The sequence below is a fragment of the Leiobunum rupestre genome, chromosome 2 (assembly GCF_980474605.1).
Source record: "Leiobunum rupestre chromosome 2, qqLeiRupe1.1.hap1, whole genome shotgun sequence".
NCBI classification, from domain to species: domain Eukaryota; kingdom Metazoa; phylum Arthropoda; class Arachnida; order Opiliones; family Sclerosomatidae; genus Leiobunum; species Leiobunum rupestre.
In genome coordinates, this window is record NC_143385.1 from 32,936,665 (window position 1) to 33,080,843 (window position 144,179).

The following is a 144,179-nucleotide window of genomic DNA, read 5'->3' on the forward strand; positions in this document are numbered from 1 at the left end:
TTAATGTACTAAGTTACGTTTAAAAGAACCTTTTGTAACAATTCCAATATATATATATATATATATATATATATATATATATATATATATATAAAAAACCGTGGTAAATAGTAAAACCCACTTATTTTTCAATAAATACATTTCAGATACACAAATTAATTAAATAAAAGTATTTAAATAAGAATTGCTTCACTAAATTATGCATTTGTACTTTAAATAATACCTGATTTTGAAATTATATTAGAATAATTATATTGTTAAACTTCTTTCATTTTTAAAAATGTAGTAGAAAATGAAAGATATTTTAATTAAAACATTTCTTAATTTCTTTATTACCTAAAAATATTTACAATATTTACAAATTTGTATATTGTTTAACTTCTTTCATTTTTAAAAATGTAATTGCTTGACTTAAATAAAGCGTGAAAATTATTAGTTTCAAATGATATTTACAAATCTTATCAACTCTAAAGTCTGTTTGTTTTATTTAAAAAATAGGCTTGTTCACTTTCGATTATTTAAACATTTAACAATTTTTATTTAACTATTGGTTATTTAAATAAATACCACTTTTATTCAAATAAATGCTTGGTTGGGTAAAAAACACAATTAAATAAGTTAAAATGATATTCTTTTTACCAACGTTTTTTAAATTGTAGTAATTACTACCTATATTTGCATTTCAGAAATCTATTTTAACATATTGAACGCCAAGAAAAGAGGCTTTTGTAGTATTTACTACCTATATTTGCATTTCAGAAATCTATTTTAACATATTGAACGCCAAGAAAAGAGGCTTTTGTAGTATTTACTACCTATATTTACATATTGGAATGTAATTTAACGTATTGAAGGTAGAGTATAGAGATTTTGTAGTATTTACTACCTACATTTGCATTTCAGAAATCTATTTTAACATATTGAACGCCAAGAAAAGAGGCTTTTGTAGTATTTTTCCTCCTATATTTACATATTGGAATGTAATTTAACGTATTGAAGGTAAAGTATAGAGATTTTGTAGTATTTTACTACCTATATTGGCATTTCGGAAGTATATTTTAACGTGTTGAATGTAGAGTATAGAGAGTGTTGTAGTATTTTTCTTCCTACGTGACTACACCGGAAACGTCTCTGTGTTATTCGCTTTAGTAATCAAGCCGACTCTGAACATATGTTTTACTCTTTATTCTACGAGGTTTAAACATACACCATTTCAGTACATTCTTAACTTATTCCATACGCTATTTAAAACACATGCGATAAAGATAACGAGGAAACAAGTTAACTCTGAACATATATGTTATGCTCTATACGTGAAGGATGTTGTAAGCTTAAATTCATAATGGTTAATGTGTAGTATTTTTCTACCTTTTTACATTTTATAGTATTTCTTTATCTATATTTGTGTATCGGAAATGTATTTTAACGTATCGAACGTAGAGTAAATTTTTTTTTTATATTTTCTTTATATATTTGCGTATCAGAGTTGTGTGTTGTCGTATTAAAAGAAGAAAAAGGAACTTTTCATAGTGTTATTCTACCTATTTACATATCGGAAATGTATTTATATTTTACCGTATTTAAAATATAGGTAATTGTTTTTATTGGCTTGACTTAAATAAAGCGTGAAAGTTATTAGTTTCAAAATGATATTTACAAATCTTATCCACACAAATTTAATTTAATTTTAATTTTAGTGTTTTATAGTATCTTTCTGACTATATTTGTGTATAAGAATTATATTTTACCGTATTTAAATAGTAATAAAAGCGAATTGAAAGTTTGAAGAAAATATGAATTAAGTTCGTAAATAAAATCCTTTTATAGTACTTTGAAGGACTCTTAATACGTTTTCAACTTGAATAAAATTAAAAACAATAATCTAAGATACCCTTTAAAGTTAAATTCCTTTAGAGTTTATCAGTAAAACCACTTTAAGTATTTTTTCAATCCTTATACCTATATTTACATATTGGAATTGTTACAAAAGGTTCTTTTAAACGTAACTTAGTACACTAATTAAGTATTTTTAATTTACCGTAATTAAAATATAGGTAAGTGGTTTTTATCTTATTTTATACCTACGGAAGCGATAAATAAATTAAAGCAATAAATTTTTGGAGTTTGGAGATGGGTGGGAAAAAAAAAATTAAGGCTCTTCGTTTTTCCAACTGCTTTTCTGATGTACCCAAAAATGGACCAAAATAGAACAAAAGTACCCTTAAAACGACCAAAGTCACCATTTTCGGCCCTATGTACCCCATTTCGGACCAAAAGTACCCCAAACTGGAAATATTAGCTTTATTGTAATGTTAAACTCCCATAGAGATTCCCCTAAAAGAAAAAAAACTTGCGGTCCAATTTTGGGTACATGAATTATTTCGGAGAGGGAATCCATGTTTTAAATTCAAATTAACCGCGCGCCCGGGCAATCCGCGCCTCCCAGGTAATCCACGCCTCCCAGGTAATCCAATGATATTTTTAGGCGGCAGCGCGAGGTCAGGCGTTTCAGTCTTGCGGTCAAAAGTTATTGGTCCCGTCGTCCCGATCCCGGGCCGGCGCTGGGTGCATCCTCTACTTACCTTGGACTGAACATCGACTTCACGAAAGACGGTTCAATCTTCCCGCATAAGAGCGTTTACATTGAAAAAGTCCTGGAAAGATTCGGTATGGTCGAATGTAAACCTGCGAAGACACCAGTCATTTCCCCAGACACGAGCGAAGAAGGTCGAGTAAAGTTCGAGAAATTGACAGTCTACTCTTCAGCCATCGAAAGTATTCGCTTCGCAGCCATGGGCACATAACCCGACATAGAGTATCGAAAGCACTGGCAAGTCCAACTGTAGCTGATTCGAACGTCGTCAATCGAATTTTCCGATACCTGCGAGGAACATCAACACTGAGTCTCTTGTTCCATGCTGATGAAACCACAACGACAGTCCCCTATTGCGACGCAGTTTATGGAGGTTGCGAAAAGACAAGACGTTCCACTTCCGGGATAGTCTGCCTTATGGGCAATACTCCATTCGCGTCGGCCAGTCGGAAGTAGCAATCTGTCGCTCTATCCACCACCGAAGCCGAGTTGGTAGCCGCCACTGAAGAGGCGAAGGACGTCGTCTGAATACAGAGCATAAAATTAGACGTACACATCAACCGAGACAACGACGTGCCTGTTCTTCGAATTGACAACGCTGGCGCCATGAAGCTCATCCGGAATTTCACAGGCACAATAAAAATATCAGTATCCGGCAATTCTACATTCGAGAGAGGGAGTTCTTGATATCACCTATGTCCCGAGCGGAGATCAGATAGCAGACATACTTACGAAGCCCCTATCCAGTGAAGCCTTTGCTCGTCAACGCGATAAGTTAAATTTACATTCTCAAGAAAAAGTTCTCATCAAGGGAGTGTCGAAAAAATGATGTAGATTTTTTCTTATATTATGTAAATTTTTAGTTTTTTTAACAGTTGTGTATATATACTTGCCTTCACGGTAATTATTTAGTATAACCCTAAGTCTATAATATTGTTACATAAGTTTGTCACATTGGATATTATTTTACTGAGAGCTAGTAACGGAGTGACGTCATCACAAGAAGAAAATCTCTCCCTAGCGAGGCGCTGTTAAAGGCTACGTGTGACGCGTTAGCAAGCGGACGCAAAACAGTGACGAATCCCATTTGTCTTGTGAATAGCTCTCAGTAAATATTGTGCATGTGAAGAATAGGAAGTGTCATACTTATGTTATAGTGTTATACACTTATGGTATAATTCAGTGTGTGCTTGTGGTTAGTTAATTCTTGGTATCTTTATGTAACTTATATTATAATAACTTAAACCAGTTTTGATTCTTATGAACTTGGATTGATCATTTTTCGTCTTGTAAGTTTTTTTCACTAATTTTTAATTCAAGTTTCCAAGTACACTGTTAATATCTTACGACGAGAGAGATGCAGGAGTGTAGACGTCAGACCTGCAAATAGTGGTATTTTTGACGGGGGGACCTTGGAACACTTGATATTTTATGAGGGCCACTGACTCCTGGAGTCGTGGGGAGGGGGTTAATTGGGGTAGTGCAAATTATATAAATACATCCATACACGATAGGAAAAGCAAAAAGTTTCTGATATTTTGTGAAATATTGTAAAATGATTTTATTTTAATTGGGGGTCTTAGTGACCATCGACCACTCTTTGAATGATTTATTTTGAGAGTCAATGACTCCCCGATTGCCCCGAATTGTAAATCTGGTTGACCTCGGTTCGATCTGTAAAATCTACACTCCAACAAGATATCCCTGTATGTTTTCGAGGGGTGCCTTAACCTGTCAATTAAAAATTTTAATAGTATTATATACTTTAAAGGGAGTATGAACATATTCACGTATTTGTCAACCGGGTAAACAGAGGCTAGGGATGGTTAGCGCTAGTTAAGTTTAAAACAAGTCATAGCCCTGTTTAGTAGACGATTTTTCCATTTAGTTTTTGCTCTGTTTAGTACAATCTACTAACAGATTTATTGTACTTTTTAACAAAAATTTTATTTTTGTACCTACATTTAGACATAACTTACCGAAACGAAAATTAGTTTAAATCAATATATATCGATATTTTACAGTAACCAAAGTTTTATCCCCAAGAACCGTGGTTTAAGCCAATAAATCCGGGTTTAAACAAGAAGACAGTTGCTTAAGCCGAAACTACTATTGGAATCGTAAATGCACTTACAATTGTTAGATGCGTGAGTTGGCAACGGTACGTGGAATTACCTAATTAAAAATACACAGGTTGTTGTTTATCCGTGTACAATATCAGATGTAGGCAGCTGGCGTTAGTTAGAAACCGTACGTACTTTTTCCTTTGTGAACAAAATATTTTATTTTAGCGAATGTGCCACTGACTATCCAATCTTTAAAAATAATTTCAATGTGTAGCGCAATCAGTCGTCCCTATTGGTTAATATGATTTACACACTTTGTTGAGGAAAACATTTTCATCCATTAAATTCGCGGGAACGAAAAGTATGTAAGCACTTCTTTATCTCACATATCAATGTACACCTTTTCTATTTTGTTTTTTATTTAGAAAGATTTATTCCTAACAGATAGCGAAAAGCAAGTCATAAATAAATTATTTAGAATTTAATTACAATAAAATCATTTCGGTCACGATTTAATCTTAAAAACATAATAATTAGCTAGGCTAATACCCAAGACGTCACCTTAGGCTCAAGTCATCTAACGACTTTTAATCTTGCCAATAACGATTTATTTTTTCGAAGGAGTCATAATAACCTGCCCCTCGACGTATGCAAAATAATAAACAATAGATAATATTACATTTATGTGTCCGCTTTGTTGTGTTATGTTTTAATTGTGAAACTAGTAACTCTATTTGAACATTTTTCAGGAAATGGCAGTTGGTTGGCTTTTGGTAATTGTCATTGCAGCTATCGTTCTAAAGGCTTACCACAAGATTACAGAAGGACGATGTCGCAGCAAGCGTCGGCTGGACGGAAAAACGGCCATCGTGACTGGCGCCAACTCTGGCCTGGGCTTGGAGGGGGCGAGAAAGCTGGCCCTTAGAGGGGCCCGCGTGGTCCTGGCCTGCAGAAACGAGAAGAAGGCCAACGAGGCCAGGGCCGACATCGTAGCCTCAACGGGGAATCCCAACGTGCTGGTGTCGTTGGTGGACTTGAGTTCCATGAAGTCCGTCGTGGCCTTCTGCGAAAACATCATCAGGACGGAAAACCATCTGAACATTCTCATCTGCAACGCGGGAATGACCGCTACATCAAGTAAGCCCACTACTTACAAATATGGAAAATGCGTGTATGAGGCGATTTCACTTCACAATGTTTTCATGAAGTTCACAGTAACGAAATGTATTAAAAATTATCTTATCCAATATTTTAAACAAATGCATGATTCATTAATCGAATGTCACATCAGAAATTAGTGGCTGCGTGTGGATAAGATAAATTAGTTTTATTAGAGGTTAATGAAATTAAAATACAATGTATCGGAAAATCTTAGGCCTTAAAAATATTGTGCAAGCTGAAGGATATATTGTTCTTGGTATCACTGTCTGCTGATAGTTGCCTTGTCTTAGAGAGTATATACAGACAACAGTGAGATTGATAAATTTGCTGAGTTTTTTACTGTATTTAGTACGAATCGCTTGTAAAAATTTGCTGTTAGAACTTTTTTTAAATATTTTACTGTACATAGGCACTTCAATAAATGCCGCTCTCTTTTTCTTTCCTTCCCCTACGCGCATGCGCGAGTCACTGGATTAAATAGTCACGTGTTTCCGTTAGTTTTATTTGTAAAGCTACGGTTGAAAGCGCGCACGCATTTCATTATTCAGGAGGCTAGTGCGAAACTGAACGAGCCCTTCTATATAAAACAAGTTCTATTTAACCGTTTACTTAAATAGGTGTTTCTATAAATAACGGGAGGTCACGTGTAAATGTTTTTTCTACGTCACTAGCTATAGTTATTGAAGATAGAGAGCACGCGCTGGAGACGATGAAGATTTTGGAAGTCCACGCTCGAAACGAGCATTCCAATAAAGTACCAAAGCTTAAGCTCGTTACGCAAAGAAAAACATTTAAATCTTTTAATTTTGTATCGTTTTATTTTATTGAAACACTTATTAAATAATTTTGACAAAGGAATAAGGGAAAGTGTTTATCACATGGTTTTCTTTGGTGTAGTTCGATAGCCTTTAGCGAAATAAGTTACATCTAGAATGGTCTAGTTTTCCATTAACACCAGAGCAGAGGGGGTTAAAGCTGGTTCACACTGAGATAGTTTTCCGGATTTTACCGCCACCACGCGCTGCAGGTAAACGAAAAAACGGAGGAAAAAAGTTGAATTATCTCAACTTTATTTTCTCGGTTTTTTGGAGCAATTTGAGCTCAACCAATCAGCGAGTGTTACGTTGTCACGTGATATAAGGTGTGATTTTGAAAGTCTTTAAAAATAAGCTTACGAATTTTTGCGTCTATCACGTGACGGCACAACGCTCTCTGAGTGGTCGAGCTCAACGCGCTTCAATAAAATGTCTTCCGTTTTTTCGTTTACCGTTAGTGCTCGAGGCGGTAAAATCCGGCAAATTTTCTCCGTCTACAGTAAAAATGATCAAATATTAAAAAACTTTAATAACCAATATGCTCAGTGTAAAAATAACTGGCACTCTCAAAGATTATTTTCGGGATAAAGATGAATTTTTCAACCTTACAGTTAACGTTATATAGAACCATTTATCCAATAGAATTTAACCCCCAAAATGACCTTCAAGAGGCTCTTCCGGGACCGACCCACGCTATGAATGTAGATTGACCCTTAACACTATGCGGGTGTCCATGTCTCCTGGGGCCCCAAATAAAGTAAAAAGTAGGCTATAGCTAGCTTCCGCAGCCTTACCAAAGATAATATACAACTCCGTAGCCTAGATTCTAATAGGACTTTCCATAAAATATTACTACGTGCTTTCACTGTTTTTACTACGTCACCTACCACCAATTTCGCTAAGACTAAACCATAAGTTGGCTGTCCTTTTTACATTTTCCGGTAAGATTTCCCCAAACATTTTTCACGCAGCTCGTGTTAGGCTTAGTGACATCGGAGTTCAAACTGATTTTAATTTATTTTCGATATAATGAATTATTATTGCAATACTCATATCAACTCTGTGAAAGTATTGTTAATACATAGATATTTATTAGCTAGTATTTTATGATAAACAACAATCTTTACCTAATCACGGCGGACTTATAGATTCAGTGACTGCTACTCGCACTAGAAGGCCCCAGCTATATGCTCCTCATGTGTCAACAAGCGTATGAGGTAAAGCCGATTTACGCGGTAAAATTCCGCATGGCGCGCTAAAACCCAGGGCAACCCTTCTAATGTTATCCTACGAGGGAAAATTTCGAAAGAGTCCCACTTTTAGGAACATTTTCCGTTATCTTTGCGATTTTTGTCAACGCTGAGATTTTAATATGATTTGAAGTAACGTTTTAGCTTTATTTTAAGTCAGTTTGCGGTGGGATTGGTCAATATGGTCCAAAATGGTCAGTTTGCGATGGTAGTGGTCAATATGGTCCAAAATGGTCAGTTTGCGATGGGAGTGGTCAGTATGCTCCAAAATGGTCAGTTTGCGATGAGAGTGGTCAATATGGTCCATATTGGTCAGTTTTCGATGGGAGTGGTCAATATGGTCCAAAATGGCCAGTTTACGGTGGGAGTACTCAATATGGCCCTAAATGGTCAGTTTGCGGTGGGAGTGGTCAATATGGTCCAAAAGGTTCCGTTTGTTATGGGAGTGGTCAATATGGCCCTTAATGGTCAGTTTGCGGTGGGATTGGTCAATATTGTCCAAAAGGTACGTTTGTTATGGGAGTGGTCAATATGGTCTAAAGTGGTCAGTTTACCTAACTCCCCTAAAAACACTTGATTTCATAAAGTTAGACAACAGGGAGGCTCAAAACTAATAGTTAAAATATTATCTGACCTCCGCAAGTATTTTTATTTTTTTTATAAATTTCGAAATTGTTTGTGTTTGCCGTAATTCCGAACCCACCATAGATTGTTTCGGTTACCATAGGACTGATAGCGGAAACAGTGGCTAGAATAAATGGCTAGACTATTCAAAATATACAAAAGTGTAATAGATAACGGCAGACTATCACGATTTTGAAATTTTTTCGAATGAAATGCATCGAGAAATGAGCTATGAGATTCGATAGATAAATTTTGATAAAGGTGCAGGAACTAAATGTGTATAGCAATATTTTGGGAAAGGTTCCTTTTTTTGCGTCAGGAACTAAATTTAAATAGCAATATTTCAAGGGTAAGGAGCTTTTTTTTTGGGCCGGAACTAAATGTAACCATAACAATCTATGGCGGGTTCGGAATAACGGCAACTACCTATGGTCTAATTAGACGAAATCCAATGTTTTTAGAGGCGTTAGGTAAACTGACCATTTTTGTACATTATGGAGACTCCCATAGCAAACTGACCATTTTTGTCCATTATGGAATTCCCATGGCCAACTGACCATTGAGGACCATATGGACCACTCTATCGCAAACTGACCATTTGGTACCATATTGACCACTCCCATCGCAAACCGACCATTTCGGACCATATTGACCACTCCCATCACCAACTGACCATTTTGGACCATCTTGACCATTCCCATAGCAAACTAACAATTTTGAACCATCCTGACCACTTCCATATCAAACTGACCATTTTGGACCATATTGACCTTTTCCATAGCAAACTAACAATTTTGAACCATCCTGACCACTTCCATAGCAAACTGCCCATTTTGGACCATATTGACCACTTCCATAGCAAACTAACAATTTTGAACCATCCTGACCACTTCCATAGCAAACTGCCCATTTTGGACCATATTGACCACTTCCATAGCAAACTAACAATTTTGAACCATCCTGACCACTTCCATAGCAAACTGCCCATTTTGGACCATATTGACCACTCCCATCGCAAACTGACCATTTTTGACCATATTGACCACTCCCATAGCAAACTGACAATTGTTTACCTTATTGAGCACTCCTGATTCAAACTGGCCAGTTTTGGCCATTTTACTTTGAATGAACACTTTTTCGCATGTTTGACATGAGCATCACAAAAGTCAGGGGTTTTGCTTAAACGTGGCGGAATACAAACAGAGCAAGAGCCTACTCGCGGTTGGTTATAATCCTACGCTACGCACGTTTGTCGCCGTTATCCATTCCGTCGTCCACTTTAATAAACTAGATATAGTAAGGAACGTTTACAGTACAGTGAGGGTTGGCGGGATTTTTTTGGTTGCACTAAACTTTTTAAGGTATGTTATTGTGATTTTGTAGAATTTTTTTAATACTAAATGAGTTATTTTTTTTATTCAAGAATATGGAGGAACCAAAAAATATAGAGAACTTTATGGAATGTGTAGATGATTTATTATTAAGCTGTTTAATATTGATGTTCAAGGAACATACTATTCTGGAATTGCATAAAAAATTTATTGTTACTCTGTGTTTCAAAGCTCTTTTACAAGCTTTAATTGATTTATTTGTGGAACATTATTACAATATTGAAAACCTAATTAACTACAGTCAAGAGACGAAAATTGAAAACTTATGTTGAAAAAATGGCAATTACAGTTATACAGTGGTATAAAATAATTCTTAAAGACTTTGCTTTTTTGAAAAGGGTGATATCATCTACAACAATTGTTGAAAATATCAAAAATTCAGATTTTCTTCAGCTCTTTCACAGCTATGGGTATGAAGTTTTTTAATATGTTACAAAATATCTTCCAACGAGAAAAGTTGTAAAAGAGACAAATATGGAATCTCAATCTGAAAGTTTTGATGAAGATCCTTTACCCAAAGTAACAAAGGACAAATATGTTCGTGCATACATATCTTTCGGGGGTGGATGTTTATCACAAATAAGAAGTTTACACAATAACAGGGTAATGAAGGGAAAGATTATGAAGCTCACTCATGATCAAATACGGCAGTCAAGGGTGCTGTGGAACATGAGCTGGGCAGTCACCATGAACAAAGAGGACAAGGCATGTATGGTATACAGATGCGTGATGAAGGAGGCTACCAATACCCAAGAAAAGAGCTCAAACCTTTCCTTGTAGCCCTAAACTCAAAAATAAGAGAAAATCTTAATGGAAAAGGTATTTCAAAATATGGAAAAGAAAAACTTCTATTATTAGCCTGGGACAGATCTGTTGTGCAGTAAAACAATAATTACCAATGCGAAGTGCTATACTACTCCATCTATTTTGTTTCGATCCAGTAGCCTAACTAAATATAAGAGAAAAAAATTTAATTAAGATAAAATTTCCAATATAAATTCTATACCATTGATCTGCTGGTCTTTCCACAATGCTTCTTTATCTTCAAATTCTGAACGTGAACAGTCTGCTTCCCAGATTTCTTTGAATGTCGCACTAGTATCAGTATTTCTATCAAGAATAATTTGTAAGTCCCGTTTATATTTGTCGTTTATCAATTTGGTCATATCAGACAATCCTTTGCTCTGTTTTGATAAAAGTTCTATTTTAAGTTGGTCACACTTTTCTCCTAATTTCTGGTTGGCTTCAACAAGTCTGCGTTTACGGACACGTGCTTTGGCTAGGCGCATGGATTTCGTCAAAGGTGATAAATATTTTAAGGCACACTTGGATGATGGAGATGTGTAAACTTTTTTCTCCTTCTGTAACCCTAACGCAAGCACATGTCTAGACACATTTTTACATGGGTTACATTGAGGTATGGTTTTATCATATTTTCTTGGCATATTTTTAGAAGTTTTAAATCAAACTGCACACAACTTCGAGGATAATCTTGCAGATGGTTGAAAGTGTACTGAAATACTTTTAGGTACATATGGAAGGGAGTCTAATTTTTCTTTAACTTCACTTGAAACACCAGCACAAACTGTGTAACCATCTTCAAATATTGGCTTGAAAACTGACCAGGCAGCAGCCTCGGATAACTCTTCATTTTCAAAAAGATTTCCATGAACTACAGGTCCATTCAAAAACGTATACATGGTTGCTTCTCCTTATTATTAACCAAAAGTCTTACAGGCTCCGAACCTAACCCAGGAATGATTATGTCCTTGAGGGATATTTCTATATACCCCTGTATAAAATAAAAGAATGAAATTAGATAAAATAATTTTTATTTTAATATTTCTTGTACAAATAACTTACCATTTTAGTGTTCAGTAATGTTTTCTCCATACGCAGTACATTCTGACTAATTTCATTCGAAATCTCTAATTTGTTGATCCATATTAAAATTTTGCCAATGCAATCTTTAGCATTTGTTTGCTATATATTATGATAAACATGGACCAGTTAAAAGTAACTTAAAACCAATATTTTTTTATGTTACCAAAGCAAGGCTTATAGACCTTGTAATGCGAAATATCAAAACAATAATAAATATACTATCCCCTTCCCCTAAAATAATTGCTGGTCGAATATTTTGGTGTTTCGGTGATTCGGTTGTTTGTGTTTTATCCCAGGTAGGGATTGCAATCCAGCAGGGTTTTCAATCCAGCTGGATTTTTTCTGGACCGACATCAATCCAGCTGGATCCAACGCGGATCCAGCAATTTATATATTTCTCAAAAAACAAAAGAATTTTATCAAAAATGCACGCCAAAATATACCTCTCCTCGGAAGTTTTCCGTGGATAACTAACAGGAGTTTTTTTATGAAAGGCGATACTAGCGTCACCTGGTGGTCGTACTGTACTAAATAGTGTGACAAATTTAAACTTCTACTGTTATTCCTCCATGATATGTCTACGATATTATTTATTTGCAATTAGTAGACGTGGCAGTCATTGGCTCAGCTGTAAAAGATCGGTTTTGCCCTGATGAACCTTTTACAAAGTTCATGAAACTGCCAACGCGGTGAATACATTTTGTTAACAGACACTCCAAAAAATTGTAAAATCCCTCCTAGGGAACTCTCTTATGGTAAAGTCTTGTTAGAAGGAGGAGTTATATAATATTAGTCTTGAAGTATTTTAAAGGATTAAATCGATCACGTTTGTATAATTTGTATCGCACGTGGGTTGGGGGTATCTATATACACCTATTAGTTAAGGAGATTCTTGTTGACATCTTGGAAGAATAAGGCAGACAATTACAAATAAACCAGACTGTATTGTAAATACTGGCAACTAGCTACATTTTATTAAATATTAAACCACATAATTAATATATAGAGCCTTTTTTTACTTTTCTGGAAGTACAATCTTAAGAAACAAATGGTATTGATGGTCTTGTCTCACGCAGGGCAGTAGCGCACATAGCAATAATCCTCCTTGGATCCGCTACTGTAGCGGGAGATAGGTGACGTCATTCTCTCTGGTTACATTAAATTCTTGGCAGAACCAATCTTAGAGCTCTGATTGGCTGAGATCTGGCTATCGTCTGCCACGGCGTTTGGCCCATTTGCCAGTTACACGGCAGCATTCTAGTTACCTTTCTATAGCTTCAATCACGCTAAAAATCGAAGTTAAATGTACATTTATAGCGGCTGGTACAGCCAACTTCGATTTCGCGCGTAATCGAAGTTGGCTGTACCCATTCAGGTAGCGCCCCGGTTCTTTTTATTTTAGGACTTCACCACTGGTCGCGATAACTGGCCAGTTGCTTAGTTTGTTAATATTTCATTAAGTTTAATTGGTATTTAAGTAGTTTTAAGTTAGTTTAAATGTTTGGTTAGGATATTGAGGTTAAATTAAATCATTTAGTGTTTGACAATCTAACAACTGGCTTGATACGTTTAATTACAAATTTCTCCTAGACACCAATTTAATACTGAGGACCCTCGCTAACCCCACCATATAACGTTACGCGAGTAGTCCCGGGCGTATTCATTCCTTATTATCTCCTTGGGTTCTCTTTTTCCTTTATTAATTGTAGACGGGTACCTTAAGGGTTCGCTTAAGTCGATTGTCCCTAGGTTGAGATTTGATCTCCGACGCCCGCGCTACAATTTGGGGGCCCAGCCGGCATTTTTTATGTTTAATAGAAGAATAATTTTGTTTCCTCTTATAATTTGGTAGTCAATTGTTAGTCGGTTGTGTTTATCAAAATATCTCATTTCTCTCTGGTTGAACGCAATGATTTTTGTTGCTATTCCCTATACGTAATAGGTATGTGTGTGGGTTTTTTTTAATTATTTTGATTTCGTCGGCTATTCCAGAAAGTTACCTAGATTTGATTTAGAGTCCCTAACCGATTATCTGCCTTTCTATGTTTTATTGGTAAGATTTATATAGCTTTATGAGTGGTGATTATAGTCCCGCTTACCTTGAGTATTGCAAACGACAAAGAGAGGCTCGTTACCAAAAGCGAAGCGCGAATAGAGACACGTCGAAAACTCCCGAATCAGCGAACCCCGCTAGCTTAATACCTTGCATGAATACAAGAAGTGGTTTCGCCAATCAGGTCATCGCACCTATCCCAACGCTATCTCCAGCCGCAAGTAATGTTGCTACCTCGGGCATTGGTTATACTAACCCCCTGTCTCCGAGTAATGCTAGTGGTAGTGGAGTTAACGTCCCACCGGACGTATTGACCAATATTTTAGCTCAATTGCATGCTTTAGCGACACAGCAGCAGCAGCTTCAAAACGCATTAACCCAACTCCAAAATGCAAGGCCACCCTTAGCGCCTCCAGCTTCTTCTGCACCTCCCACGGGTACTCTTACTTTACCGGCAGCAATGCCTACTGTAACTTCGACGTCGCAAGCGCAACTGGCACTATCTTCAGTTAGTAGTCTAACTTTGCCCTTGGCACCGACAAGTGCACTTCAATATCCCACGAACCAAAATCCGTCACCATTGGCATCAACGGTTGCAAATCAGAGTCAAGCAATTCCACCAGTTGGTGTGAATCAAATTGTCCCATCCTTGGCTAATCTCAGCCTCAGTATGCCTAGCTCTTTATCGTCACAATTGGTAACAACTAATTCAGGGAACCCGATGGTAACCTGCTCAGTGCAACACTCTGCTTTTAATGTTTGTAATACATGGGTTCTTTCCTTAGGAGAAAGATGTAACATATTGTTTTTTATTAGCCTTATCTAAATATTGCTAACGAACGGGTAAATAAACAACTAGCGGTATAAGCGTTTATATAAACACTTGTATACTAATATTGAATACAGAATGACTTAATAAAGACTATGAGTTAAACCTGCTCCATGCGTCTCAATGAACTTCACAACATGGTGTCAGAAGTGATACAGCCTAGCCTTCAGATGTCCTCATCCAGTTACCGAGCACCAGAACATTTCACACCGGGAACGGCTAACCCGGCAGCTTCATGGGCTGAATACAAGAAGGTCTTCAAGATCTTCGCAGCTGCATCCAAGCTCTCTACGGAAACTCCGCCGACGCAAGTAGCCAGTTTCTTATATACATTAGGCCCGACTGGCCAGAAAATCTACGAGAACCTGACCATACCACTAGAAGAAAACCAACAGCACCCTACTCTCGATCAAATATATGCTGCATTCGACAACTACTACGCGCGTTTCAACAATCCGGACTCACATCGATATGTATTTTCCATACGAAGCAAAGTCAACACCAGCCGTTTGATGACTTCCTAAATGATTTGCGCACTAAAGCCCGAAGCTGTGATTTCGGGGAAATCAATGACTCTTTACTCCGGTACCAGATCCTGGCAGGCATTTTCGACCCAGACCTGCGGAAACGACTCTTCTCCAGACCGGCTCTATCACTTAATGAAGCTATTTCAGTTTGTCAGACTGAGGAAACGTCTGCAGTGCACGCTAACCTACTGCGTGGACCTACGCCGTCCTCCCCTTCCTCTGCTGCCCTGGATACTCTGCGACACCGACCGTTCCGACAGGGAGGTCGCCCGGCTTCTGATCATCTACGTTCCAGACATCCATGGCCCTTTAGGGCTCCGACCCGGCCATTCTCGCGAAGCTTCTCGTCATCACAGCGAAGTTCCACGGACTATCGTCTGCCTCGCCACGTTCAGCCACAAATGACCTGCTCCAACTGCGGTCTACGTCACAACCATCCTAATTACTGCCCGGCGTCTGACTCCAAATGCCATAACTGTTCACGGGTGGGCCATTGGGCAGTTTGCTGTCGCTCAACTTAACTCAACCAGCAGCAGATCCGATGACCTCACAGTGATACTGTATGAGCGATAGCTTTTGTTTCGACGAATACGGCCACTACTCCGAGGTTCAAGCCCGCCGCTCAGACGTACCCAACTAAGCGCATCACGAATCATATTTCCTGGATCATTACAGCACTCTGCGATGCCACTCACGATCCTGCCACCCGACCTTCCGATGATCAATGGTATGAGTCTGTACATGTTAATAATAGTCCGATTCTATTCAAACTAGATACTGGCTCACAAGTTAATATCATCCCAAACCATATCTATGAGACTCTATCAGTGAAGTTGCATCTCGCTCAACCAATTCGTCGTATCATCGCGTATACTGGACAAAACGTTCCCATATTGGGTATGGCTGAACTATCCGGCATCTCTTTCGCGGCACAACGGCAGTTAACATTCTACATCACTCCGGAACCGACAACTCCGATCCTCGGCGCCACCGAGTCCGAAGCGCTGGGCTTAATCTCCCGCTCTACTCGACCACCAACCACTCAATTTTAAGACGTTAACACGGTCCAGGTCCTACAGGAATCTCGCGCTGCTTCCAGATCTGACGTAACACACGATGATCCACAGTCAATAATAGACCAGTTTCCCGATGTCTTTGATGGAATAGGGAAATTGCCGATCAGATACCAAATCCAATTGAAACCTGCTGCAGTTCCATTTGTCTCCGTACCTCACAGACTACCACACGCACTGCAACAACCGGTCTTTGATGAACTACAGAGAATGTTAAAAAATGGCATCATTACGCCTGTGGAGGGCCCCACGGAATGGGTTCACCCAATGGTAGTCGAGCGCAAGCCGGACGGGTCGGTACGTATTTGCCTTGACCCACGAAAATTGAATCCAAACATCAAACGCCAGCCTGTCCATATGCCTACAGCACAGGAGATTTTCTCAGGACTCCATGGTAATACTATTTACAGTCCTTGACGCCAAAAACGCTTTTTGGCAGGTTGAATTAACGGAGGACAGTTCATATCTCTTCACCTTTCGACTCCGTTTGGTACTTTTAGATATCTACGCCTTCCATATGGCATATGCACGGCATCTGAAGTGTTCCAACAGGTAATGGAACAGATCTTTCCTTCGGAGAAGTTCCGATTTACTCGTATCTCTACTGATGATCTCTTACTTGCTGCCAAGAATATGAAAGAGCACAATGCTTTACTTGTGCGTATTCTCGACACTGCAAGAAAATTTAACTTGACCTTTAGTAAAAAGAAGTTACAGCTCGCCACCCGACGCATAAAATACCTTGGCCACATAATAACACCGGAGCGCATCGAGATCGATTCGGAAAGAATCAATGCTATTTTGGACCTTCCCTCGCCGCAAGGCAAACATGCTCTACAAGACTACAAGGATTCTTGGGAATGGTTAACTATATTACAAGGTTCCTCCCATCATATTCGGAGCAAGCAATTCCCTTGAGAGCGTTACTTAAGAGGGACTCACTTTTTTCATGGACTCCGAGCATGCAGGTTGTATTTTTTTTTTAAATAGAGCTAATACCCAAGGCACCACCTTCGACCACATAAGCAATGTTGCTTGTGCGTGATCAAGTAACAGGTGGCCGGGTTACAATGCGTAGGAGGGTGGTGGCAAGCCCTTCATGCCACGCGAGCCAACAGCTCCCTACACTAACTATTACCGTTAACCTCAGCAAGTTTTTATGGGAAGGGGAAACCGAAGATCTCGGTGGAAAACCCCTTTAACCAGTGGGGAGATAACTTACAAACTCTACGCAGAAGGAGTGGTTCCGGATTTTCACCCAGTGCCACTAGCTGGGATCGAACCCGGCTCCTCTTGCTGCGAGGCTAAAGTGCTAACCACTCAGCCACCCCATGATAAAGTAAAAACATTAATATCGTCCTCCCCAATACTTGCAGTCTTCAAACCCACCACTGCATGTAAGATTACTGTGGATTCCAGCTCGAACGGTATTGGTGCTGCTCTCTTGCAAGCCGATCGCCCTGTCGAGTATGCATCTACAACATTGACGTCGACTCAAAAGAACTACGCGCAGATCGAGAAGGAGCTCCTAGGTGTCCTTTTCGCTTGTGAGAAGTTCCACTATTACGTAGTGGGAACGCACTTTTCCGTCGAGACCCATCACAAACCTTTGGTAGCCATCATCAACAAGCCCATGCATATGCTCTCCCCACGTCTACAGAGAATGGTACTGCGCCTCCTCCGTTACGATTTTACTTTGACGTATGTCCCTGGCACCAACCTCCAGATCGCTGACACACTCTCTCGTGCTGCACTACAGCGGACTGACATCGATACCACGGAAATGGAGGGTCAACACGCCGCTCTGCACGCCCTAACTATTCTTTCCTCGGATAGACGCATCTCGATGGAGCGAGCAACCCGAGATGATTCCACTCTCCAGACTCCTCGTGCATACATAAATGAAGGTTGGCCGAGATCACAGAAGAGAGTATCGCCTGACGTCATTCCATACTGGCCACATCAGGAGGAGTTCCATGAGGACTGTGGCTTGATATACCGGGGAAATTGCCTTGTCGTTCCAGCAACCATGAGAAGTGATGTCATTGCCCAACTTCACTCTATCCACCAGGGAGTCAGCGGCTGTCTTCAGAAAGTTAAACTTCACGTGTATTGGCCCCAGATCACGACTGATATAACGAGTTACGTCCGGGACTGTCAAATCTGCCGGAATCGCGACCGCGCCAACTCCGCGATACCTATGCAACCACATCCATAACCGAAGTTTCCTTGGGAAACAGTTGGGACTGACATATTTCAGGTAGAAGACAAAAAAACTAGTGATACTTGAAGACTATTTTTCTAAATTCATAGAAGTGAAGGAGATGCGGAACACTACGGCCGAATCTGTCATAAAATTTCTCGACCCGCACTTCTCGAGGTATGGCGCTCCTCAGCGACTGGTGTCGGACAATGGACCTCCATTTGGCTCATACAAATTCAAGGAATTTCTTCAACACTGGGGAACACATCATGTGACCAGCAGTCCACATTACCCGAAATCAAACGGTATGACAGAAATAGCAATATAGACAATAAAAAATATTTTATTCAAGGCTAAGAAGGATGGTCGTGACCTTCACTATGTACTGCTCGAGTATCGTACAACTAAAATTGGGAAGTTACCGTCTCCCTCCCAGATGCTCATGGGAAGGCAACTTCGAAACCATAACACTACCACGAGCTCGTCACTGCAACCCAACTATCCAATACACCAGATTCAGAATGCTCTTTCAGCTAAGCAAGAAATCATGGTGGCGTCACAGCGCACCATGCGTCACCCGCGACCACTTACTTTTAACCCTGGTGACAATGTCTTTTATCAAGCTGGTCATTGCAACTGGGTGCCGGCCAAAATTCATTCATATGCTGACGAACCACATTCGTACAATATCCAGACCATTGACGGGAAGACGTATCGACGGACTCGAATAGTGGTCAGGCGGAATCTGGCTCCTCGAGAAACCATGATTTATCAAGCAACCACACATCTTGGGGTAATAGTACTGCTAATGGTTTTCACAACCAGAACTCTCGCCTTAATAATCGGGGTAATCACACTTTTAATAACACTAACCAAACTGAGCACCAAAACCATAACCAAAGCGCTCATAATAATACCCACTCGCGTGGTTATAGCGGGCAACAACCTAGCAACATTGGTAGTCAGGCTCCAAACACTCAATCCATTAATGGTAGACCAGGTCCATATTTCAATCCGAACTTGACTTGTAACGGATGTCAAGAAGTCGGCCACGCTAGAAATCGTTGTCCTAACCTTAGGAACCCTCCGAATCCGGTTCAGGGAAACGGAGAAACGGCCTCTGCCGCATTGACAGGCAGCAGGCCGCCATCTCAACAATAAACACAACCCAATTAGCTAGCGCGGCAGTTTCTCCACCAGGGTACCCAGATATTTTTAATATGGGCCAAGATTTATTAGACATTTATTTGAAAACTGTTCCGTGCGTAGCCCTCATTGACCCTGGTTCAACACATACGATAATTCATAGTAGTCTCAAACCCTTATCAGAAAATTTAGGTTGTCAAACTTCTCAATCTGTTTTAGGCCTTCGTCAACCCGATGGAACCCTTTTACCCACTGATGGGGCAGTAACCGTCAATTTTGGTTTGCCTAGAAAGCTTGTAAAATTTGAGGCAGTCTACTGCCCAAATATTCCCTACACTTGTATTTTAGGGAAAGATATTTTAAGGCATACAGGCATGGTCGTAGACCACGAGTTGAGTAGTTAAATCTAAGGGTGGAATTAACTGTAGTGACTCCTTTAGGTCAGGTAGTTGTTTTCACTTAAGCGTTCAGCAGTTAGTTAATGATAAACCACCATCCAAAATTATTGCTCCCAAGGAAAATTTTACTAACAATTCAATATTCAACTTAGCAGTTACCGAAGGTTTAATTGATGAAGACGAACTTTTTAAAGCGTTAGAAGCCACCCCGGTAAATCTAGAACAACGATAAATATTAGAATCCCTAGTTAACAGATTTAAACCTATATTTTCTACAGTACCCGGACGCACTGACCTCGTTCAACATTATATTGATTTGACAAATGATAGGCCAATTTCGAGCCCCCCGTATAGGTTCTCTCCCGCAAAACGTGCAGAAATTGATAGAATCATCGACGAGATGATTACTCTCGACATTATTGAGCCCTCTTCTGGTCCTTGAGCCAGTCCCACTTTGTTGGTGGGTAAGAAAGATGGCACCCAGCGACTCTGTATAGATTACAGAAAAATTAACTTCATTATGAGACGCGACGTCTATCCGTTACCACGGATAGACGATATTCTCGATTCGCTACACAAACCCAACTTTGTTACGACCCTTGACATGCTTAGTGGTTACTGGCAGATGCCAATTTTTGAGGGTCATAGGGACATAGCTAGTTTTGTAACCCATAGAGGATTGTTTCGGCCTAAGGTACTCATGTTCGGCCTTTGTAACGCACCCGCTTCCTTCCAACGCCTAGTAAATTCGTTATTTTTGGATATGTCGGGACGTGGCGTATGCGCGTACCTTGACGATATTATTGTAGCATCTGCGAACTTTGAAACACACATTAAAACACTGGAAGAGGTATTTAACCGGTTGTCAAAGGCGGGCCTAACTATTAAAGCTTCAAAGACGCAATTCTGCCAAAAAGAATGCGCTATTTTAGTACATATAGTGAGCAACTCCGAAATAATGGTCGACCCAGCAAAGACTGAAACGATGCGAAATTTTCCAACTCCAAAAAATTTTAAACAGCTTCGACGTTTCTTAGGAATGGCATCCTACTACCGACGTTTTGTTAAGGATTTCGCCAAAATTGCTAGCACTCTGAACGCGCTGTTACATAATGACACTTCTTGGAAATGGTCTGCTCAGCGAGAAAGCGCTTTTGACGTTTTGAAAGAGCGCTTGTCCTCAGCCCCGGTTCTTTGCACCCCTGATTATAATCACCCATTTAAAATTTTTACCGATGCCTCACTGACAGGCCTCGGAGGCGTCTTGACTCAGTACATCGATGGTCAGCGCCGCGTTATTCAGTTCGCGAGTAGGTCACTAAGCGTCACTGAGCAAAAATATTCTACGACGGACCGTGAGTGTCTTGGAGTTGTTTGGGCCATAGAGAAATTCCGTCCGTACGTCGAAGGCACTCACTTCGAAGTCTACACCGATCACTCGGCACTAAAATGGTTACATCGTGCTCCTGACCCAACGGGCAAATTCGCTCGTTGGAACACTAGGTTGCAGGCTTTTGACTTCACGATCCACCATGTTCCAGGCAAGGATAACGTGGTAGCCGATGCGTTATCGCGGATCCCCGAAGGAGAAGTAAATTCCATCGTCGGTGTACCAAACTCTACCCCTATAGTTCGGTTCGATAATAAAGAATTAATCACCGCGCAGCGATCTGATGAAAAATTAGGAGCGTGAATAAGATATATGGAGGATAATGAAATCCCAGCTAACGTTTCAATCAGAAATTGGGTTGAAAAAGTTGCGCCCCGTTGCGATATCCGCGATAGAATTTTATACCAAGACATCGGTAAAGCCGACCCAGTCGAATGGTAAGCATTTCGAGTTTAAGTACCTACATCCCTACGCGCTAGGATTTTGCATCTTAGCCACGATATCCCATCCGCGGGACATTTCGGCGTCAAAAAAACATTAAAACGCATCCAAAGTCAGTATAGTTGGGATGGTATGACTCTGGATGTTCTCGAGTACTGTCGTTCGTGCGATGTTTGTCAAACGCATAAGGTTTCTCACCGGCGCACCCGGGTCTAATGAAACCCAGCGCTATTCCCCAGCCATGGGAAGTAATTTCTATGGACCTTAAAGGTCCTTACCGGCGTTCCAACCGTAGCTTTCGTTATATATTAGTCATAACGGACTACCTAACCAAGTGGATAGAAGTCTTCCCTCTGCGTAATGCGAGTAGCCCCGGGATCGTTCGACATTTAGTCGACGATGTATTTTCTCGGTTTGGACTTCCCGCAGTCATTGTCTCGAATAATGGAAGTTCCTTCGCGTCTAAGTTAATGGCAGCTGTTTTCAAAAAGCTCCGTGTTAAACAGCGGTTTACTTCATTTTATTCACCCCAATCGAACCTCACCGAAAGGTTCAACGCGACTATAGGTATAAAAATTTCGGCCTATGTGACAAACAATCATAAAGAGTGTGATAGCGGATTACAGCAATACGCTATGGCTATGCGAACCGCCCCCTCAGAAACCACCGGATACACTCCGGCCGCTTTGATGTTCGGTCGTGAGCTCCGAACTGCACTCAGTATACAAAGCGAACACGACCCCGACCACTTTTTGAGCGCTGACGTAGAAAAAGCTCATTCTCTTAGGGTTGTTAAAGATGTAGCCAAAGCACTAGAAAACGCCCGTTAAAATATTGAGAAAGCGCAAGCTACTCAGAAGGCTTCTTACGATAAGCGTCATCGGGATGTCGAGTTAAACGTTGGTGATTTGGTATTAAAAAAAACGCATTTTCAATCGAGTAACGCTGATAATTATGCCGTGAAACTTGCGCCGAAATTTGATGGACCGTACAGGGTGGCCGCGAAGTTGTCCAAATGGACATATAGGTTAGCGGACAGTAATGGAAAACTTTTGAAAGGGACCCATAATATCCGCCAGTTAAAACCATATGTCCAGCGAACAGATTGTATTTTAAGGGATTCAGATATAGATGGAAATGTCGATGCCCCTGTAGTTACTAGCTCCCAGGCAAGTTATGGTGTTCACAACCTTCGTTTACGATACCCGCAAACTGGAAGAGTCCGACGATATAGTTTGCCTGGTATTTTTTTTTGTTTGTTGTAGTTTCTAAAGGGCTGTTAAAATGGTGCACCAGAATATTTGTAGTTATTTCATTTGAGCTCCAAGGGGGGCGCATTCGAAGCATACACTGTAGAGAATTCGCGTAAAGTTTGTCTCTGGCTCCAGTGACATCATTGGGTTACAATTCTTTTGGAAATCTATCGTATAGGGAGGCTTATACTATTCTTAGTGTAGTCTTTTTCACTATTTGAACGATATCAAGTTAAAAGGTTACGTTCATGGACTTATATTTATATTATATTATTAATATTATTTAATATTTATATTAAATATGTTATTAATAATATATAAATATTAATTATACATTTATATTATTATACAAAAATAATATAATATAATTAATATTATATTTATTATAATTATGATTTTTTCGATAATAGAAACTAAAACAAATACGCAACTCAGTTTTAACTTTGAATTTTTATTTTTAAAAAGCTGGGTTCGTAAAATCGTGCAAGCCAGGCTAAAAAGAATATTTTTAGTAACTTTAATAAAATAGTTGAGCCTTTGAGATCATTATTATCACAAGTTAACAATTCAGTAAGTTAAAAATTAACTTTGATATCACAAAAACATGAGTTATCTTATTTTACATCCAATAACCTCGAACACAATTAGAATTTTCCAAACTATAATAACAAAAGGATTCAGGTAAATTTTAAACACTAATGCTAGGAATTATCACAGTGTCTTTTGTTATTTGAACTAATTTGTTTGTTTAAAATATTCAGGCTTTAAGTTTTTACATATTTTTTAAGATTTTGGCCCTGAACTTTTTTAGTTTTCGTTTATGAAATTAAAAAGTAACTTTGATACCATAAAACATGACAGATACCTGATTTTATATCCAATAAGCTCAAACACAATTTTAAATTCCCAAACTATAGTAACTAAAGCATTCAAGTAAAATTTAAATACTAAAGCTAGGAATTATCAGTGTCATTTGTTGTGTCAACTAATTTGTTTGTTAAAATTATTCAGGTTGTAAGTTTTTGCATTTTTTCTTTTTTTTTTCGCTCTTGCATCTGAACTTTTTTTGTTTCATTTATGAAATTCATCCTTATTATGGTTCGCATTTTAATATAGACAAAAACAAGTTCCTTTGGGTATTTAGATTGCTTTTTTAAAATAAAATCAGTCACAGCATTTACGATTCCCTTGTCTTTGCGAATCCAAATAGTATCTACTTCATTCGTTTCATGATACTTTAGAAATTGATCCTCAAAAAAACGAACGTCATTCAAGAAATTAAAGGACAGTTTAATGATTCTTCCATAGTTTAACTGCGACACCCACGTTGGTATGGCATAGCAGTGTTCAAGTTCAGAAATGTTTTGGAATTTTAGATGTAAGTTAGGAAATGCTTTATAAAATTTTTTGGCCACCCAACCCGCCAGATATTCCAGTCCACCTTCTTCGCAATCTGTAAAGGTTTCACTTGTTTTCATGGTCAACGTTGCTTGTGTTTTAATCACTTTCTTGTTAAAATCCTTATTTGAAGAACTATAGGTAGTTTTTCGAATCGTTGGTGGGCTTGGTGCATTTCTTACATCAATGGTACTGTCACTGTTTACTTCAAATACATTATCTATATATTCGCTGATTTCAATGTCATCTGGAGTGACTTCGGAATTTCTGAAAATATTTGTTACAAAATATTCAGCATGTGATTTGGCTGTCGTATTAGTATTTGCAGGGCCGGATTAAGGCAGTCAGCGCCCGGGGGCACTCTTCACTTGGCGCCCACTTAAATAATATTTTATAATATTGATTTTCTTAAAAAAGGTCCTCAAAATTTTAAGATATGCCCATTTGGCTGTCACCCAGGTGCAGTTGCCCCCCCCCCCACCCCATGTCGATAAAGATTTTGGAATTTGAAGTCGACGTGCGAAACGCGCGTGCCGATAAAGCACTAAAAAGCTTAAGCTCGTGACGCGGGGAAAAACATTTCATACATTTTATTTTTTTATTGATTTATTTTATAGAAACACCTATTAGCGTTTTTAATAATTCTTGAGCATTTACGTTTTCACGATTTATTTCTATTGTAGAAAGTAATCCTTTAAAATGAAGAAGTTCAAAAGTAAGATCAGGTTCAATGTCTTCAGGGTAATAATCTGTTAATACTTTCGAACCGGATTTAATTTCTTCATTGTCAAGTTTGGGAAGGTCAAAAATAACTCCGAAACGCTTTTGAATTGAATCATAACATTCCCCTCGTTTAAGAAGCTCATTTTTTAATGTATCAGTAATAACAAAAAAAATGTTTCAATTCGCATTTTATCTTTTCCACTGATTTCAGTATCTTTTGACGATCCTTCATCGAAAGCTTTTTTACGAGTTTTTATCCTGCTAGTCTCCCACCTATAAGTAGTTTTTTCACGAAGAGCTTCAGCATCTTTTTGTAATTGATCAAACTCGACCCTTATAGAACTTACAAACATTTCTAGAGATTTGTACACCTTCACAACAGTAGATAGTTCTGCGTTTTCGGATTGCAAAATTTTACTACTCGCGTTAAACCTTTTTAGAACTGTAGTCCAGAAAACCAGCATAAAAGCAATTTCCAAGGTAGATAATTTATCTCTAAGGGTTTTAGCTTCATGGCGAATTGCTGGTTTTTGTAAATTGTCGTTCGATATTTCATCTAAAGCGTTTTTAATTTCCTTGTAACCATTAAAAAGAGCTTCACAAGCATCATCTCGAGCCGACTATCGGGTTTCCGAAAGAGATTTTACAGTTTTGGAATCAGAATTGGTTCTCAAATTATTTGTAAGTATTTCCCATCGTTGTGTAGATGCGGGAAAAAAACGAAGATTGCTTGAAGAAATATAAAAAAATCCGTTGACACAGTTGTGCAATCAGCTGCACAATTTCCGATTAAGTTAAGGGAATGTGCGGCACACGGTACGTAATCAGCGTACTTAGCTTCTTGACGAATACGTCCTTGCAATCCTTTGTAAAACCCTGACATATTGGATGCATTGTCGTAAGATTGACCCCTACAGTTTTTTACGTCTATTCCTTGCTCTTCAAATTCTAATAGTAGCGCTTGTAACATATCAAGGCCTTTATGACCGACTAAAGGCATGAATTTAAAAAAACGCTCTACAGGAGTACCGTCTCGGAGAACATATCGAAAAAAAGAGAGTTAATTGATCGATTTTTGCAATGTCGGGGGTAGAGTCTACACTGATTGCAAAGTATTTCGCAGTTTTTATTTCGTGTAGTATCACATGACGAACACGAGCACTCATGATTTCTATAAACTCGTCACATATAGTTGAAGAAATATATGAGGTGTGTCCTTTTCCCTTATTTGCATGATTAGTCAAGTGTTTAGCTAAAAAGGGGTCAAACTCTGCAACTAATTCCCAAGTTCCAAGATAATTACCATTGTGTTTTGAACCAATTAGTTCGTTTTCTCCCCTAAAAGCAAGGCCTCTTGAAGCCAAAAACTTTATTGTTGCAACCACTTTTCGCAGAACATTCCTCTAATATTTTATTTCAGTTTCGAGTTGTAACTTTAAATAGCTATCAATTTTTGGATGTCTAACATTAGAGTGTAGCACAAGTTTACTCTGAGAAGTTGTGTGATTGTTATTTTTTTCATGCGACAAAATCCTTTCGTTTACTTTTTTCCAATTTTTAAAACCATCTGAAGCCAAAGAGGAGTCGGATGTTACTGTTTGCTTATCCGAAAAGAGTAAGCATGCCGCACAATACAATGCGTTTTGAGACTTTGAATACAGCAACCAATCTCTGACTTTTCTTTCGCCATTTACCAATTTTCGAGTGAAAATATCCCTAGATAATTGTCTATGTTTTTTACCGATTAGGCGCTTCGTCTCTAAAAAGTTTATATCGTTTACATTTTGTATAACGGGGTGAGCCGCAAATAGATTTCTAGTATTGTCATCAATTTTCCAAAGTGCTGGGTCATTTCCTAAATGTTTAGTTAAATGAACTGCCGCCCCACTCACTTTGGTCTCATTTTCAATCTCATTGTAATCCTGATCCTCATACGATAAATCAATAGATACGTTAGTTTCGTTAGACTGAGTCTCGGTGATTAAAATTGATTGATCCTCTGAATCTTCGGACTCTTCCGCGGCTTCCTTGTTCTGCGAATGTTTGGAAATGAAATAGGACGTAATTTTCGGTACTTTTTCTAAAACTTCTTGTTCTCTTTTCGATTTCTCAGCTTCTCGTTTTCTATTTTGGGCTCCACTTAGTTTTGTTTTGGGTGTTTTTTCATTCATTATGATAATAATTTTTAATTTCACTTTTTCATTTAAAATAACTATCTATAAACAGTGAATTCCAATTCTTTGTTAGTCTCACAGTCTCACTCGTGACTCGCCTCCGTCGCCTAAACAATTTATAAATGTGAAATTATTATATTAAAAATGTGAAAGGTTACTGAGCGATGCAGCCTCTGTAGAGGAAGCGACAGTTAGCGACTGAGATTGCTAACACGCCACGGCGTGACGGCCCACGGTAGGAAGATTCGCAGATGAGATATAGTCAGAGTAGCGACACATCTCTGGTGCGGAGACAGTGTGGCATATCGAAACACAACTGCCAAAAAATCTACCGCCGACAGTCGCAGTACCGTGGCTGCCGTTCATTTCAAAGTTGTTGTTGTTTTGTTTTTGTTTTTTTTTCAAATAAAGATTACATAAAACTTACCTACTACTCTTTTAATTCTGAAAGACTGAAAGACAAAACAAACTCGCAATTTCGCAAAGTTAAATGGTTATAGAAAAAGATATCTACATTCATTCCTGTCAACTATTCGTATAAATTTAACTTTCCGTGAGTGATCTCTATGGTGAAAATAACGTTTTGGATGGAGCAACACTCGCGACGAAATTAAAACAAAATGTGGACTAACGAAACTTTGTAAGCAACTAGAATTGAAAGAACGAATATTTTTGACACATTTCGCATTAGATGATTAGAATAGTGTAATTCAAAAACTAATAACTATATCGTGGAAGAATAATACTGTGAAAATTGTGTTTTATAACATTTAGACTACGGACGTGATGTGTGGCGCAACCGTAATTTGCTTCCTTAACCGTACGGGCCGTTATGGAGCGCAAGCATGGTTTTCGGTCTCCAATAATTAAATTTCTTGGGCACCCCCATAATCCCCATTTGGCTGGCGCCCGGGGGCAAGTGCACCTTGGGCCCCCCCTTAATCCGGCCCTGAGTATTTGTCTGTACGATACCAGGGTTTTTTCCTAAGATGATCATTCTAATTCTGTAGAGAGCGTTAAGAGGAGTTGGATGGTCATCCAGTCCTCCTCTTGTACGCAACTGCGAAAAGAAATTCTCAATACAGTCTTGATTTAGACGATGTGTTAATATGTATTTAATCCCATATTTGTTTTTTAATTGGTTATATAGATTTAACATAGAACTAATGGAAATTATTATTCCTTTTTGAAAAACTTGAATTGCATTTTTATTAAGAGGTAGCGAGTGGTTCATTAAATCTGACATTTTAATTAATATTTCAGTTTGATCGTCAAGGTTTGTCCCAAATCTACTTTTTGTAATGAGAGAGTCATTTTTAGTGTAGCTGTTCATGGTGTCAAACCACTGATTGACAGTTTCAATGAAGTCAGACGTATTATCTCCTAATTCACCCAAATTCATTCTTTTAACAGCTGTAGCAACGGTGTGCGACATCAACTCCGCAGCCATTCTTACATTTTGGCGTTGAGTGCCCTCACATTCCAAGTGGAGTTTTGTGATTTTGTGGCAGGTCCGAAGTTCATTTTGATCTTGTTTGAATAAAGAAAGGACAGGTTCTTTTGTTATCAGTTTGCCATTATAATTAAAGCCATTATCCAGAAACCAATTTCGAAACAGTTTCAATAAATGGGGAGCATCAGCGAAGCAATAAATTGGATCTTCAGGATTGACTGGATTTGGAAAAAAGGTTCGATGAATGGAAATACCAAGTTCTTTCCAGAGCCCTTGATTTCCAGCACCCATGTCGTTTACGCAGGCTACAACATTAAAGCCAGCTTTGCTTAATTATTCAATAGCCTGATATAAAATAGATGCAGTCATTTTTTCGTCAAATCCAAGATAAATTGGCTGCTTCCAACTCGAAAACAATGCTCGAACCATAATTACTTGCAACTGCTATGCTCTCCCATGACCTGGTCATTTTTTACATCGTATTCTAATACTGACTTCACTTTAACTTCGTCAAATGTTAAAATGACTAATTTATCTATAATTGGCATATGTGTTCCATTTGCTTTCATAATGTTCAAAACGTCCTTCAGAAGCCCAGGGCTAAAATCCAACTTGGACGCATACCGTTTCAGCGTTGAAATGTGTGGTAGAGGAATATTACACTGTTTACGAAGATATATGTAAGCTTTATTACTAAGATACCTTAATGCAAAAGCTCTTGCAATATCTTCTTCCCCCCATTTCACTTTTTTGCCACCCTTTAAGATTTTAAGTTGACTTTTTGTAAAAACTTTGTCTAAAATTTCTTCATATTTTAAGTTGTTTTCCAAGAGCTTCTTATTTTCTCGTTGGAGTCGTTTAACATCTCTTCTCAACTTCCGTAATTCAATAACTTGAGTTGAATTATTGCACAACAACAAGCGTATCTTTTTGTCCTTCTTCGTAAGCCTGTTGATTAAGTTCTTTGCTTTTGTGGAATTTGCTTTACGCGCTAAGAGGAGTTTCTTACTTTTGGCCAAAACTTCTTTAAAATTGCACTGTCATTTAATCTCACTAGGTTTAAGAGTAGAATAGGAACTACGAAATGGTCGATTTGAGGAGTTGAAATCTTCACAATCATAGTTGCAGTTAATACCGGAATCTGCTGACTCAATATGAGATTTGGTATTTAAATACTTGTCATTTTTTCCCCTATTTGATAAAGTATTTTGTTTTTGCATTTTCTTTAAGGACAAATACCTTTTTGGGGTTTCATTAATCATTATTCTTGACTTCAGCTTTTTACTTAACGGCGAGGTTGGATTTGGTTTATTACTCAAAATGCTTTCTAGGGGACTTATTAATTTTTGGTGTACTTTGAAAATGACAGTTAGATAAACTGGACATGAAACAACTTTCAGGAGTTAATGGAGAATTAATAGTTTTCTCAACTAGGTTTTCTTTGTTAATAAAAGATCTACATTTGACAGGGGTCAAAAGTTCAAAACATTTAAATTTTTTCACAGTTTTTTTGGATCAGAACTATTATTACAATCAATTGTTAAGGAAGGGTCTAGAGTTTCTCTATTTTCAGAAGATGTAGATTTGGCAGGTGTTAAAATGTTTAATTTATTATCACAGTTTTCTTTGAGGTAGGAACTATTGTTAAGATCTAGCATTAAGGAAGGAACTGAATTCTTCTTCAGGTACTTTTTTGGCTTTGAGTTCAGAAGTTCAGCTTTTAAATCAGTATCAAAGTCTTCGGTTCTGAAATGAACGGAACAAATTCTTGCGTATTTAGGATTAACCTTGTCTGGTTTGATTTTTTCCATCCAAATTGTTCGCATATCAGAATCCGCAGGAAATCTATGATAAGAAATGTCGATGTTTTTTGTTTTGTTGAGATTGTTTAACCAACCATTAACTGCGCAATTGTACCCAGGCATTTTAAAAAACTGTAATTTTTAGAAAATTGAACCTGTACTTACTTTTTAAGCCTTGCCACATTTCAAGGAAAAACAGCGCCGTCGGCCGCGCCAGCGACTACTCCGTTTAAAAAATTCGGAGGGGCTTCATTCTCGTTTATCTCTTGATACGAAACATCTTGGCTGTAACCCAATGACGTCAAAATGAGGGGGCGAGCTGTCGCTACCCGCCTTACCGAAACCCGCGGATTTTCGTTTTGAAAACCGGCTCCATCCGCCAACCTCTTAGTGCATGCACGATTTACGAACCTTGTTTGAGCTCATATTTTTACTTTATTTTTTATTGTTTATCCATTACGGTTAATGAAGTGGTCTCACGGGGACGTTCGACCTAAGTAGGGGGGAATTGTAATGCGAAATATCAAAACAATAATAAATATAGTATCCCCTTCCCCCAAAATAATTGCTGGTCGAATATTTTGGTGATTGGGTGATTCGGTTGTTTGTGTTTTATCCCAGGTAAGGGAAGGGCCCGTCCTTTTACCGGGATATCTTTGGTTTTGTGTTACGCGAGTAGTCCCGGGCGTATTCATTCATTATTATCTCCTTTGATTCTCTTTTTTCTTTATTAATTGTAGACGGGTACCTTAAGGGTTCGCTTAAGTAGATTGTCCCTAGGTTGAGATTTGGTCTCCGACGCCCGCGCTACAACCTACATACCTTATCGTCGAGCTTAATCCTTTTTGGTTGATGTATAGGTTCTTCTATATTTTTAGTTCGCTTGCCACTAACTGATTTCTTAATTGTTGATTCACGAGTATGACATGACTTATTTAAATTATCTTTTATATACAAATTACATTGTGTTTCCTTAATAATACCACCGCCAACTCGGTAGATTCCCGCCATTTTATTTTTAAGAAAAAAATCCTCCAATGTCGACCTCTGGTACTACTTTTATTTTAAAAAACGTCATTATTTTAAGAACGAATGAATAGCGACCGTAGTGACGCGCGGTTTTTGAACTGGCGCGGAATGATGTATCATTAAAATAACATGGGCTCAATGGGAAGTTGAATACTTCCCAGGAAGGGGTTTATTATAAACTTCTGCTGATACACAACTGTGACTGTCAATGAAATGTTAAGCCTTAGTTCTCAAGGCTATAAACTGTTAAACATTATCAAAACCGTACCAAATGTTTTGAAATTTTAAGTGTTTAAATCCTCTTCTCTTTTGACTAGTTAAGTAAATACTTTTATACTTTAAACATTTGATATAAAAAATGTAACAATATCACTTGGATTAATTTTAATCCGCCGTGTTTTGTAAATACTTAATCTCGGTAGCAGAGGCCATACCGAGCTCAAATGTCGAGCGAGGGTAAAAACAAGGAGTAATATATATATAACGTTAATCTAAATCATCCTTGCAAATACATTTTTCCTTCCCCGTCTTTCCGTAACGAAAATTGGTATATTCTGAGAGCTTTTTGATTGACGGTTTTGTAACGAAGCGTTTACCCACTTTCGGCACGTGACCTCCGAAAAATCGGACTCCATCGGTCGCTGCCATCTTATATAAATAATAGTGGTAACACTATTATTAATCTACGCTGCCATAGTGCTATCACAGCCCACTTTGATGACGAGTTGATGCCAACGCGTCATCAAAGTTGGCCGTGGTCTTATCTATAGTAACTATGGAGCTAATATTTTTGGAGTGGGTTAACGCTATTGACTACGCACGGTGCAGTGGTTTTGAATCTAGGGTACGAGGTTTATATTATCTTTGGCCTTACACACTGACCATGACACTTTGCTCCGAACGAAAGCTAAAAGGGCAAGTAACCAGTGGTGGATACAGAAAAACTCCATATGTATCCGCCACTGCCCGTAACCAGGTTAGATGATTTGTGAGGCACGGTTCCAGGCAAGATCCGTAAAGGGCTTAGGTGATATCTAGAGTCATTGCGAGGTTATATGATTTCTAGGGCCTGTAACCGAATTAAATGACGTGTAAGGCCCGTTGCCAGGCTATATGATGTATATGTCTCCTAACGGACCTAGACGCTGTATATTTCCGGTGTTGTCTCTGACAAAGAAGAATATAAGCGTTTGTATAATTGTTTGTTCACAACACCCTTTAACGGGTATGATTCGGAACGCGAAAGAACGTAGCCAAGCGGGGGAAATTCCTCTTCGTCTGCGCTGTGTAGATCATCAAGAGCGCTATACAACGGCAAATTGACGTGGCAAAACAGATTGAAGTATATTCGTTTCAAGTCTGCGCGCATGCCTAACCATGGCCGAACGACGTCGAGAAAATACGAGCATTCAGGCAAAACGGGTTTAATTTCTAGTCAATTTTAAAGATAATTCGTAAATATTTCAAAATCTTGTTGCAAATTGAGTTTGTGCAATAAAATAATTAGCGATTTGACCTGTATGTAATTGTAATTTTGTCATTTCTGGCTATTTCGTTCTCAATTCATGGTTAAGACTTGGATGCTTTTATATATATACGTATTTTGCTTTTTGAATGAACCTCATAGTGAAGAGGTCGGTGTAATGGTTAATGACGCGCACTGATAAGCTTACGTACGTGAGTTCGAATCTCACTTCCGTAATTATTTTTTATTAGATTTTTTAATTTTACTTTCACTTTGAACATTTTCTCTGCTTTTAATATAAAATAATTTATATTACTTAAATTCCTCGAATAATAATACTTAAATTCCTCGAATAATATTACTTAAATTCCTCGAATAATATTACTTAAATTCCTCGAATTCATTCTCTTGTCATTTTAATTCATTATGGGCTCATAACGCCATCTTGTTACAAAAAAATAACTAGGAATTTTGGAATTGCTGTCAGTGGCGTAAATAGCGGGGGGGGGGGGGGCGAGAACTAAGGGCCCCCAAACGTTTATGATTAAAATCGGTGCTATTTAAAAGGGCCTCGAGTTGTTTTTCGCGAGGGGGCCCCGGGGTTCCTAGTTACGCCACTGATTGCTGTATTTTTCACTTGTAATTATTTATACGAGCATTTAATTTCAGTAGTATTTCCAAAAATTGTGTAAAAATATTAAATTACACTCTTTAAACTAAAATAACTACTAACAATAAACAATCTGAGCAAACCAGCACCTACACACGGGTACAAAAATTTATTTTTGTTTCCTTGTTTAATAGTAATATCGTTTCTAGTTTTTTAGACGTGGCTTTTTTTAGTATCTATAAAAAAATGTTAAAACAATTGTGCCCTTTTTGACCATCAGAAAGTATACCCTAGTTGACTGTAACCACATCAGCATCCTTTTTCCTAGAAAAAGTTGATTAGCGCCCTTTAAAAAACGTTTATTTTGCATCGATAAAAGAAAGATCTAGTTAAAATTTTATTATTTCACTTCATATTTTTATATTTTTAGCGCCCCTCTTTTAAAAATATTTGCGTTTAATTTAAATCTTTGAATTAGTGGCACGTACGTTGCAATATCTGCTGAAGACTTTTTTAACCAAACCTGGCATTTAGGTAATATCCTACTCATTTGGCAACTCAACTTTACAACTTTGCATCTTTCGGGATAAACCTGATGTTAACAAAAATTGACTTTTAAAATCTAAATGGTTTGAATTATGGCCGCTTTCTTAATTCACTAACAGCTTAAGAGCTACCGAATGATAATAAAAAAACAAGTGCTTCACCACGGAGCAAAAGAGTATTTGATAACAAGAGATCACTAAAATAATACCTGAATTTTAATTATATTATATAATATATAAATAAATAATCAACGAGGCTAATACCCAAGGCACCACCTTGGGTATTTTTAATGCCTTTAATTTTACACCAGGACTTAATTCAAAAGACGAGTCTGATATCTAATTTTTTTAATTGAGCATTTCAGAGTTAATGCTACTTCAATCAAAATGATTTTCTATAAAAATGCCCTTTTGATGTTATTAGCATTCAAGTTAAATGGTTAGATGGTTCAGAAAATTAGGATTTGAAATTTGGTGTTCATAAATTTAGTAATTTTTCAAAAATGTAGTTGGAAAACTTTCAGAGGCTATCAATTACTGACCCTGGGCCTTGTCCCTTGAATTAATTTAAGAAAAATACAATTTTAGCAAAGTCAATTAATTAACGTAAACATTTTGATAGGAAAGCGAAGAGTAACCGATGAAAACATCGAAATTCAGTTTGCCAGCAACGTTCTGGGACACTTTCTGATGATTAAACTCCTGCTGCAGTTGCTCAAGAACACATCGGATTCCAGAATCGTAATAGTGTCCTCTATACTTCACCTCTTCGGTGTCTTGGATTGGAACAACCTTCAACTGGAAACATCACTCAGACATCCACAGGCAGCCTATAACACAACCAAGTTATTGGACATCTTGATGATGAAAGAGTTGCACCGGTGTCTTCTGGGAACCGGAGTGACGGTGAACGCTGTCCATCCTGGAGCAGTGTACACCAATATATTCCGTCACGGTAGATTCTTGTATAACAGAATTATTCTTCCATTAGTATATTTTTGGCTGAAAAGTGCTTCGCGTGGAGCTGAGACGCTGGAATACGCGGCTGTCTCTGAGGAATTGGACGGAGTCAGTGGCAAGTATTTGTCCAATAATGTCGAAGGCTGGTTGTCTACGAAAGGCAAAGATCCCGAAAATGGGAAAAGGTTCTGGGAAATGTGTGAGAGTTTGTGTCAGCCTTTTCTCCCGAATAGAAGGATCGGTCCTACTGCCTTTCACTCTCGATATGATGAAGTTAACTAAATGTTATCTGTAAGAAAACATATTATCCCGTTGTCTGTATACTTTTAATTTATTCTTTGATTAAATATTTTCTTCTTGATTTTATTAACGAGTAACAAATAAGTTATTTTAATGATTTCTTGGCGAGGGTCGAATCACTGAAATAGATATGGGATCCTAAACTTCTGATTACTAAAGACTGTTTTCCTTTTCTAAAGGTTTCTTTTCATTCCCAGCAGTGCTACATTACACATAAAGCTGACTAGGGTCAAACCCTAGTAGGGTCCAGCCAATGAGTATGGGTCCACCAAAAGCAAGGGCCCACTAAAAGCAAAGGCCCAAACATTTTAAAAGGCAAAAAAGTGGCGAGTGGGTACAAACTAAGGGCCAAAGTGCATTGTTTGCCACAAGCAGGGTCACCGAGAGCGGGCCCGAGCCCCGGGTAAAATATAAATTCTGGGCCCCAAAGAGAGACACTAATACTAGAGATAGATATACTTTTTCGGAGATAAACCCGGGATAAGTATAGCTCGTTTGTTCAAACCCGGGCCCCTAGGTGGCACGGGCCCCGGTTATTTGTACCAGCTTGCCCCCTCTCTTGTCGGACCTGGCCACAAGCTAAATGGGAACATGAACTAAAAAACTAGAGCTCTGGTGACAGGATTAGGATAATTATATAGTCCTTCTAAAAGCAAAGGTGGCATTTCACAAAGACGGAACATTTTCTTCGGGCACGGGGTAGGTACATTTGTTCGAATTTCAATCGTCCGAATGGTGGAACAAATGTTCGAATTTCATTCGTCCGAACCGCCGAAATAACAAATGTTTCAATTGTTCGAATTGGACAACTTGTTTGTTTCATTCGTCCGAATCGGTAGCATCACTTGTCCGAATTCTGTTGCTAAATTAGTATTTCTTATTGCTGTTTTTTTTTGTCCGGATTTTTTTTAATGCAGGAATAAAAAATAAAAAACTACATTGTAAATATCGTTGTTTGTTCAAGTTGTTTTTTCTTAATTGCTGCTATATCTATATATTGTATATTTTACTTCATATTCGTATTAATATCGATCAATATTGTGGATATTTTAGGTTAGGTTAGGTTCATGTTAATGTTACTATTTTCTTATATTAACAATATTTAAAAAAAAAAACCAATTCCTAATGTTCGAAAAAACGGACAAACGATTATTCGAACAAATGAAATTCGCCAGTAAAGTTAACATAAATTGAACGACTAAATCACCAACAAAAGTTGTGATAAGTTTTTCGGGCAAATTAAATACGTTTTCGGACATATACGATCCTGTTTTCCGGCATTCGGACATTTGTACCATCGTTCGGACGAATGAAATTCGAATAAATGTACCCAAATCTTTTCTTCGTATAGAAAGGTATTGTAACAAGAGAAAACTTAAAAATAAAACAAGTAAGTGCGCGTTATAGTGTACAGATTTATGATAATAATCGTGTTTTATCACAAAAAAGAAAGTTTAAAAGAATTTTCTATTCGGAGCCTAATACGTCGAATACCATTTAGGGTACCGAAAAACCCCCTTGATTAAAATCCACGGGACGGCATTATCACGATTAAATAGAAGGATCTACTAGCAATCGAACGACGCATCAATGAAATTTGTATCCAGTGCCGTTGAAGAGAAATCCACGTTTCGTGGTGACACATTCGGAGTTAGCGCCACGGTGTATTCGACACTAACACTACCGCCAATATCAGCATCTAAAATCACAGCTTCTTTCCCCTCTATATGTAGTTGGGATGAGGCTAAATACAAGTTTAAAGCGTTATTTATGCTATCGATGTATTTAGTAACCGTAATTATATTTTCGTCGCAAACGATTTTATAAAATACGAATCCCCATTAATAATCCCTACGAAGAAAATCTATTTAAGTAAGAGCTCTAGAAAACCACCACAAGTATCTGTTTCGGTTATCGCTTTGTAAAATAAAACTGACCAAACAGTATTTTCAATCAGGTCGGAAAACGTCAGTTTTAGGGAACCAATGAGCTCATTTAATTATTTAGGAGGAGGAGCTTACTCTTAGAGCATGAGAGGTATAAGCTAGGCTAATACCCAATAAAGGCACCACCTTAGGCCTAAGTCATCAAGTTGTAGAGGATTTTCTTGATGAGACCCAGCTCGATATTTCTAACCTAAAGGAATCCGTGCGAGCCGCCCTACATTAACATCACCTACGTGGTCCTCACTGTCGCGCAACCCCTACTATCGCGATCAGCGAGGTCGATTGGGCTCTAGGGGTATATATGTTAAAATTATTGAGGATTTCAATTGAATAGAAATCGGACTATTAGTTTTAATTAAGGATAATAAATGCAAAAATATAAAACCGACATGGAAGTAGAAAAGCGACTACGCTATCTTAATAAACTACCCGTCGTCTTAACCAAATCGATAAATCGGACAATTAAGGTCCCAGTATAATAGTTTTGATACTTATGGTTCGGGTCCAGTTCGTTGTCCTAGACGATCTACCACATGATCCGCACATTGAAGGCACCTGGGTCGGCAAAGCGGCGCACTCGCGCTATTTCACCGACATTTTTAGCGGTCGGACACGATTTGGCATTTTCCTGGTCCCAAAGACCTCCAACGTTGCCCGGCGCGTGACTTAGTTTAGTCGTCCCGTTCGGTTCGCGAGAACGCAACCATTCCGGATTATCTTACTGAACTCCTCTCCAGAGCGTTACCGAGAGCTCTTCCCCGTTTCCCCATGAAAAAATGTTAAACTCCCTGGTTTTGTTCTAAACCAACTCACGTGGTGCATGACGTGTTCACCTTTCACCGCAATCGGAGTGCTGGTATCTGGGATGACCCGATGGGCTCATCCAATCCGAATCTGGATAGACCGTCTCTGATCAGAATCCGGTACTACAGAGCATTTATTTTAGAAGTCAAATGCCGTAGTAGAAGGAAAGTGAGGGTCTGGCGCCAGTCCCGGGGTCGGGGTCAGGTTCGGGATCGGGGTCCGGGATTTAAGGGATGAAATGGGGGTAAAATCGTCAAAAAGTCAATGTATTTAGGGTATTTCTCGCGACGATTTGTTTTCCCGTATATCAACATATTGTGTCCAGGCCAACTTGTTCATTTATCTACGCTTATCTCGAAAGATACTTGAACGTATATCTTATCAAGTTTTATCGTACGGAATAAGTTGAAATGATGTAAAAATTGATAACCTAGGCGACGCGTGCGCAGATTACCCCGGGGGACGCGGTTAATTTGAATTTAAGAGTGTTTTAACGTCATGGAATATTCGTTGTTAAAGTAGAATGGAAATATTTTTAAACTTCATTTTAATATCATTGTAGTATTTAAATATGCTTGACACTTGAACCAATCTCACGAGTATTTCTTAAAACGAATATCTCGATCGCGTTTTATCGTACGAAATAAGTGGAAATTATGATTAATAACCTAGGCAGGAAGATAGCGCGCGCGTGCGTGGATTACCTGGGAGGCGTGGATTACCTGGGAGGCGTGGATTACCTGGGAGGCGCGGATTGCCCGGGCGCGCGGTTAATTTGAATTTAAAACATGGATTCCCTCTCCGAAATAATTCATGTACCCAAAATTGGACCGCAAGTTTTTTTCTTTTAGGGGAATCTCTATGGGAGTTTAACATTACAATAAAGCTAATAGGTCCAGTTTGGGGTACTTTTGGTCCGAAATGGGGTACATAGGGCCGAAAATGGTGACTTTGGTCGTTTTAAGGGTACTTTTGTTCTATTTTGGTCCATTTTTGGGTACATCAGAAAAGCAGTTGGAAAAACGAAGAGCCTTATTTTTCCACCCATCTCCAAACTCCAAAAATTTATTGCTTTAATTTATTTATCGCTTCCGTAGGTATAAAGTAAGATAAAAACCACTTACCTATATTTTAATTACGGTAAATTAAAAATACTTAGTGTACTAAGTTACGTTTAAAAGAACCTTTTGTAACAATTCCAATATGTAAATATAGGTATAAGGATTGAAAAAATACTTAAAGTGGTTTTACTGATAAACTCTAAAGGAATTTAACTTTAAAGAGTATCTTAGATTATTGTTTTTAATTTTATTCAAGTTGAAAACGTATTAAGAGTCCTTCAATAAAAGGATTTTATTTACGAACTTAATTCATATTTTCTTCAAACTTTCAATTCGCTTTTATTACTATTTAAATACGGTAAAATATAATTCTTATACACAAATATAGTCAGAAAGATACTATAAAACACTAAAATTAAAATTAAATTAAATTTGTGTGGATAAGATTTGTAAATATCATTTTGAAACTAATAACTTTCACGCTTTATTTAAGTCAATCCAATAAAAACAATTACCTATATTTTAAATACGGTAAAATATAAATACATTTCCGATATGTAAATAGGTAGAATATCACTATGAAAAGTTCCTTTTTCTTCTTTTAATACGACAACACACAACTCTGATACGCAAATATATAAAGAAAATATAAAAAAAATTTACTCTACGTTCGATACGTTAAAATACATTTCCGATACACAAATATAGATAAAGAAATACTATAAAATGTAAAAAGGTAGAAAAATACTACACATTAACCATTATGAATTTAAGCTTACAACATCCTTCACGTATAGAGCATAACATATATGTTCAGAGTTAACTTGTTTCCTCGTTATCTTTATCGCATGTGTTTTAAATAGCGTATGGAATAAGTTAAGAATGTACTGAAATGGTGTATGTTTAAACCTCGTAGAATAAAGAGTAAAACATATGTTCAGAGTCGGCTTGATTACTAAAGCGAATAACACAGAGACGTTTCCGGTGTAGTCACGTAGGAAGAAAAATACTACAACACTCTCTATACTCTACATTCAACACGTTAAAATATACTTCCGAAATGCCAATATAGGTAGTAAAATACTACAAAATCTCTATACTTTACCTTCAATACGTTAAATTACATTCCAATATGTAAATATAGGAGGAAAAATACTACAAAAGCCTCTTTTCTTGGCGTTCAATATGTTAAAATAGATTTCTGAAATGCAAATGTAGGTAGTAAATACTACAAAATCTCTATACTCTACCTTCAATACGTTAAATTACATTCCAATATGTAAATATAGGTAGTAAATACTACAAAAGCCTCTTTTCTTGGCGTTCAATATGTTAAAATAGATTTCTGAAATGCAAATATAGGTAGTAAATACTACAAAAGCCTCTTTTCTTGGCGTTCAATATATTAAAATAGATTTCTGAAATGCAAATATAGGTAGTAATTACTACAAAAGCCTCTTACTCTACGTTCAATACGTTAAATTAATGATATGCCTCCGATCGAATCGTTCATTTTTTCCTATTTAAATATACGCATTTAAATTAGAATTGCTTCTAGTGTTCGACAGTCGATTAATTTTTATCCACAAATTTTCCGATTTATTTAAAAAACGTTGGTAAAAAGAATATCATTTTAACTTATTTAATTGTGTTTTTTACCCAACCAAGCATTTATTTGAATAAAAGTGGTATTTATTTAAATAACCAATAGTTAAATAAAAATTGTTAAATGTTTAAATAATCGAAAGTGAACAAGCCTATTTTTTAAATAAAACAAACAGACTTTAGAGTTGATAAGATTTGTAAATATCATTTGAAACTAATAATTTTCACGCTTTATTTAAGTCAAGCAATTACATTTTTAAAAATGAAAGAAGCTAAACAATATAAAAATTTGTAAATATTGTAAATATTTTTAGGTAATAAAGAAATTAAGAAATGTTTTAATTAAAATATCTTTCATTTTCTACTACATTTTTAAAAATGAAAGAAGTTTAACAATATAATTATTCTAATATAATTTCAAAATCAGGTATTATTTAAAGTACAAATGCATAATTTAGTGAAGCAATTCTTATTTAAATACTTTTATTTAATTAATTTGTGTATCTGAAATGTATTTATTGAAAAATAAGAGGGTTTTACTATTTATCACGGTTTTATATATATATATATATATATATATATATATATATATATATATATTGGAATTGTTACAAAACTTTCTTTTAAACGTAACTTAGTACATTAATTTATTTTGGAAGTTCAAAACGTATTAAGAGCCCTTCAGAGTACTATAAAAGGATTTCATTTACAAACTAAATTAATATTTTCTTCAAACTTTCAATTCGTTATAATTCGAATTTAAATGAAAACATAATGGATTATAGGTGCGTAATCTACTATTAGACCGAACGGATTAAAAAATACTTAAAGTAAGTGGTTTTACTGATAAACTAAAGCAATTTAACTTTAAAGGGTATCTTAGATTATTGTTTTTAATATTATTCAAATTCAAAACGTATAAAGAGTCCTTCAAAGTAATTTAAAAGAATTTTATTTACGAACTAAATCCATATTTTAGAAGTTAGTTTGTATGAAATACTTACTAATACCTGAAAAATGGACTTTAGAGTTGATAAGATTTGTAAATATCATTTGAAACTAATAATTTTCACGCTTTATTTAAGTCAAGCAATTACATTTTTAAAAATGAAAGAAGTTAAACAATATAAAAATTTGTAAATATTGTAAATATTTTTAGGTAATAAAGAAATTAAGAAATGTTTTAATTAAAATATCTTTCATTTTCTACTACATTTTTAAAAATGAAAGAAGTTTAACAATATAATTATTCTAATATAATTTCAAAATCAGGTATTATTTAAAGTACAAATGCATAATTTAGTGAAGCAATTCTTATTTAAATACTTTTATTTAATTAATTTGTGTATCTGAAATGTATTAATTGAAAAATAAGTGAGTTTTACTATTTATCACGGTTTTTTATATATATATATATATATATATATATTGGAATTGTTACAAAAGGTTCTTTTAAACGTAACTTAGTACATTAATTTATTTTGGAAGTTCAAAACGTATTAAGAGCCCTTCAGAGTACTATAAAAGGATTTCATTTACAAACTAAATTAATATTTTCTTCAAACTTTCAATTCGTTATAATTTGAATTTAAATGAAAACATCATGGAGGTGCGTAATCTACTATTAGACCGAACTAATTAAAAAAATACTTAAAGTAAGTGGTTTTACTGATAAACTCTAAAGGAATTTTGGAATTTTCTAGAATAGCAAAGTAAAACTAAAACGTAAACCAAGTTTAAAACGAAACTAATAACTGGGAGAAAGGTTGAAGTAAGTAATTTTTTTGATTTTTCGTTTTTTAATTTTTGAGTTCCCTATATTATTATAAACTAAATTAAATATAATTTATGAAAATTTGGGATAAAAGATCTGCTCCTTCGTGTTTTACATATATTTAAAAACTCGAGATTTTAATGAATTGTTTTCAAAGCATGAAAAATATAGCAGATCCTTTGATTTTAATTGTAGTTAGTAGTTACTTAAAAAAAAAAGTCGCTAGCTGACTTGGAGCTGGTGTAGTTAAATTTTAAAAATGTGTATTTTAAATTTTGTTTGTAAAAGTTTTTTTTGAAAAAGTTTAGTATTATAGTTTAAATTTATTAAATAAAATAAAATATAAATTATACATTTGGTTTAGTATTTTACTATTGCAAGTAAAATTAATAGTAATTTCAATTACTTTTTTATTTTTTTTTTTTTGACAAATATACAAACTATTTAGTTATTTCAAAAACAAATACGTCGAATTATTTGGTATTCGAAATACTATTGGTTAGTTTTTATATCTTTAATTTTATTTTTCAGAACAATTTCTCTTTGTCTAGCTTCTTCTAACTTTAATTTAGATGGCCAAGTATTTAACAAATTTTGTAACCAAGTAGATGGAGCTTTAAACAATTTTTCTGTCATGTAGTCAAGGAAATGTTCAAATATACGTGTATTTGGTCATTTTGATGGTCAAATAGCCCAGTATGGAACTGCGAGATGATAGTCAGACATTGAGACGCGGGTGGTGCCCGTGCCCCAGCGTCCGCGCCCTCACCCTGATGGTGCCCCGAGCCTCCGTCGACGTCTGAAATGTGAAATGGGGCACCGACGGGGCTGGCGCGGACGCTGGGGCACGGGCGCCACCCGCGTCTCAATGTCTGACTATCATCTCGCAGTTCCATACTGGGCTATTTGACCATCAAAATGACCAAATACACGTATATTTGAACATTTCCTTGACTACATGACAGAAAAATTGTTTAAAGCTCCATCTACTTGGTTACAAAATTTGTTAAATACTTGGCTTTAAGGCCATCTAAATTAAAGTTAGAAGAAGCTAGACAAAGAGAAATTGTTCTGAAAAATAAAATTAAAGATATAAAAACTAACCAATAGTATTTCGAATACCAAATAATTCGACGTATTTGTTTTTGAAATAACTAAATAGTTTGTATATTTGTCAAAAAAAAAAAAAACTAAAAAAGTAATTGAAATTACTATTAATTTTACTTCCAATAGTAAAATACTAAACCAAATGTATAATTTATATTTTATTTTATTTAATAAATTTAAACTATAATACTAAACTTTTTCAAAATTTAAAATACACATTTTTAAAATTTAACTACACCAGCTCCAAGTCAGCTAGCGACTTTTTTTTTTAAGTAACTACTAACTACAATTAAAATCAAAGGATCTGCTATATTTTTCATGCTTTGAAAACAATTCATTAAAATCTCGAGTTTTTAAATATATGTAAAACACGAAGGAGCAGATCTTTTATCCCAAATTTTCATAAATTATATTTCATTTAGTTTATAATAATATAGGGAACTCAAAAATTAAAAAACGAAAAATCAAAAAAATTACTTACTTCAACCTTTCTCCCAGTTATTAGTTTCGTTTTAAACTTGGTTTACGTTTTAGTTTTACTTTGCTATTCTAGAAAATTCCAAAATTCCTTTAGAGTTTATCAGTAAAACCACTTACTTTAAGTATTTTTTTAATTAGTTCGGTCTAATAGTAGATTACGCACCTCCATGATGTTTTCATTTAAATTCAAATTATAACGAATTGAAATTTTGAAGAAAATATTAATTTAGTTTGTAAATGAAATCCTTTTATAGTACTCTGAAGGGCTCTTAATACGTTTTGAACTTCCAAAATAAATTAATGTACTAAGTTACGTTTAAAAGAACCTTTTGTAACAATTCCAATATATATATATATATATATATATATATATATATATATATAAAAAACCGTGATAAATAGTAAAACTCACTTATTTTTCAATTAATACATTTCAGATACACAAATTAATTAAATAAAAGTATTTAAATAAGAATTGCTTCACTAAATTATGCATTTGTACTTTAAATAATACCTGATTTTGAAATTATATTAGAATAATTATATTGTTAAACTTCTTTCATTTTTAAAAATGTAGTAGAAAATGAAAGATATTTTAATTAAAACATTTCTTAATTTCTTTATTACCTAAAAATATTTACAATATTTACAAATTTTTATATTGTTTAACTTCTTTCATTTTTAAAAATGTAATTGCTTGACTTAAATAAAGCGTGAAAATTATTAGTTTCAAATGATATTTACAAATCTTATCAACTCTTAAGTCCATTTTTCAGGTATTAGTAAGTATTTCATACAAACTAACTTCTAAAATATGGATTTAGTTCGTAAATAAAATTCTTTTAAATTACTTTGAAGGACTCTTTATACGTTTTGAATTTGAATAATATTAAAAACAATAATCTAAGATACCCTTTAAAGTTAAATTGCTTTAGTTTATCAGTAAAACCACTTACTTTAAGTATTTTTTAATCCGTTCGGTCTAATAGTAGATTACGCACCTATAATCCATGATGTTTTCATTTAAATTCGAATTATAACGAATTGAAAGTTTGAAGAAAATATTAATTTAGTTTGTAAATGAAATCCTTTTATAGTACTCTGAAGGGCTCTTAATACGTTTTGAACTTCCAAAATAAATTAATGTACTAAGTTACGTTTAAAAGAAAGTTTTGTAACAATTCCAATATATATATATATATATATATATATATATATATATATATATATATATATATATAAAACCGTGATAAATAGTAAAACCCTCTTATTTTTCAATAAATACATTTCAGATACACAAATTAATTAAATAAAAGTATTTAAATAAGAATTGCTTCACTAAATTATGCATTTGTACTTTAAATAATACCTGATTTTGAAATTATATTAGAATAATTATATTGTTAAACTTCTTTCATTTTTAAAAATGTAGTAGAAAATGAAAGATATTTTAATTAAAACATTTCTTAATTTCTTTATTACCTAAAAATATTTACAATATTTACAAATTTTTATATTGTTTAGCTTCTTTCATTTTTAAAAATGTAATTGCTTGACTTAAATAAAGCGTGAAAATTATAAGTTTCAAATGATATTTACAAATCTTATCAACTCTAAAGTCTGTTTGTTTTATTTAAAAAATAGGCTTGTTCACTTTCGATTATTTAAACATTTAACAATTTTTATTTAACTATTGGTTATTTAAATAAATACCACTTTTATTCAAATAAATGCTTGGTTGGGTAAAAAACACAATTAAATAAGTTAAAATGATATTCTTTTTACCAACGTTTTTTAAATAAATCGGAAAATTTGTGGATAAAAATTAATCGACTGTCGAACACTAGAAGCAATTCTAATTTAAATGCGTATATTTAAATAGGAAAAAATGAACGATTCGATCGGAGGCATATCATTAATTTAACGTATTGAACGTAGAGTAAGAGGCTTTTGTAGTAATTACTACCTATATTTGCATCTCAGAAATCTATTTTAATATATTGAACGCCAAGAAAAGAGGCTTTTGTAGTATTTACTACCTATATTTGCATTTCAGAAATCTATTTTAACATATTGAACGCCAAGAAAAGAGGCTTTTGTAGTATTTACTACCTATATTTACATATTGGAATGTAATTTAACGTATTGAAGGTAGAGTATAGAGATTTTGTAGTATTTACTACCTACATTTGCATTTCAGAAATCTATTTTAACATATTGAACGCCAAGAAAAGAGGCTTTTGTAGTATTTTTCCTCCTATATTTACATATTGGAATGTAATTTAACGTATTGAAGGTAAAGTATAGAGATTTTGTAGTATTTTACTACCTATATTGGCATTTCGGAAGTATATTTTAACGTGTTGAATGTAGAGTATAGAGAGTGTTGTAGTATTTTTCTTCCTACGTGACTACACCGGAAACGTCTCTGTGTTATTCGCTTTAGTAATCAAGCCGACTCTGAACATATGTTTTACTCTTTATTCTACGAGGTTTAATCATACACCATTTCAGTACATTCTTAACTTATTCCATACGCTATTTAAAACACATGCGATAAAGATAACGAGGAAACAAGTTAACTCTGAACATATATGTTATGCTCTATACGTGAAGGATGTTGTAAGCTTAAATTCATAATGGTTAATGTGTAGTATTTTTCTACCTTTTTACATTTTATAGTATTTCTTTATCTATATTTGTGTATCGGAAATGTATTTTAACGTATCGAACGTAGAGTAAATTTTTTTTATATTTTCTTTATATATTTGCGTATCAGAGTTGTGTGTTGTCGTATTAAAAGAAGAAAAAGGAACTTTTCATAGTGATATTCTACCTATTTACATATCGGAAATGTATTTATATTTTACCGTATTTAAAATATAGGTAATTGTTTTTATTGGATTGACTTAAATAAAGCGTGAAAGTTATTAGTTTCAAAATGATATTTACAAATCTTATCCACACAAATTTAATTTAATTTTAATTTTAGTGTTTTATAGTATCTTTCTGACTATATTTGTGTATAAGAATTATATTTTACCGTATTTAAATAGTAATAAAAGCGAATTGAAAGTTTGAAGAAAATATGAATTAAGTTCGTAAATAAAATCCTTTTATTGAAGGACTCTTAATACGTTTTCAACTTGAATAAAATTAAAAACAATAATCTAAGATACTCTTTAAAGTTAAATTCCTTTAGAGTTTATCAGTAAAACCACTTTAAGTATTTTTTCAATCCTTATACCTATATTTACATATTGGAATTGTTACAAAAGGTTCTTTTAAACGTAACTTAGTACACTAAGTATTTTTAATTTACCGTAATTAAAATATAGGTAAGTGGTTTTTATCTTATTTTATACCTACGGAAGCGATAAATAAATTAAAGCAATAAATTTTTGGAGTTTGGAGATGGGTGGAAAAATAAGGCTCTTCGTTTTTCCAACTGCTTTTCTGATGTACCCAAAAATGGACCAAAATAGAACAAAAGTACCCTTAAAACGACCAAAGTCACCATTTTCGGCCCTATGTACCAAATTTCGGACCAAAAGTACCCCAAACTGGACCTATTAGCTTTATTGTAATGTTAAACTCCCATAGAGATTCCCCTAAAAGAAAAAAACTTGCGGTCCAATTTTGGGTACATGAATTATTTCGGAGAGGGAATCCATGTTTTAAATTCAAATTAACCGCGCGCCCGGGCAATCCGCGCCTCCCAGGTAATCCACGCCTCCCAGGTAATCCACGCCTCCCAGGTAATCCACGCACGCGCGCGCTATCTTCCTGCCTAGGTTATTAATCATAATTTCCACTTATTTCGTACGATAAAACGCGATCGAGATATTCGTTTTAAGAAATACTCGTGAGATTGGTTCAAGTGTCAAGCATATTTAAATACTACAATGATATTAAAATGAAGTTTAAAAATATTTCCATTCTACTTTAACAACGAATATTCCATGACGTTAAAACACTCTTAAATTCAAATTAACCGCGTCCCCCGGGGTAATCTGCGCACGCGTCGCCTAGGTTATCAATTTTTACATCATTTCAACTTATTCCGTACGATAAAACTTGATAAGATATACGTTCAAGTATCTTTCGAGATAAGCGTAGATAAATGAACAAGTTGGCCTGGACACAATATGTTGATATACGGGAAAACAAATCGTCGCGAGAAATACCCTAAATACATTGACTTTTTGACGATTTTACCCCCATTTCATCCCTTAAATCCCGGACCCCGATCCCGAACCTGACCCCGACCCCGGGACTGGCGCCAGACCCTCACTTTCCTTCTACTTGCCGTGACTAGTACCTTATATCCAACCCTGATCAATAATGCTTTGTCGTAGGTCGTCAATGTTGCGGACCAGTAGCGGCGCTTAGGTTTTTTTTACAGGTGGGCTAAGAATTTTGTAGCCCTTACAACTTAAGTGACCCCTTATAATTTTGTGGCATGCCAAGTTGCCCTCTCAAATGTCTCTTATAACGTATACATATTTAAAAAATTTAAAATTTAACTCTAAGTATAAATTGCACTCTTTTCTTTTTTTACTAAACTCGTCAAGAACCAACAAAGGATTGTTTCTCAACCTATTAGATAAATCTCTATTTATAGAGAGCAAGGCTCAGTGCCGGATTAAGAATTAGGCACACTAGGCACGTGCCTAGGGGCCCCCGAGGGTCAGGGGGCCCCGAAAGATCCCACGTCAATACCCTAGTTCAAAGAATAAGTTATTTGAAAAAAAAACATTAAGCTTATTTAAATTTAATAACAGTTTTACGGCTTTTTTTTTCAAAATGAAAACAATCAATAACTTTGAAACTATATTGATTCTTTTTTTAATATTTATAATATATATGAAATATGAAATAGTATTCCGAAAAACACTAAAAAACGAATTCGAGTAAGTCGAGATAAGGTACCGCGTAGCAGTGGCGGACTGGCCATAGACTGGGCCTAACCGATGGCAGGTGGGCCCCATGATAAATTTGGTCAGTGGGACACCTTAAACCTTCAACAATATGTCAACATTATAGTAGCTTCAAAATATAATAGAAGTTCCAAAACTTTCAATATTAAATTATATTTTTACTGAATAAATTAATATTTTATTTATAAAAAAAAGTTCCAATGACATAGTCGGGATGCCGAGGCGCTGGCGGTTCAGCGTGGATTCATTTTCAAAACAATTTTAACCATTTTTAACACATTTTTAAAAATTTGGCTAAGCCCAAGTACCCGACGAAAAAATCTACGTAGTTGAATAGTACTAAGTTACATCTTATATTTGGCAGGGTCCCGCTGATTTAAGAGTAAATGTGTTTAACCTAATAATGGACCGCATTGTCCAGTCACTATAGATTCACGTTTTTTACAACACAAAAAGTTGTATAAAGATTTATCTTGCATGGACACAGCAAATTTTAAAAATATTACAGAGAAGGACCTAGAAGATGACGCCTTGGATGGTGTTAAGCTTTCTCCACGAATCAGTAAAGATGAAGTTATGTTGGAATTGCTTTCTTTTGCTTCGAACTTCGACGTATTAAAATTATTGCTTAATTGAAAAGGAATTGTTAGATGAATTGGATGTAGAAGCAATTATTGACAGATTCGCACAGTCATCTAATGTATTCCAACGATTACTCAAAATATAGTGGAACATGAAACATGCTTTTAAACAACCGGTTAATAAGTAAAATTTCGGCATTTGTCTAAAATTTAAACTAAAAATAACAATCTGTATAATTATGTTTACATTTAGTATCGACTGTATATTGCCTTTAATATGTTATCTGTAATTATTAAAAACATTATATAGCTAAAACATTTCTTTTATAAATGGCGACGAACCAGCGACCTATGAGTTGCCGTTTCAAAGAGTATTCCAATTGAAAGGAACTGTTACAACTAGGTGATATATAAAATGCTATGGCTTAATAAAAAATCGGGATATATTTTACGCGAGACAAGGGAACACCTATATTGTGGGCTTAGTAGTCCAAAAGGAAGAGGCGTTGGGACCGCAACCCACAGGTCGCTGGTTTAATTCCAGCCTGAGGCATGCCCAGTGGTATTCCTTGATTTAATTAAAAATATTATAGCATTTATCCTTCTAGTTTTCGGCAGTAGCGTAGTTCGCACACAATTGAGTAAAAATAATTAAAGCGAAAAAATTATTAACATAAAACAATATTTCAGGGGGGAATGTTCCTTTTTAGAAGGGTGTCTCCCCCTGTCTACGCCTCTGGTTTTGGGTGGGCCCCCTTTGACCCCTGGCAGTCCACATTTTTAGACCCAGTCCGCCACTGCCGCGTAGCCTCTATTTCGTTGATCTATAGAGGTAGAACCGTACCAAAACGACTACCTTGTAACCTTGCATAACCAATCTCTTGTCCACTCTGTGACTCCGTGTCAGGCCGCTCAGCATAGAGGGGGTTGCCCCACCCTTGTTCATTTTGTTTGGCCCCAGCATAGTTTTTTTATATAAACATCGTTAGGATTTGAATTGAAAACATTTTCCCAGCATTAAACAAATTTGAATAGTTTAACTATAATTTGGATAATCATGGTCCAGTTATTACTTCCTTTAAGTGGGTGCTATGGCATTTTTATTTATTTTTTGGTTTAAGTTACGTTGTGAATTGTCACTTATGGAATTCAGGAGCGTATGTAATTAAGTGCTTCGTCTTAGAGGGGTAGGGCGAAAAGTTAGGGTTTTGCCTAGTCAAATAGAAAAAGGTTGGTTTTTGGGTTCAAACAAAGTTCAAATATAGAGGAGCATGCAGTGGCATAGCCAGATGGGTGGACCAAGGGGCAAGTCCACCCCCTACGCTACTGAGAGCATGGACGCCGGCAGAAATTATTTTAAGTCATATAGCGAACTCGCCCGATGAAATATACAACCTTTACACATAGAACGATCTGATAAATGAACGAGCTATAGCTAAAGCTTAGTAGGAATAGGGATCTAAGTTTCCCGAAATTGATGTAACACACATTTCAAGTAACTGGATCACTCTTCTTCGTCACTGCACTCCCCAAAAAGTTCGACAGAAAAAAGAGGAATGGCTAAAGAAAGGGGTGGTGGAGCAATTTCCCCGTTTGCCCATGGAAAAAACCATTTCCCATTTTCAAAATGGTCATTGTGTCAACTCTAGAAAATGTTGGTTTGCTTAGCTACCCTCTTACTCCATCCTTGAGTCCTCTACTTGTATTAAAGGGGCCCCCGATAGCCTAGTGCCTAGAGGCCCCCAAGGGTCTTAATCCGGCACTGGCCAGGCTATATTTGTTAATCGATTTTCAGACATGGTTGTTCTTAAAAATGATTCGAGTCTATTAACAGGCCCCTGGGCAAAGCTAGGACGAGACTCCTAATAACCCCACCCAAGTTTCTAACCTCCAGCGCGAAGTACATCGTCGCTCTAATCTAAAACTATCGATTCAAATAGTTTCACTTGTCCTACAAAAGGTTACTAAAGAAGAAGCTTATTATGAATTTAAAAAATATTAACAAACAAAAGTCTTTATTCGTTTTAGATTTACCCTGGTTATTGAAGTTTCAAGCAATGTTAAAAACATTTTTGTGATTAAAGTCTCTTTTGAATTTTAAAAATTGAAAAATGGAGCCCTCCAGAATCTTGGGGCCCTAGGGCAGTGCCCTTTTTGCCCAACGGGAAAGACGGCACTGTCTATTAAGTGTACTAAAACTACGCTCCAAAATAGTTTATATCTACTAATAGTTAATTAGCCTTGAAAAAGGCTTCTTTAAACCTCGAGGTAGAAGTCCGCTCTTGCTAACATAATAGAACAGAAAAGACTAAACAACAACTTATAACTCGAGAAAGACTTGCAAACGAGAACTATCTCGTTCTGGAGCTCAAACAGCGTTGCCAAAAGCATTAACGACCAAAATCAAAATCAAACTTTCTTTGCCTTAAGATACCCCAACTTACTTCTTTCAAGTTTATATAGAAGACTTGAAATTTCAACTCAAATTATATTCTGGTACTAAACAATTAACAGGCCAAACGATATTTCATAAATATAATTAAAAATGCTTTTTACCACGTATATGTTGGAGAGTTTCCAAAGCAAAAATGCATTTATGCGTTTTTAAAGAAAAAAAGTGGCAAGCCAAAATATACCACTCCTCGGAAGAAATGTCCCTAGTGGTATTAATTTCTCGAGATAACCCTTAAAGATATATGTCCGCAATTTAGAGTTATTTTTTAAAAATGTTATCCCAGTTCTATCCCGCCCGGTATAAAATTTTAATTATAATTAAAATAATTGAGACGAAACGACCAATTTTAATTTATTCAGAATATCGTAAGTTAAGTAGTTACAGCAGTGAGTTAGACGTACTATAACAATGCACAATTGAATTACACCCTTTTTACAGTACAAGTTTATCAGTTGAATATAATACGAAGCAAATTTTAATGAAATAAATATCTACAGAGGGTATTATAACGACCGTTCGCTTTTTGGTTTATAATTTTAACGGAATAGGGCCGATTTTAATTAAACGATAGATTATCGAAATTTTGTTAAAAGAATTATATTCCCTAGGGCCGCGCGATAAATTTACGAGATTAATTTCCCGTCGCCGTTATATCGAAAATTTATTTGGTTCGGGATTGCCAGAACTGTAATGTCATGGGCGAGTGATTAGAAAATAAAATTGCAACCTGAATTATGTAAAATTATAAATGTTTATTTTTATTCAGAACAGTCTCTGGAACGTTCTAGATTTAACTTTCATCAATAACCCAACAATATATATCCCTTCTACGTAATTATACAGAACTGGTACTCAAGTGTCTAAGACTAGATTAGATTTGTCTTAGTTCATCGTGATTGAAACATAAACCAAAACACACTTACTAAAAGTAATTATCATAAATTATACTGAGTAATTTTAAACTCTGTCTTAATTAACAGCTGACATATGTTCGCTACTAATTACTTCCAATCTACTTAATAAGCCTCACAGGTTGAGTTGATAATTTCAAGGATATAATTAGGTTATTCCAATTCAAAAAATAATAACAATCAATTTTATCTTACATCTGACTTGAGTTAGTTCACAATTACTTTAACACTTTCAGTCTTAAACACGCACTGTTCATACACTTAAGTCCATTCACTCACGTTCCAAACGCGAAACACAATTTAACTCTTTTCTTGACCGAATACCGAACATACTAATTACAACCGCAAAGTTGGTCATAACTTTTGACCGACACCAGGTCCCCGTCCTGTATTAGTTCGTCTGACAGCCAAGAACTAAGAAAGAATAGATCTTCAATATTGACGGCAACGGCCTTATATACTTTTATTTTGTGTTTGTTTTTTACCCGTCGAGATTTGACTAAAGTTCGAAAAATTGAAGAGATTATATTTTTTACCCGGTTTGATTGATAGTTCTGCACACGGTGGCGCTATATTATTACTTTGATTTAATTTCCGCGGGAGTTTTGAATAATTATCCTTTTTCTAAGCGTTATTAAAAGGTAACAATGAACTACTTTTTGTGTTTTCATGAAATTTTGCTAAGAATTTAACAAAACAAAAAACCGTACCAAAGAATAAACAAACAAAGTTCAATAAACAATATATACAGATATTGTATTAATCCGTTTAGTAAAAAAACCCGCCTTATTATAATGGTTTTAATATTTTCTCTAAGGAAGTCAATGGCTCGGCGATGAACTATCCGCATTGTTACAATGCGACCCGAGTTCAAATCCTGATCACGATCAAATTTTACATTTAAAATACTAAAATATTTAATTAAATATAAGATTAATATAATCTATAAATATTTAATTAAATATAAAATTAATATAATTTATAAATATTTAATTAAATATAAGAATAATATAATTTATAAATATTTCATTAAATATAAGATTAATATAATTTATTAATATTTAAAATGATGTAGAATGAATTATAGTACCTAAGTGTATGAACAGTGCGTGTTTAAGACTGAAAGTGTTAAAGTAATTGTGAACTAACTCAAGTCAGATGTAAGATAAAATTGATTGTTATTATTTTTTGAATTGGAATAACCCAATTATACCTAAAGATTATTCTCGAGAGGTGGTTCGATGGTACGGTTGGAATATTTGGGAGAGCTAAATATATTCTCGGACGCCGACTGAAAAACGTCTGAGAACTTGACTAATAACCGTGAATTGAGGAAACGATGAATTTAAAATTAAATAACACTTTAATATCTTAACTATTTTCTACGCAATACTTCGCGATACAATTGGGTCCCTTTGCTGGGACAGCTAACTAAAAATGGTCTTTGCTTTGACCGCTCTCAATCTCAACAGATTTTCCGTTATTAACGGTCTCTTTTTTAAAAACCATCTTTTTAAACAATATTACTATACATCGAATAAATACCGCGAGGCGCGCGCTTACTCGCGACAAGGCAGGGTTTTTCTTTTTCTTTTTAATTATTTTGCTAGCATTTTTACGTTATGAAGTTGCAATTTACATGTAAAGGTTATGAATTTAATATAATTTTGAAAGTATAAAGGGAAAAATGGGGCGCGTAAGAAACTATTTTACACTCCCCCAAAATAATGGGAAACATTATTTTTCACTATCTTCCGCGTTGTTTCCTTTATCATCTTCGTTAGGCACTTCTAACAATGACAATAATTCAATAGGTCGACAAATTATAGTACCGTTGGATACGCGAACTAAGCACGATCGTATAAGTTTATCTTTCCTATCGCGACTGGGTTGCAATTTTACCACGACTCCGAGCTTCCACATATGCTTAGGAAGTTTCTCGTCATTTATCAGCACGACACTGTTTTCCTTTAAGAATGTTTCGTTTTTAGCAACGCGCATATGATGAGCTGTTCTGAGCTCCAACAAGTATTCTCTTTTCCATTTGCGCCATAAGCCATCGCTAACCATTGTCCGATGTCTTAGTCTCTGTTCAATGTCTCGCTGGTTATTTTTAATGCGGGACGTCGTGATCCTTAGCGGCGGTAAGTCCGTTAACCGTTTACCCACCAGGAAGTGCGCTGGAGTGAGTGGACTGGGTTCATTTGGGTCGCTGTAGGTGTAACTTATCGGTCGAGAATTGATGACGGCTTCGGTCTCAATCAAGACAGTTTCCATTTCTTGGTACTTCAGCGTGGCGGGAGCGAGAACCTTTCTCAATATGGTTTTAGTAGATCTGACCAAGCGTTCCCAGTGTCCTCCCCACCAGCTTGCTCGTTCTGCTATGTATTTCCAGACAATGCCGCGATTTCCGAAAAACTGTCGGACTTCTCTGTTGTTTATAGTTTTCCATAATTGCTGCAGATCTTTGTCCGCGCGCTTAAATGTCAAGGCATTGTCGGTGTAAATTACACTTGGAACCGAACGGCGAGAAATAATTCTTCTAAATGCCAGTATGAATTCAAAGGTTGAGAGCGAAGGCACCAATTCAAGGTGGATCGCTCGCGTCACGGAACATGTGTACAAAAGAATGTACGCCTTTTCTACTTCTTTACCCATTTTGACGAAAATAGGCCCTGCAAAATCTATACCGACATTTTCAAATGGCGATGAGGCTTCGAGCCTCTCTTTCGGTAATGGCGCTTCTGTTACGTCGCACGGTTTCGCTCTTAGTTTTCTGCAGATTGTACAACGGTTGATTATTACATTGGCCAATTGTCTCGCGGCTATAATCCAGTATCGACATCTAGTTTGCGTTATGGTATTCTGGACGCCGGAGTGCATGACCTGCTTCTATCTAGAAGCAACTTCCTTGGCCAATATAACCGGATGTTTCTCCCTTTCCGTCAAACTTGAGAGTTCTAATCGTCCTCCCACGCAGAGTAAACCGTCCTGGTTCAACTGCGGTTTCAAAGTAAGAATCTTTGAGGTTCTGGAAACCTTTCCATCTTTCTTTAAGCTATCAATTTCTCTCGAGTAGTCGTCGGTTTGGGCGCTCTTTAACCATAGGACCTCGGCTTCGCTCATTTCTTGAGCTGTGACTGCTTCATTTTCCGTTTCAATTTTCCTCCACTTCTTAGCGGATCTGAGAACTAGCGCTGGTATACGGAACAGCTTGTTTACGCTACTATATTTTCGAACATCTAATATTTGAAAAATTCGGGGCCTGTCATCGCACCCTACGGCAGCGACTGTTTTGACGTTTTCTTGGGGCTCTTCTTCGTCCGCATTCGAGGTGACGGATCTTTCTGGTGGCCATTTTGCAGGTTCTTCCCGAAGCCATGTGGGACCTCTCAACCACATCTCACCTTTAACTAATTCCGCGGCTCTGGCGCCTCTGGAAGGAATGTCCGCAGGATTTTCTAATCCTGGGCAATGATACCAATTTCGTGGATCGGTTAGTTCGTTAATTTCTGCGGCTCGATTCTTTACGAATGGTCGACGAATGCTTGGTTCTTTTTTGACCCAGCTCAGGGCGATAGTTGAATCGGTCCATAAGAATAGTTTGATGTTTTCGTCTTTAAATAGATCCTTGACGTTACTAAGTAAGCGTGCGCCTAGAAGGCACCCCATCAGCTCTAGGCGGGGAAGAGATAATTTTGCCTTTATTGGAGCGACCCTTGTTTTAGACGCGACGAAAGAAACCCCTACTTTCTGCGATTCTGTAACGTATCTGACGTATATGACAGTCGCGTACGCCTTGACGCTGGCGTCGCAAAAACAATGCAATTGACGACTGACTACTTTCTCTAGCATCTAGGCAATTCTATCCTGCGTAATTCTGGCATCTCCGTTAGCCATTGTTGAAACAGATCGGCCAATTGTTCGGGTAATTCTGCGTCCCAAGTTTTCTTCTGCTCCCAGAGCTGTTGAAATAGAAACTTTGCCCTAATTGTATAGGGTGATATAATGCCAACTGGATCGTATATGCGTGAAACAGCACTGAGCACGTAACGCTTGGTTTTCTTCGTGTCTCGAAGGACTTCTAATAGTTTTGACAAATCAAAGGAAAATGTATCTTGTTCGGGATCCCATAGCAATCCGAGGACCTTTTGGCTTTCTAGCTCAGCTTGACCTTGAAATTTTATGACTTCCGATCCTGTTTGTTCGGCTGATAAACCCCACATTTTATGTAATTCAGGCAAATTCGTTTGCCACTTGCGGAGACGCATGCTCGCTCCTTCTAATATGGTCGAAACTCTTTTGGATAGGTCGAAAGCTTCACGCGGTGTTTCGTCTCATCCCAGAAAATCATCTACATATAGGTTCTCGTCTAGCGCTTCCACGGCTTTGCTATCCGACTCTGAATATTTTCTAATGTGAGCTTTGATGGTTGCTTATAGCAGGAATGGAGAGCTCGTGACGCCGAAAGGTACCCTTGTCATCCGTAGTACTTGAAAATCGTTCTCTATTATTTTTCCCGACTCGTCTTCTTTAGTCCAAAGGAATCTGACGCTATCCCTTTCTTCTTCCAGGAGACCGACCTGGTGAAATGCTTTTTCGATGTCCGACACTATGACAACTCGGTGGTTACGAAATCTTAGGAGCAGCTTTAGTAGATCTTGATAGAAATTTGCTCCGCTTGATAAACATTCGTTAAGCGAGAGCTCGCCTTTACTTTTGGACGAACCGTCCTGAACAATACGAAGTTTGGTCGTTGAGCTCGAGTCCCGACGTACGGGTTGATGCGGCAAATAAAAAGCTCCGACTGGCATTTCTTTTTCATCAAAGACCTTTTCTACAATTCCCAGCGCCATCTGTTCATCGATAACCTTCTTATATTCTTCGTAGAGAATCGGGTCTCTAATGAATCTTCTCACTAGACTTTGCATTCTAGTGGTGGCCATGGCCAAATTGTTGGACAATCTCTCCTTCGGAGTTTTCCACGGAAATTTTACGTAATACCGCTGATCCTTAAAGACGACGGTTTTCTCGAAATCTTTCATGACGTCGTCATCAGATAAGTCAGGTTCTTGGTCGACCTTGATGCCAAGCGTATCCAATTCCCAGAACGATTGAAGAGTGTCTGAGATTTTGGCGTCTTCTTCGCTAATCTTCATTACGTTGACGATATTGCTACTGATCCCTCCGTAGGACGGAGTTGGTCCTTGTATAGCCCACCCGAGCTTCGTTTCGAGAGCTACGAATGAATTTCCAAATCGTTCAGGTACTCCTTTTACGATGTCCCAATAGAAGTCTGAGCCGATGAGAATACCGATACTGGAGCTTCGAGGAGTTTCGCTTGCAATTTCGTCCGCTAACTGATAACCTCGTGATTCGATGAACTTTTCGATTTCGGCGCAGTTGACAGCGGTGATGACGTTGCAAAGATACGGAACGACTATAGCTTTTATTTCGATTTTCTCTCGCGGGTTCTTGGTGTTTTGAATGGTTACGCGTACTAATTTCCTACGGGCGTCTTCGGGGCGTTGGTTTCCGAAGCTATGAATGGCGATTGACTTATAGCCGATGACTGGTAGTTTCAATTTTTGCGCGATTTCTTCTTTGATGAAGGAAGCTTGACTGCCGGTATCCAGAAGACATCTGACGCGCTCTCGAATTTCGGGATTAGTGTCGTGTGTGGCGAAGGCTTGCGCGGTTTGCAGTAAAACGGTTTTCTCGCATTCTACTTGCGCGACTACTTTCACGCTGGTTCGATCAGATGTTAGTTGGGAGACTTTAGGCTCAATTTTATTATACGCATTCTCGTTTGAATTTTCCGTCTTGTGAGCTTTGTTTTGATTACACATAGCGACGTTGTGTTTTCTTTTACATATCTTAGAGGTTCTTGACTTCGACGCGCAATCTCGAGCTTCGTGATTTAATCGAAGGCATATGAAACACCTGCGTGAATCGCGTATAATCTTTCTTTTCTCCTCGAGCGTAAATTTACCACAATATGAAGTGCCATGGACGTCTGACTTACAAAAAATGCAAAACATGCCTCTCCCGGTGACGTTTGTAGAGAGTGTCGCGGAAGTTTGAGGATACATTTTACTTCGTGTTCCATAATTTTCACTTTTATACGAGCAACTGGACTTTGGCCGGGAGCTTTCTGAACCGTGGTCGTTTTTATAACTATTATTACCTAAAATATGGCACATTTCACGACCTTCGACTTCTAATCTCAAGAAATTTATAAATTCTTCTATATTCCATTCTGTGGATTTTCCGCGACTCAGACTGTACTTAAGTCGAATATCATTGGGCAAACAGCTGACTAAATGTGAACAAATAGAGTCGCTATTGTTTTCAACATTTACTCCTAGAGCTTTAAGCTTCTAACGTTAATTTCGACACTGTCGTAAAATCTTCTTAAATTATTGAAATTATTAGAGTCGTCAACGGGTTCTAATTCAGCAAGTCTTTTAAAAAGCCTATGGCCTACCAAGTCTGGACGATTATATCTATTTTCCAAAATATCTAAGGCTGCCTCGAAATTTTCATCCGACGCGGTCATTTCACTAATTAAATTTCTAGGATCACCCTCTAAGTAAGAAATTAGATAATCAAATTTATCTACCCTAGAAATGTTCTTATTGGCTACCGCGGACTTAAATTGGCCAATGAATCCTGTCCACTTGGTGACGTCGCCGTTGAAGGGTTTGATGGTCAAAGTCGGAAGTCTCGATTGCTGAATCGATGCGTTGATCATTTCATTTAAGTCGGCTAGCGACGAGTTGGTGGGTGGGTTTTCTTTCCTCCCTCGCTCGCGTAGTTTCCGGTTGGCCTTGGTTTTCATCAATATGATCTCCTCCTGCTTCGCCTGCACCGCAACCGATTCCACCTCAATTTCTGCCACCGTTGCGTCGCTGAATAGGTCCATTATTCTCTCGTCCAACAGTTGTAGACAAGCTTCTTTCGCAGCCAGTATAGCCAAGTGCTCCTCAAGGTCTTCTTCGCTCGGTTCATCCAGACTGATTAACACGGTTAAATCGTTCAAAATCCGATTGATATTTGATCGAGTAGTCTTTCTCACAGTGGCTAAACGATTAAGCTCACTCTGCTTTTGTTTGGATAACGGCTTCGTTAAAACTATATTCGTCCGTTGATGTGGATGCCGTGATGTTATCGTTCGTCCCTTCCGCTCCAATCATTTCACTCAAAGTTCGATCCCTAGACGATTTAAAAACTGCTCACTGTTCTTGTTCCCGGGTTTCACGGCACCATAAAGATTATTATCGAGAGGTGGTTCGATGGTACGGTTGGAATATTTGGGAGAGCTAAATATATTCTCGGACGCCGACTGAAAAACGTCTGGGAACTTGACTAATAACCGTGAATTGAGGAAACGATGAATTTAAAATTAAATAACACTTTAATATCTTAACTATTTTCTACGCAATACTTCGCGATACAATTGGGTCCCTTTGCTGGGACAGCTAACTAAAAATGGTCTTTGCTTTGACCGCTCTCAATCGCAACAGATTTTCCGTTATTAACGGTCTCTTTTTTAAAAACCATCTTTTTAAACAATATTACTATACATCGAATAAATACCGCGAGGCGCGCGCTTACTCGCGACAAGGCAGGGTTTTTCTTTTTCTTTTTAATTATTTTGCTAGCATTTTTACGTTATGAAGTTGCAATTTACATGTAAAGGTTATGAATTTAATATAATTTTGAAAGTATAAAGGGAAAAATGGGGCGCGTAAGAAACTATTTTACAATACCCTTGAAATGATCAACTCAACCTGTGAGGCTTAATAAGTAGATTATATCTTTAAGGGTTATCTCGAGAAATTAATACCACTAGGGACAATTCTTCCGAGGAGTGGTATATTTTGGCTTGCCAACTTTTTTTCTTTAAAAACGCATAAATGCATTTTTGCTTTGGAAACTCTCCAACATATGCGTGGTAAAAAGCATTTTTTTATGATATTTCTGAAATATCGTTTGGCCTGTTAATTGTTTAGTACCAGAATATAATTTGAGTTAAAATTTCAAGTCTACTATATAAACTCGAAAGAAGTAAGTTGGGGTATCTTAAGGCAAAGAAAGATTGAATTTCGCGGGTCTTCTCCCTATTTTGATTTTGGTCGTTAATGCTTTTGGCAACGCTGTTTGAGCTCCAGAACGAGATAGTTCTCGTTTGCAAGTCTTTATCGAGTTATAAGTTGTTGTTTAGTCTTTTCTGTTCTATTATTTTAGCAAGAGCGGACTTCTACCTCGAGGTTTAAAGAAGCCTTAATGCATTTGTTTAAAATATAAACACTTACCTAAATGACTAGTTTATAATATTTTTTTATTTTAATTATTTCAACAGCCTTTTTCAAGGCTAATTAACTATTAGTAGATATAAACTATTTCGGAGCGTAGTTTTAGTACACTTAATAGACAGTGCCGTCTTTCCCGTTGGGCAAAAAGGACACTGCCCTAGGGCCCCAAGATTCTGGAGGGCTCCATTTTTCAATTTTTGAAATGCAAAAGAAAATGGCCGAGGAAAGTGTAGTCTCCGTGCTTACCGACAAATCGGATCCTAAACTTCTACAAAATAAATGTAATAAAAAAAAAGATAAATATCCTGTCGGGGTATAATGGGCCCTAAATGGGTTAGAGCGTAATAAATGGTGGCTTTACCGGGGAGTCGGGGTCCGGCTCTTTTAACCCATAAGGGCGGTGGCGCACTGGGAGAGGTTAGCTCTGATCAAATGGTCCTATCTCCACCTCCGACTTCGGTCAGGTTTGGGCTGGATACTGAACTTCGGTTCAGGCTAACGGAGAGGGCCCAGGCAAACTGGCCCCCTCGGCGGATTGGGTAGCCTGCTGTGGGGCGGCGAGCCTCCATATGCGGGCACGGCGGTCCTGTTTCCCGGCCTTTTGGAGCCCACCGGGATCTCCGGTGCCAGCTGTGCCGGGTTACTTGGGCTGCTGTGTGCTCGTCGTTCTCCTTTAGGAGCTCTTTCCAAAGGGTTTGGCTCCTTACCTTCATAGGTAGGGTGTCGGCTGGAGTTGCTATAGCATCCATTCTAAATCCCACTGCTGTGTGCGAAGTGGGAATTGGTCCACCCATTGCTGCACCTTCTGCTGGGTTGAGTGGCTTGCGTCAAAGGTGAGACCATCAGTAGGGTTCTGCTACCCATGCTGGATTTGTCACCTGTCCGGGCTAGGGGGACGCTGGCGTAGGGCACTATGATGATAGGCCTCCGGTGGTATGGTCTCTGTTACTAGGTACACCGGGCTATAAATTCTAACACACTGTCGGGGTATAATGAAAGGGAAATTGTTAAGGGAGACGGGATATTGGAGTGTGTGTGGTGTTGAATTTTTTTAATCCAATGTGAGGCTAGCGGCAGAGATTTACCGCGTCCAAGGCCTAATGTTTCAACTTCCATTATTAAAAATATTCAATTCACAAATAATTTTATTCCAAAACATTGTTAAATCGAAAATATCAAAGTCCAACTCTCGGAAACTAACCCAGTTCTTTTCTCCATAATAAATAAATTAAGCTAGGCCTAAATTCCTGGGTTCGTTGATTGCGAGCTAACTTAGCGAAGAAAATCGAAAAATTCGCTAATGAGAGCGAAATTGCGCCACGTGGCTACACCAAGGAGAATAAGGCTTTCGCGCTGTATAAAATCATCCTTGGAAACCCTACTGTTGAAGAAAACATAGTTCCCCCCCTGCATGACCACTTGTGTTGCCCTTTAAGCCTCGGTTAATCTACCGCGTATTTTGAAACGGAAAAACCCGATTACTATCGTTAAAAGATGGCGAACGCTAATTGTAATACGTAACAAATACATGGGATTTTTTGGCGTTAAATGGACTTCGAAAATATTTTAGAGAATCTACGTATAGAAAAGGTCAAGCTGTTTTGGTAGGCAATCGTATATTTAACGTTAGGGTAACAGTTAACGAAGACAGCTCAGTAGTTCAAGAGCCATGCATAGGAGAGACGTCGGTGACTAAAAAAGTCTACGATATAACAATTGATCGTGTATATTCTCTTTTTTGACCATGGCTAAAACAATACTAATTAAAGAATTTAAACGAAGTTCTGCTACTTCATGGTATAATTTTATTTACAAGTTTAAAATAAATAAAATTATACCATGAAGTAGCAGAACTTTGTTTAAATTCTTTAACAATTGATGTAAGTAATTTAACTTTAATTGTCATATAATTTCTATAACATGTTAGTCTATGTTGTACAAGATAGAAGTATTTAAAATTCACCTGGAATCACCGCTCTCTCTCTAGATGTATATCTAGGCATACGCATGAACTTTGAGCCCGCCTATTTCGAAAATGATAAAACGACAAAATATATCTTAAAGGCTTTTTTGGGTTTCTTTTAAATTCATTTATTATGGAAAAGTGTAAATCAAATATTTTTTCTAAAAACGATTTGATAATTTACTTTAAATCATCGCTACATTTACATTACCGTCAACGGGAATTGTAGTTTATTTTTAACCAAGTTTATTTTTAAACACTATTAGATTAAACATATTTATTAAAAGGGACGGTAGTCCCTATGCAAGGTCCGGGTATAGAGTAGAGCACCTACCCGAGCATTTGCTATATTATCTCGAGTCAGAATGAAGCCGATTTTACCCCTCGTATCTCAAAAACTTTAGGTGGTATCAAAACAAGTGATGTATCGTTTGTCGCGTTCCTGTAACCTTGTCCGCCATAGGGCTTGTCGATAAATAAACCCAGTTTATGACGTTTATGGGAATATAAATACAAATCTTGTCCTAGGGAAATAGATTAAACATTCGAATGCTACTGATTTATAGGTTGTTAAATAGGTATAAATAAATAGATTCTTGATATTATCTACTTTGTTTAAATTTATTCTTTTACCTTAAAAACATAATTAAATAAAGCAGACAAGTTGTTGACTAAAGTAATTACGTCACTGCAGTCAACAACTTGTCTGCTTTCAGTAATTTTCCAGTTTCAATAGTCGCACCGCCACCTATCGATAATGTACAGAAATGTTCGAGTACCAGTGACTAGTACGGACAGTTTCAGTAATTTTATCGAGTATTTTTATTTTGTCTCGGTTGGCCAAGGTGGTACTGTGAGCGAGACAAGAATTAAACACGTGCCAACGTTTATTTCACTGCCAAGTTATGTTCACTCTGATTATTGAAACTCGTTTACTATGCTTTTAAGGTAAAAGAGTAAATCTAAACAAAGTAGATAATATATTTCGATCTAAACAATATATGCCCCTATAAATAAAATAAACAAGCCGGGCCACGTTTTGCGAGAACTAAAGAAAACTTTAAGTCGGGAGGTTGAAATGGTTCAGTGATTAGGTAATGCTGCCATCTACATCGTTTTTTGGAACTAATTCTTGATATTTATGCTTGCCTTTCGTCCGCTACGTTGTAAATTTTATGATTTGCTCACTCTTTATACATTCTCAAGAAAACGTTTTAACTTATATTGACCTTTTTCTTTAATTAACTTGGTAAATTATTTACCTGATATTGTATCATTAGAATCGTTACAGCTAAGTTAAGAAAACTTGTCTCTTCTAATATTAGCCATTCTCTTTGAAATGTTTTATGGTTTTACAAAGGATTTTAACTCAGTAAAACACTTAGGACGCGCAAGGTCTAGCATATTACTTCAGAGCACATCACTTGTCGATAAATAAGTCCAGTTTATGACGTTTATGGGAATATAATCACAGATCTTGCCCGTTATTTGATTTCACTACTTTTATGGCCTAGAGTAATATATGACGTGACGTTTTTGTTTAAAGGACCTTGCAATTTTTAACCGAATGGTTTTGGGTGGATTTATTTATTAGAAATAACTGCTCAAAAAGCCTCTGATGCAGGCTTCTGATTGAGCATCGTTATAGAGGAGGTCATAGAGTAAGGAGGTAATACAAGTATGAATTAAATAACTATATACATAGGAACTAATATCCATTGATACTGAACAGCTTGACAGGGCTGGAGGCAAAATTACAAAACAATGCAAAAATCAGTAAAACAATCAATAATGTAGTAAAAGAAAAAAGAATACATTAAAAAAGGGGTACTTAATCAGATGACGCCGCGGAGAGTAGATGGTGACTAAATCATAAGGGAGGGAATTCCAGTTCGATAGAACGATATACGAGAAGTGGTTTTGCCGTTGGGTAGTAAGGGCACGGGGTTTTGATAACTTGAGGGGATGACCACGAGTACGATAATTATTATTATATGCAAAAAAATTCGAGAAGTTTAAAGGGAGAGTATTGTAAAGAAAGTCATGGAGTAGGCATAAGTTGTTCAGTTGGTGGCGGAGATCAACAGGGTCGATGTGTAGGAGGAATTCGAAATTCATCTTTATAATTAGGCGGTAGCGCCATCTATATTTTGTAAAGTTATATGGCTAAAAATAAATAATTATTAGCTAACTCACCGTAACTTGAGTTAAAAAGGATCGTGTTGACCGAATAATATTATTTTAATTAACTTCAAAGGTTTGCTTGTTACGAGTAATCATACATTTCAATTTCGCATCAGATTCACGAAAAAATTCAATTGCAATATAGTTGCCCCCACTAGAGACAGATGACGCCATGGTAGAACAATAAAGTTGATAGAGTCTCCTTATGGAACGAAATTGGTCCCGCGCCAGCCAGATTTAGTTGTACCTCTATTTATTCCCAACTCAATGGCTTCGACGCGTTAAAAATGTATTAGGCCTATTGGAGATTTTTAGCGTCAATGTTCATCGTTCTGGCTTGCAGACCATTCTACAACTTGTATTTTATTAAGGAATGGTTACCTATAAATAACGATCTAAACCTTAGACAAAGACAAGTGGTCCAAAATGAAAATTTCAATGAATTGAAGTTTAATAAACTAATAAAGATGAAGGGTAAATAATATTCTTTGAGGGGGAATGTATTAAATTGAGGGGGCAGGTGGGGCAAATAAAAATTTCATTTGAGGGGGAAACATTTATTTATGTAAAGCAAGAATGTCTGATTGAAGATATGGTTTCCAAATGGGGGAGCAGTAATCAATATGGGGTAGAACAAGTGAAATATAATGGGTCCGGATGAGTTTAGGAGAACGGAAGAGAAGGTTTCGACGTATAACACCGGTGTTGGATCTGTTTTTTTTTAGATTTTATTAGTATGATTAGATAACTTTAAGTTAGGTTCAACCAGCACAACAAGATCACGCTCAGAAAGGGTGGAATTAATCGGGTGACCATTAATGAGGTAAACATGATTGGGGTTGTGTCGGCCAAGGTGGAGACGGCGCATTTGTCAGTGTTGAGCGATAACCCCTTGGAGCGGGACCAATCAACAACAGCGTTGAACTCAGACTGAAGTGACATACAGTCAGATGAGGTCATGAGGACTTAATACAGTCGTAGAATTTGGTGTTGTCCGCAAAGAGGGCAACCAAGGAGGCACGAACATAGACATAGGAACTATACTTATACCTAGACAAACTGCTGGATCTACGAAATTGAGGCCGGTTTTGAGCAATGGCGCTTTCTTATGCGTGATATGGACAAAATTACGTGGCGCCGCCTACGGCGTCTACGCGCGGCTAACTATACCTAGGCTATAGCCTTGACTATACTAAAAAAAGTAAGTCAGCTGTAAGATGTAAACAAAGGAAGTATGGAGGAATGTACCAATAAATTTCCAAATTATATAATGAAATGTGAGTAAATATTAATGATATTTATCTGTTAATGTAATACTTATGAATATATTAGTTTCAATATTAATATAAATAATAGCAGAAATACATGATAATAGGAATAAAAATAAACAGTGTCTGAGTATTTGGCTATTGACATTGCAATCAAAGGATGTAAAAGGGAGGTATAATTGTGGAAGGGATTCTACACACACTGATAAAGGATTAAAGAACTCTTATTGCCCTTGAAAAAGTATTAGCTTGGTGAGTCTTTTTCGAATAGCTTCTTTCTTCATTTGATTGTTTATGTCTCTGCTTATTTTCCTCGGCCTTATGTTAACGTACATTTCGATAATCTTTTTTTATCAAAACATTAACGTGGTGTTGTGATCCAAGTTCGTCATCAAACATGTGTTCAGTAAGAGTCGGAAAAATATTGTCCGTTACTAACTGGCGCAGAACCAAACATTCTATTTTTAAGTCAATGTTTTTAGCCACAGTTTGAATTGATCCAAAGTATCTCACTGCCTTCTCGGTCAAGCTACAAATCTTGAGAACACTAGCTGTCGGATGACATAATCCACCATTGTCCTTTAAAAGGAGAAGAAGTTTGGTTGGATCCCCCTTTACATAGCTATGACTTGATAGTGAGGAATGCCTTTCGTCTAAAGCGTGTAAACATGTTTCGGATTTTAATTCTTTTTGTAATTTCTTTACAACAAAACCAGCCATATAACGGATTATGTTTTCTCGTAAGATGTTGGATGTTGATGTTTCATCAGTAAGAAACATAATAAAGTCATCCATTTCTTCCTCTAGAGATTCTTCTTTAATAACTCTAAGTTCGTTGGTTGGAACTGGCACCATGCACAAATTTGGAACGTGAGTGTTGTCCAAAGCAATTAAGTGGCCACTTTTTTGATTTTCAATTTTAGTAACCAACGTGTTTTTGTATGCAGCAGTGAAGTTTCTACAAGTAGGATTGTTGTTCCAACCTCCTCGCTGACTAAGTTCCATCGATTTATTGCCTTAAGATATTTTGAGCACAAGTTTAAGTTAGATTGAGGTAATCTTTATTGTGAAAAATGGACAATACAAGGTTTTAAACAAAGACCTGAAATTGTTATGATAAAAACAAGAAATACTTGTGAAATGGTATTTTTTCCTTTGGTGACCGACTTTGACGATTGGAAGCCACACAAGTTTGTACCATTTTCAATTGTTTGAAGTTTAAATTTACGTAAAATATTTTATTTCGCGTTGTATTTTACCAAAAACTAACTTTATTTTCGAAAATTAAACAATTTTTACAAGTCTCGGTAAGCAAATACGTTTTTGCGTCCAGCATTAGAATTTTCCGCTTTTTATAGTTTCTCCATTCTCCACCAAACGATTTGGTGGCGCCACGGAATTTTGTCCATATCACACATGAGACGCGCGTGGGACTGAAACCGGGCACAAAAAGCTAGTGCCTTCAGAATCTGCAATACTCCGTCTAGGTATAAGTATAGTTCCTATGTCTATGGGCACGAACAACAAGTTTCGCGCGAGGTCACCCCTAGAGGCGCTGCACGTCAATCGATCGTACTCTTTTAAAAAAAATTACCTTTTTTAGAATCAAATGAATTTGGATTCTCAAAGAAAAGTTTCGATATTAAGATTCAAATTTCTATAGCTGGTTTTCTTTATTTAACATTTTTTCCCTTATTTCTTGCCCGGAAAGCAGTTATTGTTTTGCCGGAAATAAGGCTGACTTCTTTTATCATTGCATTATTTCCGGTATCTAACAGCAGACCATAATTCACTGTTTAAGCCTTAGTATTTTCATATTTTCTACTACTCAAGTTCCAAAACATCAAATCAATTTAAAACGTTATAAGAAATACAGTTATAATTGCACGGTTGTATAGCCATTTTAAATTTTAATAATTTAATTTTGGGTCTCCATTGTCTTAGTAGTTTTATCCAAATAGGCCTAGGCCCCATTCTTTCTGAATAGTGAAAGTAAAATCCTAGGCCTACTACTCTAAATCATGGCAGCAACGAGGCGGCTGCAAAAGGTAATGCAATTTTTATATTACGTTTTAGATTTATTATACTTAATGTCTTGTGGTTAGTTTACTTTAGTACACCAATTTTTGACGTATATTAATTAATTAATTATTCCATAGAGATTGGGTTTCTAGCTCTATGCTACTGAATATAAATTCCACAAAAATGAATGAATTATTTAATATTGGTATTAAAGTTTCAAACAGTCGTTTTAAATTCTTATATCAATATTCGAAAAAAATAGCTTGGCCCTTAAGAATATTTGTTCCCCCAAAAGATTGCCAAAAGTTATGCCCTTTCTGATCAGCGTGATCGAAACTAATTTTGCGGGTGGACCCAAGGACATTAGTTACTCAAACTAACTAGTTTTCATCTGTAACAATGTGAAAGTTATCGGTATAGAATTTGAACATTTTCATTCATCAATACAGTAAATTTGATATTGTACAAAAGTACACTTCCGTCAACTAACACTTTTAATAAAATTTATCTTTCAACTTTGTTTTGGTTTCTTACTTTCCTTTTCTATAAATTCTAAAATATTCCACTAATATCGCTGATAATGTGAGTGTAGGCGATGGCGTCTACCTTGAACTTTGGAAGTGGCCCTCCATAATCCTATTTACAAGCATTCATTAAACACTAAAGGATGTTCCATGAGCTAAGATTTCAATGCCGATTCTGTCGTAATGTATATCCTCCCCTAGGCACTGGATATGATTTTAAAGCGCTATCTCGTATTTTTTTAAATAATTTCGCGGGTTTTTGGAATTTCGTGATTTTTGTCTGCACTTTTAGTTGAAGATTATAACCACATGGATCAAAACACTCTTCTTTTATCAATCTTCATTTTCGTTTAAAATTACAAATAGTGAAAAGGTTGAAACTGCAAAGCTTCAAATCCTAAAATAAAGATCTTTGGTAAATTTATAAACGAAGTATCATTGTATGCCCGTTTGTTTGCCCCTGGATAGAAAACATTTTCCAGTTTGCGGGCTCGCGCCGCTAGGTAGCAAGGTTACAGAATATTTTTGCATTTTTTCGCTCGTGGAACATCCTTTAGTGTTTAATCCATGTTACAAGGCTCCAAATAAGATAAAATACACAGAAACTTGGTAGAAATAACCGTTATTTTAATAAGAGAAAACCATGGTACTTCGGCAATATATGCCTTCGAGGCGGGTACAAAATTTAACACTAATATTTGAAAGAAACAATAAATAAATAAAATAAAAATCTAAATAAGATAAAATTAGCAAAACATTTTGGATATTAACTTTTAAATGCTTTAATTCCAATAATTGTGAGGGATTATGCTTGCTTAAGAAAAATGAAACGTATTCTTTAATTCTTCTAACAGGCCCAAACAAATAAAAATTGTGTGCTTCACTCACTAATTTAGACAATAGTAAGCCTTACAATAGAGTCAATGTTTGTAAAATATCCATATGAGAAACTGATATTACAATGCCACACCCCTACTTGTCAAGTCACCACAGTTTTAAGGAATAAAATCTTCTAAACCTCCGAATCTCCATAGTGGTCTCTTTTTAAGCTCTAGAAATATAATCATTGAGGAAAGCCTGCAGTTATTTGACTGGTTTGTATAAGTTTTTACATGCCAAATATTTACTACACCTTTCTACAAATATTCCTTAATATTGATATAACTTATTCTTCTCAGTACTATTCGCAGCTAAGACTATATAGTGGGCTCTGCGTGCCACTTTATAACTGATCGATTAATCGAACGTATCACTTAGGGCTCACAAGTCACATTGTTGACTTAGCCCAAATATCTAACAAAAAATTATGATATACTAACACCAATAAATTTTGATTTGACTTTGACTTTGAAAGCCCTTCACTCGATCAAGATTTATTTTCTCCAAAGATACCACTCTTAAAAATAAAAATAATCAAATTCCAAAAGAGACGTACCTATGGGGTCACTATTATACAACTCACATCCCTAATTTTCAATGCATCATTTCTTTCGTGATCCTAAGACTAATTACAGATATGAAAAATTGGTGATAAATATGGTATGCCCCTCTAGAGTTTGTTTAAAATTGGGGTGTAAAATTATATAGATTAAAAAAGAGGTATGTTGAATGATTGGAAGCAGATCAAAGAAAAAGTTGTGGCTAGCTATTATTAGCTTCAAAACATAGACCTAAATAAATATTGAGTGTGATTTTGTATCTTCATTTTCGTTTGAATTTTGATGGTGGGGCTACATAATCAAGTTGTTTTGGGAAATTATAACAATTGAGTCACATGATGTAAGTGGAGAAGCTACATTAATGTTAGCCAGTATTTTTTTTAACTATTCTTTGAATCGTTTAACGAAAGTAAACATTTCTAGAAAATTGTGACCCATTCTATGGGTCAGTTTTTGTGTGAAGTAAGAAAAAAAATGACAGTTGTTTATGCAGGTCTTAATTCCTATACATATTGAGGTAGTTTTCCCACAAACTGTTTTATATTTGGATTATTTTATTTTAGGAACTTCAAGATATTAGAAAGTCTGGAATGAAGTCATTCCGTGAAATTCAAGTTGATGAGTCAAATATTTTAACTTGGCAAGGACTAATTATTCCGGTATGTATGTTAATTTTTTTCAAGGTTGGTTTTTTTCCCAAAAAAACCAAAATCAAAACCAGATTTTTTTTTTTGGTTTAAACCAAATAAACCTGATATATATCAGGTGTATTTAATGTAAACCACGGTTTAAACTAGCCAACTATGATATTTTTTATTAAAATTGCGTTAATGTTCACCGTTTGAATACATTTTATGATATTGAGAACGATTTCGCGATAGGGTTCGTACCGCGACCCCCAAAAACAGGGAAACCCTGATTTCATTTGGGGTTTTGAATATTTTGGGGTTTGCCCTTCTGAAAATGGCTTCTGGCGCCTGTGCTTGCTGGCTTTGGAATATTTTGGTTTCTAAACCTTTTATTTTCTTTAATTATTTATAAGTATCCTTTGATTCCTATCAAGCTACAATATCGAAAACCAAGCGTTTTTCACATATTTAGCTAACATTTAACATTTTGGGGGTAGCTCTTCCCCGACCCTGACCCAGAGTTCATTTTCCCCTTGTACAAACCCAATTCACAATAGATAATATTTGGGCGCAACTATTGCCTCTGCTTTCATGCATAGCAGATGATTTTTCCAACCTACCGGGAGAGTGAGGCAGGGCCGTAGCTAGAGAAAATAGCGCCAGGGGCGAGCTGCAATTTTGGCGCCACCTAATATAATAATATGAATTAAATGGTTATGCCTGTTCTTATTAGATTGATATTGCAAAATAGTTTATTTAGCAATAATTTATCATCATATGTAAAATTTATAGAATATAATTCTTTTGAACTGTTTGTGTGTGGTCAAAATAAACTGGTTGTGGTCTGGGAAGAGAAAACTGTGGTCAGAGTCAAGGCACCACCCTAGGCCTAATTCATCTAGCCACTTTAATTGCCTTTAATTCGGGTGGCTCGATTGAAATGTTAATTTTCTTAAGAATGTGATTGTAAAGGAACTTTTTACAGGATCAAATAGGAGTACTACTTTTCACGATCAGTGCATGTATAAATTTCATCACCGAATTTATTTTAAGTTTGAACCATGTACAAACTAATTCAATGTCCAAAAGTACGGTTATATGACAAAATGCTGTTTAAAGGTTAATCAATGAAATTATCGTACTGGTAACGTAATAAGTGTGACACAGTCGTCACTTCTCATGTTAATTTTTTAAACAATAGTATTAATTACTACTTGTAATGGGTTCAGTCATAAGGGGTATTCCCATTTTGAAATGGGTTGACTTTCCCACTTAATGAAATTTGATCAGTTGCCAAAATAAAAATATAACCAACATTTAAAGGGGTTTTCCACCGAGTTCTTCGGTTTCCCCTTTCCATAAAAACTTGTAGAGGTTAACAGTATTAGTAAGTGAAGGGAGATGTTGGCTCCTGTGGAATGAAGGGCTTGCCACCACCCTCCTAAGCATTTCAGCCTGGCCACCAGTTTAACGGCTTTATAAGTCGCTATATGATTGCCTTTAATTCAAGTGGCTGGATAAATTGTGTAGGAGGGTGGTGGCATGCCACGCGAGCCAACAGCTCCCTAAACTCACTATTACCATTTCCTATACAAGTTTTTATGAAAGGGAAACCGAAGAACTCAGGGGAAAACCCCTATAACTCTGAGTTCTTGATGCTATAGTTAGGACATTTTGTGAATAAATGTCAAATTCTGAAGCAATGTGCTAGCATATCTGGAAGCGCATCCCCATTACGCATGAGGCGAGTCGAAATTCTAACCTGCTCATAAAATATCCTTCATGCAGCCCAGAAGTCCAATAATTCCAGTAACTATAGTATATTATCCTGTAAATTCTTTTAATGTCCCCCTAACATTGAGTTAGTTTATGCTTCGACAAAACTTCTTTATTTAGCGATATAATTCATGACAAAAAGTGTCGCTTAATCCTTAAACTATGGCCTTTGATAGAAATGATTAAATTTTATTTCTAACAAATCGTATACAGGGTTGCCACCTGCCATTGAACCTGGAATTCCAGGGAAAGTCGAAGAATTTGTATATGGGTCTAAAAATCAAGGAAAAGTTGGGAAATTTAATTTTGGTTGCAAATATAGTTTAAAAATTACAATATTTTTGCTCAAAATAAGTCAAGGAAAATCTCTGGAGATGGTTAGGGAAAACCTTAAAAAATCAGGGAATTTCAATGTGAAACAACTGTGGCAACCCTGTTATAGGTCTTTTTACGTGGGATACCCAAGCTGATTCTTCTATTAAATTTTCAGTATTTGATGTAGAGAAAAAATATTCTCTTTTACAATAGTGTAAACAAATTCTGAGAATGTGCCCAAATATTTTACCATTTCTAAACAAATTCTGAGAATGTGCCCAAATATTTTACCATTTCTACTCTTTTAATATAGTCTTCTTATGTATTTGAGTTCAGTTGATAATCTTAAGTGCTTGGACTGGAGGTCCGTTGCTAATACTAGATTTGGAGAGTGAGAGTAACTTCTAAGGGATGCACCATATATCGGCATATTTTTCTTATATAGGTATCGGCCAATATCGGCGAAGCCAATATTGAGCAATACCACCCTTACCAAAAAATAAGTTGACTAAAAACCACTTAGGACAACTTGTATTTCAACTTGGTTTTCAGTTTGTATTTGGGACAAATGCCTACTTAAAAATAACTTAAATTCTCTTTATTGATCAACTTATTTCCAACTAAACCAGAATCAACATTTACATTTAACTACTTAAAAGCAACTTAAATCCTACTAGGGAAACCTCTAAAAACCAACTTAAATACTACTTAAAACCTATTTAAAAATATTATGTAATTTCCTGACTACTAAAAACCAACTAATTATCAACTTAGCAAAAGCAGTATTTTCCTACCAACTGAATAACAACTTATTACCCCTTTAATAGTAACTTGAAATATGCTGACAACTTGAGCCTACTTAATACCAACTCAATATCAACTAATAATGTGTATACAAACTAAATACAAACTGAAATCCAACTTATTTTTTGGTAAGGGCAGTATTAGAAAAAATATTTTCAGAAACATATTTAAAAGTAAGAAAGTTTTCAGTCTTAACCCTTACCAAAAATTAAGTGGTCTAGGAACTTGGTTTTAAGTTTGTATTTGGGACAAATACCAACTAAAACCATACATAAAAACAACTTATTACCAACTAAAACCATACTGCCAACTTAATATCCACTTATTACCCCTTTAACTAGTTTTTGAAAAATGCTGACAACTTAATACCAACTAAATACAGACTAAAAGCCAGCTTATTTTTTGGTATGGGAACTAATGATAATATTTGATTTGATTGGCCGCGCCACGTACGCCAGACTTGAGAAGCTATTTGATTTGTAATAAAAAATATTTATCACCGAAACAGAAAAGAAACATTTGGATATGCTCTTGCCAACTTCTTTTAGTGAAAAATTATAATATTTTCTGGCAGTGTACTGAACCATCTATTACAATGATTTTTTCATATACACTTCTGTTATGATAGATAACTTTGTTAATATTGGCCAATATTATCGGCCACAAATAGCTGATTTATCTGCTTTACCCATATCGGTGCATCCCTAGTAATTTCTTAGTGTTCTTGACACTCTTAGAGTTGTATTTTCTCTGTCTAGCTTTCATCTCAAGCCACAGTGTGAGTTGCTAGACGGCCATACTGTTAAAAATAAATTTCCGTATCCAGCCATAGTCGATAAGGTTGATAGGCTCTGGTTGACAGAACACAGCTTCAACAATCAACATCCTACATTACACAAGTTCAGCCTTAATTTTCATTCCTATAATAACTAGCTCTGTGGCTCGGAACCCAGTAAACTAAGTTATGAAAGAGGATTGGTAGTTCTTAGCCTGTCAATACACAATTCAGAAATTTTTTGTTAGATGGGAATAATTTCATCCAACAGTATGAAAAAATATTTATTAATTTCCAATTTTACCCCAATAATGATATCTATGTTTTTGAGTGGATTTCATCAACAACTGTTGTTTTGGGTTCTATTTTTTAAATATATGTCTCAAACCCAGTGTTCCTAAAATGTCACTTTTTTCGAATATAGGCCATGTCACTGGTAAATAGTGACAAGTAATGGCAAATTTGACAAGTAATGGCAAATTTGACAAGTAATGGCAAATTTGACAAGTAATGGCAAATTTGACAAGTAATGGCAAATTTGACAAGTAATGGCAAATTTGACAAGTAATGGCAAATTTGACAAGTAATGGCAAATTTGACAAGTAATGGCAAATTTGACAAGTAATGGCAAATTTGACAAGTAATGGCAAATTTGACAAGTAATGGCAAATTTGACAAGTAATGGCAAATTTGACAAGTAATGGCAAATTTGACAAGTAATGGCAAATTTGACAAGTAATGGCAAATTTGACAAGTAATGGCAAATTTGACAAGTAATGGCAAATTTGACAAGTAATGGCAAATTTGACAAGTAATGGCAAATTTGACAAGTAATGGCAAATTTGACAAGTAATGGCAAATTTGACAAGTAATGGCAAATTTGACAAGTAATGGCAAATTTGACAAGTAATGGCAAATTTGACAAGTAATGGCAAATTTGACAAGTAATGGCAAATTTGACAAGTAATGGCAAATTTGACAAGTAATGGCATATAATGACAAGTAATGGCAAATTTGACAATGGCAAATTTGACAATGGCAAATTTGACAATGGCAAATTTGACAATGGCAAATTTGACAAGTAATGGCAAATTTGACAAATAGCCCTTACCAAAAACTAAGTTGGATTTCAGTTTGTATTTAGTTTGTATACACATTATTAGTTGATATTGAGTTGGTATTAAGTAGGCTCAAGTTGTCAGCATATTTCAAGTTACTATTAAAGGGGTAATAAGTTGTTATTCAGTTGGTAGGAAAATACTGCTTTTGCTAAGTTTATAATTAGTTGGTTTTTAGTAGTCAGGAAATTACATAATATTTTTAAGTTGGTTTTTAGATGTTTCCCTAGTAGGATTTAAGTTGGTTTTAAGTAGTTAAATGTAAATGTTGACTCTGGTTTAGTTGGAAATAAGTTGATTAATAAAGAGGATTTAGGTTATTTTTAAGTAGGCATTTGTCCCAAATACAAACTGAAAACCAAGTTGATATACAAGTTGTCCTAAGTGGTTTTTAGCCAACTTATTTTTTGGTAAGGGAGGGAAAAAAAATTATTTTGTACTTTTAGAACACTTTATTTGCTATAAATTTTAGCAATGAATAAAATAAAAATATTTAATTGTGTTTTACAAATGTTTCAAAATAGCCAAACATTTTATATATCTATGTGAAAAATATAAAAAATAGCCCAATGGTATTTCATACGAAACATATATTAGTATTTTTACTTTTTCTAATATTTGCCACTATATGTCAATTTGTCACTAAAAATCATTATTTACCATGACACTTTTTGCCACTATTTGCCACAATAAATGTCAGGTGGTATTTACCACCCCGGAACACTGCTCAAACCCTTTTAATACCTAATTGGTTATTTTAAATTAGCGAGATCTTTAAATTCATCTTTTAATTCCGAAAATATTTTTTTGTCACTTGAGATGGGATGTAACAGAACTTGATAAGATAAAACTTAGAATTCATAGATACAGAGTTGTCCAATTTAAATATTGATTTTATCAGAATGACATTTAAACCCCCTGTTATATTTCCAACTAATTACAAACTTAAAATATTTTCCTGCCAACTTGATAACAACTTATTTAACTATAATTAAAGGGGTAATAAATTGTTATTAAGTTGGCAAAAAAATACTTTTTTAAAATTTGGTAATTGTTATTAAGTTGGCAAGAAAATACTTTTTTTAAATTTGGTAATTAGTTGGTTTTTAGTAGTCTAGTTGGTGTAAAGTTGTTTTTAAGTATGGTCTGGTCCTTAGTTAATATTTAGTTTGTATTTGTCTCAAATACAAACTTCGTAGACAACTTATTGTTTTGGTAAGGGATAACAATATTAAATTTTTAATTAATTAAATTTAATTCAGAAGAAATTATTTTACATTATGCTGAATCAAATTATTAAACAATTTGTCATTTAGTCACAAAGAACCGGCATTAAAAAATCATAAAATTAAATACCATAATACAATCCAACCAAATTTTCAGCTCTAACCCAATAAGAGGGCAAGCCAAACCCTTACCAAAAAATAAGTTGGATTTCAGTTTGTATTTAGTTTGTATACACATTATTAGTTGATATTGAGTTGGTATTAAGTAGGCTCAAGTTGGCAGCATATTTCAAGTTACTATTAAAGGGGTAATAAGTTGTTATTCAGTTGGTAGGAAAATACTGCTTTTGCTAAGTTTATAATTAGTTGGTTTTTAGTAGTCAGGAAATTACATAATATTTTTCAGTTGGTTTTTAGATGTTTCCCTAGTAGGATTTAAGTTGCTTTTAAGTAGTTAAATGTAAATGTTGATTCTGGGTTAGTTGGAAATAAGTTGATTAATAAAGAGGATTTAAGTTATTTTTAAGTAATCATTTGTCCCAAATACAAACTGAAAACCAAGTTGAAATACAAGTTGTCCTAAGTGGTTTTTAGCCAACTTATTTTTTGGTAAGGGAATGCATACTGTCATTTTAAACATCCCCCTGACAGCATACCTATTACCTTTTCTTTTACTTATTTCCATTTTAATCGAAATTTGTTTTTTTGAAGGTAAATGTATTATTCCTGGTAATTATATTGTATAGTTTAGCTTCTTACATTGGCAGTGGCAGATCCCAGATTTTTTTTCAAAGTAGGCTAAGCTATCAAAAATGAGCCCCACCACCATACAACTACCAAAAACACCATATCGGTATATTATAGGGATGCACCGATATTTCGGCCTATTTTTCTAATATCCGTATCAGCCAATATCAGCTCAAGTGAAGCTGATATTGGTCAATACTGGTATTAGAAAAACAATTTCAGAAAAACATTTAAAAATAAGAAAATTCTCGATGAACTAAGTTAAATAATGAAAGTTTTTATTTGATTGGCCGCGCCACATATGCCAGACTTCAGACGCTAGATCATACCTTTTTTAAAGACGGGGGGGGGGGGGGGGGTTACGAGTGTAAAGAAATGAAAAACAACAATATTCGATTTGTGATAGAAAATATCGAGGGGTCCCTTACCAAAAAATAAGTTGGATTTCAGTTTGTATTTAGTTTGTATACACATTATTAGTTGATATTGAGTTGGTATTAAGTAGGCTCAAGTTGTCAGCATATTATAGTTTATAATTAGTTGGTTTTTAGTATTCAGGAAATTACATAATATTTTTAAGTTGGTTTTTAGATGTTTCCCTAGTAGGATTTAAGTTGCTTTTAAGTAGTTAAATGTAAATGTTGATTCTGGTTTAGTTGGAAATAAGTTGATTAAAAAAGAGGATTTAAGTTATTTTTAAGTAGGCATTTGCGAGGGGTCGGACACTTGCCATAATTTTGTACGGGATTTCGTAGAGATTTTGGTGATTTTATCATTACTTTTTGAAGTTATTTTGGGATTTCAACGTTAATTTACCATAGAGAGAGTTAAAAGATTTTGCGATTTTAGACAAAGTGTACGGGATTTTGGTAAATGTCCGACCCCTCGGGCATTTGTCCCAAACACAAACTGAAAACCAAGTTGAAATACAAGTTGTCCTAAGTGGTTTTTAGCCAACTTATTTTTTGGTAAGGGGTAAAACAGTCTCAGACAATCTGTACACCGAATTTGTGCATTTAGCACTGTTAAAGGTACATATTTTCCAGAGTTCGTTAGTTCCATTTAGCACTGTCAAAGGTACGGCAGTGTACACAGTTTGCAGAGTGTCTTACCCCTCGGAAAATATGTATCACGTAAAATGAAAATAAACCTATTTGGATATGCTCTTGCAAACTTCTTTTAATGAAAGATTAGAATAAAATGGTATGACAGTGTACTGAACCATTTTTTACAAAGATTTTATGTACTACATAATTTTGTTAATATTGGAGTATCTGACGATATATGTGCCGATATTACCTTAGATATATCGGCTCTACCCATATCAGTGCATCCCTAGTATATTATTTAGGGTCTGTAGCCTACTTAGCCTACCACCTACATTGGGATAAAAGTATAAATATTGTGCTATTTAAACGTAAACATTTCCAGTAAAAATGTCAGGTTTGTGGTTAATGGTTTTAGGTGGAAAAAAATTCCGGCAGAGCAATGTAGATTTTTGAATTCTGCTTTTTTAGAATACAATGTTTATAAAAATTAAGTTATTTTATATTAGTTTAAATTGGGCTATTAGGGTAGGTGTTCGAATTTTATGTAATTTAATAGAATTTAAAAAAAAAGATTTAAAATTTTTTATCTATTTTATTTTTTAGGATAACCCACCATACAATAAGGGTGCCTTTAGGATAGAAATAAATTTTCCTGCTGAGTATCCATTCAAGCCTCCAAAGATCACTTTCAGGACAAAGATATACCATCCTAATATTGATGAAAAAGGACAAGTGTGTTTACCTATCATAAGTGCAGAGAATTGGAAACCTGCTACTAAAACTGACCAAGGTAACTGACTTAAGTGTGTTATCAGAAGTACATAATATCTCTCCTTTCAAGAGAAATCGCCATTTCACCAGGTCCCTAAAATACCCAAGTTCTCTTTTGTTCTTCAAGGCCTGTAAATGCCCTAATCTACCATAAAATGGGGATTTGGTCGCTTAAGTTTCATTAAATCCAGGGAAACCACCATAGGTTTCAAATATTTGTATACATTTTCTCAAGGACTGATTACAAAAAAAGTCAAAGCTGAAGATTAATTATATAAAAGTTCAAACATAGCACGCAAGGTAGCACCACAAGCTTGGTAACTTTATTAAATTATTCAAATAATAATAAATATCGTTAGCCTCCCTGTTAGATTATAAAACTTTAAGAAAATATAAATATCAAGTCAATTTTAAAATAAATATCTCATAATGTCCATTTTTATCGCAAGAAGTCCTTATTTTGTTATCATATTTTGGGTGGGAACCCTGGTTTTTCTACACTGCTTGTGTTATTTGTTTGAAACGTGTACCTTCAGCTGTTTTTTCAGAATGTTTCAGTAAACAGTGTGGCCACAGAAAAGCATAATAAATTTTATCGGAAAAATAGTCCATTTAAAGGATTTTATAGGAGAATGTAAAATAAATATAAATATTGGATAGTTTCTGTTGAGATTACAGAAAAATGCAGGTTTGAAATTAGACCCCCCACGCCGGCGAGGACCGTTTTTTGCGCCGCCGATGTCGGTTTATATTTTTTTTATCAGGGCTACCTACAATGAAAACCAAATTTTATATAAACGCCGCACCACGCCGCCGTCAAATTTTGGTTCAACGTGGCCGCCGACAAAAAAGTAAGCGCACGCCGATCGTGCCGCCGCCGCCGCCGGTCAAAATTTGGCGTCGTCGGGATATATTTATAATATTTATGGAAGGGAAAATCCATGGTTTTTAAAGGTAATTAGGTTTAATGTTTGTTGTATGACCGAGACAAGCAAGTTAAGCAACGATTTCTGAGGGTCTAATCTACGTGACGCGATTTCCATTTACATAAAAACACATAATTACAATGGGTAAAATACAAAAAATTCCCAAAAACTAACAAAATATAGGAAAGTAGTGTAATATATTATATTAACCTGATCCTCCTACAAAAGAATGCACCAAAGTATAGTAGTATTGATATGTAGGAAATAAAGGGTCACATTAATGTTGAAACTTTCTAATCATTCCCACATATCCCTTACCAAAAAATAAGTGGTCTAGGAAATACTTGTACGTATTTGGAACAAATACCAACTTGAAACCAACTAAATACCAATTTTAAACCTACTTACAAATAATATGTAATTATCTGACCACTAAAAACCAACTAATTACCAACTTAAAGAAAAAAGCATTTTCCCATCAACTTAATAACAACTTATTACCAATTTAACTAGATAATTGAAATATTCTGACCACTTGAGCCTACTTAAAACCAACTTAACGTCAACTAAAATGTGTATACCAACTAAAATCCAACTTATTTTTTGGTAAGGGTATTTATGACTCCTAAGACATCGCCACTGTGATAATATTTATGGTTCTCCTTAAAGGTGCTTACAGAAAGGTCTTTTTAAATATATTAATAAATTCATTAATTAATTAATTAATCTGAAATCTAATCAATTTGACTGCTCTTGAGTGCTCAAGATTGCCTCAATCAACTTAACACATTCCATTTATGGCTCTTAACCTCTACCAATAAACAATTCAACGATAGCAGTTATAATTTGGTTAATTCTTTAGACATCCAAACATTTTAGAGAAGGTTGGAGCATTTGGAGTCGGAATGAGTGGCAACTTTTAAATAATTGAGAGGAGACAGCGAACCTGCCTCTATATTTACCTATTAATGAGTGACACCATAGATTACCTAAATTTAAGCTTGATTAAATGAGCAGTTCTTGTCTCTTCCAACCTGAAAGTCAGCAGACCAGAGATAAAGCAAGATAAGAGTGGAGCTGTCAATTTGCTCTTAAACTCTAAACAAACTGAGACAAGCTAATTATAATTAATCATAAGGTTGGGTGGCGGAGTGGTTAGTGCTTTTGACTCGCAGCAAGAGGAGCCAGGTTCTATCCCAGCTTGTGACACTGGGTGAAAACTCAACTACTCCTTCTGCATTGACTTTGCAAGTTCTCTCCCCATTGGTTGAAGAGGCTTCCCCCCCCCCCGAATCCTTCAGTTTCCCCTTTCCATAAAAGCTTGTAGAGGTTAATTGTAATAGTTAGTGTAGGGCAGAGGCGTGGGAACGTTCTAGAAGTTGGTGGGGGCAAAGAGAAATGAAAAGGGGTCTCCAGAATGGTTTTGAATTTTTAATGGAGTGTAGCTTCTCCAAATGCATGTAAATTTGCGGGAAATTTAAACACAGTTGAGGTTCTATATGCTTTTAAAATGATAATTAGAGCCTTTTGAAGTTTCAACTCCCTTACCAAAAATTAAGTGGTCTAGGAACTTGGTTTTAAGTTGGTATTTGGGACAAATACCAACTAAAACCATACATAAAACAACTTATTACCAACTAAAACCATACTGCCAACTTAATATCCACTTATTACCCCTTTAACTAGTTTATTGAAAAATGCTGACAACTCAAAACCAACTTAATACCAACTAAATACAAACTAAAAGCCAACTTATTCTTTGGTATGGGCTGGCCAAAAATTTGGAGGGGGCAATAACATTAGTCGCCCCTCCCAGCAAAATTCTAGAGAGGGGCATAACTCCCTTGCTCCCCCCCCCCCCCCCCGGTTCCTATGCCCCTGGTGTAGGGAGCTGTTGGCTTGCCTGGCATGAAGGGCTTACCACCACCCTCTTAAGCATTGTAACCTGGCCACTTGTTTAAAAGGCATTATAAGTTGCTAGATGACTTGGGCCTAGCTGATTAGACTGTAATTTGAAAATTTTCTTATCTATAAAATCTGCTTTAAATTTACATAAACTTTTCAGGATTTCAAATTAATTTGGTAGTTCTAGAAATTTTGTTAATTAAATAGGTAATTATTTAGTAGAAACTATTGGTTACGCTAAAACTTAATCTAGTGTTTGATGCAAAATCGTGGCTTTCTGAACAGTCAGTTCGCTGCTTAAAAATTTGTAAATTACAATTTTTATGTAATTTAATTTATAAATTAATGAACCATAAAAAGTAAGTATAGTTAGACTTACACTTGTTTTCGCAGAGAAATAAGTCCCAATAACCTATCCCAGTTACAGATTTTCTTATCCTGAAGAAACACTTCTACTAAATCCATAACCATTATCAAACGTAGTGCCAGAAAATATTACTCCCAAATGGAAATGCGAAAATATTTAATGATATGATTGGATACAATGTTAATTGTACATTCAAAAATTTATTAAGTCATTGAAGTAAAGGACTTTAATATGATCTGCTACAATAGCGCTTAGTTTTAAGAATTTCCATATCTGCCTAGTTAAGGCCTTAATCGCAGGTAATAAAGCCTCTACTGAGCCAAATCATTTTAAAATACCCCGATTAGGAACTCCTTGTGGTATTTGACTAATATTTTCTAGCTTTTGCGAGGGTGCAAAATCTTGAGGGTAACATAAACCATTATAATGTGACAAGCTCTTATTAAGAAATGTGTAATTTGAAATTTTTACTTAATCTATCAGGAGTAAATAATCTATTTATAGAAAATTTAAGCATAAATATCCATGAATTGGCTATATTGCACTCCCAAAAAAACCGTAGCTGTTTGGAAATTGTTTTTCTTTTTATAATATTTAACTTTGGTTTTTTTTTCTGGCAGTCATCCAAGCTCTGGTAGCCCTAGTCAACGACCCCGAACCAGAACATCCGTTAAGAGCAGATTTAGCCGAAGAATATTCAAAAGATAAAAAGAAATTTTTCAAAAATGCAGAAGATTTCACAAAAAAATACTCAGAGAAAAGGCCATCAGATTAATGGAATTTAGGATTAACCCAGTGCTTTCAATAAAGAACAATCACAAAATTGACTGTTTTACTACAAAAAAGTTGGGGAAATTGTGAAACATTGTACGGTTTCTTTTTACTTTTTATTATTTGTGGAAATTGGTTTTGATTTTCTTTTATAGCAGCTGATTTTTTTTTATAATTCCAGTTACTTATCTAAATTATCCTAAATGGCTTGTTTAAAAAATATCCTTCTGACTTTCCCTACTTCCATTGCTTAATATCGCTTTTTTGGTAAAAAGATTTCACTGTGGCTATTTAGAAATGTTTCTTTCCAATGTTTTAATACCAGAATTTCCTAGTTAAACATTACTAAAAATGTAATAAAATACTTTTTATGAAGAAATATAGTAGCAAAATTTTTAAGAATAATTGAATTTCTAATATAAGAATAATAGAACGCAAAACCTGTACATTACTAAAATAAATAAATCACCATGATGATGGGCCTCTACACTAAATTTGAACATTGCAACAAAAATATAGAAAAATCTTGTTAGTACTGTTAGGCTACCCGCTGGAATGTCTTATTTTCTCACTTTGGAGTTAAGAGATGGGAATGGTCTAAAAAATATGTTGATTTTGGGAAAAATATCTGGGCAATGCAAATTGTTAGCTTTCAACTGTTTTTGGGTGATTGTAATTAAAATTACATCTTTGTCCAATCAGGTTATGAAATTTTGTTTATTACGACAAAATAAATGCGTTTAAAAAGTTTGATTTCTTCCACCAATTTAAAGGAAAACACATTTTGACCCACCTTTCAAGAAAAATTCAGTTAAAAATGATTTTTGTAAATGGTATACTTTAATCAAGGCTATATACTTTGGGAGGATGACTGTTGATACAATAAATATTCTCCCCCACGTTACAAGGGCTGTAAAAAAAATGTGACTGGCGTGTGCTTCGAACACACATGGAAGTCTTTAGGAACTAAAGAGTTTCTTTGCTGATTTTATTTTATTCAGGGTGAAATATCTTTTTTTTTTTTTAGCATTGAGAGGTTTTGGAAGCAATGCCAAAAATCATCCCAACACAAGTCATTCACAATAAATATGTTAATTCTGGTTTTAACCTTTAAAATGGGGTGGAAAAGTGGTTAGCACTCTGGCCTCTCAGCAAGAGGAACCAGGTTTCATAGTGGCACTGGGTAAAAACTTGTAACCACTCCTGCATAGAGTTAATAAGCTATCTCCGTGCTGGTTGGAGGGGTTTTCAGTTTCTGCTTTCCATAAATATTTACTGAAGTTATTAAGTGTAGGGAGCTGGTGGCTTGAAGAGCTTGCCATCACCCACCTACGCAATTTAACCCGGCCACTGGTAATTTGCTCCACAAGTCACTGGTTGATTAAGACCTGTGTGGTTCGTTGGGTAGAAGCTTAGCTGACAATTGGACGGATTGATTTCATGGATAGAACTTTGAATGTTTTGGATAGGTGTGGATCCAAGGTAGTACGGGTTATTATTATCTATGAATTCACTCAGAATGGGAGATACGTCAAACATGTCTGGGAGTTATGCTTCAAAACATTTATGATGATTTATTGGTAACCTATATGCAAAAACAAGGGTACTGAAAGTATTTTCATGGATTGAATAATTTTGTATGCTGGATCAAACTATTCAGATAAAAAATTATCATTAATTGAAATTGTATGGACAGGTTGGATTGTAAGCTCTGCTTGTAAAATAATCACAAGAGAAATAAATATATGCATAGTAATTTGGGAATTCAGTTCTAGATAAATTTTATAATATTGGTGATCTTGTGGTTGACTGTATCTATCAATATTTATTGTTACTGGATCAGTTAAAAATCAGTTTTTATTTCAAATTAAATTAGAACTACACACAATTTGGATTCTTCCAGATAGTGAATGTTAAGTTTTTATGGGGCCACTATAATGGAGATTTATTTTAGGCCTGATTAATCCTAAAGGGAATAACCTCTGGTATTTCTGTCGCCCTCAGAGGGTTCCAATATTGTCCGCGGCCTCCCATGGCTTTTCACACCTGGGGCGCTGATAATCGCCGATTGTGAAGGAAATAAAGGAAATTGATGGGGTCGTCCATAAAGAATGCGTTGGAGGTTCTATTCCCTTTAAAGGGCCACTGCAGTGTTTGAAAATCCAGTAGCTACGCTTCCTTACCTTGTGATAACATGGCTAAATAAATGTAAAACAGACAATAGGCATTTTGGTAAATACATGTACAGCTTACCTATGAACTAGAATGTGAATGAATTGTTTTGTTTTGTCCATGATCAATTTGCTATGAATCCGGTTATTCAAACCGTTTATTTTATATCAATCTGTGATAATTTTAATCCAATCAAAAATTTAAAATAACCCCATCCAACCAATCGAATTCGGAAAATTCCTTTCAATAAATTTAAATAAGATAACAAACCAAAACTTAATATTTTAAGTGTTTGACTAGTTTTTATTACATATCTTTGAAGTTGAGGTCTAGCGATATTTAAACAATTTCAACATGGAAACTAACGCTTACAGTGGCCTTTAAATGTGATATAAATGCTTACATTAGTGTTGAGTTTATCAAAGTCACCGTAACATTTCAGAGTTATTTCAAACTCATGTTTAGGATTATCCATTATTGTCGAGGTACTATTCACGAATCATTTTTTTTTTTTTATAAATTCCAGAACATGTTTAGTTTATCATTTACCATTGCTAACAAAATCGTTTTCAAAATTCGCGCCTAGGAATCCAAACTTTCTAACTTTACTGAGATAGTATCGCCATGGAGGAAGCACGTGACTGATCTGATACTGCGTTCAGTCAATACACGGCCCCCTGCACGCGCTCACGCTGCTCGCGACGATAGCGGCCCCGGCGATCGACTGAAAATTGCGAAAGTGAAATTAGTTAACTTTTTTCCTACATCGACCTTTGGCGCTGACGTAACAACTAAGAAATGGCTGGAGTATATGGCGAAAACGTTCCAATTTTTAGAGTTTCATTAATTATTACTAATTGTGTAATTTTAGGGTTATAATTTCTTTCCGTAATCTTTAAATTACTTATTAATAAATAAGTAAAATACGTTTGGATATTTTTTAAATCAAAATACGCGCCGAGAAAACCAGACAAAGAAGACGCTGTCGACGTTAATAATGTAAACAAAAGAACTAGTCATGTGTCCGCTTATCAGCTGTTGTTTTTCGATTTTATTCTTACAGTTCTTTGATAGTAAGTTGTTTTAATATTTACAAAGTTAACTTCAATTTAAGTAAATAAGTAGTAAATGTAATGCAGATTATAAAACTAGAATATTATTTTTACAGTTAACAAAGTCAGACAATGTTGAAGATTGCTGAAAATCTATGTATGAGACATGTAAGCATTCTAAATCACAGACTCACTAGTCTCACTCACAGTTCACAATATGGTTTAGGTCTAAATGTAGAGATTCCCATTTTTTTTACCATAATTTAAGTTAAAATTGGTTTTTGTTAATTGCTTTTAAGAATCTCGATAACTTAGTAGTCCCACGCTCACATTAAAGTAATCAGCTTTTTTCAAGTAAAATTCATCAAGATTCAATTAAAATTACTGGATGATGTAGGAACATGCTGGATGATGTAGGAACATGCTGGATGATGTAGGAACATGCTGGATGATGTAGGAACATGCTGGATGATGTAGGAATATGCTGGATGAGGTTGAAATATGCTGGATGATGTGGATAAACATTCTTTTCGTTTCTGATGGTAGTTATATTCGAATTTGAGACCTAATCGTATATTGGCTCATATGTAATGCCACCAATTCAGTAATAGGTAGTGACGTACATCTGGTTCCAAATCCTACGATTACGCATTAGCCTCACAACAGACTATCATTAACTGAAGTTCCTTAAAATGCAAACCACAAACCAATCTTCCATGTGAAGTGTATGCTTCGTTGACTACAAAATCATTCCTAGAGTAGCTCTTAATCCACAGTTTGCATAAATTTTCATCAGCGGGTAACTGATGAAATGACACTTTGGTCTTTTTAAAAGTATGTAACGGATTCAGTCACCAGATGGCGACTGAGCCGTTATCAAATCTTGCGCCCTATTATTATTTTTAGTTTCGCCGCCAGGGCGACTCACGGCGCTTGGTGGCCAATATAAAGGCGACTTCACCAAGTGCCGTGCCCTGGCTGGTTAGTTTTGTCCAACTCGACAGACTGTTCGTTTCCATTTTGTTTATCCCCAAAAAAGAAAGAGGGAGTATAGAAAGAGACAATGTCTAATGAAGGTCTAAATTTTATTGTAAGTTGTTAATTAATTTCCTACGAGGGAACAATAAATCTTGTTCTTATTTATTTTTACCGTGTCTTGATTTCTTATTATTAAGCCTTGCCTCTAATGTTCCCATATTGTAACCGTAACCGACTTAACGTGATTCATCTTAAATAAGATACGTTAATTCGAACTGGGAACGGTTACACTGGCACCCGAACTGGGGCTAGAGGTGTCTTGAAGGTAATTAATAAGAAGTTATCAAGAATTGATATAATGTCGGTACAAGATTTCATCGCGGGGCTCGCGGCCGCCCTAACCCAACACCAAGGCCCGCCGAAGCCGCCGCACGACTTGAAATATTCCGGCACCGCTGAAGAAAACGCGGCTGAGTTCCTTTTATCGTTTAACGAGTATCGAAAATATAAGACATTATCGGACAACGCCGTAATAAACATGTTGCCCTTAGTATTAAAGGACCGCGCTCTGTCGTGGTTTAGACAAACGATAACACCTCTTACTGAAAATTATAACGTGACATGGGATTATTTCCAACGCGCCTTTCGATCATATTTTTTTCCTCCTGAACAAGAGGAGGACACGTTGATGACAATCTTACAATCGGTCCAGGGAGATCGCGAGACCGTTACTGAATTCTTCAATCGTATAATAAGCTTAAATCAACGGTTAGCGACTCCACAACCCGAGCAATCACTAATTGCTGTGTTAAAACGAAACGTTCAACCCCAAATCCGTTTACAAATTGCGCTAGTAGAATTCACGCAGTTAAATGTCCTCCAGGCAAAATGTGTCACCGTGGAGAACGCGATAAGGGCTGTTGAAGAAAACGCCATGAATTTGAAACCCAAACATGATAGGACACAGGCGCCTACTGCCACCGATACGGGCAACGTCCCTCTACAAAGGCGAAATGCCACGGCACCAGTCAGTACATCCCACCCATCGAGGGGCTATTTTTCCTCAACGTCAAATCAACCCAGAGAATTTAGAGCAAATACTCAGCGCCAATCACCAATAACCCGCGGACGAAACACGTCGCAAAATACGCGTTGCTATAATTGCCGAGGTTACGGACATATTTCGCGCAATTGCCCGAGAAAAAATAAGTCAAACTACGGCGGGGACCGCGACGGGGGAAGCCGCGCTCCCGGCGAGTCAAGAGGCATATTTCCCCGAAACAATTAGCTATTTTGAAACGAAAAGCGGTAGGCCCTCCTGTGGCGATAGAGGTTGATTTTGTTCATGGGTCGTTTAACACTCGTCTTGACACTGGGGCTGACGCTTCTTTTGTCAATCTCGACCAGTGGCGACGGATCCAAGAACAAACCTCTGCGACTGTTGCCATTCCTACCCAGGACGAACTCGAGTGCATAATGCTTGGGGATGGACGCTATACCTTTTCGAGGGGTTCCACTCAATTGTCCTTTAGTATAAAGGGCAAGGTTTTTGAGCAGGAATTTTACATAGTGCCCTCCCTGTTATGCGATTTCATCCTGGGACGAGATTTTCTACAACGGGTATCGGCTGTGTTAGATTTTCAGACAAATACTTGTCGACTTGGAAATCTAACGATTCCGTTTATAGAGGGCGCCCTTAGGAAGGAAGTCGCGCCGCTAATATTTCATACGATTGATAACGCCGTTAATGCGACATCATTAACGCCCAAAAAACGTCGCGAGTTACGAAGTCTGCTTCGACAATACCCCGAAGTATTTTCGGAAAAGGAAGGAAGAACCAGCCTTGTTTACCATGAAATACGTACTGGAGACGCGCTGCCCGTTAGTTGCCGCCCGTATAGAGTTAGTAATGAAAAGCGACGAATAATTGAAGAGCATGTAAAACAGATGCTAAAGGACGGCATTATTCGTCCGTCGATCAGTCCTTGGGCCTCTCCAGTCGTATTGGTTCATCAAAAGGGAAACAAGGTTCGTTTTTGCGTTGACTATCGCCGACTGAACAAACACACGCAAAAGGACCCTTATCCTCTACCACATATTGACGAAATGTTGCGCAATATGAAATCGGCCAAATACATAACCGCTTTAGACCTACGGTCTGGTTATTGGCAAATTGAGTTACACCCCGACAGTACCGCGAAAACGGCATTCGTTACCGACTCCGGTAAATACCAGTTCGAAGTAATGCCGTTTGGTGTCTCGGGAGGTCCATCAACGTTCCAACGTCTAGTTGATGAACTTTTCCGAGACGGCATGTATTTCGACGTTTGCGTATATTTGGACGATATATTGATAGTATCCGACTCCTGGAATTCCCATTTAGAATCACTTGATTACACATTGAATCAATTGAAGGGAGCCGGACTTACATTAAAGGCCGAGAAATGTAATTTCGCTCGGGGAGAAGCGGTTGTCTTAGGTCATATCATAAACGAGCACCGCCATTGGGACGAGTCGCTCGAGTTTTTGCAATTTGCAATTAACTCGGCTCCCCAGGACTCTACCCGTCGATCACCATTTTACCTGAACATGGGACGCGAGCCACGATTGCCCTGGACCGTGGATGACGATGTCCCTCCATCTCTCACTGATGTCGCTGATCGCACCCAAGCCATCCAGACACTTCACGACGAACTGGAACGATCTAAACTCATGATGCAACGCGCCCAAGAGCATCAAAAGAAATATTACGACAGGCGCAGAGAAGATGTTGAACTGTCCGTAGGCACTCTGGTCTGGATTGAGACACACGACCTCTCTCAGGGCGCGGCCTTCCATGCCGCGAAGCTTAGCCCAAAATGGGAAGGACCGTTCAGGATAATCCGAGTGAGGAGTCCACTCGTCTACGAGTTGGAGGATGCCATCACTCACGAAAAACGAGGACTAAAACATATTAGTCAGTTGAAATTGTACTGGTGTCACAGTAATCCTCGACTCAGCAACGATGTGGAAGCCCCGATGTCCACCAGTGACCCTTCAACCTCACGCATCCAGACCACCCACCAGGACAAGCCTTCTCAAAGGGAGCCAGAGTCGTCTGATGAACACCACTCCGACGCAGACAACGACGAGGAACCGACGGACGTTCCTGATCCACCAAGACCGGAGCATGACGGATCGACCGCCGCTCCGGAAGATGAGGAAACTGAAAATGATCCCCAAGGCGATAACTCACGAACCGAGGCGGTGGTTGGATCCATTGACAAAAATGATCCGCTTCAACTACCGTTTCGCCTCGGTTGGATCCGCGAGTTGTGTCATCGCACGAAGGTTCGTCCGAAGGGACCAAACCTCGACGTGTATTATTATTCGCCCCTGCACCCACGCTGTACCCTTCGTTCGAACCCTGACGTTCGTCGCTATCTGCAACAAAACAAAATTACCAATCTGTCTCCGGCCAATTTTTCATTTGAGAGAACGGCTATCTCCCAACCACCTTGGGAGAGAGTGCGGAGGGCTGGTGAGAAACTGAATTAATTGTTATAACCTTCTTTCAGGGATTCTGCCAGACGCACGAATTTCTGGCGTATCGTCCCGTCGTCGAGGACGATGCCATCTCCGAGATCATACCGGTTTATATTGACTTGTCCCTCCCAGTGGACCTCATAACGTCGACACTGGCGATCTCCTTAGGGTACACTTACCCGTTTGCCGAATCACCCAAAGACCAACTGTCAGCGCTACACGCCAGAAGCCCCAACGTACCGGAAAACATGGTGCTCGGCAGAATCAACCAACTGATCATAGAACACCATGAAATACGCCAAACCCTCTCCTCAGTTCTCGTACTGCACGACCATCGACCTCTTCTCATGCTAGGTCCTCTGACCTTACGACTGCTACGTTTACAATATTGTCCCTGCACCTTGTGCATTGAAGCAAATGGTGGCTGACGCCGTTATAACACTATGGCTTCCGAATGTCATCGTCAACCCTTCTTGCACTGGCTACCCAGTCATTTGGGGGTAGTGCCAATACCCCGGGACAACGTACCATTGACCAACGAAGAATGGACAACCTATGTCCCCCATATCGGTGTATCAACTCCACCCAGATCTCTCGCAATTACCAGCGACAACCAACTAATTCCAGCCAACAGCACACAGCGAGTGCGAATGAATACACGACCCACCGTCATCGACTCCTTGAGGCAATCCCTGAAACGACTTCGCCCTTCATCCGACTCTGACGAGAGGGCGCCAGACTCTCCGGGTGACCACGCAAAAGGTCTCACCGATCATGTACTCCTGGACGACGTTATCACCCTCACCGATGACGACGACGAGCTACTTCGGATGTGTGAGACATTACTATCCTCAGGAGCCATGAATGAACAATTCAGCTCGGACAGCTCCGAATCGGACGGCACCCTCACGAGCTACTTGCTGCAAGTCCCCTCCTTCAATAGCACCCAACGAAACATTCCAGAATCGGAGGGCAACCCTCATGCATTCGCCGAGCCGCCCCCAGATGTGTTTCACCCCCATACCTCAACCTCTTCCACATCGACAACCAGTGCTTCCACGACGCAGATAGACGGTCCCACCGGCTCCTCAACCAAGGCTCAACCTGAGGACGAGACTCCGAGAGATCTATCGAAATGCAGGTGCCGTCGGTGTTGGAAGCTGGGGCACCTCGTAAAGCAATGTCCCAAAAGGCAGCGACGATCCTCAACTGCGAAATAGTCGCACATAAACCCTGATGTTTTCATAGTTCTAATTATGTTCCTGTTCTATATAATTGATGTAAAATTCCTCATTCCTTCACGTTGATGTCTCTTTTTCTTTTGGTGGGAGGATGTAACGGATTCAGTCACCAGATGGCGACTGAGCCGTTATCAAATCTTGCGCCCTATTATTATTTTTAGTTTCGCCGCCAGGGCGACTCACGGCGCTTGGTGGCCAATATAAAGGCGACTTCACCAAGTGCCGTGCCCTGGCTGGTTAGTTTTGTCCAACTCGACAGACTGTTCGTTTCCATTTTGTTTATCCCCAAAAAAGAAAGAGGGAGTATAGAAAGAGACAATGTCTAATGAAGGTCTAAATTTTATTGTAAGTTGTTAATTAATTTCCTAAGAGGGAACAATAAATCTTGTTCTTATTTATTTTTACCGTGTCTTGATTTCTTATTATTAAGCCTTGCCTCTAATGTTCCCATATTGTAACCGTAACCGACTTAACGTGATTCATCTTAAATAAGATACGTTAATTCGAACTGGGAACGGTTACAAGTAGATGAACACAATGGAACAGAACAATGCTGGAATTTTTTAAATGGGTAATTTGGAGGGGCAGGTCACTTCCTTGATTTAACGACGCACCTCTCAAAAGATTAAATCGTTATTATTTTGATTAAATTCAATTTAATTACGATTATGATGATTAAATCATGTTTAATTAATTAATATAATCTTTAAATCTATTTAATCATGATTAAATGATTAAATCTGATATAAATGATTAAATCTGATTGAAACAATTAAATCGTGATTAGTATGATTAAATCGCGATTAGAAATTAGAACGAGAATCAGAATGATTATATTGGTGATTGGAATGATTATAATTGTGCGTGATTTTATCGAGCTTATTAGAATAATTTACTAAGTGATTAGAATTATTATTTCGTATTTACCGCGCTCGATAAAATCTCGATTCGACCGATTACATTGATTAAATCGTGATTAAAATGTTTAAATCATGATTAAGTTTAAATCGTGATTAAAATGTTTAAATCATGATTAAGTTTAAATCGTGATTAAAATGTTTAAATCATGATTAAGTTTAAATCGTGATTAAAATGATTAAATCTAATTAAAATGTTTAAATCCGATTAAAATGATTAAATCCTGATTAAAAAGATTAGATCCTGATTAGAATGATTAAATCTCGTTTAAAGCGTGGTTAGATTTTCTAATCTTGATTAATTTTTGTTGAAGAAATAAAAAACAATGAAGATATTTTGTAACAAAGTCATTCAACAGTACTAGTCCGTTCTTACTAGTCAGTTTTCTGTTGTACTACCATCGTTTCATTAATTGCTATGTATATATATATTTTAACCAAGTCGAAAATAAACCGTTCATTACTTGTAGCTGATGTCACTGGATTTATTTCGATATCTGCGCTCTGCTCCGTGTTGCTGTTGAAAACTTCAACAATTTTTTTAATTTTAATTACGCTGATTTAATCACGATTACCTTGATTTAATAATTTTACTATGATTAAGACGCACCCAAAATGGAAGTGACCTGCCCCTCCCGGTAATTTTCACTTATTAAAAAAACAGGATGTAACGCAGCCAGGGTAATGGCATTTGAGCAAATATTAATGTTTTATCTTATGCAAATTATAAAGAACAAAGTTTGGTGAATATGACAAAAATTATGAGCAGTTATCATAATTATAGTCTTAAATAACTACAAAATACAGTTTTTAATAACTTGAAAACTCATTGCCAATACAAAACTTAAACCATTTATGGTTAGGCTTGGCAATAAAATGTTACCACTCAAAATATTGAAATATTTATTAAAAAAAATTTTTTGAAATGAAAACTTACATACTTAAAAAGTGTAATTACTAATTGTTTGTTACAAACTTCTCCAAATTCAATAAAACAGTTGGAAAAAAACTTCACTAATGCAAATTCATCGCCATTGAAACGTATGTTAAACTTCCCGCCTCTTTGATAGATTCCGGTTGTTACACCAGCGTTCCAAGCGACGGAAAATCGCTGTCGCGAAAATACATGGGGAGGAAATTCTTTGCCGGGGCCGCTATCGTCGCGAGCAGCGTGAGCGCGTGCAGGGGGCCGTGGTCAATAGGAGCGGACATCTCCATAGAAGAGGAGGGGTTCAAAAATCAAGTGGCTCTGCTGAACGGCGGAGACACGAACTGAGTCTAAGCGGACGAATTTTCGTGAAAATTGATTTTCCTCCCTAATGCTTTTCCTACGGGAATTTGTTTTCCTAACTGCGTTGCAATTCGGAGACTTTTTAATAATTTTAGTGTTTGTACTCAACTTTGAATTTTTCATATGATTTTTAGTAAGTTTCCAGGTTTTATTTAAGACTACTTTCATAATTTTCCCTTAATTATTTCGCTTGTAATCTACTTTTAAAATCGACGAAAATTTTAAGGCGAGGAAATGAATTCCCCGCCTTTGGGACCTGTATTTGGGCTAGGCCTCGGTATTGCGCAATGATTTTTAAATTCCAAACATTAAAACCGAGGCTTAGCACAAATACAGGTCCCAAAGGCGGGGAATTCATTTCCTCACCTTAAAATTTTCATCGATTTTAAATTTCTTGGTCAGGTTCGGAAATTCGTTATAATATCAGACTGAAAAATACTAAATTTACGATAAAAATGAATAGATGTATTTTTATTATTTTAATATTTCAGTTTTTTTTTCATTTAAAATTTCATAAAAATTGAAATTACCGCCAAATACAATGTGACCTATAATTTGGACTGAAAATCTATAATTTTTAGTTATTGGGTCTATAATTACCTCTCCGAGGGGACAAAGTGTAATCACTGCGTACGCAGTTTCTCAAAGGGTTGGCAAAACCACCGTGTGACGGTGAGCGTTAACGGATGCATTTGCGGTTTGGTTTGGATGGTGTTTTTTCGCTCACCGTCGTGCTTGTGTTCTGATGGTTGTGCATGTTGAGTCTGTTGTGTTTATATGGGCGTTTTCTCTCCAACTTCTTCTTAATGACTTTGGGACGGACCGAGTGCTGAGTGTAATGCTACCTCTCAACGTCCAATGGCAGGGTTTCCACCAGTTGTACATGGTATTCGTCTTAGTATCAATTTGCGATCGCATCGGGCGGGATTTGAACCCGAGACCTCCTGATTGACAAGCGGACGTTCTACCACAGAACCACCGACACTTGTTACGCCTTATTGAAAATTAGACCTTCAGCTTTATCGGAAGCGTATTTAATAGAGTACGAAATTTCGGTTTAATTAAAATAGAATTGAAATTGAAATTATTGCATCGAAGAAATTCTAATTTAGCGTTTCTCTATTGATTAAAATAAATGCGCCACCCAGGTTTCGAACCCAGACCATTCGGCTTGGCAGTCGAGCGCTCTACCACAGAACCACCGATAGCTGCTTAGATTCACTGAAATTAAGACAGGCATCGTAAGCATAATAGGTAATAAAGTCTTTTTTTATTAATGAATTTATGAAGGCCTAATCTGGTTTTTTTTAAAGGTTAAATCTTGTTTTAGCGCAGTCAGCCGAGATTAGAGGGTTAAAGGGTAGACCCTGTGGGTGGTCCACTTTGTTAGTTTTTTTTTGTTATTTATTTACGGGTATTATTAACGACCTATATATAGTTGTGTTAATTCAAAGGAGATAATTTAACGTTAATTGCTTTAAGAGCTGGCGGTTAGCCAAGTGGCTCTCTGTGCTTTGTTGATGGTAAGGTTTTTGCTTCTTGTAAATATATTTGGTGTGGATATTTGGATATCTACGATTTCTAACGCAGTCAATGATTTCTTGGGTGTGCGAGTCATTATATGATATTGGAAATTGGACGGCATTGGTCTTTTTCATGCGGTAGTGTCACAACGTCAACTGGAAGTTGAAATAAAATGAGCGTTAAAGATGCGGCAAGTATTTCGTAAGCGAGAAAAATACAAATACCATCTGTAGATGTTTCTTTCATTAAAATTTGCTTAGTATTATATTCAACTGATAAACATGTACTGTAAAAAGGGTTAAATTCAATTGTGAATTGTTTTAGTGAATCTAACTCGCTGTTGTAACTACTTAATTTATAATATTCTGAATAAATTAAACTCGATTGTTTCGTCTCAATTATTTAAATTAAAATTAAAATTTTATACCGGGCAGGGTTTGAACCGAGAATACGTTTTTCGTAAATAACTCTGAATTGCGGAGATATCTTTGGGGGTCGTGTCGAGAAATTAATACCACTAGGGACCATACTTCCGAGGAGAGGTATATTTTGGCTTGCCAACTTGTTTTATTTTGGCTCTCTGGCAACGCTGCTATGCAGTCAGAGAGTGATATCGCGACTGAAACGAGTCTAGGTGGCGTAACGGCGCTTATTCTCCGAGGTAGCGGATTAGATCTAGCGTCTGCTACAGACAAATTAAAAGTCTAAGAACGCTTTTTCTTAATCTTATCAAAATATAAGCAAATGATTGCAAAAATTATATTAAAATGCAAGTATCATTATTTATACAGTCAAATTACGAATAACGATGAGGAAAAACTAATAGCGTCTGCTTTAGCCGCTAGCTATCTAGGTTTCAAGGGGGAACCAAAGGGGGCACAGCGATAGTTTTCAAGAAGCCGTATTTATCTTTTTTTTAAGGAAAATGCCCATTTGATCCGGATAAGTGAGGGCGCCACCGGTATCGCTACCGTAGCGCGCGTTTTAACATTAAGTTGACGACGGTGCCAAAATTAACTAGTTTGCATTTGATATTTTGACAATGTGTTTCCATGGTCTATCGTGATAGACCACATATAAGTCTAGGCTAGGATTGAAATGCACCCGTTTTCTGGTTTTTATCTTTCGTGTTTGTAATAAGCCGTAGATAGATAGCGCATGGACTAATTAATTAGTCCATGGATAGCGGTAGCGTTTCCGTCGAGGGGCAAAATATCAATAAGCCCGCTAGCCCACCAGGCGTCACTGTTTCTTCTTTAAAACTTAATTCCCTACCTGCTCCCCATCAATAACGATTACATTGACACACATACGTCACTTTTGCACCTGCTATATGAATAATACCCCATTCGAACGGGGTAAAACCGACTCAAATAAATACCCACCCGAGGGTACCCATGGGTGCCAAGGCCTTGGATTATATCTAGGAATATGAATAGAAAAGTGTGTTCCCCCACTACGCTTTCCCCGTTTTGTCTACGGTCATTCTCTGGTCCGACATAAGATATACGCGCCATCTACTTTTATTTCCTAATTTATTCAGCTAGATCACGGGCAATTTAGATTAATGCAATTAACCGTGAAACCATTACTGTGGAAACTCAAAAAAAAACATTATTATGTTTGTAACTTGCATTTTATGGATAGTAAAGGACCAACCAAGGAAAGAAACACGTGACTAAAAAACATTGTAACACTACCAAAAATAGCAGCAACAGAAATCTCAAAAAAATTTAATACAAGTTCCAAATATTTCCGATAGATGGCTATACAGTGGCGTAACTAAGAACTCCGCCCCCCCCCCCCCGCGAAAAACTACTCGGAGCCCTTTTAAATAGCACCGATTTTAATCAGAAACGTCTGGGGGCCCCTAGTTCTCGGGGGCCGGCGCGGGGTCTGCGGGGGCGCTATTTACGCCACTGTGGCTATACTTTCATATGTCGGACCGTTTGACGTTGCTATCCTAGTAAACCCCGAATTTCTTCTCCCCCTGTTACATCCTCCTAAACTATATTAGTTTCATTATTAACTAGCTTAAATACCCGGCTTCGCCCGGGGTCTTTTTGATTTGTACGTAATAAAAGTACGTCACCATAACACAACTTTCTTCAGAAAACTTCGTATTTTTATTTCCTTCTGACGATTCTTCCTAATAACTTTTGGGAGAGCTAACTTTGAGTTTGTTCTTTAATTAGCCGACTGAAGAGCTAAGTAAGATTTAAAAACCCACCAAAACCCGCTAACTTTCAATACGCGAAAGAAAACCGAAAAATAATACGGTAAAGAATACGGGCGAAAAGCAAACCTGCTAACTTTCAATACGCGAAAGAAAACCGAAAAATAATACGGTAAGGAATGCGGGCGAAAAGCAAACCTGCTAACTTTCAATACGCGAAAGAAAACCGAAAAATAATACGGTAAGGAATGCGGGCGAAAAGCAAACCTGCTAACTTTCAATACGCGAAAGAAAACCGAAAAATAATACGGTAAAGAATACGGGCGAAAAGCAAACCTGCTAACTTTCAATACGCGAATGAAAACCGAAAAATAATACGGTAAGGAATGCGGGCGAAAAGCAAAACCGGCTAACTTTCAATACGCGAAAGAAAACCGGAAAATAATACGGTAAAGAATACGGGTGAAAACCAAAACTCGCTAACTAAGATTTAAAAACCCAGCAAAACCTGCTAACTTTCAATACGCGAAAGAAAACCGAAAAATAATACGATAAGGAATGCGGGCGAAAAGCAAACCTGCTAACTTTCAATACGCGAAAGAAAACCGAAAAATAATACGGTAAGGAATGCGGGCGAAAAGCAAACCTGCTAACTTTCAATACGCGAAAGAAAACCGAAAAATAATACGGTAAGGAATGCGGGCGAAAAGCAAACCTGCTAACTTTCAATACGCGAAAGAAAACCGAAAAATAATACGGTAAAGAATACGGGCGAAAAGCAAACCTGCTAACTTTCAATACGCGAAAGAAAACCGAAAAATAATACGGTAAGGAATGCGGGCGAAAAGCAAAACCGGCTAACTTTCAATACGCGAAAGAAAACCGGAAAATAATACGGTAAAGAATACGGGTGAAAACCAAAACTCGCTAACTAAGATTTAAAAACCCAGCAAAACCTGCTAACTTTCAATACGCGAAAGAAAACCGAAAAATAATACGGTAAGGAATGCGGGCGAAAAGCAAACCTGCTAACTTTCAATACGCGAAAGAAAACCGAAAAATAATACGGTAAGTAATGCGGGCGAAAAGCAAACCTGCTAACTTTCAATACGCGAAAGAAAACCGAAAAATAATACGGTAAGGAATGCGGCCGAAAAGCAAAACCGGCTAACTTTCAATACGCGAAAGAAAACCAAAAAATAATACGGTAAGGAATGCGGGCGAAAAGCAAACCTGCTAACTTTCAATACGCGAAAGAAAACCGAAAAATAATACGGTAAAGAATACGGGCGAAAAGCAAACCTGCTAACTTTCAATACGCGAAAGAAAACCGAAAAATAATACGGTAAGGAATGCGGGCGAAAAGCAAACCTGCTAACTTTCAATACGTGAAAGAAAACCGAAAAATAATACGGTAAAGAATACGGGCGAAAATCAAACCTGCTAACTTTCAATACGCGAAAGAAAACCAAAAAATAATACGGTAAGGAATGCGGGCGAAAAGCAAACCTGCTAACTTTCAATACGCGAAAGAAAACCGAAAAATAATACGGTAAGGAATGCGGGCGAAAAGCAAACCTGCTAACTTTCAATACGCGAAAGAAAACCGAAAAATAATACGGTAAGGAATGCGGGCGAAAAGTAAACCTGCTAACTTTCAATACGCGAAAGAAAACCGAAAAATAATACGGTAAAGAATACGGGCGAAAAGCAAACCTGCTAACTTTCAATACGCGAAAGAAAACCGAAAAATAATACGGTAAGGAATGCGGGCGAAAAGCAAACCTGCTAACTTTCAATACGCGAAAGAAAACCGAAAAATAATACGGTAAAGAATACGGGCGAAAAGCAAACCTGCTAACTTTCAATACGCGAAAGAAAACCGAAAAATAATACGGTAAGGAATGCGGGCGAAAAGCAAAACCGGCTAACTTTCAATACGCGAAAGAAAACGGGAAAATAATACGGTAAAGAATACGGGTGAAAACCAAAACTCGCTAACTAAGATTTAAAAACCCAGCAAAACCTGCTAACTTTCAATACGCGAAAGAAAACCGAAAAATACTACGGTAAGGAATGCGGGCGAAAAGCAAACCTGCTAACTTTCAATACGCGAAAGAAAACCGAAAAATAATACGGTAAGGAATGCGGGCGAAAAGCAAACCTGCTAACTTTCAATACGCGAAAGAAAACCGAAAAATAATACGGTAAGGAATGCGGGCGAAAAGCAAAACCGGCTAACTTTCAATACGCGAAAGAAAACCAAAAAATAATACGGTAAGGAATGCGGGCGAAAAGCAAACCTGCTAACTTTCAATACGTGAAAGAAAACCGAAAAATAATACGGTAAAGAATACGGGCGAAAAGCAAACCTGCTAACTTTCAATACGCGAAAGAAAACCGAAAAATAATACGGTAAGGAATACGGGCGAAAAGCAAACCTGCTAACTTTCAATACGCGAAAGAAACCCGAAAAATAATACGGTAAGGAATGCGGGCGAAAAGCAAACCTGCTAACTTTCAATACGCGAAAGAAAACCGAAAAATAATACGGTAAAGAATACGGGCGAAAAGCAAACCTGCTAACTTTCAATACGCGAAAGAAAACCGAAAAATAATACGGTAAGGAATGCGGGCGAAAAGCAAAACCGGCTAACTTTCAATACGCGAAAGAAAACCAAAAAATAATACGGTAAGGAATGCGGGCGAAAAGCAAACCTGCTAACTTTCAATACGCGAAAGAAAACCGAAAAATAATACGGTAAAGAATACGGGCGAAAAGCAAACCTGCTAACTTTCAATACGCGAAAGAAAACCGAAAAATAATACGGTAAGGAATGCGGGCGAAAAGCAAACCTGCTAACTTTCAATACGCGAAAGAAAACCGAAAAATAATACGGTAAAGAATACGGGCGAAAAGCAAACCTGCTAACTTTCAATACGCGAAAGAAAACCGAAAAATAATACGGTAAGGAATGCGGGCGAAAAGCAAACCTGCTAACTTTCAATACGCGAAAGAAAACCGAAAAATAATACGGTAAAGAATACGGGCGAAAAGCAAACCTGCTAACTTTCAATACGCGAAAGAAAACCGAAAAATAATACGGTAAGGAATGCGGGCGAAAAGCAAAACCGGCTAACTTTCAATACGCGAAAGAAAACCGGAAAATAATACGGTAAAGAATACGGGTGAAAACCAAAACTCGCTAACTAAGATTTAAAAACCCAGCAAAACCTGCTAACTTTCAATACGCGAAAGAATACCAAAAAATAATACGGTAATGAATACGGGCGAAAAGCAAACCTGCTAACTTTCAATACGCGAAAGAAAACCGAAAAATAATACGGTAAAGAATACGGGCAAAAAGCAAACCTGCTAACTTTCAATACGCGAAAGAAAACCGAAAAATAATACGGTAAAGAATACGGGCGAAAAGCAAACCTGCTAACTTTCAATACGCGAAAGAAAACCGAAAAATAATACGGTAAGGAATGCGGGCGAAAAGCAAACCTGCTAACTTTCAATACGCGAAAGAAAACCGAAAAATAATACGGTAAAGAATACGGGCGAAAAGCAAACCTGCTAACTTTCAATACGCGAAAGAAAACCGAAAAATAATACGGTAAGGAATGCGGGCGAAAAGCAAAACCGGCTAACTTTCAATACGCGAAAGAAAACGGGAAAATAATACGGTAAAGAATACGGGTGAAAACCAAAACTCGCTAACTAAGATTTAAAAACCCAGCAAAACCTGCTAACTTTCAATACGCGAAAGAAAACCGAAAAATACTACGGTAAGGAATGCGGGCGAAAAGCAAACCTGCTAACTTTCAATACGCGAAAGAAAACCGAAAAATAATACGGTAAAGAATACGGGCGAAAAGCAAACCTGCTAACTTTCAATACGCGAAAGAAAACCGAAAAATAATACGGTAAGGAATACGGGCGAAAAGCAAACCTGCTAACTTTCAATACGCGAAAGAAACCCGAAAAATAATACGGTAAGGAATGCGGGCGAAAAGCAAACCTGCTAACTTTCAATACGCGAAAGAAAACCGAAAAATAATACGGTAAAGAATACGGGCGAAAAGCAAACCTGCTAACTTTCAATACGCGAAAGAAAACCGAAAAATAATACGGTAAGGAATGCGGGCCAAAAGCAAAACCGGCTAACTTTCAATACGCGAAAGAAAACCAAAAAATAATACGGTAAGGAATGCGGGCGAAAAGCAAACCTGCTAACTTTCAATACGCGAAAGAAAACCGAAAAATAATACGGTAAAGAATACGGGCGAAAAGCAAACCTGCTAACTTTCAATACGCGAAAGAAAACCGAAAAATAATACGGTAAGGAATGCGGGCGAAAAGCAAACCTGCTAACTTTCAATACGCGAAAGAAAACCGAAAAATAATACGGTAAAGAATACGGGCGAAAAGCAAACCTGCTAACTTTCAATACGCGAAAGAAAACCGAAAAATAATACGGTAAGGAATGCGGGCGAAAAGCAAACCTGCTAACTTTCAATACGCGAAAGAAAACCGAAAAATAATACGGTAAAGAATACGGGCGAAAAGCAAACCTGCTAACTTTCAATACGCGAAAGAAAACCGAAAAATAATACGGTAAGGAATGCGGGCGAAAACCAAAACCGGCTAACTTTTAATACGCGAAAGAAAACCGGAAAATAATACGGTAAAGAATACGGGTGAAAACCAAAACTCGCTAACTAAGATTTAAAAACCCAGCAAAACCTGCTAACTTTCAATACGCGAAAGAATACCAAAAAATAATACGGTAAAGAATACGGGCGAAAAGCAAACCTGCTAACTTTCAATACGCGAAAGAAAACCGAAAAATAATACGGTAAAGAATACGGGCGAAAAGCAAACCTGCTAACTTTCAATACGCGAAAGAAAACCGAAAAATAATACGGTAAAGAATACGGGCGAAAAGCAAACCTGCTAACTTTCAATACGCGAAAGAAAACCGAAAAATAATACGGTAAGGAATGCGGGCGAAAAGCAAACCTGCTAACTTTCAATACGCGAAAGAAAACCGAAAAATAATACGGTAAAGAATACGGGCGAAAAGCAAACCTGCTAACTTTCAATACGCGAAAGAAAACCGAAAAATAATACGGTAAGGAATGCGGGCGAAAAGCAAAACCGGCTAACTTTCAATACGCGAAAGAAAACGGGAAAATAATACGGTAAAGAATACGGGTGAAAACCAAAACTCGCTAACTAAGATTTAAAAACCCAGCAAAACCTGCTAACTTTCATTACGCGAAAGAAAACCGAAAAATACTACGGTAAGGAATGCGGGCGAAAAGCAAACCTGCTAACTTTCAATACGCGAAAGAAAACCGAAAAATAATACGGTAAGGAATGCGGGCGAAAAGCAAACCTGCTAACTTTCAATACGCGAAAGAAAACCGAAAAATAATACGGTAAGGAATGCGGGCGAAAAGCAAAACCGGCTAACTTTCAATACGCGAAAGAAAACCAAAAAATAATACGGTAAGGAATGCGGGCGAAAAGCAAACCTGCTAACTTTCAATACGTGAAAGAAAACCGAAAAATAATACGGTAAAGAATACGGGCGAAAAGCAAACCTGCTAACTTTCAATACGCGAAAGAAAACCGAAAAATAATACGGTAAGGAATACGGGCGAAAAGCAAACCTGCTAACTTTAAATACGCGAAAGAAACCCGAAAAATAATACGGTAAAGAATGCGGGCGAAAAGCAAACCTGCTAACTTTCAATACGCGAAAGAAAACCGAAAAATAATACGGTAAAGAATACGGGCGAAAAGCAAACCTGCTAACTTTCAATACGCGAAAGAAAACCGAAAAATAATACGGTAAGGAATGCGGGCGAAAAGCAAAACCGGCTAACTTTCAATACGCGAAAGAAAACCAAAAAATAATACGGTAAGGAATGCGGGCGAAAAGCAAACCTGCTAACTTTCAATACGCGAAAGAAAACCGAAAAATAATACGGTAAAGAATACGGGCGAAAAGCAAACCTGCTAACTTTCAATACGCGAAAGAAAACCGAAAAATAATACGGTAAGGAATGCGGGCGAAAAGCAAACCTGCTAACTTTCAATACGCGAAAGAAAACCGAAAAATAATACGGTAAAGAATACGGGCGAAAAGCAAACCTGCTAACTTTCAATACGCGAAAGAAAACCGAAAAATAATACGGTAAGGAATGCGGGCGAAAAGCAAACCTGCTAACTTTCAATACGCGAAAGAAAACCGAAAAATAATACGGTAAAGAATACGGGCGAAAAGCAAACCTGCTAACTTTCAATACGCGAAAGAAAACCGAAAAATAATACGGTAAGGAATGCGGGCGAAAAGCAAAACCGGCTAACTTTCAATACGCGAAAGAAAACCGGAAAATAATACGGTAAAGAATACGGGTGAAAACCAAAACTCGCTAACTAAGATTTAAAAACCCAGCAAAACCTGCTAACTTTCAATACGCGAAAGAATACCAAAAAATAATACGGTAAAGAATACGGGCGAAAAGCAAACCTGCTAACTTTCAATACGCGAAAGAAAACCGAAAAATAATACGGTAAGGAATACGGGCGAAAAGCAAACCTGCTAACTTTAAATACGCGAAAGAAACCCGAAAAATAATACGGTAAAGAATGCGGGCGAAAAGCAAACCTGCTAACTTTCAATACGCGAAAGAAAACCGAAAAATAATACGGTAAAGAATACGGGCGAAAAGCAAACCTGCTAACTTTCAATACGCGAAAGAAAACCGAAAAATAATACGGTAAGGAATGCGGGCGAAAAGCAAAACCGGCTAACTTTCAATACGCGAAAGAAAACCAAAAAATAATACGGTAAGGAATGCGGGCGAAAAGCAAACCTGCTAACTTTCAATACGCGAAAGAAAACCGAAAAATAATACGGTAAAGAATACGGGCGAAAAGCAAACCTGCTAACTTTCAATACGCGAAAGAAAACTGAAAAATAATACGGTAAGGAATGCGGGCGAAAAGCAAACCTGCTAACTTTCAATACGCGAAAGAAAACCGAAAAATAATACGGTAAAGAATACGGGCGAAAAGCAAACCTGCTAACTTTCAATACGCGAAAGAAAACCGAAAAATAATACGGTAAGGAATGCGGGCGAAAAGCAAACCTGCTAACTTTCAATACGCGAAAGAAAACCGAAAAATAATACGGTAAAGAATACGGGCGAAAAGCAAACCTGCTAACTTTCAATACGCGAAAGAAAACCGAAAAATAATACGGTAAGGAATGCGGGCGAAAAGCAAAACCGGCTAACTTTCAATACGCGAAAGAAAACCGGAAAATAATACGGTAAAGAATACGGGTGAAAACCAAAACTCGCTAACTAAGATTTAAAAACCCAGCAAAACCTGCTAACTTTCAATACGCGAAAGAATACCAAAAAATAATACGGTAAAGAATACGGGCGAAAAGCAAACCTGCTAACTTTCAATACGCGAAAGAAAACCGAAAAATAATACGGTAAAGAATACGGGCGAAAAGCAAACCTGCTAACTTTCAATACGCGAAAGAAAACCGAAAAATAATACGGTAAAGAATACGGGCGAAAAGCAAACCTGCTAACTTTCAATACGCGAAAGAAAACCGAAAAATAATACGGTAAAGAATACGGGCGAAAAGCAAACCTGCTAACTTTCAATACGCGAAAGAAAACCGAAAAATAATACGGTAAGGAATGCGGGCGAAAAGCAAACCTGCTAACTTTCAATACGCGAAAGAAAACCGAAAAATAATACGGTAAAGAATACGGGCGAAAAGCAAACCTGCTAACTTTCAATACGCGAAAGAAAACCGAAAAATAATACGGTAAGGAATGCGGGCGAAAAGCAAAACCGGCTAACTTTCAATACGCGGAAGAAAACCGGAAAATAATACGGTAAAGAATACGGGTGAAAACCAAAACTCGCTAACTAAGATTTAAAAACCCAGCAAAACCTGCTAACTTTCAATACGCGAAAGAATACCAAAAAATAATACGGTAAAGAATACGGGCGAAAAGCAAACCTGCTAACTTTCAATACGCGAAAGAAAACCGAAAAATAATACGGTAAAGAATACGGGCGAAAAGCAAACCTGCTAACTTTCAATACGCGAAAGAAAACCGAAAAATAATACGGTAAAGAATACGGGCGAAAAGCAAACCTGCTAACTTTCAATACGCGAAAGAAAACCGAAAAATAATACGGTAAAGAATACGGGCGAAAAGCAAACCTGCTAACTTTCAATACGCGAAAGAATACCGAAAAATAATACGGTAAAGAATACGGGTGAAAACCAAAACTCGCTAACTAAGATTTAAAAACCCAGCAAAACCCCCTAACTTTCAATACGCGAAAGAATACCAAAAAATAATACGGTAAAGAATACGGGCGAAAAGCAAACCTGCTAACTTTCAATACGCGAAAGAAAACCGAAAAATAATACGGTAAAGAATACGGGCGAAAAGCAAACCTGCTAACTTTCAATACGCGAAAGAAAACCGAAAAATAATACGGTAAAGAATACGGGCGAAAAGCAAACCTGCTAACTTTCAATACGCGAAAGAAAACCGAAAAATAATACGGTAAAGAATACGGGCGAAAAGCAAACCTGCTAACTTTCAATACGCGAAAGAAAACCGAAAAATAATACGGTAAGGAATGCGGGCGAAAAGCAAACCTGCTAACTTTCAATACGCGAAAGAAAACCGAAAAATAATACGGTAAAGAATACGGGCGAAAAGCAAACCTGCTAACTTTCAATACGCGAAAGAAAACCGAAAAATAATACGGTAAGGAATGCGGGCGAAAAGCAAAACCGGCTAACTTTCAATACGCGGAAGAAAACCGGAAAATAATACGGTAAAGAATACGGGTGAAAACCAAAACTCGCTAACTAAGATTTAAAAACCCAGCAAAACCTGCTAACTTTCAATACGCGAAAGAATACCAAAAAATAATACGGTAAAGAATACGGGCGAAAAGCAAACCTGCTAACTTTCAATACGCGAAAGAAAACCGAAAAATAATACGGTAAAGAATACGGGCGAAAAGCAAACCTGCTAACTTTCAATACGCGAAAGAAAACCGAAAAATAATACGGTAAAGAATACGGGCGAAAAGCAAACCTGCTAACTTTCAATACGCGAAAGAAAACCGAAAAATAATACGGTAAAGAATACGGGCGAAAAGCAAACCTGCTAACTTTCAATACGCGAAAGAATACCGAAAAATAATACGGTAAAGAATACGGGTGAAAACCAAAACTCGCTAACTAAGATTTAAAAACCCAGCAAAACCCCCTAACTTTCAATACGCGAAAGAATACCAAAAAATAATACGGTAAAGAATACGGGCGAAAAGCAAACCTGCTAACTTTCAATACGCGAAAGAAAACCGAAAAATAATACGGTAAAGAATACGGGCGAAAAGCAAACCTGCTAACTTTCAATACGCGAAAGAAAACCGAAAAATAATACGGTAAAGAATACGGGTGAAAACCAAAACTCGCTAACTAAGATTTAAAAACCCAGCAAAACCCCCTAACTTTCAATACGCGAAAGAATACCAAAAAATAATACGGTAAAGAATACGGGCGAAAAGCAAACCTGCTAACTTTCAATACGCGAAAGAAAACCGAAAAATAATACGGTAAAGAATACGGGCGAAAAGCAAACCTTTTAACTTTCAATACGCGAAAGAAAACCGAAAAATAATACGGTAAGGAATGCGGGCGAAAAGCAAACCTGCTAACTTTCAATACGCGAAAGAAAACCGACAAATAATACGGTAAAGAATACGGGCGAAAAGCAAACCTGCTAACTTTCAATACGCGAAAGAATACCAAAAAATAATACGGTAAAGAATACGGGCGAAAAGCAAACCTGCTAACTTTCAATACGCGAAAGAAAACCGAAAAATAATACGGTAAAGAATACGGGCGAAAAGCAAACCTGCTAACTTTCAATACGCGAAAGAAAACCGAATAATAATACGGTAAAGAATACGGGCGAAAAGCAAACCTGCTAACTTTCAATACGCGAAAGAAAACCGAAAAATAATACGGTAAAGAATACGGGCGAAAAGCAAACCTGCTAACTTTCAATACGCGAAAGAAAACCGAAAAATAATACGGTAAAGAATACGGGCGAAAAGCAAACCTGCTAACTTTCAATACGCGAAAGAATACCGAAAAATAATACGGTAAAGAATACGGGTGAAAACCAAAACTCGCTAACTAAGATTTAAAAACCCAGCAAAACCCCCTAACTTTCAATACGCGAAAGAATACCAAAAAATAATACGGTAAAGAATACGGGCGAAAAGCAAACCTGCTAACTTTCAATACGCGAAAGAAAACCGAAAAATAATACGGTAAAGAATACGGGCGAAAAGCAAACCTGCTAACTTTCAATACGCGAAAGAAAACCGAAAAATAATACGGTAAAGAATACGGGCGAAAAGCAAACCTGCTAACTTTCAATACGCGAAAGAAAACCGAAAAATAATACGGTAAAGAATACGGGCGAAAAGCAAACCTGCTAACTTTCAATACGCGAAAGAAAACCGAAAAATAATACGGTAAGGAATGCGGGCGAAAAGCAAACCTGCTAACTTTCAATACGCGAAAGAAAACCGAAAAATAATACGGTAAAGAATACGGGCGAAAAGCAAACCTGCTAACTTTCAATACGCGAAAGAAAACCGAAAAATAATACGGTAAGGAATGCGGGCGAAAAGCAAAACCGGCTAACTTTCAATACGCGGAAGAAAACCGGAAAATAATACGGTAAAGAATACGGGTGAAAACCAAAACTCGCTAACTAAGATTTAAAAACCCAGCAAAACCTGCTAACTTTCAATACGCGAAAGAATACCAAAAAATAATACGGTAAAGAATACGGGCGAAAAGCAAACCTGCTAACTTTCAATACGCGAAAGAAAACCGAAAAATAATACGGTAAAGAATACGGGCGAAAAGCAAACCTGCTAACTTTCAATACGCGAAAGAAAACCGAAAAATAATACGGTAAAGAATACGGGCGAAAAGCAAACCTGCTAACTTTCAATACGCGAAAGAAAACCGAAAAATAATACGGTAAAGAATACGGGCGAAAAGCAAACCTGCTAACTTTCAATACGCGAAAGAATACCGAAAAATAATACGGTAAAGAATACGGGTGAAAACCAAAACTCGCTAACTAAGATTTAAAAACCCAGCAAAACCCCCTAACTTTCAATACGCGAAAGAATACCAAAAAATAATACGGTAAAGAATACGGGCGAAAAGCAAACCTGCTAACTTTCAATACGCGAAAGAAAACCGAAAAATAATACGGTAAAGAATACGGGCGAAAAGCAAACCTGCTAACTTTCAATACGCGAAAGAAAACCGAAAAATAATACGGTAAAGAATACGGGTGAAAACCAAAACTCGCTAACTAAGATTTAAAAACCCAGCAAAACCCCCTAACTTTCAATACGCGAAAGAATACCAAAAAATAATACGGTAAAGAATACGGGCGAAAAGCAAACCTGCTAACTTTCAATACGCGAAAGAAAACCGAAAAATAATACGGTAAAGAATACGGGCGAAAAGCAAACCTTTTAACTTTCAATACGCGAAAGAAAACCGAAAAATAATACGGTAAGGAATGCGGGCGAAAAGCAAACCTGCTAACTTTCAATACGCGAAAGAAAACCGACAAATAATACGGTAAAGAATACGGGCGAAAAGCAAACCTGCTAACTTTCAATACGCGAAAGAATACCAAAAAATAATACGGTAAAGAATACGGGCGAAAAGCAAACCTGCTAACTTTCAATACGCGAAAGAAAACCGAAAAATAATACGGTAAAGAATACGGGCGAAAAGCAAACCTGCTAACTTTCAATACGCGAAAGAAAACCGAAAAATAATACGGTAAAGAATACGGGCGAAAAGCAAACCTGCTAACTTTCAATACGCGAAAGAAAACCGAAAAATAATACGGTAAAGAATACGGGCGAAAAGCAAACCTGCTAACTTTCAATACGCGAAAGAAAACCGAAAAATAATACGGTCAAGAATACGGGTGAAAACCAAAACTCGCTAACTAAGATTTAAAAACCCAGCAAAACCCCCTAACTTTTAATACGCGAAAGAATATCAAAAAATAATACGGTAAAGAATACGGGCGAAAAGCAAACCTGCTAACTTTCAATACGCGAAAGAAAACCGAAAAATAATACGGTAAAGAATACGGGCGAAAAGCAAACCTTTTAACTTTCAATACGCGAAAGAAAACCGAAAAATAATACGGTAAAGAATACGGGCGAAAAGCAAACCTGCTAACTTTCAATACGCGAAAGAAAACCGAAAAATAATACGGTAAAGAATACGGGCGAAAAGCAAACCTGCTAACTTTCAATACGCGAAAGAGAAGCGAAAAATAATACGGTAAAGAATACGGGTGAAAAGCAAACCTGCTAACTTTCAATACGCGAAAGAATACCAAAAAATAATACGGTAAAGAATACGGGCGAAAAGCAAACCTGCTAACTTTCAATACGCGAAAGAAAACCGAAAAATAATACGGTAAAGAATACGGGCGATAAGCAAACCTGCTAACTTTCAATACGCGAAAGAAAACCGAAAAATAATACGGTAAAGAATACGGGTGAAAACCAAAACTCGCTAACTAAGATTTAAAAACCCAGCAAAACCCCCTAACTTTCAATACGCGAAAGAATACCAAAAAATAATACGGTAAAGAATACGGACGAAAAGCAAACCTGCTAACTTTCAATACGCGAAAGAAAACCGAAAAATAATACGGTAAAGAATACGGGCGAAAAGCAAACCTTTTAACTTTCAATACGCGAAAGAAAACCGAAAAATAATACGGTAAGGAATGCGGGCGAAAAGCAAACCTGCTAACTTTCAATACGCGAAAGAAAACCGAAAAATAATACGGTAAAGAATACGGGTGAAAAGCAAACCTGCTAACTTTCAATCCGCGAAAGAATACCAAAAAATAATACGGTAAAGAATACGGGCGAAAAGCAAACCTGCTAACTTTCAATACGCGAAAGAAAACCGAAAAATAATACGGTAAAGAATACGGGCGAAAAGCAAACCTGCTAACTTTCAATACGCGAAAGAAAACCGAAAAATAATACGGTAGAGAATACGGGTGAAAACCAAAACTCGCTAACTAAGATTTAAAAACCCAGCAAAACCCCCTAATTTCAATACGCGAAAGAATACCAAAAAATAATACGGTAAAGAATACGGGCGAAAAGCAAACCTGCTAACTTTCAATACGCGAAAGAAAACCGAAAAATAATACGGTAAAGAATACGGGCGAAAAGCAAACCTTTTAACTTTCAATACGCGAAAGAAAACCGAAAAATAATACGGTAAGGAATGCGGGCGAAAAGCAAACCTGCTAACTTTCAATACGCGAAAGAAAACCGAAAAATAATACGGTAAAGAATACGGGCGAAAAGCAAACCTGCTAACTTTAAATACGCGAAAAAAAACCGAAAAATAATACGGTAAAGAATACGGGTGAAAAGCAAACCTGCTAACTTTCAATACGCGAAAGAATACCAAAAAATAATACGGTAAAGAATACGGGCGAAAAGCAAACCTGCTAACTTTCAATACGCGAAAGAAAACCGAAAAATAATACGGTAAAGAATACGGGCGAAAAGCAAACCTGCTAACTTTCAATACGCGAAAGAATACCAAAAAATAATACGGTAAAGAATACGGGCGAAAAGCAAACCTGCTAACTTTCAATACGCGAAAGAAAACCGAAAAATAATACGGTAAAGAATACGGGCGAAAAGCAAACCTGCTAACTTTCAATACGCGAAAGAATACCAAAAAATAATACGGTAAAGAATACGGGCGAAAAGCAAACCTGCTAACTTTCAATACGCGAAAGAAAACCGAAAAATAATATGGTAAAGAATACGGGCGAAAAGCAAACCTGCTAACTTTCAATTCGCGAAAGAAAACCGAAAAATAATACGGTAAAGAATACGGGCGAAAAGCAAACCTGCTAACTTTCAATACGCGAAAGAATACCAAAAAATAATACGGTAAAGAATACGGGCGAAAAGCAAACCTGCTAACTTTCAATACGCGAAAGAAAACCGAAAAATAATACGGTAAAGAATACGGGTGAAAAGCAAACCTGCTAACTTTCAATACGCGAAAGAATACCAAAAAATAATATGGTAAAGAATACGGGCGAAAAGCAAACCTGCTAACTTTCAATTCGCGAAAGAAAACCGAAAAATAATACGGTAAAGAATACGGGCGAAAAGCAAACCTGCTAACTTTCAATACGCGAAAGAATACCAAAAAATAATACGGTAAAGAATACGGGCGAAAAGCAAACCTGCTAACTTTCAATACGCGAAAGAAAACCGAAAAATAATACGGTAAAGAATACAGGCGAAAAGCTAACCTGCTAACTTTCAATACGCGAAAGAATACCAAAAAATAATACGGTAAAGAATACGGGCGAAAAGCAAACCTGCTAACTTTCAATACGCGAAAGAAAACCGAAAAATAATACGGTAAAGAATACGGGCGAAAAGCAAACCTGCTAACTTTCAATACGCGAAAGAAAACCGAAAAATAATACGGTAAAGAATACGGGTGAAAACCAAAACTCGCTAACTAAGATTTAAAAACCCAGCAAAACCCCCTAACTTTCAATACGCGAAAGAATACCAAAAAATAATACGGTAAAGAATACGGGCGAAAAGCAAACCTGCTAACTTTCAATACGCGAAAGAAAACCGAAAAATAATACGGTAAAGAATACGGGCGAAAAGCAAACCTTTTAACTTTCAATACGCGAAAGAAAACCGAAAAATAATACGGTAAAGAATACGGGCGAAAAGCAAACCTGCTAACTTTCAATACGCGAAAGAAAACCGAAAAATAATACGGTAAAGAATACGGGCGAAAAGCAAACCTGCTAACTTTCAATACGCGAAAGAGAACCGAAAAATAATACGGTAAAGAATACGGGTGAAAAGCAAACCTGCTAACTTTCAATACGCGAAAGAATACCAAAAAATAATACGGTAAAGAATACGGGCGAAAAGCAAACCTGCTAACTTTCAATACGCGAAAGAAAACCGAAAAATAATACGGTAAAGAATACGGGCGAAAAGCAAACCTGCTAACTTTCAATACGCGAAAGAAAACCGAAAAATAATACGGTAAAGAATACGGGTGAAAACCAAAACTCGCTAACTAAGATTTAAAAACCCAGCAAAACCCCCTAACTTTCAATACGCGAAAGAATACCAAAAAATAATACGGTAAAGAATACGGGCGAAAAGCAAACCTGCTAACTTTCAATACGCGAAAGAAAACCGAAAAATAATACGGTAAAGAATACGGGCGAAAAGCAAACCTTTTAACTTTCAATACGCGAAAGAAAACCGAAAAATAATACGGTAAGGAATGCGGGCGAAAAGCAAACCTGCTAACTTTCAATACGCGAAAGAAAACCGAAAAATAATACGGTAAAGAATACGGGTGAAAAGCAAACCTGCTAACTTTCAATACGCGAAAGAATACCAAAAAATAATACGGTAAAGAATACGGGCGAAAAGCAAACCTGCTAACTTTCAATACGCGAAAGAAAACCGAAAAATAATACGGTAAAGAATACGGGCGAAAAGCAAACCTGCTAACTTTCAATACGCGAAAGAAAACCGAAAAATAATACGGTAGAGAATACGGGTGAAAACCAAAACTCGCTAACTAAGATTTAAAAACCCAGCAAAACCCCCTAATTTCAATACGCGAAAGAATACCAAAAAATAATACGGTAAAGAATACGGGCGAAAAGCAAACCTGCTAACTTTCAATACGCGAAAGAAAACCGAAAAATAATACGGTAAAGAATACGGGCGAAAAGCAAACCTTTTAACTTTCAATACGCGAAAGAAAACCGAAAAATAATACGGTAAGGAATGCGGGCGAAAAGCAAACCTGCTAACTTTCAATACGCGAAAGAAAACCGAAAAATAATACGGTAAGGAATGCGGGCGAAAAGCAAACCTGCTAACTTTCAATACGCAAAAGAAAACTGACAAATAATACGGTAAAGAATACGGGCGAAAAGCAAACCTGCTAACTTTCAATACGCGAAAGAATACCAAAAAATAATACGGTAAAGAATACGGGCGAAAAGCAAACCTGCTAACTTTCAATACGCGAAAGAAAACCGAAAAATAATACGGTAAAGAATACGGGCGAAAAGCAAACCTGCTAACTTTCAATACGCGAAAGAAAACCGAAAAATAATACGGTAAAGAATACGGGTGAAAAGCAAACCTGCTAACTTTCAATACGCGAAAGAATACCAAAAAATAATACGGTAAAGAATACGGGCGAAAAGCAAAACTCGCTAACTAAGATTTAAAAACCCAGCAAAACCCCCTAACTTTCAATACGCGAAATAATACCAAAAAATAATACGGTAAAGAATGCGGGCGAAAAGCAAACCTGCTAACTTTCAATACGCGAAAGAAAACCGAAAAATAATACGGTAAAGAATACGGGTGAAAAGCAAACCTGCTAACTTTCAATACGCGAAAGAATACCAAAAAATAATACGGTAAAGAATACGGGCGAAAAGCAAACCTGCTAACTTTCAATACGCGAAAGAAAACCGAAAAATAATACGGTAAAGAATACGGGCGAAAAGCAAACCTGCTAACTTTCAATACGCGAAAGAATACCAAAAAATAATACGGTAAAGAATACGGGCGAAAAGCAAACCTGCTAACTTTCAATACGCGAAAGAAAACCGAAAAATAATACGGTAAAGAATACGGGCGAAAAGCAAACCTGCTAACTTTCAATACGCGAAAGAATACCAAAAAATAATACGGTAAAGAATACGGGCGAAAAGCAAACCTGCTAACTTTCAATACGCGAAAGAAAACCGAAAAATAATACGGTAAAGAATACGGGCGAAAAGCAAACCTGCTAACTTTCAATACGCGAAAGAAAACCGAAAAATAATACGGTAAAGAATACGGGCGAAAAGCAAACCTGCTAACTTTCAATTCGCGAAAGAAAACCGAAAAATAATACGGTAAAGAATACGGGTGAAAAGCAAACCTGCTAACTTTCAATACGCGAAAGAATACCAAAAAATAATATGGTAAAGAATACGGGCGAAAAGCAAACCTGCTAACTTTCAATTCGCGAAAGAAAACCGAAAAATAATACGGTAAAGAATACGGGCGAAAAGCAAACCTGCTAACTTTCAATACGCGAAAGAATACCAAAAAATAATACGGTAAAGAATACGGGCGAAAAGCAAACCTGCTAACTTTCAATACGCGAAAGAAAACCGAAAAATAATACGGTAAAGAATACGGGCGAAAAGCTAACCTGCTAACTTTCAATACGCGAAAGAATAACAAAAAATAATACGGTAAAGAATACGGGCGAAAAGCAAACCTGCTAACTTTCAATACGCGAAAGAAAACCGAAAAATAATACGGTAAAGAATACGGGCGAAAAGCAAACATGCTAACTTTCAATACGCGAAAGAAAACCGAAAAATAATACGGTAAAGAATACGGGTGAAAACCAAAACTCGCTAACTAAGATTTAAAAACCCAGCAAAACCCCCTAACTTTCAATACGCGAAATAATACCAAAAAATAATACGGTAAAGAATGCGGGCGAAAAGCAAACCTGCTAACTTTCAATACGCGAAAGAAAACCGAAAAATAATACGGTAAAGAATACGGGCGAAAAGCAAACCTGCTAACTTTCAATACGCGAAAGAAAACCGAAAAATAATACGGTAAGGAATGCGGGCGAAAAGCAAACCTGCTAACTTTCAATACGCGAAAGAAAACCGAAAAATAATACGGTAAGGAATGCGGGCGAAAAGCAAACCTGCTAACTTTCAATACGCGAAAGAAAACCGAAAAATAATACGGTAAAGAATGCGGGCGAAAAGCAAAACCGGCTAACTTTCAATACGCGAAAGAAAACCGAAAAATAATACGGTAAGGAATTCGGGCGAAAAGCAAACCTGCTAACTTTCAATACGCGAAAGAAAACCGAAAAATAATACGGTAAAGAATGCGGGCGAAAAGCAAAACCGGCTAACTTTCAATACGCGAAAGAAAACCGAAAAATAATACGGTAAAGAATACGGGCGAAAAGCAAACCTGCTAACTTTCAATACGCGAAAGAATACCAAAAAATAATACGGTAAAGAATACGGGCGAAAAGCAAACCTGCTAACTTTCAATACGCGAAAGAAAACCGAAAAATAATACGGTAAAGAATACGGGCGAAAAGCAAACCTGCTAACTTTCAATACGCGAAAGAATACCAAAAAATAATACGGTAAAGAATACGGGCGAAAAGCAAACCTGCTAACTTTCAATACGCGAAAGAAAACCGAAAAATAATACGGTAAAGAATACGGGCGAAAAGCAAACCTGCTAACTTTCAATACGCGAAAGAATACCAAAAAATAATACGGTAAAGAATACGGGCGAAAAGCAAACCTGCTAACTTTCAATACGCGAAAGAAAACCGAAAAATAATATGGTAAAGAATACGGGCGAAAAGCAAACCTGCTAACTTTCAATACGCGAAAGAAAACCGAAAAATAATACGGTAAAGAATACGGGTGAAAACCAAAACTCGCTAACTAAGATTTAAAAACCCAGCAAAACCCCCTAACTTTCAATATGCGAAATAATACCAAAAAATAATACGGTAAAGAATGCGGGCGAAAAGCAAACCTGCTAACTTTCAATACGCGAAAGAAAACCGAAAAATAATACGGTAAAGAATACGGGCGAAAAGCAAACCTGCTAACTTTCAATACGCGAAAGAAAACCGAAAAATAATACGGTAAGGAATGCGGGCGAAAAGCAAACCTGCTAACTTTCAATACGCGAAAGAAAACCGAAAAATAATACGGTAAAGAATGCGGGCGAAAAGCAAAACCGGCTAACTTTCAATACGCGAAAGAAAACCGAAAAATAATACGGTAAGGAATGCGGGCGAAAAGCAAACCTGCTAACTTTCAATACGCGAAAGAAAACCGAAAAATAATACGGTAAGGAAAGCGGGCGAAAAGCAAACCTGCTAACTTTCAATACGCGAAAGAAAACCGAAAAATAAAACGGTAAAGAATACGGGCGAAAAGCAAACCTGCTAACTTTCAATACGCGAAAGAAAACCGAAAAATAATACGGTAAAGAATACGGGCGAAAAGCAAACCTGCTAACTTTCAATACGCGAAAGAAAACCGAAAAATAATACGGTAAAGAATGCGGGCGAAAAGCAAACCTGCTAACTTTCAATACGCGAAAGAAAACCGAAAAATAATACGGTAAAGAATACGGGCGAAAAGCAAACCTGCTAACTTTCAATACGCGAAAGAAAACCGAAAAATAATACGGTAAGGAATGCGGGCGAAAAGCAATCCTGCTAACTTTCAATACGCGAAAGAAAACCGAAAAATAATACGGTAAGGAATGCGGGCGAAAAGCAAAACCGGCTAACTTTCAATACGCGAAAGAAAATCGGAAAATAATACGGTAAAGAATACGGGTGAAAACCAAAACTCGCTAACTAAGATTTAAAAACCCAGCAAAACCTGCTAACTTTCAATACGCGAAAGAATACCAAAAAATAATACGGTAAAGAATACGGGCGAAAAGCAAACCTGCTAACTTTCAATACGCGAAAGAAAACCGAAAAATAATACGGTAAAGAATACGGGCGAAAAGCAAACCTTTTAACTTTCAATACGCGAAAGAAAACCGAAAAATAATACGGTAAGGAATGCGGGCGAAAAGCAAACCTGCTAACTTTCAATACGCGAAAGAAAACCGAAAAATAATACGGTAAGGAATGCGGGCGAAAAGCAAACCTGCTAACTTTCAATACGCGAAAGAAAACCGACAAATAATACGGTAAAGAATACGGGCGAAAAGCAAACCTGCTAACTTTCAATACGCGAAAGAATACCAAAAAATAATACGGTAAAGAATACGGGCGAAAAGCAAACCTGCTAACTTTCAATACGCGAAAGAAAACCGAAAAATAATACGGTAAAGAATACGGGCGAAAAGCAAACCTGCTAACTTTCAATACGCGAAAGAAAACCGAAAAAAAATACGGTAAAGAATACGGGTGAAAAGCAAACCTGCTAACTTTTAATACGCGAAAGAATACCAAAAAATAATAGGGTAAAGAATACGGGCGAAAAGCAAACCTGCTAACTTTCAATACGCGAAAGAAAACCGAAAAATAATACGGTAAAGAATACGGGCGAAAAGCAAACCTGCTAACTTTCAATACGCGAAAGAAAACCGAAAAATAATACGGTAAAGAATACGGGTGAAAAGCAAACCTGCTAACTTTCAATACGCGAAAGAATAACAAAAAATAATACGGTAAAGAATACGGGCGAAAAGCAAACCTGCTAACTTTCAATACGCGAAAGAAAACCGAAAAATAATACGGTAAAGAATACGGGCGAAAAGCAAACCTGCTAACTTTCAATACGCGAAAGAAAACCGAAAAATAATACGGTAAAGAATACGGGTGAAAACCAAAACTCGCTAACTAAGATTTAAAAACCCAGCAAAACCCCCTAAGTTTCAATACGCGAAAGAATACCAAAAAATAATACGGTAAAGAATACGGGCGAAAAGCAAACCTGCTAACTTTCAATACGCGAAAGAAAACCGAAAAATAATACGGTAAAGAATACGGGCGAAAAGCAAACCTTTTAACTTTCAATACGCGAAAGAAAACCGAAAAATAATACGGTAAGGAATGCGGGCGAAAAGCAAACCTGCTAACTTTCAATACGCGAAAGAAAACCGACAAATAATACGGTAAAGAATACGGGCGAAAAGCAAACCTGCTAACTTTCAATACGCCAAAGAATACCAAAAAATAATACGGTAAAGAATACGGGCGAAAAGCAAACCTGCTAACTTTCAATACGCGAAAGAAAACCGAAAAATAATACGGTAAAGAATACGGGCGAAAAGCAAACCTGCTAACTTTCAATACGCGAAAGAAAACCGAAAAATAATACGGTAAAGAATACGGGTGAAAAGCAAACCTGCTAACTTTCAATACGCGAAAGAATACAAAATAATAATACGGTAAAGAATGCGGGCGAAAAGCAAACCTGCTAACTTTCAATACGCGAAAGAAAACCGAAAAATAATACGGTAAAGAATACGGGCGAAAAGCAAACCTGCTAACTTTCAATACGCGAAAGAAAACCGAAAAATAATACGGTAAGGAATGCGGGCGAAAAGCAATCCTGCTAACTTTCAATACGCGAAAGAAAACCGAAAAATAATACGGTAAGGAATGCGGGCGAAAAGCAAAACCGGCTAACTTTCAATACGCGAAAGAAAATCGGAAAATAATACGGTAAAGAATACGGGTGAAAACCAAAACTCGCTAACTAAGATTTAAAAACCCAGCAAAACCTGCTAACTTTCAATACGCGAAAGAATACCAAAAAATAATACGGTAAAGAATACGGGCGAAAAGCAAACCTGCTAACTTTCAATACGCGAAAGAAAACCGAAAAATAATACGGTAAAGAATACGGGCGAAAAGCAAACCTTTTAACTTTCAATACGCGAAAGAAAACCGAAAAATAATACGGTAAGGAATGCGGGCGAAAAGCAAACCTGCTAACTTTCAATACGCGAAAGAAAACCGAAAAATAATACGGTAAGGAATGCGGGCGAAAAGCAAACCTGCTAACTTTCAATACGCGAAAGAAAACCGACAAATAATACGGTAAAGAATACGGGCGAAAAGCAAACCTGCTAACTTTCAATACGCGAAAGAATACCAAAAAATAATACGGTAAAGAATACGGGCGAAAAGCAAACCTGCTAACTTTCAATACGCGAAAGAAAACCGAAAAATAATACGGTAAAGAATACGGGCGAAAAGCAAACCTGCTAACTTTCAATACGCGAAAGAAAACCGAAAAAAAATACGGTAAAGAATACGGGTGAAAAGCAAACCTGCTAACTTTTAATACGCGAAAGAATACCAAAAAATAATAGGGTAAAGAATACGGGCGAAAAGCAAACCTGCTAACTTTCAATACGCGAAAGAAAACCGAAAAATAATACGGTAAAGAATACGGGCGAAAAGCAAACCTGCTAACTTTCAATACGCGAAAGAAAACCGAAAAATAATACGGTAAAGAATACGGGTGAAAAGCAAACCTGCTAACTTTCAATACGCGAAAGAATAACAAAAAATAATACGGTAAAGAATACGGGCGAAAAGCAAACCTGCTAACTTTCAATACGCGAAAGAAAACCGAAAAATAATACGGTAAAGAATACGGGCGAAAAGCAAACCTGCTAACTTTCAATACGCGAAAGAAAACCGAAAAATAATACGGTAAAGAATACGGGTGAAAACCAAAACTCGCTAACTAAGATTTAAAAACCCAGCAAAACCCCCTAAGTTTCAATACGCGAAAGAATACCAAAAAATAATACGGTAAAGAATACGGGCGAAAAGCAAACCTGCTAACTTTCAATACGCGAAAGAAAACCGAAAAATAATACGGTAAAGAATACGGGCGAAAAGCAAACCTTTTAACTTTCAATACGCGAAAGAAAACCGAAAAATAATACGGTAAGGAATGCGGGCGAAAAGCAAACCTGCTAACTTTCAATACGCGAAAGAAAACCGACAAATAATACGGTAAAGAATACGGGCGAAAAGCAAACCTGCTAACTTTCAATACGCCAAAGAATACCAAAAAATAATACGGTAAAGAATACGGGCGAAAAGCAAACCTGCTAACTTTCAATACGCGAAAGAAAACCGAAAAATAATACGGTAAAGAATACGGGCGAAAAGCAAACCTGCTAACTTTCAATACGCGAAAGAAAACCGAAAAATAATACGGTAAAGAATACGGGTGAAAAGCAAACCTGCTAACTTTCAATACGCGAAAGAATACAAAATAATAATACGGTAAAGAATACGGGCGAAAAGCAAACCTGCTAACTTTCAATACACGAAAGAAAACCGAAAAATAATACGGTAAAGAATACGGGCGAAAAGCAAACCTGCCAACTTTCAATACGCGAAAGAAAACCGAAAAATAATACGGTAAAGAATACGGGTGAAAACCAAAACTCGCTAACTAAGATTTAAAAACCCAGCAAAACCCCCTAACTTTCAATACGCGAAAGAATACCAAAAAATAATACGGTAAAGAATACGGGCGAAAAGCAAACCTCCTAACTTTCAATACGCGAAAGAAAACCGAAAAATAATACGGTAAAGAATACGGGCGAAAAGCAAACCTTTTAACTTTCAATACGCGAAAGAAAACCGAAAAATAATACGGTAAGGAATGCGGGCGAAAAGCAAACCTGCTAATTTTCAATACGCGAAAGAAAACCGAAAAATAATACGGTAAGGAATGCGGGCGAAAAGCAAACCTGCTAACTTTCAATACGCAAAAGAAAACCGACAAATAATACGGTAAAGAATACGGGCGAAAAGCAAACCGGCTAACTTTCAATACGCGAAAGAAAACCGAAAAATAATACGGTAAAGAATACGGGTGAAAAGCAAACCTGCTAACTTTCAATACGCGAAAGAATACCAAAAAATAATACGGTAAAGAATACGGGCGAAAAGCAAACCTGCTAACTTTCAATACGCGAAAGAAAACCGAAAAATAATACGGTAAAGAATACGGGCGAAAAGCAAACCTGCTAACTTTCAATACGCGAAAGAATACCAAAAAATAATACGGTAAAGAATACGGGCGAAAAGCAAACCTGCTAACTTTCAATACGCGAAAGAAAACCGAAAAATAATACGGTAAAGAATACGGGCGAAAAGCAAACCTGCTAACTTTCAATACGCGAAAGAATACCAAAAAATAATACGGTAAAGAATACGGGCGAAAAGCAAACCTGCTAACTTTCAATACGCGAAAGAAAACCGAAAAATAATACGGTAAAGAATACGGGCGAAAAGCAAACCTGCTAACTTTCAATTCGCGAAAGAAAACCGAAAAATAATACGGTTAAGAATACGGGCGAAAAGCAAACCTGCTAACTTTCAATACGCGAAAGAATACCAAAAAATAATACGGTAAAGAATACGGGCGAAAAGCAAACCTGCTAACTTTCAATACGCGAAAGAAAACCGAAAAATAATACGGTAAAGAATACGCGTGAAAAGCAAACCTGCTAACTTTCAATACGCGAAAGAATACCAAAAAATAATATGGTAAAGAATACGGGCGAAAAGCAAACCTGCTAACTTTCAATTCGCGAAAGAAAACCGAAAAATAATACGGTAAAGAATACGGGCGAAAAGCAAACCTGCTAACTTTCAATACGCGAAAGAATACCAAAAAATAATACGGTAAAGAATACGGGTGAAAAGCAAACCTGCTAACTTTCAATACGCGAAAGAAAACCGAAAAATAATACGGTAAGGAATGCGGGCGAAAAGCAAACCTGCTAACTTTCAATACGCGAAAGAAAACCGAAAAATAATACGGTAAAGAATGCGGGCGAAAAGCAAACCTGCTAACTTTCAATACGCGAAAGAAAACCGAAAAATAATACGGTAAAGAATACGGGCGAAAAGCAAACCTGCTAACTTTCAATACGCGAAAGAAAACCGAAAAATAATACGGTAAGGAATGCGGGCGAAAAGCAAGCCTGCTAACTTTCAATACGCGAAAGAAAACCGAAAAATAATACGGTAAGGAATGCGGGCGAAAAGCAAAACCGGCTAACTTTCAATACGCGAAACAAAATCGGAAAATAATACGGTAAAGAATACGGGTGAAAACCAAAACTCGCTAACTGAGATTTAAAAACCCAGCAAAACCTGCTAACTTTCAATACGCGAAAGAATACCAAAAAATAATACGGTAAAGAATACGGGCGAAAAGCAAACCTGCTAACTTTCAATACGCGAAAGAAAACCGAAAAATAATACGGTAAAGAATACGGGCGAAAAGCAAACCTTTTAACTTTCAATACGCGAAAGAAAACCGAAAAATAATACGGTAAGGAATGCGGGCGAAAAGCAAACCTGCTAACTTTCAATACGCGAAAGAAAACCGAAAAATAATACGGTAAGGAATGCGGGCGAAAAGCAAACCTGCTAACTTTCAATACGCGAAAGAAAACCGACAAATAATACGGTAAAGAATACGGGCGAAAAGCAAACCTGCTAAATTTCAATACGCGAAAGAATACCAAAAAATAATACGGTAAAGAATACGGGCGAAAAGCAAACCTGCTAACTTTCAATACGCGAAAGAAAACCGAAAAATAATACGGTAAAGAATACGGGCGAAAAGCAAACCTGCTAACTTTCAATACGCGAAAGAAAACCGAAAAAAAATACGGTAAAGAATACGGGTGAAAAGCAAACCTGCTAACTTTTAATACGCGAAAGAATACCAAAAAATAATACGGTAAAGAATACGGGCGAAAAGCAAACCTGCTAACTTTCAATACGCGAAAGAAAACCGAAAAATAATACGGTAAAGAATACGGGCGAAAAGCAAACCTGCTAACTTTCAATACGCGAAAGAAAACCGAAAAATAATACGGTAAAGAATACGGGTGAAAAGCAAACCTGCTAACTTTCAATACGCGAAAGAATACCAAAAAATAATACGGTAAAGAATACGGGCGAAAAGCAAACCTGCTAACTTTCAATACGCGAAAGAAAACCGAAAAATAATACGGTAAAGAATACGGGCGAAAAGCAAACCTGCTAACTTTCAATACGCGAAAGAAAACCGAAAAATAATACGGTAAAGAATACGGGTGAAAACCAAAACTCGCTAACTAAGATTTAAAAACCCAGCAAAACCCCCTAACTTTCAATACGCGAAAGAATATCAAAAAATAATACGGTAAAGAATACGGGCGAAAAGCAAACCTGCTAACTTTCAATACGCGAAATAAAACCGAAAAATAATACGGTAAAGAATACGGGCGAAAAGCAAACCTTTTAACTTTCAATACGCGAAAGAAAACCGAAAAATAATACGGTAAGGAATGCGGGCGAAAAGCAAACCTGCTAACTTTCAATACTCGAAAGAAAACCGACAAATAATACGGTAAAGAATACGGGCGACAAGCAAACCTGCTAACTTTCAATACGCGAAAGAATACCAAAAAATAATACGGTAAAGAATACGGGCGAAAAGCAAACCTACTAACTTTCAATACGCGAAAGAAAACCGAAAAATAATACGGTAAAGAATACGGGCGAAAAGCAAACCTGCTAACTTTCAATACGCGAAAGAAAACCGAAAAATAATACGGTAAAGAATACGGGTGAAAAGCAAACCTGCTAACTTTCAATACGCGAAAGAATACCAAATAATAATACGGTAAAGAATACGGGCGAAAAGCAAACCTGCTAACTTTCAATACGCGAAAGAAAACCGAAAAATAATACGGTAAAGAATACGGGTGAAAACCAAAACTCGCTAACTAAGATTTAAAAACCCAGCAAAACCCCCTAACTTTCAATACGCGAAAGAATACCAAAAAATAATACGGTAAAGAATACGGGCGAAAAGCAAACCTGCTAACTTTCAATACGCGAAAGAAAACCGAAAAATAATACGGTAAAGAATACGGGCGAAAAGCAAACCTTTTAACTTTCAATACGCGAAAGAAAACCGAAAAATAATACGGTAAGGAATGCGGGCGAAAAGCAAACCTGCTAACTTTCAATACGCGAAAGAAAACCGAAAAATAATACGGTAAGGAATGCGGGCGAAAAGCAAACCTGCTAACTTTCAATACGCAAAAGAAAACCGACAAATAATACGGTAAAGAATACGGGCGAAAAGCAAACCTGCTAACTTTCAATACGCGAAAGAAAACCGAAAAATAATACGGTAAAGAATACGGGTGAAAAGCAAACCTGCTAACTTTCAATACGCGAAAGAATACCAAAAAATAATACGGTAAAGAATACGGGCGAAAAGCAAACCTGCTAACTTTCAATACGCGAAAGAAAACCGAAAAATAATACGGTAAAGAATACGGGCGAAAAGCAAACCTGCTAACTTTCAATACGCGAAAGAATACCAAAAAATAATACGGTAAAGAATACGGGCGAAAAGCAAACCTGCTAACTTTCAATACGCGAAAGAAAACCGAAAAATAATACGGTAAAGAATACGGGCGAAATGCAAACCTGCTAACTTTCAATACGCGAAAGAATACCAAAAAATAATACGGTAAAGAATACGGGCGAAAAGCAAACCTGCTAATTTCAATACGCGAAAGAAAACCGAAAAATAATACGGTAAAGAATACGGGCGAAAAGCAAACCTGCTAACTTTCAATTCGCGAAAGAAAACCGAAAAATAATACGGTAAAGAATACGGGCGAAAAGCAAACCTGCTAACTTTCAATACGCGAAAGAATACCAAAAAATAATACGGTAAAGAATACGGGCGAAAAGCAAACCTGCTAACTTTCAATACGCGAAAGAATACCAAAAAATAATACGGTAAAGAATACGGGCGAAAAGCAAACCTGCTAACTTTCAATACGCGAAAGAAAACCGAAAAATAATACGGTAAAGAATACGGGCGAAAAGCAAACCTGCTAACTTTCAATACGCGAAAGAATACCAAAAAATAATACGGTAAAGAATACGGGCGAAAAGCAAACCTGCTAAATTTCAATACGCGAAAGAATACCAAAAAATAATACGGTAAAGAATACGGGCGAAAAGCAAACCTGCTAACTTTCAATACGCGAAAGAAAACCGAAAAATAATACGGTAAAGAATACGGGCGAAAAGCAAACCTGCTAACTTTCAATACGCGAAAGAAAACCGAAAAAAAATACGGTAAAGAATACGGGTGAAAAGCAAACCTGCTAACTTTTAATACGCGAAAGAATACCAAAAAATAATACGGTAAAGAATACGGGCGAAAAGCAAACCTGCTAACTTTCAATACGCGAAAGAAAACCGAAAAATAATACGGTAAAGAATACGGGCGAAAAGCAAACCTGCTAACTTTCAATACGCGAAAGAAAACCGAAAAATAATACGGTAAAGAATACGGGTGAAAACCAAAACTCGCTAACTAAGATTTAAAAACCCAGCAAAACCCCCTAACTTTCAATACGCGAAATAATACCAAAAAATAATACGGTAAAGAATACGGGCGAAAAGCAAACCTGCTAACTTTCAATACGCGAAAGAAAACCGAAAAATAATACGGTAAAGAATACGGGCGAAAAGCAAACCTTTTAACTTTCAATACGCGAAAGAAAACCGAAAAATAATACGGTAAGGAATGCGGGCGAAAAGCAAACCTGCTAACTTTCAATACTCGAAAGAAAACCGACAAATAATACGGTAAAGAATACGGGCGACAAGCAAACCTGCTAACTTTCAATACGCGAAAGAATACCAAAAAATAATACGGTAAAGAATACGGGCGAAAAGCAAACCTACTAACTTTCAATACGCGAAAGAAAACCGAAAAATAATACGGTAAAGAATACGGGCGAAAAGCAAACCTGCTAACTTTCAATACGCGAAAGAAAACCGAAAAATAATACGGTAAAGAATACGGGTGAAAAGCAAACCTGCTAACTTTCAATACGCGAAAGAATACCAAATAATAATACGGTAAAGAATACGGGCGAAAAGCAAACCTGCTAACTTTCAATACGCGAAAGAAAACCGAAAAAGAATACGGTAAAGAATACGGGCGAAAAGCAAACCTGCTAACTTTCAATACGCGAAAGAAAACCGAAAAATAATACGGTAAAGAATACGGGTGAAAACCAAAACTCGCTAACTAAGATTTAAAAACCCAGCAAAACCCCCTAACTTTCAATACGCGAAAGAATACCAAAAAATAATACGGTAAAGAATACGGGCGAAAAGCAAACCTGCTAACTTTCAATACGCGAAAGAAAACCGAAAAATAATACGGTAAAGAATACGGGCGAAAAGCAAACCTTTTAACTTTCAATACGCGAAAGAAAACCGAAAAATAATACGGTAAGGAATGCGGGCGAAAAGCAAACCTGCTAACTTTCAATACGCGAAAGAAAACCGAAAAATAATACGGTAAGGAATGCGGGCGAAAAGCAAACCTGCTAACTTTCAATACGCAAAAGAAAACCGACAAATAATACGGTAAAGAATACGGGCGAAAAGCAAACCTGCTAACTTTCAATACGCGAAAGAAAACCGAAAAATAATACGGTAAAGAATACGGGTGAAAAGCAAACCTGCTAACTTTCAATACGCGAAAGAATACCAAAAAATAATACGGTAAAGAATACGGGCGAAAAGCAAACCTGCTAACTTTCAATACGCGAAAGAAAACCGAAAAATAATACGGTAAAGAATACGGGCGAAAAGCAAACCTGCTAACTTTCAATACGCGAAAGAATACCAAAAAATAATACGGTAAAGAATACGGGCGAAAAGCAAACCTGCTAACTTTCAATACGCGAAAGAAAACCGAAAAATAATACGGTAAAGAATACGGGCGAAAAGCAAACCTGCTAACTTTCAATACGCGAAAGAATACCAAAAAATAATACGGTAAAGAATACGGGCGAAAAGCAAACCTGCTAATTTCAATACGCGAAAGAAAACCGAAAAATAATACGGTAAAGAATACGGGCGAAAAGCAAACCTGCTAACTTTCAATTCGCGAAAGAAAACCGAAAAATAATACGGTAAAGAATACGGGCGAAAAGCAAACCTGCTAACTTTCAATACGCGAAAGAATACCAAAAAATAATACGGTAAAGAATACGGGCGAAAAGCAAACCTGCTAACTTTCAATACGCGAAAGAAAACCGAAAAATAATACGGTAAAGAATACGCGTGAAAAGCAAACCTGCTAACTTTCAATACGCGAAAGAATACCAAAAAATAATATGGTAAAGAATACGGGCGAAAAGCAAACCTGCTAACTTTCAATTCGCGAAAGAAAACCGAAAAATAATACGGTAAAGAATACGGGCGAAAAGCAAACCTGCTAACTTTCAATACGCGAAAGAATACCAAAAAATAATACGGTAAAGAATACGGGTGAAAAGCAAACCTGCTAATTTTCAATACGCGAAAGAAAACCGAAAAATAATACGGTAAAGAATACGGGCGAAAAGCAAACCTGCTAACTTTCAATACGCGAAAGAATACCAAAAAATAATACGGTAAAGAATACGGGCGAAAAGCAAACCTGCTAACTTTCAATACGCGAAAGAAAACCGAAAAATAATACGGTAAAGAATACGGGCGAAAAGCAAACCTGCTAACTTTCAATACGCGAAAGAAAACCGAAAAATAATACGGTAAGGAATGCGGGCGAAAAGCAAAACCGGCTAACTTTCAATACGCGAAAGAAAACCAAAAAATAATACGGTAAGGTATGCGGGCGAAAAGCAAACCTGCTAACTTTCAATACGCGAAAGAAAACCGAAAAATAATACGGTAAAGAATACGGGCGAAAAGCAAACCTGCTAACTTTCAATACGCGAAAGAAAACCGAAAAATAATACGGTAAGGAATGCGGGCGAAAAGCAAACCTGCTAACTTTCAATACGCGAAAGACAACCGAAAAATAATACGGTAAAGAATACGGGCGAAAAGCAAACCTGCTAACTTTCAATACGCGAAAGAAAACCGAAAAATAATACGGTAAGGAATGCGGGCGAAAAGCAAACCTGCTAACTTTCAATACGCGAAAGAAAACCGAAAAATAATACGGTAAAGAATACAGGCGAAAAGCAAACCTGCTAACTTTCAATACGCGAAAAAAACTGAAAAATAATACGGTAAGGAATGCGGGCGAAAAGCAAAACCGGCTAACTTTCAATACGCGAAAGAAAACCGGAAAATAATACGGTAAAGAATACGGGTGAAAACCAAAACTCGCTAACTAAGATTTAAAAACGCAGCAAAACCTGCTAACTTTCAAAACGCGAAAGAATACCAAAAAATAATACGGTAAAGAATACGGGCGAAAAGCAAACCTGCTAACTTTCAATACGCGAAAGAAAACCGAAAAATAATACGGTAAAGAATACGGGCGAAAAGCAAACCTGCTAACTTTCAATACGCGAAAGAAAACCGAAAAATAATACGGTAAAGAATACGGGCGAAAAGCAAACCTGCTAACTTTCAATACGCGAAAGAAAACCAAAAAATAATACGGTAAAGAATACGGGCGAAAAGCAAACCTGCTAACTTTCAATACGCGAAAGAAAACCGAAAAATAATACGGTAAAGAATACGGGTGAAAACCAAAACTCGCTAACTAAGATTTAAAAACCCAGCAAAACCCCCTAACTTTCAATACGCGAAAGAATACCAAAAAAAAATACGGTAAAGAATACGGGCGAAAAGCAAACCTGCTAACTTTCAATACGCGAAAGAAAACCGAAAAATAATACGGTAAAGAATACGGGCGAAAAGCAAACCTGCTAACTTTCAATACGCGAAAGAAAACCGAAAAATAATACGGTAAAGAATACGGGTGAAAACCAAAACTCGCTAACTAAGATTTAAAAACCCAGCAAAACCCCCTAACTTTCAATACGCGAAAGAATACCAAAAAATAATACGGTAAAGAATACGGGCGAAAAGCAAACCTGCTAACTTTCAATACGCGAAAGAAAACCGAAAAATAATACGGTAAAGAATACGGGCGAAAAGCAAACCTTTTAACTTTCAATACGCGAAAGAAAACCGAAAAATAATACGGTAAGGAATGCGGGCGAAAAGCAAACCTGCTAACTTTCAATACGCGAAAGAAAACCGAAAAATAATACGGTAAGGAATGCGGGCGAAAAGCAAACCTGCTAACTTTCAATACGCGAAAGAAAACCGACAAATAATACGGTAAAGAATACGGGCGAAAAGCAAACCTGCTAACTTTCAATACGCGAAAGAATACCAAAAAATAATACGGTAAAGAATACGGGCGAAAAGCAAACCTGCTAACTTTCAATACGCGAAAGAAAACCGAAAAATAATACGGTAAAGAATACGGGCGAAAAGCAAACCTGCTAACTTTCAATACGCGAAAGAAAACCGAAAAATAATACGGTAAAGAATACGGGTGAAAAGCAAACCTGCTAACTTTCAATACGCGAAAGAATACCAAAAAATAATACGGTAAAGAATACGGGCGAAAAGCAAACATGCTAACTTTCAATTCGCGAAAGAAAACCGAAAAATAATACGGTAAAGAATACGGGCGAAAAGCAAACCTGCTAACTTTCAATACGCGAAAGAATACCAAAAAATAATACGGTAAAGAATACGGGCGAAAAGCAAACCTGCTAACTTTCAATACGCGAAAGAAAACCGAAAAATAATACGGTAAAGAATACGGGCGAAAAGCAAACCTGCTAACTTTCAATACGCGAAAGAAAACCGAAAAATAATACGGTAAAGAATACGGGTGAAAAGCAAACCTGCTAACTTTCAATACGCGAAAGAATACCAAAAAATAATACGGTAAAGAATACGGGCGAAAAGCAAACATGCTAACTTTCAATTCGCGAAAGAAAACCGAAAAATAATACGGTAAAGAATACGGGCGAAAAGCAAACCTGCTAACTTTCAATACGCGAAAGAATACCAAAAAATAATACGGTAAAGAATACGGGCGAAAAGCAAACCTGCTAACTTTCAATACGCGAAAGAAAACCAAAAAATAATACGGTAAAGAATACGGGCGAAAAGCAAACCTGCTAACTTTCAATACGCGAAAGAAAACCGAAAAATAATACGGTAAAGAATACGGGCGAAAAGCAAACCTGCTAACTTTCAATACGCGAAAGAAAACCAAAAAATAATACGGTAAAGAATACGGGCGAAAAGCAAACCTGCTAACTTTCAATACGCGAAAGAAAACCGAAAAATAATACGGTAAAGAATACGGGTGAAAACCAAAACTCGCTAACTAAGATTTAAAAACCCAGCAAAACCCCCTAACTTTCAATACGCGAAAGAATACCAAAAAAAAATACGGTAAAGAATACGGGCGAAAAGCAAACCTGCTAACTTTCAATACGCGAAAGAAAACCGAAAAATAATACGGTAAAGAATACGGGCGAAAAGCAAACCTGCTAACTTTCAATACGCGAAAGAAAACCGAAAAATAATACGGTAAAGAATACGGGTGAAAACCAAAACTCGCTAACTAAGATTTAAAAACCCAGCAAAACCCCCTAACTTTCAATACGCGAAAGAATACCAAAAAATAATACGGTAAAGAATACGGGCGAAAAGCAAACCTGCTAACTTTCAATACGCGAAAGAAAACCGAAAAATAATACGGTAAAGAATACGGGCGAAAAGCAAACCTTTTAACTTTCAATACGCGAAAGAAAACCGAAAAATAATACGGTAAGGAATGCGGGCGAAAAGCAAACCTGCTAACTTTCAATACGCGAAAGAAAACCGAAAAATAATACGGTAAGGAATGCGGGCGAAAAGCAAACCTGCTAACTTTCAATACGCGAAAGAAAACCGACAAATAATACGGTAAAGAATACGGGCGAAAAGCAAACCTGCTAACTTTCAATACGCGAAAGAATACCAAAAAATAATACGGTAAAGAATACGGGCGAAAAGCAAACCTGCTAACTTTCAATACGCGAAAGAAAACCGAAAAATAATACGGTAAAGAATACGGGCGAAAAGCAAACCTGCTAACTTTCAATACGCGAAAGAAAACCGAAAAATAATACGGTAAAGAATACGGGTGAAAAGCAAACCTGCTAACTTTCAATACGCGAAAGAATACCAAAAAATAATACGGTAAAGAATACGGGCGAAAAGCAAACATGCTAACTTTCAATTCGCGAAAGAAAACCGAAAAATAATACGGTAAAGAATACGGGCGAAAAGCAAACCTGCTAACTTTCAATACGCGAAAGAATACCAAAAAATAATACGGTAAAGAATACGGGCGAAAAGCAAACCTGCTAACTTTCAATACGCGAAAGAAAACCGAAAAATAATACGGTAAAGAATACGGGCGAAAAGCAAACCTGCTAACTTTCAATACGCGAAAGAATACCAAAAAATAATACGGTAAAGAATACGGGCGAAAAGCAAACCTGCTAACTTTCAATACGCGAAAGAAAACCGAAAAATAATACGGTAAAGAATACGGGCGAAAAGCAAACCTGCTAACTTTCAATTCGCGAAAGAAAACCGAAAAATAATACGGTAAAGAATACGGGCGAAAAGCAAACCTGCTAACTTTCAATACGCGAAAGAATACCAAAAAATAATACGGTAAAGAATACGGGCGAAAAGCAAACCTGCTAACTTTCAATTCGCGAAAGAAAACCGAAAAATAATACGGTAAAGAATACGGGCGAAAAGCAAACCTGCTAACTTTCAATACGCGAAAGAATACCAAAAAATAATACGGTAAAGAATACGGGCGAAAAGCAAACCTGCTAACTTTCAATACGCGAAAGAAAACCGAAAAATAATACGGTAAAGAATACGGGCGAAAAGCAAACCTGCTAACTTTCAATACGCGAAAGAAAACCGAAAAATAATACGGTAAAGAATACGGGTGAAAACCAAAACTCGCTAACTAAGATTTAAAAACCCAGCAAAACCCCCTAACTTTCAATACGCGAAATAATACCAAAAAATAATACGGTAAAGAATGCGGGCGAAAAGCAAACCTGCTAACTTTCAATACGCGAAAGAAAACCGAAAAATAATACGGTAAAGAATACGGGCGAAATGCAAACCTGCTAACTTTCAATACGCGAAAGAAAACCGAAAAACAATACGGTAAGGAATGCGGGCGAAAAGCAAACCTACTAACTTTCAATACGCGAAAGAAAACCGAAAAATAATACGGTAAGGAATGCGGGCGAAAAGCAAACCTGCTAACTTTCAATACGCGAAAGAAAACCGAAAAATAATACGGTAAAGAATGCGGGCGAAAAGCAAAACCGGCTAACTTTCAATACGCGAAAGAAAACCGAAAAATAATACGGTAAGGAATGCGGGCGAAAAGCAAACCTGCTAACTTTCAATACGCGAAAGAAAACCGAAAAATAATACGGTAAGGAATGCGGGCGAAAAGCAAACCTGCTAACTTTCAATACGCGAAAGAAAACCGAAAAATAATACGTTAAAGAATACGGGCGAAAAGCAAACCTGCTAACTTTCAATACGCGAAAGAAAACCGAAAAATAATACGGTAAAGAATGCGGGCGAAAAGCAAACCTGCTAACTTTCAATACGCGAAAGAAAACCGAAAAATAATACGGTAAAGAATACGGGCGAAAAGCAAACCTGCTAACTTTCAATAAGCGAAAGAAAACCGAAAAACAATACGGTAAGGAATGCGGGCGAAAAGCAAGCCTGCTAACTTTCAATACGCGAAAGAAAACCGAAAAATAATACGGTAAGGAATGCGGGCGAAAAGCAAACCTGCTAACTTTCAATACGCGAAAGAAAACCGAAAAATAATACGGTAAAGAATGCGGGCGAAAAGCAAAACCGGCTAACTTTCAATACGCGAAAGAAAACCGAAAAATAATACGGTAAGGAATGCGGGCGAAAAGCAAACCTGCTAACTTTCAATACGCGAAAGAAAACCGAAAAATAATACGGTAAGGAATGCGGGCGAAAAGCAAAACCGGCTAACTTTCAATACGCGAAAGAAAACATAAAAATAATACGGTAAGGAATGCGGGCGAAAAGCAAACCTGCTAACTTTCAATAAGCGAAAGAAAACCGAAAAATAATACGGTAAGGAATGCGGGCGAAAAGCAAACCTGCTAACTTTTAATACGCGAAATAAAACCGAAAAATAATACGGTAAGGAATGCGGGCGAAAAGCAAAACCGGCTAACTTTCAATACGCGAAAGAAAACCGAAAAATAATACGGTAAGGAATGCGGGCGAAAAGCAAACCTGCTAACTTTCAATACGCGAAAGAAAACCGAAAAATAATACGGTAAGGAATGCGGGCGAAAAGGAAACCTGCTAACTTTCAATACGCGAAAGAAAACCGAAAAATAATACGGTAAGGAATGCGGGCGAAAAGCAAGCCTGCTAACTTTCAATACGCGAAAGAAAACCGAAAAATAATATGGTAAGGAATGCGGGCGAAACGCAAACCTGCTAACTTTCAATACGCGAAAGAAAACCGAAAAATAATACGGTAAAGAATGCGGGCGAAAAGCAAAACCGGCTAACTTTCAATACGCGAAAGAAAACCGAAAAATAATACGGTAAGGAATGCGGGCGAAAAGCAAACCTGCTAACTTTCAATACGCGAAAGAAAACCGAAAAATAATACGGTAAGGAATGCGGGCGAAAAGCAAAACCGGCTAACTTTCAATACGCGAAAGAAAACATAAAAATAATACGGTAAGGAATGCGGGCGAAAAGCAAACCTGCTAACTTTCAATAAGCGAAAGAAAACCGAAAAATAATACGGTAAGGAATGCGGGCGAAAAGCAAACCTGCTAACTTTTAATACGCGAAATAAAACCGAAAAATAATACGGTAAGGAATGCGGGCGAAAAGCAAAACCGGCTAACTTTCAATACGCGAAAGAAAACCGAAAAATAATACGGTAAGGAATGCGGGCGAAAAGCAAACCTGCTAACTTTCAATACGCGAAAGAAAACCGAAAAATAATACGGTAAGGAATGCGGGCGAAAAGGAAACCTGCTAACTTTCAATACGCGAAAGAAAACCGAAAAATAATACGGTAAGGAATGCGGGCGAAAAGCAAGCCTGCTAACTTTCAATACGCGAAAGAAAACCGAAAAATAATATGGTAAGGAATGCGGGCGAAACGCAAACCTGCTAACTTTCAATACGCGAAAGAAAACCGAAAAATAATACGGTAAAGAATGCGGGCGAAAAGCAAAACCGGCTAACTTTCAATACGCGAAAGAAAACCGAAAAATAATACGGTAAGGAATGCGGGCGAAAAGCAAACCTGCTAACTTTCAATACGCGAAAGAAAACCGAAAAATAATACGGTAAAGAATACGGGCGAAAAGCAAACCTGCTAACTTTCAATACGCGAAAGAAAACCGAAAAATAATACGGTAAGGAATGCGGGCGAAAAGCAAACCTGCTTACTTTCAATACGCGAAAGAAAACCGAAAAATAATACGGTAAAGAATGCGGGCGAAAAGCAAAACCGGCTAACTTTCAATACGCGAAAGAAAACCGAAAAATAATACGGTAAGGAATGCGGGCGAAAAGCAAACCTGCTAACTTTCAATACGCGAAAGAAAACCGAAAAATAATACGGTAAGGAATACGGGCGAAAAGCAAACCTGCTAACTTTCAATACGCGAAAGAAAACCGAAAAATAATACGGTAAGGAATGCGGGCGAAAAGCAAAACCGGCTAACTTTCAATACGCGAAAGAAAACCGAAAAATAATACGGTAAGGAATGCGGGCGAAAAGCAAACCTGCTAACTTTCAATACGCGAAAGAAAACCGAAAAATAATACGGTAAGGAATGCGGGCGAAAAGCAAACCTGCTAACTTTCAATACGCGAAATAAAACCGAAAAATAATACGGTAAGGAATGCGGGCGAAAAGCAAAACCGGCTAACTTTCAATACGCGAAAGAAAACCGAAAAATAATACGGTAAGGAATGCGGGCGAAAAGCAAACCTGCTAACTTTCAATACGCGAAAGAAAACCGAAAAATAATACGGTAAGGAATGCGGGCGAAAAGTAAACCTGCTAACTTTCAATAAGCGAAAGAAAACCGAAAAATAATACGGTAAGGAATGCGGGCGAAAAGCAAGCCTGCTAACTTTCAATACGCGAAAGAAAACCGAAAAATAATACGGCAAGGAATGCGGGCGAAAAGCAAACCTGCTAACTTTCAATACGCGAAAGAAAACCGAAAAATAATACGGTAAAGAATGCGGGCGAAAAGCAAAACCGGCTAACTTTCATTACGCGAAAGAAAACCGAAAAATAATACGGTAAGGAATGCGGGCGAAAAGCAAACCTGCTAACTTTCAATACGCGAAAGAAAACCGAAAAATAATACGGTAAGGAATGCGGGCGAAAAGCAAACCTGCTAACTTTCAATACGCGAAAGAAAACCGAAAAATAATACGGTAAGGAATGCGGGCGAAAAGCAAAACCGGCTAACTTTCAATACGCGAAAGAAAACCGAAAAATAATACGGTAAGGAATGCGGGCGAAAAGCAAACCTGCTAACTTTCAATACGCGAAAGAAAACCGAAAAATAATACGGTAAGGAATGCGGGCGAAAAGCAAACCTGCTAACTTTCAATACGCGAAATAAAACCGAAAAATAATACGGTAAGGAATGCGGGCGAAAAGCAAAACCGGCTAACTTTCAATACGCGAAAGAAAACCGAAAAATAATACGGTAAGGAATGCGGGCGAAATGCAAACCTGCTAACTTTCAATACGCGAAAGAAAACCGAAAAATAATACGGTAAGGAATGCGGGCGAAAAGCAAACCTGCTAACTTTCAATACGCGAAAGAAAACCGAAAAATAATACGGTAAAGAATGCGGGCGAAAAGCAAAACCGGCTAACTTTCAATACGCGAAAGAAAACCGAAAAATAATACGGTAAGGAATGCGGGCGAAAAGCAAACCTGCTAACTTTCAATACGCGAAAGAAAACCGAAAAATAATACGTTAAAGAATACGGGCGAAAAGCAAACCTGCTAACTTTCAATACGCGAAAGAAAACCGAAAAATAATACGGTAAAGAATGCGGGCGAAAAGCAAACCTGCTAACTTTCAATACGCGAAAGAAAACCGAAAAATAATACGGTAAAGAATACGGGTGAAAAGCAAACCTGCTAACTTTCAATAAGCGAAAGAAAACCGAAAAACAATACGGTAAGGAATGCGGGCGAAAAGCAAGCCTGCTAACTTTCAATACGCGAAAGAAAACCGAAAAATAATACGGTAAGGAATGCGGGCGAAAAGCAAACCTGCTAACTTTCAATACGCGAAAGAAAACCGAAAAATAATACGGTAAAGAATGCGGGCGAAAAGCAAAACCGGCTAACTTTCAATACGCGAAAGAAAACCGAAAAATAATACGGTAAGGAATGCGGGCGAAAAGCAAACCTGCTAACTTTCAATACGCGAAAGAAAACCGAAAAATAATACGGTAAGGAATGCGGGCGAAAAGCAAAACCGGCTAACTTTCAATACGCGAAAGAAAACCGAAAAATAATACGGTAAGGAATGCGGGCGAAAAGCAAACCTGCTAACTTTCAATACGCGAAAGAAAACCGAAAAATAATACGGTAAGGAATGCGGGCGAAAAGCAAACCTGCTAACTTTTAATACGCGAAATAAAACCGAAAAATAATACGGTAAGGAATGCGGGCGAAAAGCAAAACCGGCTAACTTTCAATACGCGAAAGAAAACCGAAAAATAATACGGTAAGGAATGCGGGCGAAAAGCAAACCTGCTAACTTTCAATACGCGAAAGAAAACCGAAAAATAATACGGTAAGGAATGCGGGCGAAAAGGAAACCTGCTAACTTTCAATACGCGAAAGAAAACCGAAAAATAATACGGTAAGGAATGCGGGCGAAAAGCAAGCCTGCTAACTTTCAATACGCGAAAGAAAACCGAAAAATAATATGGTAAGGAATGCGGGCGAAAAGCAAACCTGCTAACTTTCAATACGCGAAAGAAAACCGAAAAATAATACGGTAAAGAATGCGGGCGAAAAGCAAAACCGGCTAACTTTCAATACGCGAAAGAAAACCGAAAAATAATACGGTAAGGAATGCGGGCGAAAAGCAAACCTGCTAACTTTCAATACGCGAAAGAAAACCGAAAAATAATACGGTAAAGAATACGGGCGAAAAGCAAACCTGCTAACTTTCAATACGCGAAAGAAAACCGAAAAATAATACGGTAAGGAATGCGGGCGAAAAGCAAACCTGCTTACTTTCAATACGCGAAAGAAAACCGAAAAATAATACGGTAAAGAATGCGGGCGAAAAGCAAAACCGGCTAACTTTCAAAACGCGAAAGAAAACCGAAAAATAATACGGTAAGGAATGCGGGCGAAAAGCAAACCTGCTAACTTTCAATACGCGAAAGAAAACCGAAAAATAATACGGTAAGGAATACGGGCGAAAAGCAAACCTGCTAACTTTCAATACGCGAAAGAAAACCGAAAAATAATACGGTAAGGAATGCGGGCGAAAAGCAAAACCGGCTAACTTTCAATACGCGAAAGAAAACCGAAAAATAATACGGTAAGGAATGCGGGCGAAAAGCAAACCTGCTAACTTTCAATACGCGAAAGAAAACCGAAAAATAATACGGTAAGGAAGTCGGGCGAAAAGCAAACCTGCTAACTTTCAATACGCGAAATAAAACCGAAAAATAATACGGTAAGGAATGCGGGCGAAAAGAAAAACCGGCTAACTTTCAATACGCGAAAGAAAACCGAAAAATAATACGGTAAGGAATGCGGGCGAAAAGCAAACCTGCTAACTTTCAATACGCGAAAGAAAACCGAAAAATAATACGGTAAAGAATGCGGGCGAAAAGCAAAACCGGCTAACTTTCAATACGCGAAAGAAAACCGAAAAATAATACGGTAAGGAATGCGGGCGAAAAGCAAACCTGCTAACTTTCAATACGCGAAAGAAAACCGAAAAATAATACGGTAAGGAATGCGGGCGAAAAGCAAAACCGGCTAACTTTCAATACGCGAAAGAAAACCGAAAAATAATACGGTAAGGAATGCGGGCGAAAAGCAAACCTGCTAACTTTCAATACGCGAAAGAAAACCGAAAAATAATACGGTAAGGAATGCGGGCGAAAAGCAAACCTGCTAACTTTTAATACGCGAAATAAAACCGAAAAATAATACGGTAAGGAATGCGGGCGAAAAGCAAAACCGGCTAACTTTCAATACGCGAAAGAAAACCGAAAAATAATACGGTAAGGAATGCGGGCGAAAAGCAAACCTGCTAACTTTCAATACGCGAAAGAAAACCGAAAAATAATACGGTAAGGAATGCGGGCGAAAAGGAAACCTGCTAACTTTCAATACGCGAAAGAAAACCGAAAAATAATACGGTAAGGAATGCGGGCGAAAAGCAAACCTGCTAACTTTCAATACGCGAAAGAAAACCGAAAAATAATACGGTAAGGAATGCGGGCGAAAAGGAAACCTGCTAACTTTCAATACGCGAAAGAAAACCGAAAAATAATACGGTAAGGAATGCGGGCGAAAAGCAAACCTGCTAACTTTCAATACGCGAAATAAAACCGAAAAATAATACGGTAAGGAATGCGGGCGAAAAGCAAAACCGGCTAACTTTCAATACGCGAAAGAAAACCGAAAAATAATACGGTAAGGAATGCGGGCGAAAAGCAAACCTGCTAACTTTCAATACGCGAAATAAAACCGAAAAATAATACGGTAAGGAATGCGGGCGAAAAGCAAAACCGGCTAACTTTCAATACGCGAAAGAAAACCGAAAAATAATACGGTAAGGAATGCGGGCGAAAAGCAAACCTGCTAACTTTCAATACGCGAAAGAAAACCGAAAAATAATACGGTAAAGAATGCGGGCGAAAAGCAAAACCGGCTAACTTTCAATACGCGAAAGAAAACCGAAAAATAATACGGTAAGGAATGCGGGCGAAAAGCAAACCTGCTAACTTTCAATACGCGAAAGAAAACCGAAAAATAATACGGTAAGGAATGCGGGCGAAAAGCAAAACCGGCTAACTTTCAATACGCGAAAGAAAACCGAAAAATAATACGGTAAGGAATGCGGGCGAAAAGCAAACCTGCTAACTTTCAATACGCGAAAGAAAACCGAAAAATAATACGGTAAGGAATACGGGCGAAAAGCAAACCTGCTAACTTTCAATACGCGAAAGAAAACCGAAAAATAATACGGTAAGGAATGCGGGCGAAAAGCAAAACCGGCTAACTTTCAATACGCGAAAGAAAACCGAAAAATAATACGGTAAGGAATGCGGGCGAAAAGCAAACCTGCTAACTTTCAATACGCGAAAGAAAACCGAAAAATAATACGGTAAGGAATGCGGGCGAAAAGCAAACCTGCTAACTTTCAATACGCGAAATAAAACCGAAAAATAATACGGTAAGGAATGCGGGCGAAAAGCAAAACCGGCTAACTTTCAATACGCGAAAGAAAACCGAAAAATAATACGGTAAGGAATGCGGGCGAAAAGCAAACCTGCTAACTTTCAATACGCGAAAGAAAACCGAAAAATAATACGGTAAGGAATGCGGGCGAAAAGTAAACCTGCTAACTTTCAATACGCGAAAGAAAACCGAAAAATAATACGGTAAGGAATGCGGGCGAAAAGCAAGCCTGCTAACTTTCAATACGCGAAAGAAAACCGAAAAATAATACGGTAAGGAATGCGGGCGAAAAGTAAACCTTCTAACTTTCAATACGCGAAAGAAAACCGAAAAATAATACGGCAAGGAATGCGGGCGAAAAGCAAACCTGCTAACTTTCAATACGCGAAAGAAAACCGAAAAATAATACGGTAAAGAATGCGGGCGAAAAGCAAAACCGGCTAACTTTCAATACGCGAAAGAAAACCGAAAAATAATACGGTAAGGAATGCGGGCGAAAAGCAAACCTGCTAACTTTCAATACGCGAAAGAAAACCGAAAAATAATACGGTAAGGAATGCGGGCGAAAAGCAAACCTGCTAACTTTCAATACGCGAAAGAAAACCGAAAAATAATACGGTAAGGAATGCGGGCGAAAAGCAAAACCGGCTAACTTTCAATACGCGAAAGAAAACCGAAAAATAATACGGTAAGGAATGCGGGCGAACAGCAAACCTGCTAACTTTCAATACGCGAAAGAAAACCGAAAAATAATACGGTAAGGAATGCGGGCGAAAAGCAAACCTGCTAACTTTCAATACGCGAAATAAAACCGAAAAATAATACGGTAAGGAATGCGGGCGAAAAGCAAAACCGGCTAACTTTCAATACGCGAAAGAAAACCGAAAAATAATACGGTAAGGAATGCGGGCGAAAAGCAAACCTGCTAACTTTCAATACGCGAAAGAAAACCGAAAAATAATACGGTAAGGAATGCGGGCGAAAAGCAAACCTGCTAACTTTCAATACGCGAAAGAAAACCGAAAAATAATACGGTAAAGAATACGGGCGAAAAGCAAACCTGCTAACTTTCAATACGCGAAAGAAAACCGAAAAATAATACGGTAAGGAATGCGGGCGAAAAGCAAACCTGCTAACTTTCAATACGCGAAAGAAAACCGAAAAATAATACGGTAAGCAATACGGGCGAAAAGCAAACCTGCTAACTTTCAATACGCGAAAGAAAACCGAAAAATAATACGGTAAAGAATACGGGCGAAAAGCAAACCTGCTAACTTTCAATACGCGAAAGAAAACCGAAAAATAATACGGTAAGGAATGCGGGCGAAAAGCAAACCTGCTAACTTTCAATACGCGAAAGAAAACCGAAAAATAATACGGTAAAGAATACGGGCGAAAAGCAAACCTGCTAACTTTCAATACGCGAAAGAATACCGAAAAATAATACGGTAAAGAATACGGGTGAAAACCAAAACTCGCTAACTAAGATTTAAAAACCCAGCAAAACCCCCTAACTTTCATTACGCGAAAGAATACCAAAAAATAATACGGTAAAGAATACGGGTGAAAAGCAAACCTGCTAAATTTCAATACGCGAAAGAAAACCGAAAAATAATACGGTAAAGAATACGGGTGAAAACCAAAACTCGCTAACTAAGATTTAAAAACCCAGCAAAACCCCCTAACTTTCAATACGCGAAATAATACCAAAAAATAATACGGTAAAGAATACGGGCGAAAAGCAAACCTGCTAACTTTCAATACGCGAAAGAAAACCGAAAAATAATACGGTAAGGAATGCGGGCGAAGAGCAAACCTGCTAACTTTCAATACGCGAAAGAAAACCGAAAAATAATACGGTAAAGAATACGGGCGAAAAGCAAACCTGCTAACTTTCAATACGCGAAAGAAAACCGAAAAATAATACGGTAAAGAAAACGGGCGAAAAGCAAACCTGCTAACTTTCAATACGCGAAAGAAAACCGAAAAATAATACGGTAAGGAATGCGGGCGAAAAGCAAAACCGGCTAACTTTCAATACGCGAAAGAAAACCGGAAAATAATACGGTAAAGAATACGGGCGAAAAGCAAAACCGGCTAACTTTCAATACGCGAAAGAAAACCGGAAAATAATACGGTAAAGAATACGGGCGAAAAGCAAACCTGCTAACTTTCAATACGCGAAAGAAAACCGGAAAATAATACGGTAAGGAATGCGGGCGAAAAGCAAAACCGGCTAACTTTCAATACGCGAAAGAAAACCGGAAAATAATACGGTAAAGAATACGGGTGAAAACCAAAACTCGCTAACTAAGATTTAAAAACCCAGCAAAACCCCCTAACTTTCAATACGCGAAAGAAAACCGAAAAATAATACGGTAAAGAATACGGGCGAAAAGCAAACCTGCTAACTTTCAATACGCGAAAGAAAACCGAAAAATAATACGGTAAAGAATACGGGCGAAAAGCAAACCTGCTAACTTTCAATACGCGAAAGAAAACCGAAAAATAATACGGTAAGGAATGCGCGCGAAAAGCAAAACCGGCTAACTTTCAATACGCGAAAGAAAACCGAAAAATAATACGGTAAAGAATACGGGCGAAAAGCAAACCTGCTAACTTTCAATACGCGAAAGAATACCGAAAAATAATACGGTAAAGAATACGGGTGAAAACCAAAACTCGCTAACTAAGATTTAAAAACCCAGCAAAACCCCCTAACTTTCAATACGCGAAAGAATACCAAAAAATAATACGGTAAAGAATACGGGTGAAAAGCAAAACTCGCTAACTAAGATTTAAAAACCCAGCAAAACCCCCTAACTTTCAATACGCGAAAGAAAACCGAAAAATAATACGGTAAAGAATACGGGCGAAAAGCAAACCTGCTAACTTTC

The 144,179-nt window shown here is 36.9% G+C and overlaps 7 protein-coding genes and 1 long non-coding RNA gene across 10 annotated transcripts; 5 read left to right on the forward strand and 3 right to left on the reverse strand.

Annotated features, from left to right (window-relative positions):
* Window positions 1-5,411: 5,411 nt before the first annotated feature.
* On the forward strand, window positions 5,412-7,345 carry LOC149957373 (retinol dehydrogenase 11-like). The gene is made up of 2 exons (XM_090166999.1): window positions 5,412-5,796; window positions 7,278-7,345. Exons 1-2 carry the CDS (start codon window positions 5,412-5,414, stop codon window positions 7,343-7,345), a joined length of 453 nt encoding a protein of 150 aa, XP_090023125.1.
* Window positions 7,346-34,739: 27,394 nt separating this feature from the next.
* Window positions 34,740-35,562, forward strand: LOC149957374 (retinol dehydrogenase 14-like). The gene is made up of 2 exons (XM_090164787.1): window positions 34,740-34,772; window positions 34,919-35,562. Exon 2 carries the CDS (start codon window positions 34,987-34,989, stop codon window positions 35,536-35,538), a length of 552 nt encoding a protein of 183 aa, XP_090020913.1. The 5' UTR covers window positions 34,740-34,772; window positions 34,919-34,986; the 3' UTR covers window positions 35,539-35,562.
* A 19,395-nt stretch (window positions 35,563-54,957) lies between these two features.
* Window positions 54,958-56,103, reverse strand: LOC149957375 (uncharacterized). Its single transcript, XM_090167000.1, has one exon. The coding sequence runs from the start codon at window positions 56,101-56,103 to the stop codon at window positions 54,958-54,960; it is 1,146 nt and encodes a 381-aa protein (XP_090023126.1).
* A 9-nt stretch (window positions 56,104-56,112) lies between these two features.
* On the reverse strand, window positions 56,113-56,892 carry LOC149957376 (uncharacterized). The gene has a single exon (XM_090167002.1). It carries the CDS (start codon window positions 56,890-56,892, stop codon window positions 56,113-56,115), a length of 780 nt encoding a protein of 259 aa, XP_090023128.1.
* Window positions 56,893-57,656: 764 nt separating this feature from the next.
* On the reverse strand, window positions 57,657-59,069 carry LOC149957377 (uncharacterized). Its single transcript, XM_090167003.1, has one exon. The coding sequence runs from the start codon at window positions 59,067-59,069 to the stop codon at window positions 57,657-57,659; it is 1,413 nt and encodes a 470-aa protein (XP_090023129.1).
* A 7,659-nt stretch (window positions 59,070-66,728) lies between these two features.
* Window positions 66,729-67,949, forward strand: LOC149957378 (uncharacterized). Of its 3 annotated transcripts, none has more exons than XR_016478212.1 (5): window positions 66,729-66,962; window positions 67,042-67,205; window positions 67,436-67,693; window positions 67,761-67,823; window positions 67,901-67,949. It is a non-coding gene; the product is annotated as an uncharacterized LOC149957378 (long non-coding RNA). The 3 variants fall into 3 exon arrangements; XR_016478211.1 differs by having other exon boundaries at window positions 67,061-67,205; XR_016478210.1 differs by lacking the exons at window positions 66,729-66,962; window positions 67,042-67,205 and adding an exon at window positions 67,313-67,359.
* Window positions 67,950-68,723: 774 nt separating this feature from the next.
* Ubc10 (ubiquitin conjugating enzyme 10) lies at window positions 68,724-84,823 on the forward strand. The gene is made up of 4 exons (XM_090165549.1): window positions 68,724-69,001; window positions 71,502-71,597; window positions 79,981-80,167; window positions 83,967-84,823. The coding sequence occupies exons 1-4, from the start codon at window positions 68,975-68,977 to the stop codon at window positions 84,119-84,121; spliced, it is 465 nt and encodes a 154-aa protein (XP_090021675.1). The 5' UTR covers window positions 68,724-68,974; the 3' UTR covers window positions 84,122-84,823.
* Window positions 84,824-88,187: 3,364 nt separating this feature from the next.
* Window positions 88,188-92,272, forward strand: LOC149957380 (uncharacterized). The gene is made up of 2 exons (XM_090167004.1): window positions 88,188-88,431; window positions 91,877-92,272. Exons 1-2 carry the CDS (start codon window positions 88,405-88,407, stop codon window positions 92,270-92,272), a joined length of 423 nt encoding a protein of 140 aa, XP_090023130.1. The 5' UTR covers window positions 88,188-88,404.
* The last annotated feature ends 51,907 nt before the right edge of the window (window positions 92,273-144,179 follow it).

What these genes read in the sequence shown, in the direction of transcription:
- LOC149957374 (XM_090164787.1), top strand. Translation starts at nt 34,987, where the DNA reads ATGATTAAACTCCTGCTGCAGTTGCTCAAGAACACATCGGATTCCAGA.
- LOC149957380 (XM_090167004.1), top strand. Translation starts at nt 88,405, where the DNA reads ATGTCTAATGAAGGTCTAAATTTTATT. An exon ending in ATGAAGGTCTAAATTTTATT is followed by an intron (nt 88,432 to 91,876) that starts GTAAGTTGTTAA and finishes ACCTTCTTTCAG; the next exon opens with GGATTCTGCCAGACGCACGA.
- Ubc10 (XM_090165549.1), top strand. Translation starts at nt 68,975, where the DNA reads ATGGCAGCAACGAGGCGGCTGCAAAAG. An exon ending in CAACGAGGCGGCTGCAAAAG is followed by an intron (nt 69,002 to 71,501) that starts GTAATGCAATTT and finishes ATTTTATTTTAG; the next exon opens with GAACTTCAAGATATTAGAAA. An exon ending in GGCAAGGACTAATTATTCCG is followed by an intron (nt 71,598 to 79,980) that starts GTATGTATGTTA and finishes TTTATTTTTTAG; the next exon opens with GATAACCCACCATACAATAA.
- LOC149957377 (XM_090167003.1), bottom strand. Translation starts at nt 59,069, where the DNA reads ATGTGTAATCAAAACAAAGCTCACAAGACGGAAAATTCAAACGAGAAT.
- LOC149957376 (XM_090167002.1), bottom strand. Translation starts at nt 56,892, where the DNA reads ATGGGGTGCCTTCTAGGCGCACGCTTACTTAGTAACGTCAAGGATCTA.
- LOC149957373 (XM_090166999.1), top strand. Translation starts at nt 5,412, where the DNA reads ATGGCAGTTGGTTGGCTTTTGGTAATTGTCATTGCAGCTATCGTTCTA. An exon ending in GGGAATGACCGCTACATCAA is followed by an intron (nt 5,797 to 7,277) that starts GTAAGCCCACTA and finishes TTTATCCAATAG; the next exon opens with AATTTAACCCCCAAAATGAC.
- LOC149957375 (XM_090167000.1), bottom strand. Translation starts at nt 56,103, where the DNA reads ATGCACTCCGGCGTCCAGAATACCATAACGCAAACTAGATGTCGATAC.